This window comes from Eretmochelys imbricata, chromosome 2 (genome assembly GCF_965152235.1).
Source record: "Eretmochelys imbricata isolate rEreImb1 chromosome 2, rEreImb1.hap1, whole genome shotgun sequence".
Lineage (NCBI taxonomy): Eukaryota > Metazoa > Chordata > Testudines > Cheloniidae > Eretmochelys > Eretmochelys imbricata.
The window spans coordinates 152211750-152347877 of NC_135573.1; the positions used below are offsets into that span (position 1 = coordinate 152211750).

Sequence of the window (136128 nt, forward strand, 5' to 3'; positions counted from 1 at the left end):
TTTAATCTTTCCCTCTAACTCCAGCTGGGGAGCGGGGTCAAGGTCTTGCCCCACTCTGCATGGCTCCCGGAAGCAGCAGCATGTCCCCCCTCTGGCTCCTATGTGTAGCGGCAGACAGGGGCTCTGCACACTGCCCCCCCCCCAAGCACTGCCCCCGCAGCTGCCATTGGCTGGGAACCACAGCCAATGGGAGCTGCAGAGGCAGCGCCTGCAGACAGGGCAGTGTGCAGAGCCACCTGGCCGCACCTCCACATAGGAGCTGGAAAGGGGATATCCCATTGTTTCTGGGAGCTGCTTGAGGTAAGTGCTACCTGGAGCCTGCCCCCCGACCCCCTTCCTTGCCCCAACCCCCTGCCCCAGCCCTGATCCCCCTCCCACTCTCCAGACCCCTCAGTCCCAGCCCAGAGCACCCTCCTGTACCCCCAGCCCCTCATCCCCAGCCCTACCCCAGAGCCTGCACCCCCAGCCAGAGCCCTCTCACCCTCTCACACCCCAACCCCCAATTTCATGAGCATTCATGGCCCGCCATACAATTTCCATACCCAGATGTGGCCCTCGGGCCAAAAAGTTTGCCCACCCCTGTCTTAATCCAACAATGCCTCCAACCTAAATTGGTATCCCACAGAGATTTGTCATAATTCCATTTTACTGTCTTCATGTTCATGTCTTATGACTGAGGTGCACTACAAAAAGTTAGCAAATTTGGGCTCTGCTTCTGGCTTTGCTACTGCATTACTGTGGAACCCTTGTTAAGTCGGTTAGGTCTCTATCCAAAGCTCATTGAAGTCAATGACAGCCCTTTCATTGATTTCAACAGACTTTAGTTCCGGCCCTTAGCCTCTTTCTACCTCTGTTTACTGACTTCACTGGGTTATTGTGCGTAGAGCTAGTAAAAAAAAAAATTCAACAAGCCTTTTTCCATTGGAAAATGCTGATTTAACAACATTAAAACATTCCCTGGGAATGTATCAATTTTATTAAAAACTTTGGTGAAAAATCATTGAAACATTTCATTTTGACTTTATCATTTTGACACATATATTCATAGTTCTTCACGTGTATGATCTAAATTGCTAACGAGTCAAGATGTAAGTCTATCAAGAACTGAACTTTTACCTCTAGGAAAAACTTAAGTAATTTTTATATTCATTCTATTAATTTTTATACTTCTCTTTGCTTCACAGTTCTATTTGAAATAAGAAGCAAAAGTGCTAAAGTACCATGAAATAGCTTCTTCTCTCAATAGTTCCATCTGATTTTATGAATTCAAGAGGCTCAGATAAACACTCAACCTATTGAGTGCTGACATGATCCTGATCTTTTAAACCTTTTGAGATGTAGGATGTAGATGTAGATGTAGGACAGGAGAAGAAGCAATGGGCTTAAATTGCAGCAAAGGCAGTTTACATTGGACATTAGGAAAAACTTCCTAACTGTCAGAGTGGTTAAGCACTAGAATAAATTGTCTAGGGAGGTTGTGGAATCTCCATCATTGGGGATTTTTAAGAGCAGGTTGGACAAACACGTGTCAGGGATGGTCTAGATAATATTTAGTCCTGCGTTGAGTGCAGGGAACTGGACTAGATGACCTTTTGAGGTCCCTTCCAGATCTATGATTCTATATACCCATCACTAACTAAAATGCTGTGTTTCTCTGACCCCATAGTTACTGCTTATTATAGGGGTCTCTAAACAGTCATTAGAAAACGTAGGACTGATCCTCTTCCCATTGAGCTCAATGGCAAAACTCCTGTCTTCTTTACTGGGCGAAGACTGATGCCTCAGCAGTATGGGTTAAAGATCAAGGTTTTTATGTTGAAATGCTTCATTTACTTGCTTTTGTGAGTTGGTAACATTCAATTTGTGATGATTTACACTGATGACCCTTAAAATTTGCCAATTGCCTTAGGTAATGAATCATATTAACTCAGTATTTGTAATATTCTGGGTGTTTCCTATAATAAGTTTAGGGAACGTTAAGTAACACTGCAAAATATAAAGGTAACTGGATCTGTTTATCTAAGGAAAATTTGGCAAGTGTTTAAAAAAGGTGGTTATGTGGTAGAAACTTTTGTATTCAGAACAAAAACCTCTCTGAACACAAAATTTATTCCGAATCGTTTTCAAAAACTGACTAAGAATTTTTAGTGGATTAGTATTTTGAGTGAAAATGTCGTATCTGAAAAATGTTGCTCAGTGAGCATGATTATAGCACAATTCCTGTATTTTTGTGTAAACTTCAAGGATACCTCCTGTCTGTATTTATTCAAGTTATATATCTAGATTGCTTTGTAAGTACATACAGTACAATATCTTATTTAAATGCTCAACACTTCAGGTTAGACAACTTTTTCAACAATCTAAGCACTCACTGTCAACTCAAAAGTACCAGTCAACATCCTTTCATCTTTGTTCAATATTGTTCTTGTTCAAATAACTCTGCACCAGTAGGAGCCATGTTCACTTTTACATAATTAGAGCCAATGGAAAGTCATTAACAACAAGATATTTGGGTCCAAATTCTTCCCTCACATCTATTCAGTTTTAAATGGCATGTCACTTTAAAATCACTTTACTGTAATCTGAAAACGCATGCGTACAAAGCACAGTGGATTACACTTTGCCAGCATGGGTTTCCAAATCAAAATATTGTGGCTTCAAAGGGGGTAAATCATTGCACAAGCGCATTGAAATAATTAAGACTGAACAGGTAATCGAAGGTAGAAATTTGCCTTTTCATATAATTTTAATTAACTTAATTTAAACTGGCTTGGATTTTAGGAACAAGGCAGAGCCAAGCAAAAGTGCTTTTTCAGATTGCTGATTTACTTTTTCCTTCCTCACTACCTGTTATGCTCCCGAGGCAGTTGTCATTATTCCCCAGCCGACCCTGAGTCACATGAACAAACCTAAGATAACCAGCTAATACTTTCTCAGAGTGAAACTGACAAGGATGATTGATCCAGAACCAAACATACCCTCAACAATGGGCTTTTTATGTTTTGTTTATACTGTAAGTGTTGGGGTGAGGGAAGGAATAAAAAGATCTTTAAATTTGGGATGACACTGCTAAATATTCTAGCTCCTCAGCTTCTGCAGATAACACAACTATAGTCATTGTTGTACTACTACACATTTCAAAATATTCTGTCGGCTCATAAGAAGTGAGGAAGTAAAGAATGTACAGGAATGGCTTGATATGTTCTTGCATATATATCTGCAACAGCAATAACAGCAGCATCTAGTTTTACACACAGAATATGAAGGATATATTTACATACTGACATTTAGGAAAAAGACATTTCAGAGACATCTGCATGTGTATGCACTGGATCACTCAATCCGACAGAATGAGGATTGCAACATTTAACATCGCGGCTCCTGAGTCTTCTCCTGATCAGAGGGATGTTTAAAATAAATTGTGGAGTGAGGGAAAGAGAGGAAAGAGGTTAAGCCAAGTGTTCTGCAGATCTGCGTTGACAGTGTCCTTTGAACTAGCAGTCAGGCCAAACAGGAACCAATTCATCCTCAGAATGCCAAAGAGGTGCTGATGTCTTTGAAATATCTGCTTCAGAAACACCTTCTCCCAGGCAAACCAGTCAGGAGGATTTGTTGTTTTAACAACCCCTCAGCCAGCCTGACATTGATTTAAAACTTGTCATTTCTAACAAAATGCCAGCCCTTATGCAGGACCTTCTCTGGAGTCCCTGTGAGCACAGAGAGTTCCATGTGCATTATGTGAATGTTGCTAGTGTCACATAACACACATTTTTATGCAACCCAATGTATTTCTCGATTACTGTGAATGTGAAAATGTATTCTTCATCTTTCCCACCTAGAAGCTGTATTTAATGAGGAATATTATTTACGTTCATCAGTAATGGAACCCAATATTGAATGAATCTTATCACTGAAAAACAAAAGAACTCTGACACAAGTTCTGTAGTATCTGGCTTTTCAACTAGGGATTAGGCAAATGGTTCTTTAAATGATAACAACTGCTAATCAAATCTCTCCATTGAAGGTGTATTTTTTTTTTTGAGAATAGGTATCCTTGCTCCCTTCCAACAAGCCCCCCTTTTATTCTTCCCAGTCCTCATGGCCTCACAACAGTATTGATCCATCTTTTCTTATTTGAGAAATCCTTTTCCTGCTGCCAAGTATGAGAGAGAGAGAGAGAGAGAGTGTGTGTGTGTGTGTGTGTGTGAGAGAGAGAGCGAGTTGGGGAGGGCGGATTATCTCAGCAGCATCCCCTAGCCCAAAGAATCATTACTGATTCCCCAGATCTCCTACTTATTTGGAAAGGAGGAAATAGGTCTCCAGCAGCTTCCTTCTTATAATTCTTCAGAGAGTAGTAAAGAAGGGTAAGTCTGTGCTTTCAGTTCCCATTCTTATACTTTGGTGAAGGAGAAGGCTGGCTAGGAGCAGCAAATAGCCAACATTGTCTGTGGCTATCTGGAGGAGATAAGGAAAAGCAGTGTTCCTGCTACCCCCTTCAAGGCTGTAGAGGCAGAAGGGGAAAGATTCTTTGACAGCACCCTCTGAGGTAAAGAAGAAAAGAGATCTGAAAAGGCTGGCCCAATCTAGTGAATACCACATTTTTCAGTTAAAAAGTAGTGTGATTATTACAGACTTCTCCAGTACTGACTCAAAACTCAGCCTTTCTTTTGATACAAACTCAAATTTTGTGCTTTCCTGCATGCACTGTGGCATATGTTCAATTAAGTTGTTGTGTTTGCATAGACATGGACACCTGAGCAATGAAGAGCTGGGTTGTAGCCATATAATGTCAGTTACACATGAAAAAGAAAGGTTTCTTTTCTTTTCTTTAAGAAGTGACCTCTTAGCAGCAGCTGAACAGCCAAAGGAAATTTGTAACAAATCTTCCCAGAAACCACACGTTAGGGGTCACTGCAAATATAGTGGATGTTTAATGTGTAAATTTTAAAAATCACTGGACTTGTGTTTATGTCACTTTTCCATTTATTCCACAGGTAGAAGAGTGAAAACGCGCATCTAGTGTTTTGACCGCTTTAGAACCTTTTCAAGCTCATACAGAACTATAGCTGTTCTGAACAATGAAATACTTCCTGGCATCAGTGCTTTCTTAGTGCTGCAGGATTCCCTCCACCATCCAAACAAGATATGGCAGCACAATTCTTCAGTCAGGTAACCTTCAGAAACCCAGTTTGGATGCAGCATACAAACCCTACTAACCCCACATCCCCCAAAAATATTTGCTCATACGCAGTTATTCAATAAACATTGAACCAAAGTTAACTCACCTTCTGTCTGCAGGCTGGCTTTGTGTCCCACTGGCTACTGGGTGATCAGCAGATAATCAGGAAGTAAAGAACCTCAGGAGACCTATGAAAGACAATGAATATGTTAAACAATTTTGGCCCAGATTGCCCCTTCCTATGAGAAAATCCATGTGAAGTGACACAGAAGCAGGAAAAAGTCATTTCCATATAATGGAGCATCCTCTGAATTTTCCTACTGGGAGAGAGGTTTGCCTCCCTCTCCATCTCTATAGAAACAATCCCCGTGATCCTTCATCATCCATGTGAATCTCAGGGAATCTGAGAGAGTCTGAGGTAAAATGCAATGCAAATGAAATGCAAATCACTATCTTCATGCTTACCTCCTGGCTCCTTGTGGCTATTTTTTGGCTTTCTGTCAATATGTGCTAGAGCTATGTTAACAGGTGTTCCCCTGTGGGCACCAGCCCCAGAAGCCCCTCATATAGGGATATTCCATTGTGTGAAGGGCACTCCACCAAGGGGTTCATACAGCCTCAGGACATACCTTTTCTGTGGATCCTCTGTAGTCCTACTTCCAGCATGAGTCCTGAGTCATACCAAGAGCCTTCTGTGGGATTCAGGGAAGGGGGGAATGATGCCATGGGACACTTCTGTTCAGATTAGGGCTGGTCCTCATGCAGAGAATCCCCTCTGTTCATACATCAGGGTCAACAACTGGGATCTAAGAACTTCATGAAATCCCTGCTATTCAATAGATGATAATAGTAGAGTCATTCCATTAGAAAAGTTTTTGGGTTCATTTTGTTCATTCTTTATCATCTCCACAAATCTATGCTGACTGAATAGCATTCTGAATCACTGTAGCTTTAATTAAAGTAATCCAGCAGCCCTGGTGCCCTAATCAAGCTGACTTCAATTCCCCTCTCCAGTTTCACATTCTCCCACCATCTGTCCAGCTTTCCTCAAGCATGGCATCAGTCTCCACTTTTTCTATTCACATTCTCCTCCTTAGGTGTCCTACTTATCTCTTGTTCTGCTTCAAAATTTTCCTACTTTTAAAAACTCTCCCTGGACTTCCTCCACACTCTTTTTCTGACCTATCACCCACCTACTTCCACAAACATGATTTGCTCTCGCTCTATGCCTTTAAAGTTTTCCTCTTTTGACAGTTCCCTCAATTTCCAGAGTTTGAGTTGGTCATCTTTGTGCTGCACCATCCAATTCCTACCCCTCTCAGCACATTTCATTCTTTACTTTTGTCCTTAAACCTTCCTTTTCTCTTTAAGGTCTAAATTCTGACTCTTCTTCTCATGTTGAATAGTAACTTGGACCTTGTCTACACTGCACAATTAAGTCGACCTATTAAAGTTAGGTTGACTTATAGCCACCTCCATAATTACTGCAGTGTTTCATATCCACGCTACCCTCCTTCTGCCCATAGTGCACATCCTCACCAGGAGCGCTTCCACCGACAGGGGAAGGATGAGGGGATGAGAGCCTGGGCTGTCAGCTCTGCACAGAGCTCCCAGCTTGGAGCCTGGCTGCCCAGCACTGAGAGCTCAGGCTGTCAGCTCTCTGCGGTGTGATAGCCCAGCTCCAGGCAGCCAGGCTCCCAGCTGGGAGCGCTGCATGGAGCTAATAGCTTGGGCTCCCAGTGTCAGGCAGCGCAGTGCTGACAGGCGATGTAAGTAATGAAGTGTCTGCACAGACACGGCACCACCCTAACTACACCAACTTCAGCACTACTGCTATGGTGGAGGTTGAGTTATTAGGTCAGTGTAGTGGGGGACTTACATTGGCAGAATCAAAGCTGTAGACATTTGCAGAGTTACGTTGACATAAGCTGCCTTACATCAACCTAAGTCTGTGGTGTAGACCTGGCCAAACTCCACAAGTGACCCCATTAAAGTAAGTGGGCCTACTTGTGGAATAAGATGCTACTCAACATGAGAAAAGATGGCATAGTCTGGCCCAAATTATTATTTCCTCTGCAAAGCATTTGGGGATATTAAGGACATAACATAGAAATCTATATTGTATTCCCTTCCCTTTTTCAGCAAGTATCTTTCAATGCTTTTGTGTCATTTATAAATATTGCGGTAAAGTAAATTCCTCTTGATATAAATGCAATTTTTAATTTAATCTTCTGAGACGCTGATGCAGTTTCATTGTGAAATGACTGATCTCCGTGTAACAACACAAAACTGAATGACAGTCAAACCCTGAGAACTGTAAGGACTGCAGTAAAATATTGTACTATCAGTGCTATACTTATGCAAACCGATTGCAAAATTATGGCAAATGAATATGAACTTATTTATTGCTGACACTAAGGTTCAATGTTTTAAAATGAGAAAATTCTTCAGTCAGCTAAATGATATTAAATTAGTCATTTGAAAATGCATTTTCAACTTTGGAAATTAAAATAATTTGTGGGATGTTATAAATAGAAGTAATTAAAAGTCATCATTTCTGTTGAATAAAAATTGTATTATAAATCCAATATGAATGCACCAAATATTTCATGAAAATGTGCCTAACATATTGCAAACGTTACACCATTACAGGAGTCACATTCCCAGCTTCTACCTGGGGATCAACTATTCTACAGTAGACATTTTGCCTGACCTTCTAGTCTGAAGTTCCTGCTTACTATTCTGCAGTTAGCTTTACTGCAAGCCTACTTGTCAAACCCATGGGTCATATTCTCCCAATGCCAGTGATAATCTGAAGTATGACTGTCCAGAATGCCTTACCAAAAGCAAGAGGTGGGAGTCATTCTCCTGAAAAAGCGTAGAAAGAAAACAGAAACAAGAGATGAACATGACAAAGCTCAGAGTGTTCTGAGATTTCTTTAGGCATCTAAATGCTTCAATTATCAGAACCTGTTGATTCCCACTAGGTCAGACCCAGTTCCCTCCCTCTCAACAGAAAACCTTCCCACTGAGCTGAATTGTCTTTGAGGAGGGAGGTGAGCCTAAATAGGCTTCTCTGGCTGACCTTGAGTGTGGAAGGGACAGAGAGTTCGTCCTTGGCCCTTCTGTCTTGTTCAAGTGCCATTTGGAGCAAAGTACTTGGCCTCATCCCCAAAGAGCACTGGATATCTTCATAGGAGGGGAGGAATTCAGGCCACACCCTTACTATTATAAACAGCGGGTTTGGAGCCCAACACCAGTAGCACCCTCTCTCTTAGGCCCACTGCTACATTATATAAATCTAGCACATTCCACATTTTTGCTCCAGAGCACGAGGGGTTGGATTTAAACGGCAATCACATTTGCCAGAGGTGCTAGTGCGGCACTCCAAAGGTAAGGGAGTAAGAAAACTCAGCAATGGCCTGATTGGTGGGAGCAAATAGATTGTGAGGAACCTTTGCCCACTCTTTTAACTTTAAAAAGGCTCAGACATTGTTCAAACAGATGGGCAAAAGTCCAGGCTTGTTCTTACCTTTAAGGCAGCCTGTTCTCTCATCCTCAATAATGAACCAAAGAAAGGTTTTTAATCATGCAAGTGCAAGTGCTGTAGTCCTGATGTGCCTCTCTGGCAGAGCTGCTCTCTTTAGACAAAATCTAGTAACATGGTGTTTGCATTTGTGTTTGCATTCTGCCTCTCCAACAGCAAGTCACTCTGGCCTTTTTCCAGAAGGTTTTGCTTAAACTGGCATAAATCTGTGGAAATTGCTATCAGACTATCAAATTGTATAAGGGTTCTGGATGCATCATGATGTTCCATAACAGCTTGTGTAATTTGATTCATCACATCATGTTGACTCATGCTTAAAATGATATAACCTGCCAAATGACACTGTGTTGCAATGTTGTGACAATGGCTCAAAAATTAAACCTTCCTCTCCCGCCCCCCCCATAATGCTATAGTTTGCTAATAAATCAGACAGTTGGTTACAGAGATTTGTGTTACTCATCGGCTTCAAACTCTCCCTTGTTTGCTAGAGCCCAGAGTGGTTTTGCTCTGTTTGGCATATCTATATAAAAAGTGTCTTGCCTTATTAACCAAGTCTCAAGAGTAAGAATTTGTTGAAAAAGACTCAAAATGGTGAGAACCTAGGTCTATGTTCAGCTGATTGCACATGTTACTAGTTGAGATACATACCTGCAGCAAAAAAAGAATTGACCCCTCCCTGTGGCAGAAAGAGGGACAAACCTGGACATTTCCCTTTAGATATGAAAATGTGATAGCATTGGAAAACATATTCTGAATAATTTAGAATTCACATCTTGTCCCTACCAAACTCCTTGTGAAAAAGCGTTCTAGTTTTTCCTACTGAAATAATTTCTGGTAATTGATGAATTCTAATGACTAATCACTGCCTTTTCTTTAGGCTTCGTTTTCTTAAAAACTTACTGAAACATTTAAGCTAGTTCTTTTTAAAATAAAAAGAAAAGACAATGGGTGTATTTTTGTTTCATGGATGTTGCAAGCAGGTGAGAATTTAACAATTGGTTCATTTTTGTACAAGTAGTGCCAATTTTATGCTGTTTAAGCTTATTATCTAATTGCATGCTTGTGCTGGCTTCAGAAATAGCATGACATTAAGTCAGACTTGTGCTGCATTCCCCAGCAGTGGAATATTCAATTATTTGTTCTGACTCATGTAATTCCCTGTATTCCAAGCTTGTTAATGTCATTACAGGGCTGAAATAAAGTGATTACTCTAAATGAGTATTTATCCAATAGGCAATGCAATTCCTGCGCCCTCCAGCTGACAATAGATGATTATGAACGTTCTTCCCTTCTTCCCGTCCCCCCCACCCCGATTCCCTCCCCTGTCAAGAAGGCACCATAACATTGTGGTGCTCTGTGAAATACTGTCAGATGGTGTAAAATATATATATAATAAAATAAAAAGAAGTGCAACCTCCCCCAGCAGAGTTAAAGCTAATGACCACTGCTTCCACTCCCAGTCAGTGATGACAGGTTGAACTAACTGATAATGGCATGCCTGCTGTTGAGCTGGCCACTTACGTTATTTCTCTTGACATGGTTCTGGGGAAGGCCTAATTTTTTTGACATTTGACCATGCAAATTTGAGTCCTGATACATTATTCTGCATTTACATCCTCCCAGTGTTGCTGTTTAAAATGTGCTACAAGCTCCTTGAGCTCAGCTAATAAAGGCCACAGAATGAAAGAAAGTTAAATATGAATGTAAGAGGAGACCTAAATGAAGGGCTAGCTTGTACATCTCAAAGATAACCTTCTGGAAATGAGCGAGTAGAAAATCCTTTTCAAAGCAAATGGTAAAAAGTGTAACATCGTTTTTTTTCTACAAAAATTCAAAAAGATTCTAAAATATTCACAAAAAGGAAAACATTACATATTACATGGACATTTCTCCACTCAGCAATTCAGCTGGATGTATTTTAAGCCCATTAATCACTTTTAATAGTATACCTTCCCCAAAGAGTTGAAAATTTATAGTGCTTCATTAAATACAGGAGAAATTTTGGCAGTCTCCCTCTCTCCTCTCATGTGCTGGCTCTTCTCCCCTCCTCCCCCTCGTAAAGCTGAAGCACAAAGTTATTGATTGCAAGCAAACTCACTTTTTTCATTCTTTCAAAAGAAAACCCACTGTATGAATTTAGCACTTATGAAAGATGACAGATTGAAAGCCCTGGGGAGTTCATTTCTTTATTTAGGCACAGAAAAGGTGTGGCCAGGGCAGTGGAATTATAAGTCTCTTGCCTCAGACCCAAACTAATATGGTTTACATCCAGAGCATAAGGACAGTTCAGACTCTCTCAGCCATTCAATTTGTGAAGTCACTTAGTTGCAGTATAAACTAGGACCTTGTGCCTATTTTGTTCCCAGTTGTTTGAGGAGAGAACTAGATTCCATGGGGCTTTTTTTAAAGATTTGGACCTTAAGAGGAACTTAGTATCCTTTCTGGAGAGTTGTATGGATGGAACTGTGAGAAAATCAGTCTGAGTTGACCCCGCCTGGTTAGATTGTGCCAGTTTTACTGTTCCTGCGCTTTCAATGGCTCTTATATGCATTTTGGTTCAGTAGGAAAGGTACAGGAATAAGAGTCAGGAAAGCCAGCTGTGTTCTGTTCCTTGATTTATAGCTGGCTCATTTCATTACCTTGAGCAATTCATGTCGGGCCGGAACAAGCTTCCATTGAAGACAGTGGGAATCTTTCCATTGATTTCAATGGGCTTTGGATCAGGTGATTACCAGTACTTCACTTTTACATAGAAACCAAGATTGCCCAGACAGGATTCCAATGTATGCCTCCGGTGAAATACACAAAGTAGGATTATCAGTTGTTTCTGAAACATTGCAGTACCAGGAAGCTATTGGACCTTGCCAGCCACTCTGCAGCTAACCTTTATAGGCTTTTATTTTACTGAAGTGTTTATTTTCTTGGATACCAGAAGGTACCTTCCTTAGAAGCCTAAAACTTAATTTCACTTGATACTTCATTAGTAAACCACTCTATTTCAGCTTTTTTCTGCTTAAGAAGGCATAATAAAAATAGCTTAAAAGAATAAGAAAGTTTTTTCTTTCACCTTATAAAGCACAGCATGTCATTTGTAAATTACACCACAGAAAAGAGCAATCTGCCATGAACAAGAAATGTTTGATCACTGAGTAATTTTGGACTCTAATCAAGGCTCTTTACTATACATCTACTGCACCCTCACTGTTAATTATACTCATTTGCATTATTCTTACTTTCATTTTAACAAGTTGTGATTCTAAGTGCACCAACAACTGCAATACAGAATACAGAGCATATTCCCTAGGCTATTGGTACTGTGCACTAATTACACAACTTTAAGATGCAGTGATGATACATAATATCTAATTATTAAAATTTTAGTACACTGTTTCAAAGGTAACATATCAACTCGTGTCAACTCATGTCAAAGGCAAGTTAAGGAATCTAATACGTTCTGTTTTGTTCTTTAAATTTTCTAAAATTCTTTGGCACCAAGAATCAGTTTTCACATATATTAGCTATAAATTTAAATCCAGGTCAGATTGAACATTACTATGACCAAAAAATCATTGCTGTCATTGTCCTACATGAACTAGAATGGTGGCTTCAGTTTAAATTCTTTTGCATAAGTAACCATCTCACAAAATCATGCCATTTAACATGGTATCCATCATCAGATCTGGCACCAGTTGGCAACCTTTTTGACTGTATGATAACAGCGAGGACATGTAGACTGAACTACCTTCTTGCTCTTAGTAAGGTCCCTTCAGAAGACAATTGTGGTATACTGAGGCCATAACCAGTTGCTGATTCTCAGCTTCTCCTTTTCCCCTCTTTTGGGCTGCCATGGGTGACTATGTGAGGGATAGGAGCCATCCTCTGCTATCTGCTCCCCCAGGCTCAGGTATAGACAGTAAAGTTCCTGTCCTGCTCTCCAATTTTACCAGAACTGTCTGGATTTTTCTTAAGATGTTCCACTGTTCTGGGATATGTTTTCAGGACCCCTAAAATGTCCCAGTTTTCCTTTTCATCAATTTATTTTATAACCAATTACAAAATATGTGTTCAAGTTGTACAACTTCACAAAGCAGAATTTTTTCCTGTGTTTACCTGGAACAAATAGTCCATTGTAATGAGTGTTCAGTGTAATGAACACTGTTTGGAGTAAAAAGCTGAATGATGCAGTCACAATCAGTACTGTTCTTTCACTTAAAGTTAATGACTCTTGTGCAGTGTTTCATCATAACTCACCCAGAACTTCATAAAAGTTACTAGAACAAATCCTCTGCTCTTAGAAATGTCCATGTATTTCTGTTTAGTCAGAAGCTGGCTGTAATGACCAAGCACATTTTAAAAAAAATTCTGTACATTTGTTTGTACTAGTATTTCACAACTAAAATATACTACCCACAAAAACATTTATTGTTCAGCAAATATGCCCACCTTAACATCTGGCTCATATCTGAGCAGCTCCTGGCCCTGAAAGGGAAGCAGTCAGGCATGCAATGCCCCTATCTCCTACCCATTTTAAAAATCAGAGGGCACAGTTCTGGGAAAACCTTCCTAATTGAACAATTTTCTTTTTAATACAGTAACTCTTGAGTATCACAGTTTAGACCCTCGAGGACTACAAACTGAACACCAATGTGGACATTTAAAAGCAACAGCCAAACCCCCCAAATTTAATGTCTCATTCTCTTTGCCTATGAATGTTCAACAGGATTCTGAAATCCTTTATTTGATTAAAAAACAATCCATCTGTAACAGAGTTGGCACCCACGTCTTACAAGTGCCCCCCTGTTTGAGTGTGTGCTTGCAGTCTCTCAGTTTGTGGTGCTGTAACAGCATGGCACCCATCTCTCATAAGCACCCCACCCCCTTGGTCAATGGATTCTTCAGCTAGTCTTCAGTGACTCAGCCTTCCAGCCAAGTCATGTGCACTGTCTGTAGGTGGAACAGAACAAACCCCTTCCAGCATATACAGTTTTTACTTTTTCCCAACCCTGATATGGGGCTGTACCCCCAGGGCTTCCTCCCTGGAGACATGCTTTCTGTAGCCCTCCCAGGGCTAGTCTGAGTGAGCAGCCAGCCAGGAGCTCCTTCATTAGCTCCCCCAGTCCTTGCCCACACTGAGCTGTCTGGGGTCCTGCTGCTCTTTCAGCCAGCCGGGAACACAGTTCTCTCTCCTCCCAGCTCCAGGCAGCAACTGACTGACTTGCTCTCTGCTGCTTCTATTTATATGGCCCTTCAGCAGCCACTCTGATTGGCTGCTTCCCATGCAGCCACTCTAGGCCACTTGGAGGACTTCTCTTCTGCTCCTTTCTGGGACAGGGTGTGGCAGAACCCTGAGGCCTCCAGCAGGGGGCTTCTAGGCCTAGTCCACCCAGTCACACCACCCTGGTAATGTATTTGCTAGAAAAAACATTGCAAACAGTCCAGTATTCATAAGAAAACCAATAACAATAATCTAGTGTGAGCAAGCAGAGATTTGAGGCCAAATGGTGGCTGGTCATTCTAGGGCATGTGAGATGGGCCAGAGGTCTCAAGACAGGTAAGGCAGGATTTTGGCTCAACCCTCCCTTCTGCACCAGCATGGCTGAAAATGCCTTTTCTGATGGAGCACTTTCTACAGCCTTTAAAAGTGTGCTCTCCAATTCCTTTGGAGATAGTCTGCTGCTCTCAGACACAATGGTTCCTACAGCTACTGCTGGTGCAGTGCCCCCTTCTCACCCCCATCCTTTCCCTGTGGCCTGTGCCTTACCAGCTATAATATGGACCTTCGTTTTTGTTTAGAAAAACTATAGTTGTGATTGTGCTTTTTGTTTCATCAGAAGAAACTCACATCTGGGGTAAAGTGAAAGGAGTACTTAGTAGCTGTAATATCTGCGATGAAGCATCTATGTGCCAATGTCTTCTTTCTGAACACTGGGGAGTATTGTCTGCAGAAGAGAAATATGAAAGCATAGTGACTTGAGGGATGATGGGGAAAGAGACAGAGCCCATTAACCAAAGATAGAAACTCCTTGAAGATGTCCTTTCTTCCACTTATTACATTTGAAGCAATTCCATGGGGTCTAAATGCTACTCAGTAGTTATCTAGTTAGATAGGTAATGGATAAACCAATTAATGTAAACTTAAGAGGTTTCTATACTTACTCAAGTTGTCTCTTTATTATAGAAAAGGGACTTTTTCAACTCTCAGATTATTCAAAAATATTTCCCATTTGAGCACTTGAGGGTGGAACTGAAGGGTGAAAATATATGTTAACAAGTGAGCAATGGTAGTGGTAGAGGCCATGCAGTTAGAGTTAAGGTATATCAGTTGTGTTACAGGGTTTGGGATGCAAGACAGACCAGTAAGCAGTTGTATCACCACTGAAACCCTGGGTGCTTCACAATGCTTTGCTGCTATCACTCCAGGCTGGGATGCTCACAAAAAGTCTACCAGTATGCATGGGTGTATGTGTGCTAGACAGACCTGGTTCAGCAGCTCTGACCCCCGCAGCCTGTCTACAGCCAAACAGTCCCATTCTGGCTTCCACCAGCCTTGGTTAATACTTGCAGGGAGACCCCAACACACTGGTCTTAAACTTTCTTGTGCTCTGCCATGTCCATCCCACTCCTGGGCAGTTCAGAGAAATAATAAGGTTCATTTGTTCCTCTAAAGACACAAAAGCTCAACCCAGTTTATAACTGGGGTAAATATACCTTCAATTTAAACACAGCACTGGGTTTTTTATAGTGAAAATAAAACAAATGTATTATGGGACATAGATTAAGCAATGCCAAGTAAAAAAAAATAAAGTCAGAAATGGTTACAAGCAAATCAAATTGAAAACACATCTAAAAATCTAAAACTTAATCTAGCTAGATATGAGCTTTGTTCAAGATGGATTCTCACATATATTTAGTTTCCAGAGATTTCAACCTCCCCCTTTTTCTGAAAGACCCATCTTTTTCAGATTGCAAGCGCTCTTTTCCTTTGTACCTGTGTCGTGATAGATGCCAAAAATGGCTTCCGTCTTCGCTTATATCTTCCAAAGTTCAATGACTTCATTTCAAGAGACAGGATGACCTCATGCTGTTTTTCCCTTCCTGTGGGCTTCTTATCCCTGTCCCTGAAAAAGTAGATATCACTTCTTTCTGCTTTATAGTTTAGTTTTAATCTGATTTTATACCTTGTAACAGTGTTGCTTAAATTGTGAGACTGGCTTTCCTTAGGGAAACTCGAACTAGCCCATGAAAATATTTTAAAAAATAATTAATATAGTAACTTTTCTTTCTTTCTCTTTAGAACTCCACGAAACCAGATGCTGTAACAATATTGATTACTGGATATTGAATAACAGATATTCATTGGATGACTCCGCATCTACTTTCTTCATGTGAAAATTAATTCACAATGAACAATATTATTAGGATGCTCTGTTCATATTCAGTTAGCACAAAATTGAGATGTTAAGAACAAAATTAATCAAGGAACCAAAAAGCATATGAAGAGAAAAAATATTTTAATTGACGCTATGCCAATGCTAGGAGCCTGGGTAACAAACAGGAGGAATTGGAATTGTTCATTTCTCAGCATAAATAGATCTAGCTGTATAATCAATGGTTATAACCTATTTAGGAAGGACTGAGTGGGCAAAAGGGGAGGAGGAATGGCACTCTACACCAGAAGTGGCACTACTAGTGTTCAAGTCACTAATAACTCAGAAGAAAATTATCTTGAATGCGTATGGATCAATGTCCAAACAAATAAAGTACAATATGGGGTACAAGTTGGTGTATGTTACAGACCATCAAACCACACTAGGGGACAAGATGACGAGCTCCTACGCACCTATCTGTAATGTGTAGGGGGAAAAGCTGTGTGATCATGGGGAACTTCAGTTTGAGTGATACATCCTGGAGCTCCCATGTTGCCAGTACTAGAACATCCTTGGAATTTCTAAATATTATAGACAATAATTTCCTAACTCAAAAGGTATTGCATCCAACATGAGGGAATTCGATATTAGACCTCATCTTACCACCTAAAGAGGAACTGATCACAGAACTAAAAAATAATGGTAACTTAGGTACAGGTGATCGTGACTTGATCTCATTTATAATGTGCAAACAGAATAAAGTCCAGATCAGTAATATATATACTTGGTGCTTTAAAAGGGCCAGTTTCATGAATCTAAAAACGTTTAAGAATCAAATCATCTGGGAGAAAGAATTTAATTAGAAAACAGTTAATGATAACTGGGAATTGTTTAAGAACACTTTACTAGATGCTCAAAAAGCCACAATACCACAATCTTTAGAAGGCTCTATTGGTTAAAAAAATTACCTAGTTTAGGGAGAAAGTGAAAACAGCTATCATATATATAAAACAAAGGGAAGAATGGGAAAGCTGATAATAATGAATATAAATCAGAAGCTAGGAATTGTAGAAAATTGAAAAGGAATTAAAAGGAATGCAAGGAAACATCTATAGCCTTCAGAGTTAAGGAAAATGAGTTTTCTAAGCATATTAGGAACAAAAAACCCCCTAAAGTGTTATTGGTCCATTACTAGATGGAAAAGGTAGAATCATAAATTATCATGCAGAAAAGCATTCAATAATTATTTCTGTTCTCTATTTGGAAAGAAAAAGATGTGAAGACATATTACATGACAAGACTCATTCATGATAAGACTCATATCATTATATGATAAGACTCCTTCCATTCAGGAGGAAGTTAAAGAGCAGCTACTTAAGTTAGACATTTTTAAATCAGCAGGTCCAGATAACTTTCATTCAGGAGTTTTAAAAGAAGTGACTGAGGAGCTCACTGGACTGTTGTTGTTGATTTTCAATAAAGTCTTGGAACATCAGGGAAGTTCCAGATGATGGTGGGAAAGCCAGTGTTGCATCAATATTTTAAAAGGCTAAATGGGATGACCCAGTTTATTATAGGCCTGACAGTCTGATATAAATCCTAGGCAAAATAATGGAGCATCTGATATGATACCGGATTAATAATGCATTAAGGGAGGGTAATATAATTAATGCAAATCAGCAAGGTTTTATGGAACATAGATCCTGTCAAATTAACTTGATATTTTTTTTAATGAGATTGCATGTTTGGTTGATAAAAGTAATAGTGTTGATGTAATATACTTACCCATCTGTAAGGCATCTGACTTGGTACCACATGACATTTTGATTAAAAAACTAGAAAGATATAAAACTAATATGGCACATATTAAATGGATTAAGCTGTAAATGGGGAATCATCATTGAATGGATGTGTTTCTAGTGAGGTCCCGTAGGTATCAGTTCTTGGCCCTGTGCTATTTAACATTTTTATCTATGACCCGAAAGAAAACATAAATTCATCACTGATAAAGTTTGCAGATGAAACAAAAATTGGGGGATTAGTAAATAATAAAGAGGACAGGTCAATGATACAGAGCAATCTGGATCACTTGATAAGCTGTGCACAAGCAAGAATATATGTTTTATTATGGCTAAATGTAATATAAACAACTAGAAAGAAAGAATGTAGGACATTCTTACACCTACTCTATCCTGAGAAGCAGTGACACACAAAAAGATTTGGGGGTCCAGGTGGATAATCAGCTGAATATGAGCTCCCAAATTGTAGATAGTGAGAGTCAATTTACCAAGGAATGTGGCAAATTCTCTATCACGGACACTTTTAAAATTCAGATTGGATGTTTTTCTAAGAGATATGCTCTAAGAATTATTTTGAGGAAGTTCTATGGATTGTGTTAGACAGGAGGTCACACAAAATTATCACAATGGTCCCTTCCAGCCTGAGAATCATGAATCTAGAGATATTGGCTGTTGTGTGGGTATACCACTGCCTGCTACTGAATTGTAGATGTATGTGATATTCTGATTAAAATCTGGATATGACTTTAAAATCAATACAAGATGTATGGCCCCTGATCCTACAAAGATCTTGGGGAAGTGCATAACTCTAAGCACATCCTTTGCTGTATCAGGGCCATAGTTTATAATGTCAGACTATGGGCAAGGATCACAAAAGGATTTAGGCACCTTAATGCCACTTTGGGTGCCTAAATCCCAGAATCCAGCCTCTTTGGGATTCACAAAACCCCCACTCAGCTGCTCCTGACCACTGTAGGTGCCTAAACTCATTCAGTGCCTACATGTTTGCAGTAAAGGGCTTTATATTTCTGCCTGTGTACATGCACACTGCTGCTCCCCTCTAAGTCTCCAGATGCCTAATCCCCAGAGTGATGCACAAACCAGGGGAAGAAGGCATTCCTTCAGCTAATCATCTGTGGCACAGTATCTTGCAAGCATGCAAAGAGCTCACCTACCAAATTGTCTCCCGACAAGCGAGCTCACACAAAAAGTCTGGGTGGGAAAAGGCTACCTCCTAACTTTTAGCCCTGTGATTGAGATACTTACTTGGGATGTGGGAAGCCCAAAGTTCAAATCCACCCTCTGTCTGAGGGAGAAAAAAGGGGGGTAATTAAATGGGGCTCTGCCATTTCCTATGTGAGTGCCAGGGCCAAAGAGATATAAGATAGTCTGATGTAGGGTGTCTTCAGTCTCTCCTGCTGAAGCTGTTCCGCTGTGAATAACTAATGAAAGACTCAATGGGTGAGCGAGAGAGAGTGAGCATGTGAGAATGAATCTGTAGATTCAAGCATGCATCTGGGAAGTGGAGGACCCACAATCCAGTCCTATACCAATGATTGTTCAAAATTACTTTGCCACAGTGGAACTGCTTCAACAGGAGAGTCTGAGAGAGCCTCTGTCCCATCCCCTCCTGCACCCCGACTAGTCTATGGACCAATGGCTAAGGTGCTCCCCTAAGAAATGGCAGAGCTCTGTTCAAATCCTTTTTCCTATCAATCATAGAGGAGACTTAAACTAGGATCTCCCACATAGGGCTGGCTCTAGGATTTTTGCCACCACAAGCAAAAAAATTTTTGGCCGTGCCAGCTTTCTTTTCGTCCCCGTCCCCCCCCGCACCCCAGGCTCCGCCCCAACTCCGCCGTTTCCCAACCCCTTTCCCAAATCCCCGGCCCCACTTCCTCCCGCAGGCATGCCGCATTTCCCCCACACATACATTGCTTCCTGCGGCTCCCCCCCTCGCAACTCCCCGCCCTAGCTCACCTCCGCTCCGCCTGCTCCCCTGAACACACCACCCCTCCGCTTCTACCCCCTCCCTCTCAGGCAGGGCCGGCTCTAGGCACCTGCAAAACAAGCAGGTGCTTGGGGTGGCACATTTCTAGGGGTGGCATTCCGGCGCCGGCCATGCCGCCCCTAGAAATGTGCCCCCACCGCTCCAGCTCACCTCTGCCTGCTCCCCTGAGCGCGCCGCCGCCGCCATTCCGCTTCTCCCCCCTCCCTCCCAGGCTTGCCACGCGAAACAGCTGTTTGGTGCGCTGCAAGCCTGGGAGGGAGGGGGGAGAAGCAAAGCCGTGGCAGTGCACTCAGGGGAGCAGGCAGAGGCGGAGCAGAGGAGAGCTGGGGCGGGGGCACATTTCTAGGGGTGGCATGGCCAGTGCCGGAATGCCGCCCCTAGAAATGTGCCACCCCAAGCACCTGCTTGTTTTGCTGGTGCCTAGAGCCGGCCCTGCTCCCACATCCCAGGTGTCTAGCCTAACCATTGGGATAAAAGCTGTGAAGGAGGTCTCTCGCTACTGCCCTCTTGAAAAACCAGTTTAGACACCTAAACCTAAGAGAAGGGAGGGTTTGCAGCTGAGAAGCCCAAGAAGAGAGAGGCAGTGAACTGCCTGAGAGAGACTGTGGCTCAGGATGGTGTAGGTTCACTTTATTTTCCATTCCATTTATTTTCATTATTGTTGCCTCCAAATTTTAAAGTTACTCTCCTGTTAACCTCAATATTGTTTTGTACAGTTTTAGATACCAACCACGAAACATTTTATAAGTTCCTACAGTGTGTGTTTTGTTTACATGTTAACCTTAGTTTCCTTAAATATACCTTGATGCTAGAAAAAAATAACAAGTGATGTACTATGTGATAAAAATGTAAAATGAAGGTAACATTTTAAATATTGAATCGAATTTCAAAATTATGCTTTTGTACTTTTGGAAATATTTTGAAGGCTGCAAAAACTGAAGGAAATAAAAGTAAAAAATGTTTCCACCTGATGGTAGTTTCCGCAAAGATTGGGGAGGATTAACATGACTCAAACTCAAGCTCTTTTCTCCAAGAGGAACAGAAAACTCTGCTCTGTAGCCTCATTTTCACTAATCTCAAGTTGCTATGTCATCTTTGATCATGCCAAGTCTTACAGATGGAAAAGTTCTACTTTAAAATTCCCAATGTGTTTGTGAATGTCAATAATGTTCTTTTAAAGTGTCAAAAGCAATTGCTCTGTTTGTAGTTTTGCTATTACAATGGCAGCGTCTCCAATCAGAAAAGGATAGACAGAAACAAGCAGGTGAGTCCCCTTGCTCCTCTGCACTTTGCATACTGGGACACACACACAAAACCACCATGATGCTGCTTTATAAGAAATGTATTAAATATGTGCACTTTGGAAATATGAAAGAAACATGTAAACAGAGCACTCTGTTCTTCCAAGAAATGCTTTCAAAATGCATATACTCTGCTCTCTCTAAATTATGATAGAAGACGGGTCATAATAACTGGTGTAATAGGCAAGGAGGGAGAATAAAGCACAATTCCCTAAACTCAATAAAATAAGCAATTACTCTTGTTATCTGAATGGCTCTGTCAGTGGAGAAGTTGTCTGTGTCATAACAGAATCTAACAAAGCCTGTTGCCTTTAAGCATCAAAGGCTTTGGCCTTATTAGCTTTCTAAGATGTGCATGTATAATAAGCTTTACCAACAAATGGAGAGGAAGTGTCTCTGGCAAAATATAAAATGGTGATAAACTATGTCCAAATGATTAATTCACAGAAATTCTCCATCACACTACGGCGACATGTGCCCATCTCTTCTGTTATGCCCGCGGAGATTTTCATACTAAATGTATGTGCATATTTTTCATGGCCACTGATATTTGAATTGCAGCCTGCTTCCATGCAGAACATAAAACACTTCAAACTGCATAATGCTGACTAAATTATAAGTTCTCCAGTGGCCCGAGGTAGCAAGGGCCATAATAATGAATGTACTTAAGTGGTTTGTGTAGATTTTTTTCCCCTTTAATTTTAATGCCCTGACTCGCTGCCCTTTTTTTTTCTTTAAGCTAGGAATTGTCTCATACAATCATAACAACAACATAGTGCTAGGGAAATAGAAACTGCATATTGCTTTGAAAGAACATGGGATGCAAAGTAGAAGCTGCAGCAATCTAGCACAGTTATGACCACTTCAGCCTTGTCAGTCAAATAGAATAGAAAACTCTTTGATGTCTTTGTGCATATTTGTAATAATTCCATCTGGACTGTTTCATATATATCTATAACTGAGATCATTTTTAATAGGACATACCTAACAGTTGCATCCTTTCAAACAAATTCTTATTGCGTATGGAAATAAAAATATACAGACACATTGTGTTTAATTAAAATTACAATGAAACCAGGTAAATGAGACCTGCCAGAACTAGCTCCAGGATCTTATTATAGCATATATCTATATTAATTGACATGAACACTGGCTGATTTTGCTATGTTTTAAATACTCTAGTACTGATTATTTTTCTTATTTTCAGTCAAAAGGCAAATGCATGAAACTACTTCCACTGCAGAAATATTCAGTTCCACAGTAACTGGAAAAATATACAAAAATTGTGCTAATACTTATTGATGTTTATATTTGTAAAGATCTTGGGGTTCATTAAATAACAAACCAGTGAATGAGAAAGAAATAAAACTTTAATAAAATAAACTGGAGAGCATCTCTGGTGAACTGCTGCATACAGCCATGCGGGGTTCCCAACCCCCGGCTCCAGAGCACATCTCCAAATTCCTATGTTCATAATACTGTCCCTCATGAGGGAGCGTCTCTAAATTATAATCTTCTACAAAGCTATCGCTACATCTTCCCTCCCAAAGAAAAACGAATTAACTTGTATATACATATATATAAACAGCTGATAATTATCTGATAATACATGCATTAAATTCTCAACCCATGTAGTACATTTCCATAAACCCAATGTGTCAACTACATAGAACAGTGGTGGGCAACCTGCTGCCCAAAGGCCGCGCCACTTCCCACAGAGCCCATTTGCCAGGAACAAACTGTCTCGTGGCCTGCCACAGGTTGCCCACCACTGACCTAGACCCCTTCTCCAGCATGTTAGCAACTCTCTATGAGCCTTTCATGATGTTTAATTTCCCACTCTGATCTTCTCAGTATCAGCCTTTCATTAGCATCTGAGTTGTTCTCTTGTTCCTTGACAGTTTCTCCTCTGTGCATTGATGATAAAGGATCAGTCATACGGGAAATGCCAGAGTCCACAACTACTGTCAACATGTTGGAACTTTCTGGGATTATTCGTAAATCCTTTCGATTATGTCAAAATGTGTCGCCCTTGTCTATCTGCACTATATAAAATCTGGGATGTAGCTGTTCTTTAATGGTACCCCTTTGGCCCTCAGGCACACTCTGTCACCAGGCTTAAAAGAGACGATCTCATGGGACCTTTTCTCAAAATAATATTTCGGCTTCCACTTCTGATTTTCTTTCATCTTCCATATGGTTTCGTTGTTCTGAGATTATAGCAAGTTATCAGTAATTAGTCAATTAAATCTGATTCTTCTTCCCATTAACAGCCGAGCGGGAGAAAAGCCCCATTCTCCAGAGGTGTACTTTGGTAAACCAGTAATGCTAGTCACAGAGTACTCATGCAAACACATCCCAGTATCAAGTGGTAACCAGAGCATGATGATGTTAAGGATGGTACAAAAACATTTCCCAAGGACAACAGAAACACACTGACCCCGCCTAAAAGATAAGGTCAGAATGACAGTAAGTAATAAAACTGTTTTATTCAAACCAACATGTACAAGGTAATGGGTAATAACCATAGGCACCGACTCCGCTGGTGCTCCGAGGCTGGAGCATCCACGGGGAAAAATTAGCGGGTGCTCCACACCCACACTCCCCCTCCTTGCCTCCTTCTCCCCCCTCCCAACAGAGAGCATCTCTGTTGAACGGCTGCATACAGCCATGTGGTGTACCCAACCCCTGCCTCCAGGGCACATCTCCAAACTCCCATGTTCATAATACTGTCCTTATGAGGGAGCATCTCTAAAATATAGTCTTCTAAAAACACATCTCTACCATAGTCAGATAAAGACAGGTTTCAGAGTAGCAGCTATGTTAGTCTGTATTTGCAAAAAGAAAAGGAGTACTTGTGGCACCTTAGAGACTAACAAATTTATTTGAGCATAAGCTTTCATGAGCTACAGCTCACTTCACTGGATGCATGCCTCCGATGAAGTGAGCTGTAGCTCACGAAAGCTTATGCTCAAATAAATTTGTTACTCTCTAAGGTGCCACTAGTACTCCTTATAGTCAGATAAAAAGACTCTGGGCACCTAATGTTAATTGTTTCCACCAACTTCTTCTCTCCCCAAACTGGGCCAGTCTGGTTGTCCAGCACAGCGGGGACTGCTGCAGCCAGTGATAGGCTCTGGCATTGCAAATCCAGTGGAGTTGTGCTAGTAGAGAGCTGTTGAGGGTCAAAAGCCAGTGCAGCAGTCTAGGAGCTCCTTGCAGAGTCTTCTCTGTGCGGCATTTCTCTATCCCACTTGTGTTCATAAGGCCTCGCTGTGAATTTCATTAATGTGCTGTTTACTCCCTGGTCCAAATCATTAAATGCAGATGTTAAATAAACTTGTCTTGATCCCAATTTCTACATGATCCAGCTGGACACCTTAACCCCCCACCTCCTGTCACTATATTGCCATTTTTCATTACCCATTTGCCTTACAGTCTTAAGGCTTGCCTACACAGGAAGTTTGCACTGATGTAGCACTGGTGTTCCTACATTAATATTGCTGCAGTGATATGCACATCTCCAGTACATCCAGGCCCTGAGAAACAGTTTTCAGGCCTAGAAGGAGGACAGGCTGCAGTCCTGTCGGTAAAGAAGCAGTAATAAGGAAACGGGAGGGGAACATATGCCTCTCCAGGACCAGGTGCATATAGCTCTGCCTGCAGTCTGCTCCTAACATGTGAACTCGAACTTGGGCCACTGAAGCAGTGAGAGCAGAATGGGTAGCAGGGTGAGAGAGCTAAGGATCTGTGCAGGGGCAGAGATGATGAAGCTGGAATTATGGCAGTTATGGGGATATGATATCAAGGAAGTGCTGTTGCAATGTCAATGTCCTTCCCCAAGAACAATGAAAAGAGCTTAATGATTGCAGGGTGGCAAACTGATTTACAGTACGAAATGTGAATAGATAATAAGCACAGGTATCTGCTATCATGGACTGCATCCATTTTGGCATGATTTTTTACTCACAGGTGCTCAGTAAAAATGTACCAATAATGAGATTTTTTTTAATTATTCTGAAAACATAATTTTCTCTGGACTCCCTGAAAAATGAGAGGGAATATGAACTTTAACCCCTAGAGATGAAGACTAAGGGTGGGTCTACACTACAGCTGTAAGTTGACCTAAGTTACAGTACTTCAGTTACATAAGTTACGTAACTGAAGTCAGTGTAACTTAGGTCGACTTATAGAGGTATCTACACCGTGCTGTGTCGACGGGAGATGCTCTCCTGCCAACTTACCTTACAGAAGTTGATGGGAGAGCGCTTTGCCATCAACTTAGCGGGTCTTCACCAGACCCGCTAAATTGACACTGATGCATCGATTGCAGCAGTGCCAATCTAGCTGTAAGTGGCCTAAGATATATTTAGCAGGGAAATGTGTGGAAGCTTTCAGTATGGCTGCTGATGTTACACTTGTTCTGTGAAGAACTAGCACTTCAGTGTTTGAACAGTCAGTCCAGTATCTTTCACAAGCTTTAAAATCTTGCTCGCTCACACACAGAGAGACACACACACAAAGGGATAAATCCTGCTCTTTTCCCCCAAACTCTATGGCTGAAGATGGTCCTGATCAGATGGAACTAGCAACTTTGCACAGTGAAAGGAAGTCGGCAAATTGCTGGGACCTTGCTCACAGGGTTTGTAGATAGGATCCATGGGGCCATATCCAGTCTGTTTAATCTAAAATGTAATCTACTTCATATCCCTGACCTTTCATCTCTTATTTTGCCCCATTTTAATTGAAGGTGGCACATGCATCTCTTGGCTTGGGGCCTGAACTTTTACTGTGTTGCACCTTATTTAGTCATTTACATCCATTGAAAGTGAAATGACACAGATGTTTGTGTACTCTTGGAGATGTCTGGCTAGGAGTTACTTTTTATGGTACCCTGACATTTTTCTGAATTTAATTTTATTCAGTTCTACACACCAAGTAGCAATGTCTATCTAATCTTTCTTTGGATGTGAGGCATTTCCACAGCACTCATCATCTTATTATTAGTTGTATTTCAGGCCCAGAGTCACAAACCTGACTAGTGGCAGATCCAAGCTTCGAACCCAATAGACCATACTGCCTCCTCTTAGCACCAAAGTAGCTTAGTACCAACACACTAGTAATTAATGTACAGTTACTGCTTCACCCTTCAAAAGACTTTTTTTTTTTCCCTTTCCACTTAGCTGGATTGACGGCACCTTAGTGAGTTACCCACTGAAATCAATGAGAGTTAGGTACCCACGTGCTTTTGAAAATTCCACATCTGCATATTTAGGCACCAAAAGGCCTTTAGAAAACTGTCCCTGAGTGACTGAGGATCCAGTAACTGCCTGGACGGTAGCAGAGATGGTTGCAGAACAAAATAAAGGTCGGCCTTTTACCTATTTTGATTTGTGTAGCAAATTACAAACGAATGAAAAGCCTGGGTATCCATACACTTCTTGCTGATATTAAATAGGGCCTTTATGCCCATATATCTAAAGGTCAAGCAGCTGTAGTATGAATTACATATATTTGAACTGAGACTTTTAAAATGTGAGAGAGACCCCCTAGGATAATGCCATTCAGATAAGTGAAGACCTCTGTTTGCCAAAAAACAACCATTTTGCTCCAAGTGCTTTCTCTATCTTTTCCTCTCATGTAATTTGTCCCAGATTTTAAAGGCACTGAACAGCTTTAATGCTACAGTTTAATGCTGTAGAATACTCTTCCTCTGAAATGCTTGAGGGTATTCCAAACCTTGAAGGTCCTGTAGCACTAGAATATGCTTACATTTGAAGGTGCTTCATTCATTCGAAGTGGACAGCTAATCTTCAAAGTGTCCTTTTGAGGAAAGTGCCTATTTTGATTTGTATTTGTATTCACAAAGCACTGAGCTGAGACCTCATTTGTGGCTTCAGGAAGATTTTAACTTGAAACTAAAGTTTTTTAAAAAGTCTAGTTCATTGATGGCAGCATGGAATCTTCCTACATAGCACACTTCTGAAGAAGGCATTCTAGCTGTTAAACTTGTATGAAATCTTCTGTTTTGCAAACTTGTCTTCCTCTGGGGGTTTTCAGGGAAAACTTGAAAATAAAGGTCTGTTTTGTGAAGCCTAATTTACAAAACATTATGTAAAACAGTCAGATTGCATTATGTTTTAATGAGCAGGTTGGCTTTGTTTAGACATAGTCTTAGAAGTGGAATATTTTTATCACCTTACACAGTAGAACAATGCATCATTTATCTCTTGGGCATTCACACACGAGAATCTTGTCAAGCTCTATTGCAGAGTTCTCAGTATCATTTTGAGGATGAAAGATTCTTACAGAAATATCTTGCAACCAAACTTTCATGAGTTGATTGATGTTTGAGATCTCCTGCTGTGAGTAATACACTGTAGTTTGTTCAAATTAGTTTACAAGGCTTCTCATTTCAGCTCATTAAAAGCACACATGCAGGATACTAATGACTTACGAAAGTAAGGTGAATTTTATAATCCCCTCCGAAGGCCCCCTATATCTCTTTGGATTAAATAAGTGGTGAAAGGTTCAATTTAAGAAAGAGAAGGATAAATTAACAATGGGATAAAAGCTTCAATGCAGCAGTTTAAAGGGACAGTTACAAAATACCTTAAATACTATACCGATTGTTTACTTTTTAATTACTTTTTGTGTGAAATGTAGGCTATGTTCAACCCCATTGAATTTAATTGGATTTGGGGCACTTAACTCCATTAGGCTCCTTTGTAATGCCTGCCATAATGTCTATGGAAGAGTCAGACTGAGAGTGCTAGAAACAGAAGTCTTTTACTTTTGCAGTCAAATGGTACAATTTGGCCACACAAACACTTAAATCTCACATGCATCCCTCCTTGTGTGTCTCAACCCTGTAATGGAAGGACCTCTTCTAGCTGTGAGAAGCTAGTTCAGTTTCAGTGTCTCTTCCATCCTTGGCCTCTCCAGTGAAACACTCACCAAGGTGATATCAAATGTGGCGATATATAAGAGTTGATTTGAGGCTACCAACTGGTTTCACAAGGGCCATAGAAAAGACATCAGATCGTAATCACTCTCAGGTCTACTGACATGGGCTGAATTTTATTCAACAACTTAAGGGGGAAAGCCTCGTTGCACTAATGTATATGCTTCTTATTTCACGCCTTGGATCATCCAGTTGCTGTAATTTAAAAGAAATTGTGGGAATATGTTTGCTAAACCCTTTCTTTTCTCTCTCTAAAATTGTGTTGGTTTTGAGATCATTGGGGGGGGAATGCTTTCAGGATTGGTTATAATGTGTGTCCATATACTAATCAAGTAACAAGAAGGAAACATGCACTTAGTCAAAGAATTCATGATATTCGAATCACGTGTTCACAGAGTTTTGAAGAAGGAACTGTTGGTTAGCACTACTGATTGTAAATATGTTGTGGTATTCAGGAGCAATCTATGGATTGGTGCTTTTATTAAATAAAGCAAATGTCTGTAATTGTCACCAAGATAAATCTTACTGGTAGAACACAACAAGGAAATTTACAAACATACATGTGCACTACAGAAAAATATCAGACTTACTTCATTGTTTATTATAGTCAGCTGGCAGGAAAATACCACCCAAAATATGGGGACATCTTGAAGCCGAGGGTTGGCACTGGCAGTCCTGTGTCTTATCCCTCCCACATTCAGGTAACCAAGAAAAGTCATTTTTATGTTGTTGGATAGAGAAAAAAATAACATTTCTGATTTTGCCATGTACATACTAGATGACTTACAAAATAAATCGCTAATATGTTTTGTTTTGAGCAGGGTCAGCCTTAGGAAAAATGACACCTTGGGCAAACTTGTATTTTGGTGCTCCTGGACCCATGGGTGCAGTGCTCCTGCCCCCCTGCATTGCCCCTGGCTCATGTGGGCTCCCCAGCTCCTGCTTCACCCCAACCCCTGCACTCCCCTCCTGTGCACCTAATCCCTGCATTCACCCTTAACCCCTGCTCCCCTCCTGTGCCTTAACCCCTACATGTGCTCCCTTTGCCACTAACCCCTGCAGTCCCCCCTTCACTCCTCTTCTGCACCACAACCGCTGACCCCATCCTGTATCCCAACCCCATTCTCCCCTAACCCTTCACCCATAAACCCTGCACTCCTCTCCTGCGCCCATGTGCGGAAACTGACCAGAATGCAAAGAGCAGCTGGCATTTCTGCTCCTCCCCACACCCCTACGGGGCTGTGAGGGGAGGAACACAGAGCAAGGTCTGGGCTCCATGCATCCAGGTCACTTTTCCCGCCTGGGTTGTGCTGTGAGCATGTGGGCAAGACCCACCAGCCAGACACCTGGGAAAGAATTCTCTGTAGTAACTCAGTCCTCCCCATCTAGTGTCCCATCACTGGCCATTGGAGATATTTGCGGCTAGCAGTTGTAGGTCAGCTACATGTCATTGTAGGCAGTCTAATCATACCAGCCCCTCCACAAACTTACCAAGCTCAGTCTTGAAACCAGTTAGGTTTTTTGCCCCCACTGTTCTCCTTGGAATTATAGAACTTCTGTCATTATCATAACAGCATAAAGGTACATTCTCAACTCTGATTATCTTAGCTAGCAGTAAGCACTAGATGTGATAATGGTATTGGATTTAATGCTAATATGATCCTTGGTTCAGGAATACATTTTCCTGCCAAACTGCTGGGTACTTGTATTTCTAATGCATAATTTTCTTAAGCTTGTGCACTGTGTTCTCTCACCCTATCAGCTTTGCTAAGCAATCCATGGAGCAATATCCCCATGTGCTATACAGGGCTGGCTTAGGTTGCTTCCCACCTGGGCGAGATGCTGTTGAAAGACAGGTATGTTGAGAATAACCAACTCCCCCCATATTATTATAGTTAGTGTTATAAAACGTTTGTGGAATTTGGTATTTGTGGTGTTGTTTTCTTTTCTGTTTTTAATACATTTTTGGGCTGCCTCCCTAAAAGGGAAAGGGCTAGCCAAACATTTTAAACGATGAAATGAAGCATCTTCAGTTCAGTTCATTATAAAGTATTTAAATCACTTTATTTCTGTGGGGACTGTCATCGGTGCTATTTGTCCTCCTTTTATGGATAGTTGTAGTCTCCCCACATTGTCCTGATATCTGACCCATTCTTTTCTAATTAGAGGCTTCTAATGGAAGGCCACACTTTCCCACGATGTCTGCTGCCATGAACCTTTCTAATTCTTGATGTCTCCAGGCAGATCACATCTCATTCTATTAGGTGACTCCATAAACAATTGGACAGGAGATAAGGCCACATGATGAATCGATTTCAAAAACAAATTTGGGTGGATCTAAGCAGACTTAAACATACCTTTGTGATGGTGCATTTTATATAACTTAAGGCAATACACACATTTTAAAGAGCCCTGAAGAGACCACTTTTAAGGTTTTGTCATGCTGAATGCAACGCAGGCTAACATTAGCATACTTTGAAACCCATGTGGTTAGCAGCAGAAAAATATCTCTCAGGAAATAAGTGGATTATGACTTGCAAGAATTTCTACATGTCAGTTAGCACAGAACAATGTGAAGAGAAATTTTGGCCCAGGGCACATCTATGCCCTTACAAAAAAGACCAGGAGATCGTCAGTGTCTACATAGTACAAAGAGGGCCTCTGTTTTTAACACTTCATTCAAAAAAAACTTACCCACAGTGGTTGCAAGGGACTTAATTTATCTACCCTAGAAAAATGAAGAGCTGAGTTGACCCTGCAGGGATTTGAACCTTTGATTCCAAGACATCCAGATGGATCAAGTCCAAGTGCTATACAAATTCACCTTCTTTGTCCTTATCTGCTACAGTAACTATCCATCAAAAAGAGCAGAGTAGGGAATTCACCATAGCAATACCAGGTTTTAAAGTTTAAAGTAGTTAATTTCGCAGTCACTTCCCCAATATTGTATGGGTATTATTCTCTTGCACCCACACAGAGGGAAGTTTAGATTCAGACATTAAAAAGTGTAGATAACTCGTCTAGTTTCTCAGACAGCTGTCAGTTAGCCAATTCATATATAATAACTGAGCTAAATGAGAGAACTACTGGCAAAATATCCAAACAAGAGTGTGGCTTAAGTAGTTATGTCAATGTAGATATGCTTATCAGCCACACTTCGAAAATTATTAACAGGCTAGGTGACTTTTTGATTATGTTCAGATTTCAACCATCTTTCTTTTTAAATTAAAATGATCTTTCTCCTGTATTTACAGTACACCAAAAATAGTAAAACAAAACATTCATTCTCTCATTCTAATTCCCACATTGACTACAGTGACACAATGTTGCTTGCTAGCAGGGATGACAACATTCAGGGAATATGTGCACTTTACCTTACACAGTATGCACAGATGAAATAAGCAGCAACATAACTAAAGTCTGCGTTACCCCTCATTCTGGGGTAACTAGTAAACAGAGCGGTGAGCCTCTAGAAACCTATGCTATTTACTCTGAGCACAGTCCAGCAAAATCAAAGTGCTCAACTTTAAGCACGTGAGCGGTCTTATTAAAATCAATGGCACTATTCACTATGCCTAAAGTTAAGTACATAGGTAAGTGCTTTACTGGATTGGGGCCTATGTGATTGTAAATTCTTTCCAGAAGTGCACTGTGCAAGCAAGTGAATGAGTAAGACAACTTGTCAATAGGTCAAACTGTGAAAAAGCAATCCTTTAAAATATTCTTATAATAAACAAAGGAGACTGCTGCTCCTGCTGCTAGTTAATGTCATACTTATGCTGGAGATTGACATCCTTTCCTTCTAAGAAAACCAACAAACTGGATACAATTTTTATTTATTATTTAGGCTGCTTTCTGGTTGAGTTGAAGATGTCTTTGAAAGAACAATTAACATACTAGAGACTTTCCTAGTTCCAAAGTTTAGTTCAGAGTGCCCCCTGGTGGTTGATATTATTCTTAAAAAGATTTCTCAAGAATTGGTAAAACGTGTGTGTAAGCTCCTATAAGTACTTAAAGTATCACCAGTAATCTCACTTCATCTTTGATCATTATTATCATGGAATGCAGAGGGTATCTTCTTGCTTTTGCTGAGAGAAATGTTAATTCCTCTGATTGTCAATAAGCATGAATAATTCAAGATGTTGTCACAAAGTATGAGGGACCCATGATAAGGGTATCAAAAGATCAAACAAGACTCAAACTTTTGGAAACTAAATCTAAACTGTTAAACTATTTCTTTAATGCACAATTTAAAATTATGATAATGATTTCTACATAGCACCTTTCATCCAGACAAATCCTAAAGCACTTTACAAATTAATACTGGCTTGCAATTTACTTTGCCCTTTACTGAAATGTAGTCATCTCTTGGCTGAAACATGCTAACTATTCAAGAGCGCAGAGCAGCACCATGTAATACCTTGCTCCACTCTGCCTAAGAGAAGGCTTATCTTCCCACTTCTGGCTTAGTGAAGTAGAAGTGCTAGTGGAATAGTTGATCATGACTCTACCTACCTTTAATCACTTTAATCTCTCTGCATCAGTTTTCCTGTATATCTGAAGATGACAGAATGTTTGTTCAAGTCCTTGTTTCCACCAAAAGTCAGACTGATGGTTTTTGGAATTGATACAAAAGGGCTGGGCCATTTTTGATGGCAGTTTTTTCAGTGTAGTATTGAGGTGGAGGCAATGATAATTAAACTGCATCCATCGTAGAATCAGTTGGGTGTCTGCGGAAAGAAGGCTGACCCTTGTGGCATTCTTACCTGGTCACCAGCATGTTTATGAATGTCACATCAGATGTGACTTTTGGTGTCATGATCTTGGTTCCTCTCCCTCCAGATCTGCAGATAAAAAGATTAAGAACGGAAGAGGGCATGTCAGCACTTCGTGGCAACTTAGAAACAAGGCAAATATTAACCTTCTCTGGAGCCTTTTGTTGAGGACTATTAGCCTTGTACAACCAGCCATGGGGCGGAGACTGGCTTAAGTGTTATTAATCTTTTTGAAAGACCACTCAGTGCTACAAAAATAAGTCTAACCACAGGACTGCAGGCTGGGAACTTGTTGTTTTATTTAACTGCATCACAACAGAGTGTGTGTGTATGTGGGGACTCCCACTTGACTAAAATGGAAGGGAGGGATGGAGAATTGCTCCATCCCATCATGCTCTGGGTAACCAACTTAACCCTATCATGACCACTTCACTACAAAACTCATACTACAGACAGGAAAACTGATGCAGAGAGATTAAAGTGACTGTTCTGTGGGTGCTCCAGGGATGGAGCACCCACAGGGAAAAATTAGTGGGTGCTCTGCACCCACCGGCACCAAAATCCCCTCCCCACCTCACCTCCTCCTCCTCCCCTGAGCGCGCCGCATCCCCACTTCTCCACCTACCTCCCAGTGCTTGCCACCACCAAGCAGATGTTTGGCAGTGTAGCAAGCTCTGGGCGGGAGGGGAAGGAGCGGGAACATGGCACACTCAGGGGAGGAGGCAGGGAAGAGGTGGGGCCAAGGTGGGGATATGGGAAAGGAGTGCAGGGAGGGGTCGGAGTTGGGGCAGGGACTTTGGCGTAGGGGTTGGAATGGGGGCAGGGCAGGTGGGGGAGCAGGGCAGGGGTGGAGTCAGGGTGGTGCTCGGGGGAGAGGGGGGGTCAAGAACCCACCGGCGTGAGCAGAAGTCGGCGCCTATGCTCTCATGGATCAGTAACTGGTTAAAAAAATAGGAAATAAAGTGTAGGAATAAATAGTCAGTTTTCACAGTGGAGAGAGGTAAATAGCAGGCCCCCCCCCCAAGTTTCTGTACTGGGACCAGTGCTGTTCAACGTATTCATAAATGATCTTGAAAAAAGGGTAAACTGTGAGGTGGCAAAGTTTCAGATGATACGAAATTACTCAAAATAGTTAAATCCAAAGCTGACTACGAAGAGTTACAAAGAGATCTCATAAAACTGAGTGACTGGGCAACAAAATGGGAAATAAAATTCAATATTGATAAATGCAAAATAATGCACATTGGAAGACATAATCCCAACTATACATACAACATGATGGGGTCTAAATTAGCTGTTACCACTCAAGAGACAGCTCTTGGAAGTCATTGAAGATTGTTCTCTGAAAACATCTGCTCAATGTGCACCAGCAGTCAAAAAAGCAAACCATGTTAGGAACCATTAGGAAAGGGATAGATAATAAGACAGAAAATAGCATAATGGCACTATATATATTTCCACAGTTTGCCCACATGTTGAATACTGGGTGCAGCTCTGGTTGCCCCATCTCAGAAAAGATATTAGAATTGGAAAAAAATACAGAGAAGGGCAACAAAAATGATTGGGGATATGGAACAACTTCCATTTGAGGAGAGATCAAAAAGACTGGGACTGTTGATCTTGGAAAAGAGGATTAAGAGGAGGATAGGCGAGAGGTCAATAAAATTATGAATAGTGTAGAGAAAGTGAATAAGTATTATTTACCCCTTTACAAGAACCAGCGCTCACCCAATAAAATGAATAGGCAGCAGGTTTAAAACCAACATGAGGAAGTATTTCTTCACATAACATACAGTCAACCTGTGGAACTCGTTGCCAGGGGATGTTGTGGAGGCTGAAAGTATAACCGGGTCCAAAAATGAATTAGATAAGTTCATGGAGGATAGGTCCATTATGGCTATTAGCCAAGATGGTCAAGGCACAACCCCTTGCTCTGGGTGTCCCTAAACTGCTGACTGCCAGAAGCTGGGACTGAAGAACAGCTTTATAAATTGCCCTCTGAAGCATCTGGCGCCAGTCACTGTCAGAAGACAGGATACTGGACAGATGATCTGACCCAGTATGGCCATTCCTATGTTATCTTCTTCAGTCACAAGAGAACCAAGCTGTACATAGCCAAATACACAAATATAAACATAATCAATATAATGCTCTTTCCTTTTCAGATTGTTTTTAACATATAAAAATTCTTTAGTTCTACGTATCCAATATTCTCTCCTCTACTCTCCTTCCTATTCTCTTGCTGACAATTAAAGCCTGAGTGATTTCTTCAGGTGCACTCCTTGCTTATGTAGCTTAGGTCCTTCAGCCAGGGGAAAAAAACAATATGTGATTTAAGTCACCTATTATAAACCAAACAACCTAGACACTAAAATCTGTTTACACAAATGACCCACTGAACAATTTAAATAGTGAACAAAAACATAAAACCATGATACGTGCATGGCTACGTGACAAAAAGAGAAAAAGGGTTAAATTTGCCAAATAAATGATTTAGTTTTAAAGTATTCAGCTAGTTCTAATAAATGAATAAATGAAAGATAAATGAAACTGCCAGATAAATGAAACTGGTCAAGGCATCAGGATAAAATAAAAATCTGTAGTATACGTTCCAACTTCACATTGCATAATGTCCAAACTGGATTATTTTGTTTAAAAAACAAACAGAACAAAAAGGTTCTCTACATAAGCCACTTTTGTACTGCATCACTTCATTCACACTGTTTTTTATGCTAACCTGATCCAATAGAAGTTAGAGAAGCAATATAACACAGAGCAGCTATTAACATTTATAACACTTTCTTTATCAGATTAATGTCTATAATGTTACAGAGTACCAGGATTTTCCTTGATTTTAAGCAAGGTTGGGGTAAATGTCACGTGAGCCCCAACAAATTAAGATACCATCTAAAGGGAGACCGAAGGCATGTTCTCCATCTCCTTACTGTTTAATACAAGATTCTTCCCTGTAGCCAAAGGAAAAGATATAAAAGTGACTATTGATTTTGGGTGCCTAATTTGAGATATCTTTAAGGGGCCTGATTTTCAAAAAGTGCTGAGCACCCACCATCTGAAAATCAGATCTTTTAAGACGTCTCACGATGAGCATCAAAAAAATTAAGACTCACTAGTCACTTTTGAAAATCTTAGCCAGGGTAACTACTGTGGTCCAGGGACCTCTTGGAGGCACAGGAGTTCGTAGGGTTTTACAGGATACCCTGGGTCAAACATATGCATAATGGTTCACTGAAGGGTGGCATGTGAGCTCACTACTCAGGGCCAGTAACCCACTTGTTGTCATATTCATTGCCATACCTCCTGCCTGAAAAGAACATTTGGAAGGAAGCAGACACTTATCTCCCTGTCTCGCCATTTGGGTATTGTGTATTGTATGCCTATTTACATACTGAGCCAGTTGCTAAATGAGGATTGTGAAATCTATAAGAAAGGAAATCTACAAGATGAAACAAAACAGCAAGGTTGTCCTGTTTCTGAATAAAGACAAAGAATGGAACTGGTATACCTTGGGGGCAAAGAAACACACTTATTCTTTGCCTGGGAGGCAAGCTGGCAGCATTCTCCTCTCATGAAAGGAGGGCCAGAGGCCAGCCTGGCTGTGAAATGCTGCAAGGACATTGGGTGAGCAATATTCTACAAGACATGAGTATCTTAAATAAGTCTAGGCTCTAAAATGCATGTTATGATTTTGTTTTATCTGTAACCATTTCCAATATTTCTACTTGACTCTCTATTCTTTGTTAAATAAACTTATATTTGATTTCACTCTAAACAAATCTAAGTGCTGTGAGTTAAGCAGAGCGGTGATTAGAGGTGCAACAGATGAGCACCTCTGGAAGCAGGAAATCTGTGGGTGTCCAGTGGACCAGGGGCTGGACAATCCAGGAAGAGGCACAGAGGGCTCAAGGATTGGGATGTGCCAACTGCTAACCTGTAAAACAACAGCAGGATCTGTGAGGCGGGGAGGGGAGTGCTTGCCTCACAGCTAGCCAGTGCAGTTGGGGAGCTGACCCCCAGCAGGCACAGACAAGGCTACCTCATGTGAAGGGCAGGTGGTGGTGAGCTCTGTCACAGCCCTGAGTACTCCCAGGAAGCGTCACAACTAATTTGGGCCAGACTCAAATCTGTTATACCCACATATATCCTTAGTATGGGATCTCTATTGACTTCAGCAGAGTTACGCTGAATTTATGGTGATGTATAGCTGGCTCCTTGCTTTATCGCATGGTTACCAGCAGGTTAAAAAGAGACATTTCACTTCTATTAGACCTCCATCACTAACATACCACCCCGAAGTGGGAAAACCAGTGGTGTGATCATCAATGCTATCTCTGTTTCTATCAGCCATTTCCCTCTGTCCTTTCTTTGGATCTCTCCCCCACTTCTCTTTCTTCATTCAGTAGGGCTCATCCCACATTTGTTTTTTTCTCTCATCTTCATTATTCTCTTCTTTCCTGTCCTCCTTTCCCAAGGTCAGGTCTACACTACGGGGCACAGTCGACCTAAGTTACGCAACTCCAGCTACGTGAATAACGTAGCTGGAGTCGACGTATCTTAGGTTGGCGCTGGGTTGATGGGAGAAACTCTCAAGTCGACTTACATTATGCTTCTCATACCAGTGGAGTACCAGAGTCAATGGAAGAGCTTTTTCCAAAACTTCTGAGAAACTATAGAAGTTACCTGTTTCAAATGATCTTTAAACATTTCCAACGGTTGATGGTTTAATGGACAAAGCCTGTTCCCTGTAAATGTACCTTGTACTGTCAAGAGGACTTGGAAATCAAACAAAAATCTAAAAGTGGTAAATTTGGGGCTATTAGTTTGAGGCAAACTCAGCCAGACAGCTTCTAAACAGGGGTGATCCCAATAAAAATATCTCAATTTGTAAAAGCCTTTATGTTCCCCCTTCACTCTGGAAACCAGAGTTGGTCCCCTGAGAAGCTACACTATGTCTGAGGCATTTTCTGAGGCATAAAGAACTACAGACACATTCTGAATCACTTCCAAACAATGAGACATCTCTATTTAAAATCTGATCTTGATTAATGTTAGAAATAAAGAAAAAGAAAACAAAATTTCAAGTACCTTTGTAAAAGCTTATTATAAAATAACACTACACTCCTGCTACTTGGTGTTACAGTACTGCCATGAGTTAGAAGCTATGGTTTAGCTGAATCCATAATTCTAGAGTGAAGAGAAAAATAAATATTTCTTTCATTTATGAAACTCTAAAGGAGTCATTTTTTAACCTGGGTGGTGAAATACAAGCCACATTTACGAAATCTTCCACCTAAACAGGATAGAAAGGAGCACCAGGGTCACAGAGGAGAATGATACACGGAGCCTTTCACTTTTGGGAGGAGGGATAGCTCAATGGTTTGAGCACTAGCCTGCTAAACCCAGGGTTGTGAGCTCAATCCTTGAGGGGGTCATTTGGGGACCTGGGGCAAAAATTGGGGATTGGTCATGCTTTGAGCAGGGGGTTGGACTAGATGACCTCCTTCCAACCCTGATATTCTAAGATTGGTTTAATCCAGGACAGATCACTAATGATGAGTCTTTATTAGATTATGGCTGTTTGGTGACCTATGTGAAATGAAGAGATGGTCTCTTCATTCATTTACCCATACATTTTGTTAAAATTTTGCAGGCATTTTGACAAAAGCAAAAGACAGGATTCATAAAACAGCTGGAAGGGGCAGGTGGTTCCTACCACCTTCATCATAAGTTTTAGCTGAGTGGGTGGGGCACTAAACTGAGATGTCGGAGACTCAGGTTTAACTCCCCCATGCACCTGATGTAGAAAAGAGATTTAAACTTGAGTTTCCCACATTACATGAGTGTGCCCTAGCCACTGGGCTATGGGATATTTTAGTATCGGCATTCCAAAACTCTCCCAATTTTTATAAAATAATTAGTCAGTGGAAATTTGAGTCTCTAGGTGAGTGCTCGAAGCACCAGATTATATTCATCTTCACTCTCTTTTTCTTTATCCAGTGTCAATCATAGTGGCAATTCAAGTCCCTACAGAGAATCCTTCTCTACCCTATCTTTCTCTTTATATCCGTGTTCCTCCAACAGATCCACATCAGTGGTTACTACTTGATAATTTTATTTTAGTGTTTCTCTCACCAGCCATTTGTTTCCCCTTCTTAGGCTGGTTATCTTATTTAAAGGATATTTTTACAAAGATTTAATTCTTTACATTCTCTTGCTTTGACATCGTCTGTACTTCAGCGTTTGACTTCAAAAAAATCCTTCTCCACTTGGCTGCCATGCTGAGTCCACCTACTCGGAGCAGCTCCATTTGCTGGCTACTTCTGCCCTTACTTGGAACATTAGGTTACACAGCCAAATGTGGAGGGCAATTACTGAAGAGGCTGTCAAACCTGCCAGAGTCTGGCGGAACTGAAATAGATGGGCAGCAGAGAAAGTAGGGTCAGCCGCTGGTGCTATGCCCCCATCTTCCCTGTTCATTACAGGTCCCTTTTTGTACCCCCCCTTCCTGCAACTATGCTCACCATCAACAATTTCAGTGCCCTTGACACACTATAACCAGCCCCCACCTAGGGGAAGAGCAGTTTAAAAGGGTCCCCACTGGAACTCCAGAGCCAGGAGTCAGTAACCAAGGTATCTAGGGAGTACTACTATGTGGCACTTATACAGTATGTGCAGTTGTATTAAAAATACCAGTTTGCAGCAAGCCCATGGGAATTCTATGGCCTCTTCATGTAATGAATGAACTAGTTAAAGCTCTGTCCTCTGCACCAATGATCTGAGCAAGTTCTGCTTGACCTTAGCTGTATTCACACCCTCAGACTCACATTGAATCTAGCCAATAGTGCAATTTTGAACATTTGTCACTTGCAAATTTAAGAAAGGAGAAAACTAACTTTAGAAGTTTATCATAGCTTGTATTTTAATTGCTCAACAAAAACTCTTATGCACAATACTAACAAATAGCTCCATCCATAATTCTTGTGCTAACCCTTTCAGCATTCATGGTTTAAAAAACAATTATATTAGGAATACGAAAATTGTTTTGTAACCTGTTACAATGTCTGTTAATCAAAAGTAGAGAATACAAAATCAGTTAGATGGTTTTAATGTCAAACAAAACATCACCAATTTAAAATGTCTCATTTTTACATTATTTCTGTGTAAATATTGGTGCCAGATTATGCATTTTCTTAGTGATATTTTTATATTTACACAAATAAATATTTAATCAGCATAACTGTATTTAGTGTTCTTAGCACTGATTAAATTAAATATGTTTGAGTTAGTTAATATGCATCAATATTCTTCCTTTCTACTCCTTCACACAGAACTATTCAATCTTGTAACGTGGCCTCTGTCCTTTGTAGAGACATAACATTCTATAGTGGCATATTCAATTTAGAGATTTCCACATTTACAATCTCTCAGAATTTGCAACAACTTTTTTGCCTCCTGAATTTCTGTGGTGCTTGGCTGTGCCTTCATAAGTCTTCTGTGAGCTCTTCAAACTGGTACTTCTGAAGGGTGACCTACACCCCTCCCTATGCCACTATTCTCTCTAGCCTTGTTCCTATCGACCCAGAACCAGCTATGCACTTAACCATGTGCTTTACTCTAACTATGTGAGTAGTCCCCTTAAAGTCAGTAAACCTATTTATTCTCAAAGTTAAAGGGATACTTTGCTGAACTGGAGCCATAACAAGGTTACTGCAGCAACCTCCTGCACACTCTGTGCTGAGACACCGTGGTTAGCACCTAGCTTTACATATTTTCTTCTGTACATTTGAGTTCAATCATCCATGCCCCAGGCTTAAAAATACCAGAATATCTTTATCCAAGCTACCTCCTGGTAGGCACAGATTCGTGTGGTTTTATCCAGTATCCAGATGCTGCAAAGAAAGAGAGAGAGAAAGAGAGATCATTTATTATTAGTTTCTGGCAGTTCCCACAACATGCTCAACTAACAATCATAGCAATATTTTAAAGAAAATGGACTACATTCGTCATCAGACACAAAACTCCTGACTTCAATGTTCAGTGTTGTTGCACTCGATTTCATCAGTGGTCTATTTGATCCCATGACTCAATAACAAGTTGTAGGAGAAAAGACCCTGATTATGGAGTCCAGCTCATGGAGTCTTTTCCTCTAACCAGGGCCCTGATCCAGCAAGGTACTTAATTACATGAGTAGCCCACTGATTTCAATAGGATTATTCAGGTACTTAATGTTAAGCACATAGACTTAAATGCCAGAGGAGACCATTATGATTATCTAGTCTAACTTTCTGCACATTGCAGGCCACAGAACCTCACCCACCCACTCCTGTAATAGACCCCTAACCTCTGAGTTACTAAAGTCCTCAAATAATGATTTAAAGACTTCAAGTTACAGAGAATCCACCATCTACACTAGTTCAAACCAACAAGTGACCTGTGCCCCATGCTGCAGAGGAAGGCAAAAAAACACAACCAAAAACCAGGTGTGACGGGTTGGGTCACAGAAACCCCCTTGTGAACTGCCACCTGATGGGCTCAGAAGTAGTCTCAGCATATTTTTCCTGGCAGCTTGGGAGTTCAGAACCCTGCCTTGTTGAGCCAGACACGCTAACCTGCTGCAAACACAGACACAGGTCTGAACCACGTCCCCCAAAAGCTGCAGGCTAACCTGAAAACAGCTTAAGAAGTGCTCCTGCCTCCAGCACCCAGATACCCAGTTCCCAATGGAGTCCAAACCCCAAATAAATCTGTTTTACTCTGTATAAATCTTATACAGGGTAAACTCATAAATTGTTCGCCCTCTATAACACTGATAGAGAGAGATGCAGAGCTGTTTGCTCCCCCAGGAATTAATTACTTGCTCTGAGATATTTGCTACTAGGTACATGCTTAAGTGCCTTGTTGAATTGGAACACCAACACTCTAAACTTGACTATGAAGAGGCCATTTACTGACACAAACCCTTCTATGATACACATCTCATTACTAAATGTATTGTTCCCACAACTGTCAAACTGTACTTGAATATGGCATGATTTCTGCTTGTAAGTTTTCATAGTTGTTTCCCTTTTTTATCAAGCCCCTCACTTCCTCCCCAGTTCTCTCCTCTGGATAAATTCCATGTATATTTCTAATTTTGAATCCAAATATGTTGTTTTGACTTTTCATATAAATCAGTCCCTAAATGAATTATATACTTGGCTGAACACCAAACCCCCATACTCTCTCCATGAATACTTGTGCTGCTTATCCCTTGCAGTCCAAGTAAGGTAAATTTTCCACCAACGAGACCTCATTATTCACCCCCAGGAGAACAGCCTATCACCTGATATTTTGAATTACATAATGAATTATACAAACTTCCTATAGGTCCCTACACACCCACTATCTATTTTCTCCAATCTTTACCATCCCTATGGGGGAGGGTCTCTCTTGCCCCCCTTCCATACAAATTCCATTTCACTGCATGTTCCCTTAATAACTTTAATTTACTCGGGGGGGGGGGGGGCAGTTACTGCTAATTGATTACCACAATTAAATTGAACTGCACAATCTTTTCTTTTCACCATAATCATAGCTAATGTTCAACTGTTCATTTAAATCCTTTCTAGTTAATCTTCAATTACATTTCTGGTATCTAAGTCCCTTGGCTCCACTTCTACTAGAGAAGGTCCTTCTTTTCTCGCTCTCCTTTTCTTCAGCTTCACTCTCTGCCATTATTTTCTGACCAGCTCTTCAACAGTTACTACCACAGACTTTTCTTGCATGATAGAGCTTTGGATCTCTATCCCGAGTGTAGTTTTCCCTTCCCTAGAGGCTCTCGCTGTACAAATCCGATGTTAGAAGCTGAATGGAAATTCTCTGCTACAGAGAATCTCTACCCTTCTAATTGCTGCTTTAATTTTACTCAACTCTTTACTCTTTTTAAAAATTAGAGCAGAAGATCTAGGAGAAACTGAAGATTGTGGCCTTGGAGTATAGACTCTGGGTGATATCTAGCCTTTTTTCATAATCAAGACTTTTTTTGGTAAAGGTGAAAGCTCATAATGAAATCCCTGGGTCTGCTACCAGCCTAAGGCGGGGTACTCTATTTTAGTCTCTGCCACTGACATGAAATTTAGCAACTAATTCATAAAGGTTTGTAAAAAGATAATACGATTTCCTTCCTCATCTTTTTCAGACACTTTTTAAATTCTCAGGTTGCTTCTTCTCTCTTTTGGCTCCAGCAAATTTACACAAGGAAGAAGCAGCTTTCTCTCTTCTCTGATATTTCTCCCAATGCAGCATCCAGCCTACAAATTCTATACTTACTTCCTCTTTGATTGCAGAAATCTTGGAGAATAAATCAGCTTTGAATTCAGACCGTAAATCTCTGATATCTGCTTTAGTAATCAAATGACTTTAGCCTTGTATCCTTGTAGCCTGTTATGGGAGCCATGCCTTCTGGTACCCTGCTTTTGGGGTGTTACAGTGAGGTTAGGGTACGGATGGAGACAGATTATTCAATAGAATAATCCCCTCAGAGCTCAGACAACCATCTTGCTTGGGCCCCCATAGTTTGGTCCTCTGTTCTAAATTTTAAGGGTGAAGGAGTAAGTTAATGTATGTTTCTCTGTGTTGTAATGAGCTAGGTTACAGAATGCAATGTTTTCAGGGAGAGATGACATAACTTAAGTACAAATAAACCTTTATTTCAACAATAAACTTTATTATGAAACAGGTTGGCTGCCAAAAATATAATATACACATCAACTTTTCCAAAGGTTCTTGTAGTGAATTTCATATATATTTTCCAGAAGCAGTGAGTGACCTTGGCAGGAGGTACTGGGTGGCTGAGGGCACAGTCAGCAATTGAGTTTATAGTCCCAAAAAAACATTAAAAAGCAATAGGTGGAACAATCTGCCTTCCTCCACAAGTCTGTCTCACGTTGCATTTAGTTAGCCATATAATCACCCATTTATTTCTTACTAGCCTATGTGAAAGTAGAATGAATTATATTGAAATTATAATTCATTAAAGAAATGCTGCTTGAAAGATTTGTTGAAATATAGTTGTCAGGAAGAGAAACATTAAGGAGTGTGAGACAATGGGTCCTCAAACTAATTAACTTAGAGCTCCCACTGAGCTAGGAGATTGGTAAACGTTAGTATGCAAATAAGATATGTATGTATATTTGTCAGTTTCTGCTTCCTTTTGTCTCCTATGTTGGATTGGCTTTGGCTTGTCTGTATAAATGTGTTGGCTTGAGCTTTTCGCAGGAGGCTCACACATATCTGGGTGCATTCGCAAAGCGCTTTGCTAATAAACAGAGTGGTCTGACAAATTCAGTGAATCTTGAATCTGACTTTGACAATTTGGAGGTTCCACTGAGATGGCAACCATCTTCACTGGGGCCGTGTGACTCCTGACCATTCTTAGGATTGCCGTGGCAAGCCGGCACCGGGGCATTTGGCCCGAGCGGTCCTCCGCCAGAACGGAAGGGTGCATGACCACAGTGAAGTTTATGCCATCGAACCTGTTGGTTCCAACTCTGTTCTGGTAGGGATCCCGGGATCTGACATCAGGAAACTGGTCAGGTAATTATTTCTGTGTTTTGTCCGGACTGAGGACTGTCTTGTCTCTGTATCTATCCGTCCTCCCTGTGGTGTGTTGAGTCTGGGTGCCATCTCCGTTCGGGGATCGGCTGACCAAAGGGTTCCTGTCCCCACGGTCTGAGTGAGTGAAATCTGCACAATCGCAGCCGCACCACACCTTGGGTAAAACCGTTGGTGTGAAAGAAAGGGCGATTGAGGCAGTAGCCTGTGGGCTCCTTTTGTGTGTTGCACCGGGCATCGCTCTGACGAACCTGACTTTTCTTCTTGTGTGATTGGTGTGTAAAGTCCTCCTGTATGGGTAACCAGACGTCTAAGTCAGGATAGTTCCCTAAAGGAACACCGGCTCATTTTTTGTATTTTAGGTTGGCCGAGTTTGTCTTTTAAGACGTCTACTCGGTCTTTGTCCCAACTGAATTTGTCACCTATTAATACTTTTTCTGCCTGTCTGTGTTTTCCTTGTACTACATCTCCTTAAATCTGTATATTCTCTCTAATTCCACACACAGATCCTCCTTGCTTTTGTGCTTGTTGTTGATTATTCTGGGAGTGTGAACCTGGGCGGGCAGTCTGCACACCTTCCCTCAAGAGCTGGATCATCCACTCCAGTGACTGAATTGAAAATAATGAAGTTGGTAGTTATAGCACTCCATCACACAAGCTGGGAATGCAAACTGTTTTGAGAAAGATAACAACACCAATATATTTTTGAATACCAAGCTTTAGTGTAAGCATAGTCTGGTCCCTAGAGTGCAATGGTAAGGTCAGCCCGCTTCTTATGGGCTCATGCTCAGGACTTGTCCCTAGCAAGATCAAGGAGTGATAGGAAAAGCTACTAATGTGGCAAGAAGAGGTTTGGGGGCATGCTATGATCAGAGCAAATTTAGTAATTATTTAAAATGTAGGCAGTTGAATTGTTACAGGCAGCCATTTCTCCAGGAAATATCACCTTGCTCCAGAGGAAAAAAGGAATTATTCCAAAGAGTTAGTGATAATCCTCACACAAATGCTACAGCATTATTTTCCCATATGGTTACCCCACAGCTGCTCATGGATTGGAGGGACTTTATTAGCCACTGTAGGGTCCCGAGGGATAAGCTCATTGCCATATAATTTAATAGAAAGTTTTTCTATAGTTTTTCCCCATTTAGAGAATAAGGAGAGCACCAGATGTGACAGATGCTATTCATGATGCTAACTGCACTTCTGGAAGGTGCTCAGACTCCCTGTTGATAGGAGTAGTCTAAGAATCTGAATAAAACAGAATTGTCGAGAAAGACTGGCGTATAGGCATTTATCTGATATTGCTGTTTAAGACTGTGCTGCAGTCTAGGGGAAAATAAACAGAATGTTATGCTAGGCCGCTTGTGGTTGTTGCACCTCAATAGATTTCCAAAATTGTGTTTACAATTGTCTAAAATTATCTGTCTTGCAATTGCTCAGGTGTTGCTGTTTGAAATGCCAGCATGATGCTGCTCTTCATGCCTGCAAACCAAAGATGTGATTGTGTCTGCATGCTTCAGAGGAACCAAATACCAACAGATACAAGCTGATGAAATTGCTTTGGTCATAGTGACAATGGTTTATTTTCTAGGATTAAAATTACATTTTGTTTTTTGCTAACTCTTTTACATTGCAGACAGTGAGTACATTTTTAAATCCATCCTCCTCCCCTACACTGTCTGCCATTTTGGATCAGTCCTGACTGGTAATGGCAGTCCATGATTCAAATAGGGGTGGCTGGGGTAGGATGGATTGGAACAGGACAATTACTGTAGAGTTCTTATTTGTGCAGAGGTTGTGAGAGCAGCGAGGAATGGCAGAGGGCAACACTGAGTGCTGCAGTGTTGCCAGTCCTAAGTATTCCAAAACTATGAGTCAGATCTCCTCAAAGGGTGAGACTGGCTTAAAAGTCATGAGATTTTTTTAATGACAAATTATGTGTTCTTTTTCTGTGCATTCTCATTTCTGAGTCAGGAAACTACTATTTTTGGCAGAAAATGCCAATTTGTTGAGACAAACATTTTGCAGGATTGTGCCAGTTTCAATGAAACTTACTGCTTTGATATATGCCATCATGTGTCAGCAATGCCCCTCTGCCATGTACATTGGCCAAACCAGACAGTCTCTACGCAAAACAATAAATGGACACAAATCTGACATCAGGAATCATAACATTCAGAAACTGGTAGGAGAACACTTCAACCCCTCTGGCCACTCAGTAAAAGACTTAAGGGTGGCAATTTTGCAACAGAAAAGCTTCAAAAACAGACTCCAATGAGAAACTGCTGAGCTTGAATTAATATGCAGACTAGATACCATTAACTTGGGTTTGAATAGAGACTGGGAGCGGCTGGGTCATTACACATATTGAATCTATTTCCCCATGTTAAGTATCCTCACACCTTCTTGTCAACTGTCTAAATGGGTCATCTTGATTATCACTACAAAAGTTTTTTTCTCCTGCTGATAATAGCTCATCTTAATTAATTAGCCTCTTACAGTTTGTATGGCAACTTCCACCTTCTCTGTATGTATCTATTTGTCTATCTATCTTCTTACTATATGTTCCATTCTATGCATCCGATGAAGTGGGCGATAGCCCACGAAAGCTTATGCTCTAATAAATTTGTTAGTCTCTAAGGTGCCACAAGTACTCCTGTTCTTTTTGCGGATACAGACTAACACGGCTGCTACTCTGAAACCTACTTTTTTAATGAAAGCTGAGATTCTCCTATAATGACCTGACTCCAACGGTTGGACTTTAAGAATAACACTGAATATTGTGAGACTCATGATAAAATTGCAAGAGTTGACAACACTGGTACTGACAGAGTAGGAAAAGAAGTGGACACTTGTGAACCTACACCCATCCTTTTACAAACACTAATGCCTGTGAGGTCCCAGAAATCACTTCCCTACGATTTAGAGGCTGCATAAAAGTGTCCAATGAATAATTTTACCATACAAAGCTACTGACCTAGTGTAGAGGTTCCTTCACAATCTGATTTGTCTTCCTCTTCAACAGCTAATATTTCTGCTACTAGTCCACAGCCACCTCTGCTTCCTGGCCTCTCTTCCCCAGAGAGGACCTGCAAGACTAGCAGGTTTGGATCCCTGATCCCCTGGCTGTTTGCAGCCTCCACTCCTCCCAGGGGATCTAGCCACCAGCATCTTGTTGGTTGATTGTTCAACAGCAACTGTTGGCCAACTCCTTGTAGTGTTTCATGTAACCCTAGACTTTTCATTATTACATTTTGTTTTCTTCAAAAGGACTTTTAAACTTTTAATTTTCTGCCAACACAGATTTCCAATCTGGATAGTGCTGAGCTCAGCAAGTTGCTTGGAGACGTGTGACAGGATGTGTTCACCTCTCATGAGCACCTTCCATCAGCTCTAGGCCTCGTCAGGTGGGTCTTCAGTGGCTCAGCCCTCCGGCCAAATCACAAACAATCCACTGCATGAAGGAACTCCTTCTGGAGTAACAAAGTTACAACCAATGGTTAGACCTCTTCAGGAGCTTCAGCCCTGTCCCTGGGCCTGTTTAAACTCCCAGCCCATTTCTTGGGCTTTTAATGCAGAGTCTTATCCCTTCCTTGGGGCTTAGGCCACTTCACCACTGGCCACTGAGGGGACCTGGGCCCACCCACTACTCCAGGTCCCAACCCAGGGATCCTACAGACAGCAGCCATGTACTGCTTCCTCCAGTAGTTGCTGCTGCTATTCCCTGGGCCACTTTCCACTTACCCTCTTTCGCTTCACTCTTAACTCAGGGCTGAAGTTCTCAACTCTTCTCCTTACTCACCAAATGCCAATGCCACCAGAATCCATCTGCTGGTTCTCCCTTGAACTCCAGCAAGGAGCATCCGTCTTTACTCCTCTGGTGCCAGCCAGGAACTGACCTGCTCAGGCCCTGCAGCAACTTTTAACTGAGCCTGCTGAACTCAGATTGTCTGCTTCCCTGCAGGCTTTCTAGGCAGGCCTGGAGGACCCACTTTCTCTGCTTCTTTTCTGGGGCGGGGTGTGGTAGGACCATGAGGCCTCCAGCAGGGAGCCTCAACGCACCCGGTATACCCCATCACAAGACCTAAATGATGATGATATACCCTAGGGTTACCACCTCTGAAGTGGAAAAAAACCCTGGCACCCGCCTCAACTCCCCAAGGCAAGCCCACAGCAACCTCAACCACCAACCATAAGGCAACTCAGCAACCCCTCGTCCCTTGAACAGCCACTTATAGTATCTAGAGAGATAACACATATAGATAAGATCAAGGAGACATGCAATGTTATCACTCTCACGTGACTCAAATCCTCTCTCACACATGACCACAATGTGCTTGCATGTTTTCAGGCAGACAGCTGCTGTATTTTCAACAGTTTTTGATCTGTTATTGTTTATACTACGGAAGTGGGAACACTGCAACATCTTGAGCTGGACACAGAAACTTTTAACATTAGATATCCCAGTGTATTGTCATAATAATGAAAATCTTTAAACCTATGTAAAAAAAACCCTGGCAGATTAAATTATTTTTCTGGCAACTGGCAAATCCATAAATAACAGCCAGGCTGGTCAAATACTGGCCATTTGGTAAGGCTATATACCCAAGTGTTTCTTCTGCAGTCACTCCGCTCTGCCTGAATCTCCAGCTCACTCCATATCAGAATCCAAACATCAGCCTCTGCCCATCTGGCACTATGCTCATAAGATGCTTTTCATGCCTGAGATGTTGATAATAAAGTTATCCAGAAGTTGCCACGGGTATATCACCAGAAATTCTCTATTCTGAAAATGGAAACTTAGCTCCCTCATGTTTTCAGTGATATTTGTACTGAAAAAGAAGCTTTTGGGCAAGTTGACCCTTCTGTAGTGGAGTGTAGAAAACGGACCAGACAGACTACCTCAGCAATCACTAGTTGTGACGTTATTGACAAGAACTGTGACCAATATAGATCATTGTTGCAACCAAGGTCCTATAGTTGCACCAAATCTTGTACAAAGGAGGTCCAGTAAGGTGTCTATAGAAAGGTTGCAATTTGCTGGTTATGATTATGCTGTCTGTATGTCTGTATCATTTTTGTAGTTGAAGTTATGAATATTGGCTATGTACTTGTATCTCAATGTGTTTGATTCCAAGTAGCATTAGTGAAGTATTTGGTCAGCTTCTTGAGAAAGGAATTTGCAGCTTAAGTGCCCAATCAAAATAACACTTAACTGACAATGGACCTTGGGTGACTCCAATTCACATGAAAAGTCTTCCTGGGAACGTTCAAGGTAGCATGTGAGCAATGGTTGCTCTCCATGTAAAGAACTGAGTCATGCATAAACATGTGACTTGCCCATGTGACTCCAAACTCCATCTTGCTGCTGTGATTTTCCACAGTAAGAACAAAGGGGTGTCCTTTCACATGGCAGAGGACATAAAAGGTCCTGGAAACCCCTCCATTTTGTCTTCAATCCTGCTTCTTACCTCTGGAAGAACTTTGCTGCACTGAAGCTCTGAACAAAGGACTGAATGACCCATCCAAGCTGTGGATGTACTCCAGAGACTTGATTTTGATTTGAATCTGCAGTTTATTCCATCACTGCTACAAGCCTGAATGCATCTCTGCATCTGGCTGGAACCTTGTTGGCAGGAGAAATACATACTTTTCCGCTGCATGTGTTGTGTTCTACACTGTTCACCAGTCTCACATCTGGGGATGATGGTAACATGGGGGCAGCATACGCACAGTTATGCCAAGCCAAGAACTTTGCCATTACTGTATGTAATTGATTCCATTTAACCAATTTTAGCTCTCATCTTTATTTCTTTTTATGAATAAACCTTTAGATTTTAGATTCTAAAGGATTGGCAACAGCGTGATTTCTGGGTAAGATCTGACTTGTATATTGACCTGGGTCTGGGGCTTGGTCCTTTGGGATCAGGAGAACCTTTTTTCTTTTATGGGGGTATTGGTTTTCATAACCATTCATCCCCATAATGAGCAGTGCTGGTGGTGATACTGGGAAACTGGAGTGTCTAAGGGAATTGCTTGTATGACTTCTGGTTAGCTAGTGGGGTAAAACTGAAGTCCTCTCTGTTTGGCTGGTTTGGTGTGCAAAGAACCCCAGCCGTGGGCTATGTCTGCCCTGCTCTAAGCAATTTGTCCTGAATGGATACTCTCAGTTTTGTCCCTCCAGAGGCTGCGTTGTTACACTAGTGCACAACAAAATGGCAGTGGGAGGACTATTTGTACCTGTGTTGAGGTACATAATGAGGTACCATACACATTATCATTTCATTTATCAAGGCTGGAATGATTGAGACTCAGTCATTATTTAGACCAGCAAAAGCAAAATCTACTTTGAACATTACTTAGTATGACCAATAAACGACTGAAGCAGTTTTGTGAGTAGATGCAAGGTGCATTTCAATCAGCTGAAGGGGAACACATGGTATATAGCACGGTAAATGTCTGTAGGCCAATGAATACCATTCATTTCCCTCTTAAAGTAAGAATCCAGGCTCAGAAACACTGCCTGGAGCAGGCCTTGCCCCTGTCTCCCAACCCTGTACAGGCAGAACAGCCAGAAATGCATCTCTGCATCTGGCTGGGACCTTGTTGGCAGGAGAAATGCATTCTTTTCCGCTGCATGTGTTGTGTTCTACACTGTTCACCAGTCTCACATCTGGGGATGATGGTAACAAGGGGGCAGCATACGCACAGTTAGGTAATAGTAATGTCTCTCTCATTGTTCTGATTTCATTAGTGTATTTGGGAGGCTGTTTTTCCAGGATTTGTGGGGAAATTGTTACCACTGTCCTAACTAAAACAGCAACCTTGCAGCTACACCAACTAAAAGTAATCGCCCCAGAAAACTATAACATCTATAACAGAGAGCCAGTTGAGTCAAGTTGCTGAATTGCTAAACTGGGAGCCTGAACTGTCCTCAGGTAGAGGAACTAGAGGTTACTGTCCTATACAGAGGGTCCAATTGTCATTCAAGTGACAGAAGTTGCTCATGGCCAGTACAAGGGGTTTGGGGGCATGGAAAAATAATGGAATTGGTTATTTCCTACATTTGGCAAAATAACTGATTCTACTGCTTGGGACAGACCTACACTGCAAATCTGCCATGGGATCCCGGATATTTGCAGACTCTGCAGCCATAGAAGGATCAGAGAGCTGTTATACCATCATAAAGACCCCCAGCAGGAGAAACTGCATAAGGCCAGTTAGCCTTGGCTGGAGGTGAAGTAATTGTCAGTCTTCCAAAAGTTTCTGTAACCGTGAATTTACAGAAAGCAGAGTTTCTCCATGTGGGTCTGGAGACACTCACTAGCAATGTCCAAATGATCTCCTCTTCTTTCCATACAGAATGTAAGAGGCAGGGCTCAGCACTGATGTTCATGTACTGCAAAAATGCAGCACAACAAGTACAGTAGCCATTACTCCACTAAATAGTCTATTTGATGACCATAAGAGGCGAGAAATTGGTCTGCTTCTAGGGTTAGACAAGGAGCAACCCTAGCTATCTCATTATGCAGTTGAGACCTACCTCATATGAAAAACATGCCCCCCCCCCCCAGTGGCTTTCGATGTAAAATGCAATGCATTGTCAATTTAAAAAGTTCTGAATTAACCAAATACACACTAATGTGTTTGAAACACATAAATACTATCCCTATACAAAAATCTTATGAACTTTCTGCCTTTTTACTTTGAAATCTTCACTACAGTCTGAAAGAGAAAGAAATGCAGGAATCTTTAAACCAACACATAGTATGTTTGCATATATTGTACTTTACCCTGATTTAACAAAAATTGCTTGAAGTTGATCCAACAACATATGAATAATACTTACACTGAGAATTGCCAGGAGGTCTGGTATTACTAACACTACTCTCAAAGGAAGAGTGGAAATTGTGTATAGTTTCTTGTAAAATCTGCCTCTCTCGTCCCTGTAAAAGAAACAGACAAACAAAAAAGGCATTCTTAAATTTCTCATTCGATAATACATTTATAAAGGTTAAACATAAATATGAAAATTTGTGTCTATCCTGGAAAGCAATTATCATATGAATTGAACATAATCAAAACTTATACTCTGCAAACACAAAGCAATATATATTTAATTGTTTTTATTTTATTTTCTTAATTTTGGAAATTATACAATTCAGATTTACTTGGATTGAAAACAAAAAAAAGAAATTCTGTTTCCTTACTTTGCCTTCACAGAGCCATACTGTAGACATTGTGTGCCCAGCCTCATGGCCATGGAACCTATTGGGAATAGCTGGTAGATAGAGGTGCAAACATGTTCTTCTAGCCCTACAGTCCATGGACGCTGCAAGCTGGAGATTCCCAGGGTTGTGTCTGGGACCAGAGATATTGGCTAGTGCCATTCGGTTGCAAGTAGCTGGCAGATCAGCTTAGAATATGTTTTGCTTTTATTTCATTTGACCAAATCTGACTTATTATGCTTTGACTTATAATCACTTAAAATTTATCTTTGTAGTGAATAAATCTGTTTCTTAATTCTACCTGAAGCAGTGTGTTTGGTTTGAAGTGTGTCAGAGACTCTCCTTGGGATAACAAGCCTGGTACATATCAATTTCTTTGTTAAATTGATGAACCCATATAAGCTTGTAGCGTCCAGCGGGCATAACTGGACACTGTAAGACAGAGGTTCCTAGCTAGGGTTGTGTCTGGGACCGGCGTTATTGGCTAGTGTTATTTGGTTGCACAATCCAAGGAGCAGCTTACATGCCAGAGGCTGTGCGTGAACAGCCCAGGAGTGGAGGTTCTCACAGCAGAGCAGGGTAAGGCTGGCTCCCAGAGTCAAGGATTGGAGTGACCTAGCAGGTTCCTGGCTGTCTGGGAGCTCAGGGTACCGGAGGTAGAGCAGTGCTGGGGAAAGGCAAGAGGAGTTGGGGAGCTCAGGCCTGGCAAATCCCCAGGCTGAGGCCTTTCTAAAGGACAAAGCAGGTACTGGGGTTACAGAGGTGCAGCCCGGGGTTGGGCAGAGGCAGCTGGTCCAACCCACCTTGCCAATGATGAGTGGCCATTACACTGCAGTCTGCCCCAGTGAACGGGGGCTAGATGACGACTGGCAGTAGCCTCTGAGGTGAGCTGGGTTTAGATGACTGGGGGTTCCCCTGGAAACCCAGAATAAGGGGGTACTGCTGTGGGCAGAATCCCAAGGTAAAGGGGCACCGGGGTCCAGAAGGGACACAGGGGCCTGTGGCAGGCGAGACACCGGCCATCAGGAGGTGCTCTGGAGTTGAGCAATTCCCAAGATGACCAGCAGGAGGCGCCGTGCTGGTGAGTCTCGACCTTGTTACAGACAGATACAGCTAGAGAGCACTCCTGAAACGGAACCACAAATAGTGCTTTCGCAATGTGGGTTGATGTGATCAAAAGTCTAAGGGCATGGCTACACTGGAAACTTCAAAGCGCTGTCGCGGGAGTGCTCCCGTGGCAGTGCTTTGAAGCGCGAGTGTGGTCGTGCACAAGCGCGGGGAGAAAGGTCTCCCAGCGCTCCTGGTAATCCACCTCCACGAGGGGATTAGCTCCGAGCGCTGCGAATGTGGCTGCCAGTGCTCGGAGCCTGTTTACACTCCCGCTTTAAAGCCCTCTGACTTGCTGTGCTCACGGGGGTGATTTTTCACCCCCCTGAGCCAGCAAGTTAGAGCGCTATAAAATGTAAGTGTAGCCAAGTCCTTAATGTCCTGTATGCCTGCACTGGTATAAAAGATCAAAGACAGAATGGAACTTGGAGTTGAAAGACTTGAGAAGAACCATAAGACTTAGCTGCAGAGATGCACCAGCTCACAGTCTGTGACTAAAGAAATCCATTGTAGGGAATTCTCCTTTTTTCTGCCTTTCTCCTTATTTCCATCTAACTGTAAATACCAACCAAGAAGACAACAAAACTGTGCTGCCTGAGAGAAATGCTATATGAGTCCAGTTGAAAGGAGACCAAAAGGCTGATAGGCACAACTTTATTCTAGGGAAGGATAAATTATACAATTTTTTTTGACATCATGATGGTTGAAGGCCAAATAGCTGTAATATGACCAATATTTAAATCAACACTAGCTTCTTATTATTATGAATGAGTACAAAAAGTGAATAACTGTCCAGTTACTGAACAAGGAAGGAATTAATGGAGGAGGCCTGGAAATATCAAAGAAATATAATAATGTTTATCACGAATAATTTACATTAAATAGCTTGTTTATAAAACTAAGGGTTTTTTTCAACATCCATTGCTTGGATCTGAAACACAAGCAAATCTGAAAAACTAGTTTATCAGTTTTCTTATTTCAAACCATACCTACCTTTCCTGCATTCAGTTCAGAAATAGCTGCTAGAATTTGCTGCCTTGATCCATCAGTTTTAATACCCAGCTCTTTCAAATCACCATCAGTAAGTGTGAGGAAGGCTTCCATATCCACCTTTGGAAAAAAGATACACAGGTATACATTTACTGTGCAGATTGGTTCTCTCTCATATATATCTAACTTTATGAACTTATTTTATGTTACTTATATACTAGAAGCAGAAACCCCATGTTCTCAAACAGGCGTGGCAATTGGGCCAGAAAATCCATCATCTGTGCAGTCTCCAGACAACCAATGGAATTGCTGCATTCAAATTAGCTGTAAAGCAAAGGCAGTGATTGGGTGAGCTACTTCTCATATCACAATGCTCTCCTTTTGGCATGGATACACGCCTTGTTGTCACACGTGTAATTCATAACCTCAGAATGGCTGAATACAGGTCTGGTATCCAGGATATCCCCATTCTTAATCCTTGTTCTGCTCTGTTACACTGGGTGCCCTTGAGTAGGCTGCGCTAAACCTCAGTTTTTACAGTTGGGTGTGCAAAACCCATGACCTACCAGTCTCACGGGGATGTTACAGGCATTGTTAAAGCTTGTACCACAATTTGAAGCCACAGAGTGCTGTATAAGGTCTAGTTATAACTGCCTAAAATTTTCTAAAGATGTGACTGGATGTGTCCTTCTACTTATTAAACCATCACTGGATATCTATTTCCCACAATTACAGTTACTCCAGTTCATGAGTTCTATATTATAATCAATTCTGTTTATTTTTAAATTTAAAAAAATCTAATTTTCTTCCTAAATAAAAACAATTAACATATATAACGTGTATCTCAGATTATTATAGTGTATCATTATAAATATGTAGTTCTTTTACAACTCTCCAATTATTATGTGGGGAAAAACAGGGGAGTTTTTAATTTAACATTTACATTTACAAATGTCCTTAACAGGTCTTTTTGCAAGTATTTTAAAACACCTCTCTTTTTATATTTTAGTTGTCTTCTTGCTTTTACCTATTTTTTCCTCATAATTTCTTGGGGTGGCACCATTAATTAGTCAGTGATTTTATCAATTCTGGGCCATAAACCAAAGCCTGGTGGTTTTGCTCCCTTGGTATGGCAGGGCTTCCAATTTAGTGTCAGGTGGAAGAAGGTATCAGATTAGATCCCAAATTAGGGGACTGGTTTAGGACATAACATCACATCAGATACCACATTGTGTCCTGTATGGGGTCATATCTAGTGACATCATCACCTTATCTCTCTCTATCACTCTCTTAGCTATCAATCTCATTTTAAGAGAACAATAAGATGCTACTAACATTTATATTATATCATACCATCATGTACTCTATATACATATTGCAGAAAAACGAATTTTAGGACTATTTTATAGAGTTTTAATTGGGACTATGTCTTACAGCCTTCTATCCGTAAAGGCAGATGTCTTGGTAATCATGTATCAAACTGTGCAAGACTCCTAAGGAGGGAAACATTAAAGGTAATAAATGCTAAATACTTGCTAAAATGAACTAAAATAGAAAAACTAAACATAAAACCACCACTGCTTTAAAATCCATTACATCAGGCCCTCTTAGGGCTAGAAGCAACTGCTATATATCCCACTGGCAAGCTGAAAAGTACTCCTACTCAGTGGTACAAAACTCCCATTTCTAGTCCTGCTTGTTGGTGAAATGTTGGATTTCAAAGCTATGACATTTTTATGTATCTAGAAAAGCTGTTACTGGCCCAAGACAAAATCTTGCCAATTCTAGTTTTTTGGGTAGATAATTTTGGGGACAATTACACAATTTGAGACATAGGGGAGAAGGAAATATTTCTCTTGGAGGAGGTTTAAGGAAAAAAAGAAGCTCTTTAAAGTAGCTGAGGAGTATGGAATGTCAGAAAAAGCTCCAGGGAAATGGAATACAGTTAAGTGATGCATTTATAAGCATGTGATAAAATGAGTTTTCCATTTTTCACATTATGACCTCTACATACATAGCATATGCATATTTTATAATTAATATTCTTTCTTGATTAATTTTATAATTAATATTCTTCATTGATTTTTTTTGAAACACTGGTGCTGTTTTTTCCTATTTATCACTTTATTCTCAGACTTGCAGAGCACAGCTTTCCTTTTCATTAAATAATTGGATAAAACAAACCAAAATTTCCCTAGGAGAAAAAAAACAGATTTATATTATAGCAAAATATGTTCCACAAAACCCAAAATGCCACATGCTATTTCTCTTCCTTCTTTAACTTTAGACGCTCACAGCAAAGTATAATGCTCAAAAAAATTCACTTACATTTTTGGGCACTGACCCTGAAAATACATGATTGCCTTTATGCACATGAGTAGTCCCATTCAGTGAGCCTGCTCATGTGTGCAAACTTAAATGCATGTGTTCAAGTGTGTATAGAATTGCGGCTGTGGAGAGAAGTGTAAGGGGGCCTTTCTGCCCATAATATATAGTCTGTTTTTGCACTTCTCAAAATAACTTCTCTTTAGTGTGCGCCTAGCTCAACACCCTTGTCTGTTACAATAAACCTTTGTTCACAGTGGTGTTGTAGGTGCGTTGGTCCCAGGATATTAGAGAGACAAGGTGGGTGAGGTAATAGCTTTTATTGGACCAACTTCTATTGGTGAAAGAGCCAAGCTTTTAAGCTTACACAGAGCTCTTCTTCAGGTCTGGATTAAATAAACATAAGCTTTTCAAATTGTCATGGTCAGAATTGTTTTTGGGACCTAATTTTCAGAAGCTGGGTGCTCAGCATTTTGTGCAAATTAGGCCCATGTAAGGTGTCTCAGTTTGGTATCCAGAAATTGTGGCACCTAACATACTGAGTCACTACTGAAAATTCAGATCAGACATTTTAAGACCAGAAGGGACCATTATGATCATCTAGTCTGATGTGTTATATAACACACAACATGGTGTTTCACCCAGTGATTCTTACAGTGGAGGCAATTACCTTCCCTATTATGTAGGTGAATATTATTCAAGCCCAATATTTTGTGGCTGAACTGAATAACCTTTACGCGTGGCCCTGAACACTCTGTGGTACAATGGGGCCAAATTCTTCTACTTGCACCCAGACATTCTGTGGCAATGTTCATCTATTGTATGTCCATGAAGTACTCTTCATTCTCATCCTCTATCCGTCTACAAACAAGCACACAATTTTGACTCAGAGTGGAAAATACTCATTGATGAAAAAAATGTGATGATTATTTTCAACGATGGTTTTCGTGCATTCTCCATGCAGCCCAGTTCTTCAGCTGCCACAGCGCTGTCTGCATGGTCCAGTTCAAACACCCTATCCCTCATCTGTTCAGGAAAAGGAGGAGATAGTAGCCCACTTCAGTGGCTCATCCTCTTGGCTTCCCCAAGCACTGTTCTCTCTGCACTGCTGGCTCTTCTGGTTGTACACTGGATTCCAGCTTTGGTTTTGTGGAGCAGTGTAGAGGAATATAGAGTATAACCCAATTAATGCCATTGTGTGGAGAGATACACAGGAAGAGAGAGCTGCTCACAGGTGCCAGACTAAAAAAAAAAAGTTGGACATCTGGTTTGTGGCACTATGGCAGATTCAGTGGCAAACATGTTGAATTTTATGGCATTCTGGGAAAATGTCACATTCCACAGCCACAGGATGACAGAATCCAGGGAGACCTGACTGAGATGAAGGGAGTAGCTCACACCTCTCAGATTTGTTGTTTCATGCTGTCTTCCTGATTATGCAGACTCATCGCTGTATCTGTTAAAATTCAGTTCACATTTTCCGGGTTATTGCTGCCACCAGAAATACCTGAAAGAATCCAGGTCTTTTTTTTTTTAATGAAAATTGAGATTTTTAGATAACAATTCTGCAGCAAAGAGTAAATTGTGCTGCAAACTGCACAGCTGTAGTGAACACAGAGCCATGATTTTACTTGGATAATAAAATACAGGTTTTAAACAGATAAATAGATTATTCATGCTAAAATGCTGAAATAAAATACTGAAACACTTAAAACTTAAAAAACAAAAATAAAAAACTGACTTACCTCCTGTTCTTCAAAAATAGGCTGATATTTCTCAAGTGACAATTTTTTAAGGATACTAGTCAGCTCATCTTTAATAACAGAAAAGAAAAAGAAACAATGTTTAAAACAATTCAATTTTGGTAACCTGTGGGGGAAATACGTCAAACTTTAATTGATGAAGATATACAGATAAGAACAAATATTTAATAATGGGTTCTTCAATCTAGCAGACAAATGTATAAGATGATCCAATGGCTGGAAGTTGAAGCTAGAGAAATTCAGACTGGAAATAAGGTGACAGTGAGGGTAATTAATCACTGGAACATTTTACTAAGGGTCATGGTGGATTCACCATCACTGACAATTTTTAAATCTAGGGTGCATGTTTTTCTATGCTCTAGGAATTATTTTGGGAAAGATCTATGGCCCTTTGTTATACAAGAGGTCAGACTAGATGTTCACAATGGTCCCTTCTGGCCTTAGCAGTTATGAAATCCCTCTCAGTTTTACAAAAACTCAAACTAAAATAAAAGATATCTTGAAGGACTGATTCCTCCTTTAAGTCCCTCTTGGGAGCATCCTTGTTTACAAATGAGGGGTGCTTCAAGGTTGTGGACAACTCAGGAAGTAGTCCTCATCTTAATGCTCATCTTCATTAGACACTTTTACCTCAAGTTAATTGACTGCCAATTAATTCAACATACTTGACATATTTCTAAAAGCTGGTGAGGACACTGCTCACACGTTTGATCCAGGCTACAAATGTTTGTTCTATACCATAGACTGATCCCAGGGAAAAGTCTAGTGTAGACATCGTTAGATCTTTAAAAGCAAAGGGTCGGATTGTGAACTACAGTGGTCAGCAGTAAAACTGATTGTGAACGCTTAACAGTGGTCAGCAGTAAAATCTAAAGGTTTTATTCTTACAGGAGAAGATAAGGTAAATTAGGAAACCCCATTTGTATTTTATATCCCTTTTTTCCTCAGTTCCTTAACTAGTTCTCTCATTTCTCTGAACAATCCTGAAATATCTGGATTTTGGGCTTTCACAGAAGATATTGTGCTCTCTAGCCCTTTTTCACCAGAACTTGTTTGTTGATAATAATGTATAATTTTATCAGTTATGTCACTGGAGAGAAAGAGGGCTCTGAGGGATCTATCTACTAATACTTCTACTGTGCTCGGATTTAAAGCCCCATCAATGACATTTTGCACAGGAGAGATTACCTTTCTCCAAGTTTTCACAAACTCCTTTTACTCTCACATGGTTTCTTCTTTCATGATTCTCTATGTCAGAGGTTCTCAAACTGTGGACAGGTTTTTGATGGTCCACCAACTGGTTGCCTAAAAAGAAACCACACAAATCTTTTAAACACTATGCTCACCATAACTATATTATAAGAATATGTGCAAATCAACTGCCTACTTTTTTGTGTGAAATAAAGAAAATCTTAAGTATTGTAACAAGCCCTTTGAATTTATTATTTTTTTAGTTTATTCATTTTACTTATCATAGGGCTTCTGAGTGTGTGTGCACTACTACTGAGTAAGCTCAGCACTGCGGCTCTGGCATTGCCATGGGGTCTCTGAACCCTTATGTCATTAGAGGTGAGGAAGCTTATAGTGCCACAGCACTATTGGTGTAGCCATAGAGCCTTAATCCTCAATCTCAGAGTAGACCTACTGTGAACATATTTTACTGTAGCACAGAAGCATCAAGTCTGGGATTGTGACACAGTTCCACGATTTTGTAGGGGGAGCAGTTTGGATGCCAGATTTGAAGAGTTTCAGCTGGTTCTAAGGCTTTCAGGGATGTGGTTAACCTGTCAGTCAGTGTTCAAAATGTGGTCAGGGTCCATTACAGGATAGGGTTGCCAACTTTCTCGTTGCAAAAACATGTACGCTCTTGCCCCACTCCCTACCCCGCCCTGGCCCTGCTCCTTCTCCGAGGCCCCACTGCAGCTCACTCACTTCCTCCATCACTTGCTCTCCCCCAGTCTTGCTCACTCGCTCATTTTCACCGGGTTGGGGCAGGGGTATGGGAAGGGGTGAGGGCTCCGGCCGAGGGTGCGGGCCCTGGAGTGGGGCCAGGGATGAGGGGTTTGGGGTGCAGGAGGGGACTCTGGGCTGAGGGGGTGGAGCCAAGAAGGGTTCGGGGTTGGGGCAGGGGTGCGGGCTCTGGCTGGGGGCTGGGCTCCAGAGTGGGGCAAGAAATGAGAGGTTCAGGGTGCGGGAGGGGGCTCAGGGCTGGGGCAGGGGGGTGGGGAGCGGGGGGGGTTAAGGCTCCGGCTGAGGGTACGGACTCTGGTATGGGGCTGGGGATGAGGGGTTTCAGGTACAGGAGAGGGCTCTGGGCGGAGCTGAGGGGTTCAGAGTGTGGAAAGGGGCTCCAGGCTGGGGCAGTGGGCTCAGGGTGCAACAGGGGGCTCTGGGCTGGGGCAGGGGGATCGGGGTGCAGGAGGGGGCTCTGGGCTGAGTCGGAGGGGTTCAGAGTGTAGGAGGGGGCTCAGGGCAAGGGCAGGGGCAGGGGTTGGAGTGTGGGGCGGAGGAAGTGAGGGCTCTGACTGGGGCTCTGGGCTCTAGTATGGGGCTGAGGATGAGGGGTTTGGGGTGCAGGAGGGGGCTCAGGGCTGAGGTAGGGGTATAGAAGGAAGTGTAGGGTGCAGGCTCTGGGAGGGAGTTTGGGTGCGGGAGGGGGTTCAGGGATGGGGCAGGCGATTGGGGTATGGGAGGGGGCTCAGGGCTGGGGGAAGGGTTCAGGTGCGAGGTGGGCTCCGGGCGGCGCTTGCCCGAGGCACTCCCTTAAGCGGCGACGTCCTCTGGCTCCTAAGCACAGGGCTAGCCAGGGAGGCTCTGTGTGCTGCCCTCGCCTGCAGGCGCTGCCCCCGCAGCTCCGATTGGCCGTGGTTCTCGGGCAATGGGAGCTGCGGAGCCAGCGCTCAGGGCAGGGACTGCATGAGGAGCCTCCCTGGCCGCCCCTGCGCCTAGGAGCCAGAGGACATGTCACTGCTTCAGGGAGCCATGCGGAGCCAGGGCAGGCAAAGAGCCTGCCTTAGCCCCACTGTACCAACGACTGGACTTTTAACAGTCCAGTCAGCAGTACTGACCGGAGCCCCCAGGGTCCCTTTTGACTGGGTGTTCTGGTCGAAAACCAGATGCCTGGCAATCCTATTACAGCAGTGGGTGAGTGAGGTTCTGTGGCTTTCAATGTGCAGGAAGTCAGATTAGATGATCATGATGGTTCCATCTGACCTTAAAGTCTATGAGTCTTTTGTCTCTAGGTTATTGGAAACCTAAAATTTTTACACTACTAGGCCGTCCCCTTAAAATTGCATGAACTAAAATATGAAAAGATTTCCTCCATTAGTAGGTCCTCTCTATAACAGCCAGTCTGCAGTACAAGAACAGTTAGTGAGGCAAATTCTGCTCCCCTTTATGCTAATATAAATTGGAAGTCACTCCCTAAAGTAAATGGAATTAAACCACCAAAATAAAATTAGAATATGTGAAAGTAGAATCAGTCCTGACTTTCTCAAAATGAATACAGTGCATCAACAGAAATGATACAAAACATTTAAGGATGTGTTACCTAAAATTCTAAGAGGACTCATATATTAACAATCCAATTTCCAGAAATATCAAAATCAACTATTTTCTATTTTCAACAGCGTAACAGGGTAATTTTTATCAGGACAATAGCTTAGGCCCAAAATTTCAACTTAAAAAGTTGTAATCTAACTGGGAAAGTCCTAAACATTTTTTAAAAACCCCTCACTCTCTCAAAGAATAATAAATCAATAAAATAAAAATAATGCACTGCTCTAATTAAAGATTATTAGTACCTGCTGACATCATCAATCCAAACTGTCATAAGATAATGTAGCGTTTAAATGAATTTATTCAATAAAAAGAACCATATCCATTTCAGTTCCATTTGGAACGTAATCAAAAAGGCACTTGCTACGCTCAAATTACACTGTGCAAAGTGTAGAAAAGAGGATTCATAATAGAGGATGTGGGGCAGAGTAGCGCTGCTACATGATCAGTCCTGCCCGTCACACACCAAAGAAACTCTTCCATGTGGATGGGACTCAAAGGCTTTGGGGGATGGAGCAGCTGAAGAGTTAAGAGTTAAGGAGCTGCCAATCTTAAACTGTTAGAAACAGAATACTTTTAAATTTCTAAAAAGGAAACAAGACTCATTTTTTCCCCTCATACACAAAACCAGTATCATTATGGCTTCTAAAACTTTATTTTCTTGACAATAGTGATCCACGCACCTTCATCAGTAATAGTTCCACTGCTGGAGCCACCATTGCTCTTGGCTTGTCTGTGAAAGGAAGAGAGAGAGGACTCCGCATTGTGAACCTTAGGGGATGGGGATGGAGACGGGGATGGTGTGAGAGTTGGTGATGTGCTTTTAGATGTAGATGAGGTCCCAGATGGAGGTCTTTTGTTCATCTCCAGTTTCTGCTACAGTTAAAAATAGAAATGTTTTTGTTAACTAAAACTACCTTCAATTAATTATTTTAATTAAGGTCGCAATTCAGCAAAGCACTTAAACAGATCTTTAAGATTGTGCTTATTGAAGTCAATGGAGCTACACTGATTCATACCAACTGAAAATCTCACCCCAAAAGGAAAGGATATTTGTTAATCTCTCAGGACTAGAATAAAGCAGTAATTCCCCACTCCAAACAAAAAGAGATGTAAATGTTCATTTAAATAACTGTTTATAAAGGATAACATTATCTTAACTTTGGATACAAGTTTTTCATTCACAGATTTAACTAAAACACTACTGATTTAAAAACATAATTTAGGCCCTGATTCAACAACATACTTAAGATCATCTGATTGACCATCTCTGACGTTATCTAATTAAAATCTGACCATGCAAATCATTGTTGCTACCACTGTTATACAATTGCAACAAATCTTATACAAAGTACGATGTATGGCCAGAAAGGATTAAGTATCCTGCAGGATAATTGACCCAGAGTCAGCCATTAGAGAGATGTTAGAACAGTATGTAAATGGTAAATAAGGCCACTCCATGGTAGATAGGCTAGAACTTTGAAATACAAACCTATATTGTTAGAAATTAGAGGTGATACTAATTGTATGGGTGTACTCATATATTTTTTAATGCTCGCCATGTAAACAGACATTTCCTGTCTGTCACTATAGCTGTTGATTCAAAGATCAAAAGGGAATATTAACATATAGATTAATCTCAGATGAAATGATGTCATTGTTTATATGTCTCTTTAAAGTTTGTGATAGACTGTCGAATGGATAAATTGCCTTATGTTAATCTGTGTGGATAATTACCAGAGATGCTTAGGAAATTGATCTATTCCAAAGTCCCCATAATTGCCTATTGTTCGCTGAAGCACTCCGAGCTGTCCCAAGATGGCCTGAAACTGTATAAAGATGCCTTGGGTCCCAATCCTTTTTATCTCAGATCTGCTTGATGCTTCATGCAGGGAAAGCTTAAGTCATAAGGTTGAGATCTCCGGTCTCACCTGGATCACTCTGAATATGGGCATTGGACTATAACCTATGGACTATTTCTGAAAGAACTCTTTGCAACTACATGGCTCACCATCTCTCCTATGAATCTAATCTCAAGAACTGTACTCATGTCTGTATGTATATTGATCTTTTAATCAGTACTCTTTTTTCTTTTTTAATAAATTTTAGTTTAGTTAATAAGAATTGGCTGTAAGTGTGTATCTGGGTAAGATCTGAAATATTCATTAACCTGGGAGATAACGTGTCCAAATCTTTGGGATTGGTAGAACTTTCTTATATGATGAATAAGATTTTCAGTAATCCTCATCATATTTGACTTGGTTTCTGGGTGGAGGCCTAAGGCTGGGTTGCTTTCAGGGAACTGTGTTGTTGGCTTCTGGGTAACCAGTGAGGTATTATAGAAGCTGTTTTGTGCTAGCTTGGTAAATCTAAGTCTTGGAATATCCACCGTCTTTGGGGATTGTCTGCCACGTTCTTTGCAGTTCACCCTAATTGAGTGACCTCAGTTGGCTCCCCTGGAATCCTGGTCACACCATCAATAGGACTTCATTAAAAGTTTAGAAGTCAGAGATGTGTTTAAGTGCTTTGCTGAACTGGAGCCATGATGTGTGAAGTTTTTCACTACATCCTTAGTATTTATATGATTATATAACACTAGGGCAAGTGACAAACTGTTCTGTATATATTCATTTCACATATATTTATTAAATATATGACAGCATGGAAATGGAAAAATGGCATGGATTATGAATGTGAGCATACATGTTTCTGAACAGACCCTGCCAAACAGAGCCATTACACGTCATCTTACAAATTACTCTGAAGCCATGCACCACCTAGTTTAAAGTTTGCATTATATATGGGCCCAAGGAATCTAGATGACTTTCCCCTGGGCTCCTAGATTCACAGTTGTCTTAAGGCCCCTTTATGCTAGTTAGACTGATGCAAGGGGGCTATAAGGCACACATAAGACATAATATCCTAGTGATTCTGTATCTTTGCAGAAGCTCATATAGGTAATTGCTATAGGGTTGCAAGTTAGTGAAGCTCTTAGGCCACCCTAGCCTGAGCTAGCCACCAGCACATCTTGGAATTTATGCAGGGACAAATTTGCTCCCTGGTCCTTTGGAAATTGTATTATTACTTATTAATATTATTACCTCCTTAGTCCTGCATGTCAAACAGCCATGATTTACATAGTCTAATACAGAGGTGGGCAAACTACGGCCCGTGGGACCATCCTGCCCGGTCCTTGAGCTCCTGGTCGGGGAGGCTGGCCCCCGGCCCCTCCCCCACAGCCTCAGCTCGACGTGCTGCCAGCGCTCTGGCCTGCTGCTCCTGCCGGGCAGCTCGGCAGGGTGGCTGGCTCCAGCATGGTAAAGGGGCGGGGAGCGGGGGTGTTGGATAAGGGGCAGGGGGTCCCCAGGGCAGTCAGGGGACAGGGAGCAGGGGGTGGTTGGATGGGACGGAAGTTCTGGGTGGGGGGAGGCAGTCAGGGGACAGGGAGCAGGGGGAGTTGGATGGGGGTGGGGTCCCCGGGCGGTTGGGGTGGAGGTCCTGGGAGGGGGCGGTCAAGGGGCAAGAAGCAGGAAGGATTGAATGGGTCGGGGTTTCTGAGGGGGGCGGAAAGTGGGAGGGGGTGGATAGGTGGCAGGTACCAGTCTGTTTGGGGAGGCACAGCCTTCCCTACTTGGCCCTCCATACAGTTGCGCAACCCCAATGCGGCCCTCGGGCCAAAAAGTTTGCCCACCGCTGGTCTAATACGATATTTGCTTTTTTGCAGCAGCAGCTGCAAGCCCATATCTAATTTTTTCTCTCAAATTGAATCCCCAAATCCCTCTCTGTATTACCTCTTTCTATCCTATTATCTGTCATTTTGTTCTTCAGAGGATTTTTTTCTTCAAGTGCATTGTCTGCATTTACCTAAATTAATTACAATCTCAGTGATTTATGCTCAGTTCTCTAATCCTTAGTCCTGTAGGTTATTCTTCAATTGCTTTCCTTTCTGCGCGGCTTTTCTAATCTCTTCTAGTTTGACACTGCCTGCAACCTTGATCAACGTAAAATCACTACACCTCCTACACTAGTCATTCTCAGATTTGGGGCTGTGACCCTCAAGTTGGGCCCTGAGTAGTTCTGTGAGAAATACAGACGAGCTTCATTTTTATAATACGTAAAACTGTCAGAGCCCTTTTTTTTCAACCTAGAATGGTTACTTACCCTAAGTAGCTGAGGTTCTTCAAGATTTTGAATCCGACGGTAGGGGCACATGCACTTAATGTGTGCAACAGGGGTGTCTTTTGAATAGCAGCGTCAGCTGGGGCCACCCATGCGCCTGTCTCTCCTCCTTTTCCCATGTGAGGGAACATATGGTGGAGTGGCTGCAACCTTCTGTGAGTTTCCTCCTTGCAATTCAAAGCCCATGTTTGCTATGGGCTTCAAAAGAGGGGAGTTGTGGATCCCACAATTCCAACAACTCTCAAAGAACTACAGTTACTATAGGGTAAAGTACCATTCTTTATTATTCCAGTGTGTGTCAGTGAGGATCACACTGTAAGTGGCTGGCAAGTAGTATCCTCGTCAGATGGTGGGACTGAGAAGTTTCAGCTTCACTAGTCAAATAGTAACATCAGTACTGCTCCCCCAAACTTGGCAACTGACCTAGCATCTAAGTCCAATGCATCATGTTCAGCAAGGTCAGTGGGTTACTCTACATCACTGTCTTGCAGATTTCAGATAGCAATATATATCAGAAGCAGGTGGAGGATGTTGCTTGAACTCTAGTGGAGTAACCTTAGCATTCTATAGGTCTAGACCAACCAGCTGGTAACAAAGCGAGATGCACTGTTTTATCAACATAGATACTCTTTGTGATGAGATGGTCTGACTTATGGAATCACCGGCCATCCCCAGTGTGACAAAGTCAGGCTGGACAGCTAGGAGAGAGTGGTGGAAGGCAGGTGTATCAGCAACAGAATGGTAAAGGCCCTTTTCTCTATGAGCTGAAAAGAGAATACCTCAGGTCAACTAGGGACACCTGAGCCCAATGAATGGCTGTCTGTGACATTTAAAACCCCCTCTTTCTTGTGAGAGAGAGAGAGAGGAGAGACAAGATGCACAAGGGTAGTGGCAACAGGGAGAAAAGGCTTCTCCTGGGTGGAAGGCTCCTCTACTCCCTGTAGGGGCAGCAACCAAGCTAACTGCTGTGTGGGGAAGAACTGGCACCGAGAAGCCAGTATAACAGGGCAACAGCCTAGAGAGGGAGAAGGGAAAGGTATTCCCTTTTTGTGTTATGAATTTGGTTTTCTTGTTTGGCTGAAGAGTACTGCTTGGACCTCTCCTGTGGCCCAACTTGTAAGTATCAGAAAATAACCACCCCCATGAGGAATAAAAACTCTCTGGAGTGGGACTGATTTACACCAGGTCCCCGCATGGGCAAAGGGGAAATGCTGAGCCCGATGAGTGAAGGAGGTTCCTCGCCACACTAGAAATAACTGGGGAAACATCTGAACAGCATGGTCCCGTTGATGTAATAGAGTAAGGCTCTGAAAACATCCAGAGTGTGTAACTTCTTCTCTCCCAGTGCACAGTGAGGTTTCAGGAAGAAAACAGGTAAATCAATGTATAGAATTCCATCTCAATCAAAGACCCCGTGGTGATGAACCTAGAATCTGGTTTCACCTTGTCCTTGTGAAAAGTCAAATGACTGGTGGCAGTGACTCTGAGGTGCATCCTGTGGGCTGGACAGACGTCTATGTGGACGTATAAGTCCTGTAAGTCAAAAGTCACAAACCAGTCCTTAGCCTTAAGGGATGGAATGATGGATGCTGTCACTCTTGAGAGTAGGTCAGTGTTCACTGCCTTTGTTGGTTCTGGTATTTATGGGGCTTGTGGTAGGGGCTGCGGTACAGATCCCCAGGGATCTTAGCTTGGCCCTTGAGTCCTTAGGTGAATGGCGCACTTCATCAGTGAGGCTGCTGAAGAGCTCCAGAGCTCTATCCCCTCTATAGTCTATAGTGGATTGGACCTCTTTGGGGACACTAGACACTTCAAGCCCATATAATGGTTATGGCCATGACCACTGATCTAGCAGCAGCACTGGATGCATTCATAGCCACTTGCAATGCTGTTCTAATGAACTTCTGGCCCTCTTTTATAATCTCCTTCAGTTTCTCCCTATACTCCTGTGGGAACTTGGATAGGAAGGGAGTCACTTCCACCCACGTGAGAAAGTTATACTTTTCAAACAGGGCCTGACAGTTCACCATGTGAAGTTGTAATGAGGTCAAGGAGTATGCCTTGTGTCCGAAGAAGTCCAGTGTCTTAGTGTCCTTGTCCTTCAGGGTGCCCTTTCTAATTTTGGACTTCTCTTGCACTGCTGACACCACCAGGGACCCTGGGTATGGATGGGCATAGAAGTGTTCAAAGCCCTATTGAGATATTTGATATTCTTTTCCACCTGTTTGGATGTGGCAGAAAGTCTGCTGAAGCCCCTTCACCAGCTTGAGTATACCCTTGCTGATGGAAAGGGTGATATTGGCCATTGTCATAGAGTTCAAGATGTCAATGAGGTTGTGGGACTTTTACTGTATCACTGTGGTTTCAATGCCCAGGGTCTCCATGGTCAGGGGATCATGGAATACCATGAAATCACCAGTCACTGAAGTGGACACCAGTGTCACTGCCTTGTCTGATTCCTTGGGTAAGGTCTGGGGTTCCTGTTGTCCCTCTGTTGTTGGTTACGGTTGATCCCAGTCTCACTCTGATGTGGAAGGCCTCATTAACAAACAATACCACTAGTGAGTGAGAACTCCTTCACTTTTTTTAAGCGTGGAAAGGGGATCTGCTCCAGGACTCATGTGACGATGTTTCCCAGTAAGACCAAAATGGCCAGGGTGGCATATGGATACTGGTCCAGTTGCAGTTGGCAGTCTACTGCCATTCACATCAGGCTTGAGGCGGAGCCTTGACCTCTGGTCTCCTTCTGGGGTCACTTCCTGATTCCATATTTGACACTGGCAAAAATGAATAGCTTGATGAAGGGAATGAGGAATATACCTCCTCAAACGGTGGTGATGCGGGACGTACAGCCCCAGTACTGATGATACCTATGCCACCAAGGTCTCAATGTGCAGCAGGCCTTGGGAGATGTTGTTGATTCTTCAAGTGTCGTGAATCTTGAGGCTGTGATTGGCTTGATAACCAGTACCGATGTCATCTTCAGTGTCATCACTCCTGCACAGCACTCGTGGTCTGGCCTGCATCCCCTGCCCTTAGGGTGGCAAAATACTTTGAGTAGTTTTGTTTGGTATGCTTCCTTCAGGAAGAACCAGCCTGATGTTTGAAGCAATCTTGATACTACATATTGGCTTGTCTCTTGGGTGGTAAGGGCTGAAGTGTGGGGAGCGTACGTGCTGGATCCTTTGGTATCTGGGTCGATGTCAAGGCTGCCAGTGTTGAGACTGCTGGTTCTAAGGTTGGTGGAATTGAGGCCATTGGCACTGAGGTAGCCAGTCCCAGTGTTCTCAGCACCCTCTTGGGTGTCTTCTTCTCACTACTGGATCCCGGAGCATGGTGCCTGCTTGAGGGGGCACCAGGTGACTTCTTCAGTTCTGGCTTTGCAGTTACTGCCTCTGGATCCAAAGGGACCCTCTTGGACTTCTTCAATAGGTATAGCTTGAGACAAACGTCCCTTGACTTACGGGTCCTCAAGGAGATAGACCAGCAAACTGAGTACCTGTGACAGGCATAAAAGGCATCAAGTGTGTCCATCTGTCTGGGGGATAAGGCCATCGTAGGATGGACAAGGTTTGAATCCAGACAGTTTAGAGTCCAGAAGGTGGTTGGCGCAAAATGCCTCATTTCGCTGGACAAGGGAGTAGTCAGATTTAGATTAATTTTTTAATGCCAATAGCAATCGAGTATAGATAGGGCTCTACCAAATTCACTATTTTGGTCAATTTCATGGTTATAGGACTTTAAAAATCATAAATTTCATGATTTCATATATTTAAATCTAAAATTTCACTGTTGTAACTATAGGGGTCCTAACCCAAAATAGGGATGTGGGAGGGTCGCAAGGTTATTGTGGAGGGGTTGCAGTATTGCCAGCCTTACTGCTGGTGGTGGCGCTGCATTCAGAGCTGGGCCACCGGAGAGCAGCAGCTGCTGGCCAGGAGCCCAGCTCTGAAGGCAGCGCCCCTGCCAGCAGCAGTGCAGAAGTAAGGATAACATGGTATAGTGCTGCCACCCTTACCTCTGTGCTGCTGCCTTCAGAGCTGGGACACTGGCCAGCAGCTGCCACTCTCCAGCCACCCAGCTGTGAAGGCAGCAGCACAGAAGGGTGGCGTGGTATGGTATTGCCACCCTCACTTCTGCACTGCTTCTGGTGAGGCACTGCCTTCAGAGCTGGGTGTCTGCCCAGCAGCCACCATTCTCTGAAGGCAGTGCAGAAGTAATGGTGGCAATATGGCGACCCCCATACAGTAAACTTGCAATCCCCTCCTCCCCCCACAACCTCCTTTGGGGTCGCGGCCCCCAGTTTGAGAAACGCTTGTCTCCCCCATGAAATCTGAATAGTATAGGGTAAAAGCACCCAAAAGACCAGATTTCACGGGGGAGACTAGATTTCATAGTCAGTGACACGTTTTTCACGGCCATGAATTTGGTAGGACCCTAAGTACAGATTAAGGGGGAGGACAGTGTTCTTCTCACAGTAGATTTGAGAATAAAACAAAGGTTATAAAGCTCTGAAAAGGGCAGTGGTTCAGACACTCACCGGATTCCTTGCCTGCTACCAAGAGGGAACTGAGGGAAGGTTGTGGCAGCTCCATCCTTTATACTCTTGCACAAAACCACAAGGAGGCACAGGGCGCATGCATAGCCTCAATAGACACTGCTATTCAAAAGACTTGTGCATGAGCCACATGTGCACCTACATTGGGATCCTCATTGACACACTCTCAAAAAACTATCAGACATATGGTTGCCAGACAATGTTACAGATATTATTACAGTTACACAAATCACAAATGCAGTCCTGTTCCTATTACAGCATTTTTGGCCTTTTTAGCTGAAACTGCATAAAAAATTCTTGTTTATATAATCACAGAAGAAAAAAAATAGTGGTTTGGGGGTAGCAGAGGAGAAGTTGAGCAGGGCTTTGGAGCGGAGCCTGGAGCTGGAGTGCAAAGCAGCTCCGGAGCAGTGGAGCTGCAGGTTTTTGCCTGGAGCTGGAGCGGAGCCGGAGCACAGCTCCAAAGCCCTGAAGTTGAGAAACCTTGCTCTAGATCAATTATAATAATATTAATACAATACTGAGTGCTAAAGTAATCCCTGCAAAATGACATGCATATTCTCTCTCTCTCTCTCTCTCTCCACTAATGGTCTATCAGTCAATTTGTATCCATTCCCTGGAATTTGTTGCAAAAAAATATTCTAACTTTTCCATTAGATTCTCAGGCAGGACCACATCAAAAACTTTACCAAAATCTAAGAATACTGGACCTGATCCTGATCACAGACTGGTGTAAATTAAGAAAAACTGTCTTGAAGTCACTAGAGTGAAAGCAGTGTGAAACAACTGTAACAAGATCACCGGACATAATAGGGTTTAATCTGGATTCCTTCTTTTCACCAAGGCCCCTGTTCAGTAAGGTACATCAACAGTCCCACTGATGTGTTTAAATTTTGGTATGTGCTTAAGTACTTTGCTGAATTGTGGCTCTGACTCGTAATAGTATCGCAAAAGGTCATCAGAATTGTTTGCCACAATTAGCTGTTTATGAACCATGAGCTTCAGCTGGACATTTTCTAAGTGCTTACAAATAAATTTCTTCATGAAGCTAAAGCTTAAAGTTATATTATTCTGCTTCCCTAGAAAAATGTTTGGGTTATCTCTTCCTTATTACACAAGCTTTTTTCTCTGGCTCCAGTTCAGGAGAGCACTCACACATGTTCTTAAGTTCCACTGGCTTCAAAATTAAAGTTAAGCATATGCTTAAGTATTTTGCCAAATCAGAGCCTTAATTCTTGGAAAGGGCATATACTCCACTACAGCTGCATATCCCATCTTGTTTTACTGCCTCTGCTACAGAGAAAGGATGTCAACGTTGCTATTTATTTATTTTTAAATTTCCAGGAAAACGCTGCCTCCTAACCCCCTTTGTGCATATTCAAGTCTGGTTGTGAAAACTTTGTTCCAAAGAATTAGTTGCTGAGCAGAGTCAGATTCAGGGGGCTTTGCATGCTAAGCAGGCCCATGTCAGGCTGACAGAGTTATTTTCAGGAAATCTATTAAAGTCTGGGCTGTGATTACATTTATTTAAAATGAACCAAGCAGAAAATAAATAAAAACTTCCCTTTATTTTTGCCTGCCTTTGTACAGATTTGTTATTAAGGGAAAGTTTGGTGGAGCTGACATGTTTCTACCCCTGTGTCAGACATTCACACATTTTAGCCCCATTATATGTTGTGTAATTGTGTTTCCTACCACACATGACTAAGGCATGTTTCATTAACTGCTTTGTTAAGTATTAGGTATTTTAGCAACAGGAAAACTTAAAAGTCATATATATACCTTTGCAATACGTCCATTGCCAGCTATCTGAGTGCACTGCTGCAGCTCAGGAAGAGTGGATGAAGCAGCTGTGTGGATTGAGCTATATTGCTGGCTGGGTTTCTGTTCAGGTAAGCCTGCTGCTTTTTTCCTTTGAGCTGCAATTTGAGACAAAACACTATCTGCACTGCCACCTGAGGAGGAACCATAAATTAAAAAAAAAAAAAGTTAGGTACCAACAAGCAACATACTAAATAAATTGATATAATTAAAAAAAAAACAGATTCGTTCTAGCCACCTCCTCCACCACCCTACAGCCTCCAAAAAACTTCAGTGCATAGACAAAAATCTCTCCACACCAGTGCTGGTAGTCCTTGTAGGAGTTACTGTTTCTTCCGGGGGAAAAGTTAGGCTCCCAGGAAAGCCTTCTGTCTTTCTTGGATTGGCCTGTGGGGGGCAGGAAAGTAAAAGCAAACTAGCAAGAATGGGAAAATCCACCAAATCCCTGGTCTCAGTGCAAGAAATTCCCACTGCTGCGGGGGAGTGGGAAAAAGAGTTGCAGATACTTTGAAGGCAGCATGGACTTGATACATGAGTATAGGTGTTCCTAAATTCTAATCTTGGCTCTGCTACTGATTCACTGAGTGGCCTTGGGTAATTAACTTCAACCTTCTGTCTCAGTTTCCCCATCTGTAAAATGAGGACAATAATACTTATCCACCACCTCATTTATCTGTTAATCTCTGTACTGTGCTTTGAATGCATGAAGCACAATATAAATGGTAAAGCATTATTATCAGAAACTGTTCACCTGCCCACCTATTAATCTGCTGGTCCCAAAATCCTGTGGTAGCCCTTAGCGTATCAGGTGTAGTAGGAGCAAAAAATATGGGAAGGCAGCCACCACCTTTGGGCAGTATCAACACAGTGGCTGTAGCCTGTTTTGCCACCAGCGCAAGTGAACAGAGACTCCAGGAGAGGGAAAATACTTGAAAGGCAGACAAATGAGGGGAAAGATAAAGCCAGCAAAGACTATCTAAAGCGCTGGAGACAGAAGGCTGAGAGCTGCTCTCCATGCTTCCAGGAAAGCGGCAAAGCAAAGACTAAAAGGCTGGATGTGGGGGGTCAGTCTATGTATATCCTTGGGCTTCCACGACTCTTTGTCTCCAGGTTTCGCCTGCTGTTTTGCGATTCCAGCAGGACAGGAGAAGAGGGGGATGCCCGACAAATGAAATTTAACGTTTTTCAATTATTTTTATCCAAAGTCAAACTTTTTTTCATTATCCATGTCACTGAACCCTAAAGGACAACAGGCTCCAGGTACCAGTTCCAGGTTTATGTACTGCTAACAGAGATGGGTTTGCCTTCTGGACAAAGGATGTCAGGCATCATAAACGTCTTTGAAAATGCTGCCTGGGTTGAGGAGAGCAAGGCGGAAGTGTTTAGTTGACACACGAGTAGTCATGCTGGTCTTACTATTACTTGTCGCGCCAAAAGGTCCCAGCCACAACTGGGGCATGCTGAGGTTGTGTTTCTCTCTTCAGTGTCAGGTGTGTGGCTGTTGCCTTATTTCCCCCACTGGAAACTGTCTTCCTGGACTAATAAGATGATCTGGTTCTCTGGCCCAACAGTCAAAGTAAAAATTCTCTCCTTCCAGGGTAAATAAGTCCAAACACACAAATATAGGTGCTTCTGGCTTCAGCAGTCCTTTTCCCCTCACTGGCTATGTAGTCCTTCATCCTTTGACACAGGGGACCTCCTTCTCCCCTTGTATCAAGAGCTGACAATAATCTCCACTGCAGGGATCAGTAAGACTTTGTAATACCTCAGGCTTAACAGTCCTTTTTCTCCTCAATGCAGGAGCTTGCACATGACATTTCTAGGAGGTGTCTTGTGCCCTCCATTTACTACAGGCCCCTACACCATGAGCAGCAATCTGCTCCAAACCCAAGACTGCCATTCTCCATTATCTTCCTTGGGACATCCCCTACAATGCTGCAGCGGCACAGGAGCCAGCAAACAGAGCTGTAAACAGGGGAGTTTGAGTGGGAGTTTGAAAGGGGAGTTTGTCTTGCGGTGCTTGTGTTGGGTTTGGTTTTGCTGTGGGTGGTGGTGTTTTGGTGTGGTTTGTGTTTCCCAGATTAACAGGATTTAGGTGGGAAGGATATGACAGATACAGAGGTGGCAGTGGGAGTGACCCATGTAGCAGAAGACACAATGAAGATGACTGGATGTGGAAGCTGTGGTATGTACATGATCCTGGAGGGGGCACCTGGTAAGAGTTTTGTCTGCATGAAGTGCCGTCTGATAGAGCTGATGGAGGAAAAGATCCGAGGTTTGGAGATGCAGGTGGAAAGTCTGGTAGAGTTTAGGAAGGGGTTTGAGCAGATTATGGAGCAAAGACATGAGGTATCTGAAGGGAAAAGCTCAGACTTGCAGATGGAAGCAGGACTAGGGAATTCTGAGGGGAGACTGGGTGAGGAAAGTGGTCAGTGGAAGCATGTGACTAAAAGAACTAGGCAGAGGAAAAGACGGGCTAGTGAAGGAGAAATAGGGCTTAAGAATAGGTTTGCAGAGTTGGAAAATGAGGAAGGGGCTCAGCAGGTAGTCACTGAAGGTGACAGGGCAAGGAAGAAGAGAAGAGAGGTTAGTCCTATAGGAAAAGGGGAAGAGTTAATGGAGATTACACCAAATATGAGCCCCAGGAGGATACAGGATGGGTTAAAAAGGATTACAAGGGAGAATGGGAATGGAAAGAACTTGCAGCCAGAGGGAACAGGGGATAGACTGGAGAATAGCACAGTCACTAGGAAAAGGCAGGTCTATGTGATTGGGGACTCTTTACTGAGAAGAATAGATAGGCCTGTAACCAGAGCTGATCCAGAAAATAGGAGGGTGTGCTGTCTTCCGGGTGCTAAGATACGGGATGTAGACCTGAGGTTGAAAAGGATTCTAAAGGGAGCGGGAAAGAATCCCCTAATTATCCTTCATGTGGGAACAAATGATACGGCTAGATTCTCGCTGGAAAGTATTAAGGGAGACTATGCTAGGCTGGGGAGGACGCTTAAGGAAATTGAGGCTCAGGTGATCTTTAGTGGGATTCTGCCTGTTCCTAGAGAAGGGCAACAAAGGTGTGACAAGATTATGACTATCAATAGATGGCTTAGGCAGTGGTGCTATAAGGAGGGCTTTGGGATGTATGGCCATTGGGAGGCATTCATGGATAGAGGACAGTTCTCTCGGGATGGACTTCATCTGAGTAGGGAAGGAAATAGACTTCTAGGATGGAGGCTGGCACAACTGATTAAGAGAGCTTTAAACTAGGAATTTGGGGGAGATGGTTGGGAGATGTCCAGGTAATCTCCACGCCAGAATTAAGCATAGAGTGGAAAGAAAATGAAGTAAGAGTGGATACAGCTGTAGGTAGGAGGAAGGGCAGTGTAGATACAAGTCTAATAGGTTATACTGGTAGTAAAATAACCGTGCCTAATAGGGTACAGAATGTGAGTGAGGCTAAACAGCAAAAATTAAGATGTTTGTACACTAATGCAAGGAGCCTAGGTAACAAAATGGAGGAACTAGAGTTACTGGTGCAGGAAGTGAAACCAGATATTATAGGTATAACAGAGACCTGGTGGAATAGTAGTCATGACTGGGCTACAGGTATTGAAGGGTATGTGCTGTTTAGGAAAGACCGAAATAAAGGTAAAGGTGGTGGAGTAGCACTGTATATCAATGATGAGATAGAATGTAAAGAAATAAGAAGCGATGAAATGGATATGACTGAGTCTGTCTGGGCAAAAATTAAATTGGGGAAGAAAACTATTAGAGCCTCCCCTGGGATAGTGCTTGGGGTGTGCTATAGACCGCCGGGATCTAATTTGGATATGGATAGAGCCCTTTTTAATGTTTTTAATAAAGTAAATACTAATGGAAACTGTGTGATCATGGGAGACTTTAACTTCCCAGATATAGACTGGAGGACGAGTGCTAGTAATAATAATAGGGCTCAGATTTTCCTAGATGCGATAGCTGATGGATTCCTTCAGCAAGTAGTTGCTGAACCGACTAGAGGGGATGCTATTTTAGATTTGGTCTTGGTGAGTAATGAGGACCTCATAGAGGAAATGGTTGTAGGGGATAATCTTGGCTCAAGTGATCATGAGCTAATTCAGTTCAAACTGAATGGAAGGATTAACAAAAATAAATCTGCAACTAAGGTTTTTGATTTCAAAAGGGCTGACTTTCAAAAATTAAGGAAATTAGTTAGGGAAGTGGATTGGACTGAAGAATTTATGGGTTTAAAGGTAGAGGAGGCATGGGATTATTTTAAATTAAAGCTGCAGAAGCTATCGGAAGCCTGCATCCCAAGAAAGGGGAAAAAATTCATAGGCAGGAGTTGTAGACCAAGCTGGATGAGCAAGCATCTTAGAGAGGTAATTAAGAAAAAGCAGAAAGCATATAGGGAGTGGAAGAAGGGAGGGATCAGTAAGGCAAGCTACCTTATTGAGGTCAGAATATGTAGGGATAAAGTGAGACAGGCTAAAAGTCAAGTAGAGTTGGACCTTGCAAAGGGAATTAAAACCAATAGTAAAAGGTTCTATAGTCATATAAATAGGAAGAAAACAAAGAAAGAAGAAGTGGGACCGCTAAAAACTGAGGATGGAGTGGAGGTCAAGGATAATCTAGGCATGGCCCAATATCTAAACAAATACTTTGCCTCAGTCTTTAATAAGACTAAAGAGGATCTTAGGGATAATGGTAGCATGATAAATGGGAATGAGGATATGGAGGTAGACATCACCATATCTGAGGTAGAAGCGAAACTCAAACAGCTTAATGGGACTAAATCGGGGGGCCCAGATAATCTTCATCCAAGAATATTAAAAGAATTGGCACAAGAAATTGCAAGCCCATTAGCAAGAATTTTTAATGAATCTGTAAACTCAGGGGTTGTACCGTATGATTGGAGGATTGCTAACATAGTTCCTATTTTTAAGAAAGGGAAAAAAAGTGATCCAAGTAATTATAGGCCTGTTAGTTTGACATCTGTAGTATGCAAGGTCTTGGAAAAAATTTTGAAGGAGAAGGTAGTTAAGGACATTGAAGTCAATGGTAAATGGGACAAAATACAACATGGTTTTACAAAAGGTAGATCGTGCCAAACCAACCTGATCTCCTTCTTTGAGAAAGTAACAGATTTTTTAGATAAAGGAAACGCAGTGGATCTAATTTACTTAGATTTTAGTAAGGCGTTTGATACGGTGCCACATGGGGAATTATTAGTTAAATTGGATAAGATGGGCATCAATAGGAATATTGAAAGGTGGATAGGGAATTGGTTAAAGGGGAGACTACAACGGGTCCTACTGAAAGGTGAACTGTCAAGTTGGAGGGAGGTTACCAGTGGAGTTCCTCAGGGATCGGTTTTGGGACCAATCTTATTTAATCTTTTTATTACTGACCTGGGCACTAAAAGTGGGAGTGTGCTACTAAAGTTTGCAGATGATACAAAGCTGGGAGGTATTGCTAATTTAGAGAAGGACAGGGATACCCTACAGGAGGATCTGGATGACCTTGTAAACTGGAGTAATAGGAATAGGATGAAATTTAATAGTGAGAAGTGTAAGGTCATGCATTTAGGGATTAATAACAAGAATTTTAGTTATAAGCTAGGGACGCATCAACTAGAAGTAACGGAGGAGGAAAAGGACCTTGGAGTATTGGTTGATCATAGGATGACTATGAGCTGCCAATGTGATATGGCTGTGAAAAAAGCTAATGTCGTCTTGGGATGCATCAGGAGAGGTATTTCCAGTAGGGATAAGGAGGTTTTAGTACCGTTATATAAGGCACTGGTGAGACCTCACCTGGAGTACTGTGTGCAGTTCTGGTCTCCCATGTTTAAGAAGGATGAATTCAAACTGGAACAGGTACAGAGAAGGGCTACTAGGATGATCCGAGGAATGGAAAACTTGTCTTATGAAAGGAGACTCAGGGAGCTTGGCTTGTTTAGCCTAACTAAAAGAAGGCTGAGGGGAGATATGATTGCTCTCTATAAATATATCAGAAGGATAAATACCAGAGAGGGAGAGGAATTATTTAAACTCAGTACCAATGTGGACACAAGAACAAATGGATATAAACTGGCCACTAGGAAATTTAGATTAGAAATTAGACGAAGGTTTCTAACCATCAGAGGAGTGAAGTTTTGGAATAGCCTTCCGAGGGAAGTAGTGGGGGCAAAAGATCTATCTTGCTTTAAGATTAAACTCGATAAGTTTATGGAGGAGATGGTATGATGGGATAACATGGTTTTGGTAATTAAATATTCATGGTAAATAGGCCCAATGGCCTGTGATGGGTTTTAGATGGGGTAAGATCCAAGTTACCTGGGAAAGAATTTTCTGTAGTATCTGGCTGATGAATCTTGCCCATATGCTCAGGGTTTAGCTGATCGCCATATTTGGGGTCGGGAAGGAATTTTCCTCCAGGGCAGATTGGAAGAGGCCCTGGAGGTTTTTCGCCTTCCTCTGTAGCATGGGGCACGGGTCACTTGCTGGAGGATTCTCTGCTCCTTGAGGTCTTTAAACTACAATTTGAGGACTTCAATAGCACAGATATAGGTGTGAGGTTTTTTTTTTGTAGGAGTGGTGGGTGAAATTCTGTGGCCTGCGTTGTGCAGGAGGTCAGACTAGATGATCATAATGGTCCCTTCTGACCTAAATATCTATGAATCTATGAATCTATGAATGCCTGTCTCTGGTCAGGTCTTGCTCAGGTCTCTTCAGCCAAGCCTCTCACAGGTTTTGTTTCTGGCTCCTTCACAGGGAAACATGTCAGCCTTGATATAGACACCAGATCCTGGAGAGTTTCCCTGAGCAGCTGCTACTCTTCTTGAATCTCTCCCACTACTGACAGCATGAAGCTCTTGATAGGATGCTTCTTCCTTCCCAGTGGACTTGCTCACTCTCAGTTAATGCTTCCTGGACTTGAAGTCCCATGTACGAAATTAGGCACTGCTAAGAGATAGACCTAAATTCTCCTTAAAGGACCAGCTTTCCCTGTAACAGGGTCTTACTGTGTGAGGGGCCTTATGAAGACATAGGGTGAAATTCTGGATCTATGGAAGTTAACGACAAAATTTTCACTAAAAAGAAAAGGAGTACTTGTGGCACCTTAGAGACTAACAAATTTATTTGAGCATAAGCTTTCGTGAGCTACAGCTCACTTCATCGGATATAGACTAACACGGCTGCTACTCTGAAACCTGACATTATGCAAAATTTTCACTGGTTTTAACAGAACCAGAATTGAACCACTGGTCTCTATCCTGAAGAATTTCTTAATATGAAAAGATACAAACAAAGTGTGGAGAAAAGAGATGCATGTAAGCAAAGTGATCGAGATGATGACAGACAAGCACTGTTAGCTGCAAGTATTTCCTCAAATCCTACTGAGGGGCACTGCCTACAGGCAGGAAAATCACTCAGATGTTTCTGATGAACCCACCAGGTCACTGGGCTTGTGAAACACATTCACGTTGTTTCTACCACTCTGCTGCTCCTGGTCTTCTCTTCCCCAAGGTGGGAGACCTTTTATAGGCCAGCTCCTTGGAGATCCTGTTGGTGGTCTCCCTGTAGGTCTTTGGGGGTCACTTTTGTGTTTGGGAGGAGGTGCATCCTATTAAATCAACTAAGCAGAGATCTACTGGAGTAGGGCTGCTAGACTCCATCTATACATTAGTTTTCTGACTCAGCAGATTGGCTGGGGAGAGGTAGAGAATAGGGAGAAGCCCATCTAATTCTCAGGTGATAATAAAATATGGGGAGAAGATGCTGCTGTCAGAAGAATTTGGGCAGTGGCAGTAACATTTCAGAGTTACAGAGGGTATCCAGTAGGGTTCTTTCTTCTCATGGTTGAGAGTTTACACTGTAAACCCTTTGGGGCAGTGACCATCTTTTAATCTGTGTGCATTACCTAGCTTAATGGGGTCCCAATCCTGATTGGGGCCTCTAGGCACTACCCTGGTACAAATAATAAAATATATTTGGTAGATGAGGAGAAAACTCTAAAACAACCCAAAAATGTCCAATGATCATCTGTTGTTGAATGCAAAAATCATAGCATCCCCCTAGAAAGGCTAGGCTTTATCTGACCCAGCAACAGTTCACGAGGACATGGGGTGGCCAATGCTTGATGCAATGGAGAAGGATAATTCAGCTCTTTTCCACCATGAGCTGAAGTGGTTTCTGATCTATGCGTAGAATGAAATGGGTGTTTCTATCCACCCCAGATCTGAAATCCCTAGCAATTCTGATTAAACTACATTTATTCCCCTCTTGGTGAAAAACACCTTTTACATTCAAGATGAAAATACATGGAAAAAACTCCCAGTCTACAGCTGCAATAATATAACCCCATTGAACTGCGGAGGAAAATGGCAGACAAAAGAAGTATTAATTTTATGGATTTCAAGACGAGAAAGAAGCATTACAACAATCCAGTCTGACCTCCTGCATAACAGTGGCCACAGAATTTCACGTAGTGATACGTCCTAGTAAATGCAGCTCTTTTGGAGATAATCAGTAAAGAATCCTCAGTTGGCTACAGACAGGTTCATGCCCCTGGGAGGACAGGTGCCAGTACCCTCTGTTCTGTGTCAAAATATTACAAATATATTTCTTTATATTGAGAAAATGGTTTAATCTTTAGATTCTTTCCAGAGATGTGTATCAGATACATTTCTTAGTGATATGATCTTTTGTTCTGTATTTTGGGAACCTGTCACATGTTAAATTACTACAACAGGTTTTGAAGTCAAAATCTTTTCTGGCATGTTAAAATTACCACAATTACTTTATGAAATATGTATGTACCTCCACAGACTTAACCCATACTTACAAAATAAATATTTTTCAATTTCAGTATCTTACACTATCCAATGTTATACGATCATGCTATGAAAGTCTACCATAATATATGCAAAAATGGGATAAAGCAGGCATGTATTTTTAATAGCTTTTATGCCTGGAATGTCTTCTTTTGGATAGGCTTGGCATGAATGCTGGTAGTTTGATTTTTCTTTCTTTTAATTAAAACATCAGAAATTTTCATCCAGAAAAAAAGTGATATGTGAAAAAAAAGACTAAAATTCTTTAAAGAAATATTAAGGTAGAAACATGTCCTTTAGGACAGCATACCCACTCCTGCAATCTAAGCTACATGGATGTACCCCAATTAAAGTCACTGAGGTTCCTCAGATTCAGGGTCAGCTTCTGTGGTTCCAAATGCATGACTGGGCCCATAGTCCCTGTAGCGTGGCAGACACCCCGCTCCAGTCTGGAACGGGTTAAATCCAGCTGTGGAAAAGGGCTGCCCTGGGAGCCAATCATAAGTGGGCTTGAGGCAGCCAATCAGGGCCTGGCATAAGAAGGGCTAAGGGAGGAGCTGGGAGACTCACTTCAGCTGTGGAGTGGGAAGGACCTAGCTTCCTGGGAGCACAAGGGTACCTGAAGCAGAGCAGTGCTGGAGAAGGGCAAAAGGAGCTGGGGAGCTCCAGCCAGGCAACTCCCCAGGCTGAGGCCTTGTTAAAGACTTAAGGAGGGACTGGGGCTACAGAGGTGCATCCCGGGGATAGGCAGAGGAAGCTGGTCCAAGCCCCTTGCCAGTGATGAGTGGCCATTACAGACTGCAGTCTGCCCCAGGGAAACGGGCCTAGATGAGGAAGGTGGGCTTAGAGGGTTGGGGGTTCCCCTGGGAGGGGAGACCCAGAGTGTGGGGGCACTGCTGTGGGGCAGCACCCCAAGATAAGATGGCACCGGGATCAGGGAGGGACACGGGGGCCTGAGGCAGGAGAGACACCGGCTAGCAGGAGGCACTCCGAGTGCTGGAATGAGCTAATTCCCGGATAACCAGCAGGAGGTGGCGGTGAGTGCTCGATCTGCTACAGTCCCCTACTGTGACTGTCTGTGGTTCCTGTTCCAGCAAAGTTAATGGCAGTTTTGCAGGCACTTGTGTAATTTCTACCTCACCTGTGAATTTAGATTACCTAGCTGAATCTGTCTTAATTTTTATATATGAAATTAAAAAATATATATCCACCTGATCTATTATGGAGTTCTCCACCATGTCTGTTAATTCCAGCGATGTTGCTGGATCCACCAGAAGAGTGTGGCGAGTGGTTGAAGTTGCTTGAATTTGAGGGAGAAGCAGGTCTTCTTGCAAAGGCTGGCAATTTGATGGGTCTAGTTCCTTTGGTAACAGATGTCTAAAAGAGCAAGAAATATATACACTTTTAAAATTTCTTTCTTGAAGAAATGGCAGATAAAGCTTTAAACACAATTTTACTTACCACAAAGGATAGTGACTTTCTCTGAGGATCAAAATGGATATCAGAAATGAATATGATTATTTTCTTGAACATTACAAAATCCTAATTCAACAAGGAATAAAGTAGTAATATAAAAATAGTCCTCTTCTTCTGATTTTTGTCTAAAAATGTCATCAGTATAACATGAGCAATACAAAGTCTCAAGATCGGTACATAAAATCACATGTAAAATTTATCTAATACAAAGTCCTGCTCTAGATTCCCCCATCTTACGAAAACACCCTTGGGCTCACTATCTGCTTCACTACCATCCCCTCTAACTAAACCACAACTACTGCTGTGAGTTCCTCTCCTCTGACCTCTTTAATCCCACTTCAACCTTTTTCACTCCACAGCAAGTGTTCTCACTAAAGGCTCTAATGATTTTCTGGCCAAATCCTAAAGTCTCAACTCTATCAACATCCTCCTTGAATTCTTTTACATCAATATCCACTCCTTACTCCTTGAAATCCCATCTTCCAGTGGCTTTTGCAGTTATCTCCTCTCATGGTGGTTCTCTTACCTGTCTGATTGCTCCTTCAGTCTCTGGTTTGGTGGGTCTTTCTCCACTCCTCTAGCCCTTGAGTGAATGCCTCCCTGACTCCATACTTGGTCCTCTTTTGCTTTGCTCCCTCCACACATTATCCACTCATGCTGCTGTGATCTTTATAATGACTGACTTACAGGTAACTGATCTGTTTTCTTTCAGTTCAGTTGTTTTTCCCCCTCCTTCCTTCTAGAACTCATTATCAACTCAAAGTACCCCTGCTCTGATACACCGAGGCAGTGTACTTTGAGGACTAAACCATCTCACTTGGAATCTATGATCACCTCAGAACTTTGTGACAAACCCATGTTAGTGCTGGAGCTTATTGTATTCAAGGAAAAGTGTGGCATGCAAGCTCTTACTCTACTAATGCTTCTCTTCCTGTGTAGCTGACTTTACAGGGACTACCCATTCTAAAGATATAGAAATTTTAAAAAACTCGCAATGGAAAATACATGATTCTACAAGATGTTCTCACAGCTACATGTTGCAAGAATCCAAGAGAACCATAAGTCTGAGGGACAGCATCAAACTACTGTGTCTTATCAACCAAAATTTCCTGGAGGTAACAATATACAATATTTTGTTGTACAATGCATTCACTTACTATGTCAGAGTTTGCACTGCTGTTAAAATCATGTTTGATCCCACGCTGTGGCAAGGCAGTCCTCATCTGTTCAGTCTTGCCATCTTTGTTCATTCGTGTTCGGTCAGAATTCCACAGCTCAAAACTTGAAGGAGGTAAGAAAGGAGGAATAACTGCTTTCAGTTTATCACTAGGTAGCCTAGTAAATGGAGCACCACTTCTTAACTGAGAAGAAAAAGAAATTACCTCTTTTTAGAAAGATGTATTTGACTCTAATTATATGCATTTAAAATAGGAAATGAAGCTATGTAGAGAATGGAAGACTTTTAATATTCATCATCAGAATAAAAGGATGGTGGGGGAGTAAGGGTATTTTAAACAGGCAAAAGAACAATTTAATCAAGACATAAACATCTTTGAAGATGTACAATACAGAATAATAAACAGAAGCAATGCAAATGACCATTAAAGCTGTTATCATACACTAGCTTTATGTAATACACTGAACTTGGCTCACTTAAATAGTGCAAGTTGCCCTGTTAAGTATAAATCTATTTCATTCCTTCCTTTGGGCCTAATCCTGGCTCCTAGTGAAGTCAACAGGAGTGTTAACCAGTTAATTAGTCACTTCCAAATGATAAACAGGAGGAGTGACAAGATAAAAACTCTGTGGGTTCCTAGATGAGACCCTGGGAAAGAATGAACAATTGCTTACTCTGTCCCTTTGGGGTCTCCTAAAAAAGAATAAGAAGAAAAACTGAAGCCCTCTTCTACCCCAGTTCCCTCAGTCAACACATTGTCCCTCGTATCAAATAAATGGTTCTTTAAGATCTAATGAAATCAACATGGGTAATTTGATCTTTTACAATTGCCAAGAAGGGGTTATCAACTGAAGATAATGCAGTCTCTAGGATATAACAGAATCTGAAGCTGGAGTATAACAAAGGAGAGGAGGAATCTATATTATACCCTCTTTGTAACTTTCTCCAAAAAGTGAAGGTTTTGAGATAGGTAAAAAATTGCTGAACATGCACGATGCCTTGTTCTTCGTGAATTTTACTATAGCTTACCCTTTTATCTAACACACATGTTCATTCATGTAAATGGTTGTGAAATAAGTCTGAGTTACATCCCTTACTACATTCAAATTCCTCCTTAGAACACAGTATTTCATGTGGCTTTTCAGCAATAAACCAACTATTCAAGTGATCTCTTTTTAAGTCATTACTGACCATAAGAAGTTCATCCATCAACTAATGGATTGTACTTGCTATAAAAGTCAATATTTACCAAGCGTTACCAATCCATACCATCTGCAATATTGCAGTTATTTCCTGTTCTCACTAAAGAGAAAAAATACAGCAGTTTGGATACAACTGTCTAGTGATCATCAGCAAATGCTGTTTATTTTATTAATGGTGACCACTGTATCATTTGTATGATAATATGAGTGAACTGTACTGCCTATCTAATTTGGATTGTAAATGATTGAGTGAGAGTTGCATGATGTTCTATTCAGTGTTGAGCACATTGACAGCACTGTAACATACCATGGTTGTCAATAATTCATCATCCTTTCCTGCTCTTGTGCACACACCTGAAAAACACATCAAGGATATTTTTAAAAACTCCAAATGCTTATTCCCAAGGATAACTTTGACAAATGTATTGTATGCCACAACAGTTTCACTCAGTAAATACAATGGCATAAATTTATCCCTCATGCAACTCCATTGACTTTCCTGGCAACGTATCCAAGATGAATTTGGGCCATTGTTGTTTTTGTATTTTACATCATAAACTGCAGGGTTCAAACCCACTAACCCCCCTTTTTGTTCTATGACTAACGGGGGTGTTAACAGGCCAATTCACCTTGAATATTCCCATAAGAACATAAGAATGGCCATACTGGGTCAGACCAAAGGTCCATCCAGCCCAGTATCCTGTCTGCCAACAGTGGCCAATGCTAGGTGCCCCAGAGGAACTGAACCTAATAGGTAATGATCAAGTGATCTCTCTTCTGCCATCCGTCTCCACCCTCTGATAATCAGAAGCTAGGGACACCATTCCTTACCCATCCTGGCACATTCCCTTAGAATACGTGCTAACTACTTATGCTAAACCCAATGACTCTCAACCTTTCAGGAGTCTCACTTGCCTTGCATACCCCAAAGTTTCACATTACTTAAAAACTACTTGCTTATAAAATCAGACATAAAAATACAGAAGTGTCACAGCACACTATTACTGAAAAAATGCTGAGTTTCTCATTTTTACCATATAATTATAAAATAAATCAATTGTAATATAAATATTGTATTGACATTTCAATGTATAGTATATAGAGTAGTATAAACAAGTCATTGTCTGTATGAAATTTTAGTCTGTACTGCCTTCGCTAGTGCTTTTAATGTAGCCTGTTGTAAAACTAGGCAAATATCTATATGAGTTGATGTGCCCCCAGGCAGACCTCTATGTACCCCTGGTTGAGAACCACTGTGCTTAACCATCTGTTCGATCTTGAAGTTAGTTGTGACACTCTTAGTACCTTTCCCAGACCTGAAGAAAAGCTCTGTGTAGCTCAAAAGCTTGTCTCTCTCACCAACGGAAGTTGGTCCAATAAATATTACCTCACCCACCTTCTCTCTCTAATATGAATCGACTGCCCATTTCAAGGGTATTTTCTAGCATACAATAATGCAGGGGTTCTCAAACTGGGGGTCGGGACCTCTCAGGTGGTCGCGAGCTGTCAGCCTCCACCCCAAACCCTGTTTTGCCTCCAGCATTTATAATGGTATTAAATATATTAAGTGGTTTTTTTTAATTTATAAGAGGGGGGGTCGTACTCAGAGGCTTGCTATGTGTAAAGGGTCACCAATACAAAAGTTGGAGAACCACTGCACTAATGGCATGACATGATATTAAGCATGGGTGATGCTAAATTTATTGCTCAACAGCAATCACTAACCAAAAACAGTGCAAGTCTGATAAAATAACTCTTTGTGCAGCATCTTTCCACATACTGCATACTTATTACATGTTTTCATCTGTAGCAAATGCATTACATTAAATATGGTACCACCTAAACTACCAGATGATAGAACACTTCCCATATATCATATAAGCAGTTCTGACTTTACCGCTAGCTTTGACATTTGTGGTCCAAGCTGTTGCAGCATCACAGTTTCCAGAGTTGTTCACATCTGGCTGTGACGTGGCTTTTATTGTGGAATTCAGAGATGACTCGGGCTCATCAGTAAAAGGCACAGATTGACTGGTGGAAAATCCATGACGCAATGTTTGGGTCAACTTCAGCTTGCGGAATCTATTGGACATTCTGTTCCACCATGACTAGGGGGATGAGAAGACAGGACAACTTTGTTCTAACATATAAGTAAAAGAAAAGTTACATTAATTCAGCTTCGCACAAAGCTATAATTCTGACAAGGAGTTTTAGTGATAAACTACAAGAGTTGACAGAGCCGTTTATCAATGTCACCCAATACCCTAGACCTGGTGGTACACAAGACATCTCTGGGGGGTAACGGGAGAAATTGTATAATGCTGGATTTTATCTATTAATTACTTAATTTATTACATTTTCATAATAGGTTACTCAGATGAAGCTTTAAAACTCCATGGGAATTTGTTATATAAAATGTGGTAGTTAATTTACTTCAGGATGTACCAACGAGAACACAGATACAGATGCTGACGTACAGAGCCTTCACCTCTAATCACAGTATAGCGTGGATTCAGTTGCCCAGCAACTGTCCAGTCTGAGCTCAGAACTTAGTCAGGGGTTTTGTTTTTGGTTATATATGTAGCTCCGATATTGGTATGTAACCGTGAAATATGGATAGATGGCTAAAGACATGGGGTGTTAAGAGGAACACACAAAGTACTCCCAGTGATGAGAAAGGTAGGGGTACATGGGCAGCTGGTAGATCTGGAAGGGGGTAAGCAATAAGAAAAGTTTGGGAACCTTTGCCCTAGACTGAATTGCAGCTTTATGTACAGATATAGGTAGATATAGATGTATAAAAAATTACAGGTTTGTCTGTGTTAACATGAACATCTGATTTATAGTATTTATTAAATTAATAAAAAGTAAAACTAATTTAACATACAAAATATTATGTATATAAAGCTACACTGAAGTAGAATACATCTAAATGAATGAACAAATGAATGAATGAATTTTCAAGCTCCATTTTAAAATCTCTCTCAGTCTCCCCCCCACATTTTTTCTATCACAGGAAATTCATTGTCAAATTGTGAATTTGAAGGGATGTGATTTACCTCATCAATTTTTGGACCTAGTAAATAGTTTTCCATATTTTTTTCCACTATAGTCACTTTGTCTGCGAAAGCGAAGCATGTGCATTTACTCAGGTACTTTGGGTGGGAAGTTTTAAAACTACAGTACTAAGTACTGTAATTTAATCTTCCAATCAACTCACAACTTCATACTCTAACGTCATGCTCTCCAGTATCAAGATCTAGCACGTCTTACTGTCATAACATCAATATCTGTGTAAAGTTATTCTATTTTAACAATGCACAGATCGCTGTTAAGGTTTTGCATTAGAGCAAAGGCTGATGAAACTGGGATGTGTATTGACTATTTTTAAAAAATTCTTTGTACTTCTTGAGCAAAGGAACTTATTATGGTAGACAGGGCCATCCCTAGGGGGGTGCGGGGCCGGGGGTGGAATGCACAGATTCATCTCTTCTGGGATTGACCTCGCTGGCCAATTGCACCAGCTCACAGGGCCCCCCAAAGCGTGGGGCCTGGAGCAGTCACCCCAATTCACCCTTCCCAAGGGATGGCTCTGATGGTAGAAAAAGCATTAAAATACAAACATCCATATACTTTTATTGGTGCTTTCAAATGGATTGAAAGGACTGGAGCTTCCAGACAAACCCTACAGGTTTTTTTGTAGTAAGCTGGGGACCTGATAAACAGGATATGACAGTTCAGAGACACTAGGGGAAGCAGTGACGCCTAGCTCTCTCTGACTACTGTGGATCCTGCAGATGTGGGCAGTGTCAGCCTGGTCACTGTTACAAGGACAATGAGAGGAGGTACTCGGTCATAGTACATCACTTGATAGTAAGTGAATAATTTTATGTTCATAAGGTATATTACACAGCAACATAAGGAGCAATATTGTGCAATTATTAACTTCTTCCAAAGGCCTAGCCTACATGGAATAATTGAACAATTGGGAATTAAATTGGTGGGATGGTTCCCCTGTGAGTATCTACAGTGTACAATGTCCATATGAGCCAGGCAGTTTCAGGTACAGTTTGTCTCACATCAACGCTATCACTATACTACACCACTGCAGTCCATCTGCCCTCTGTCTACCTTCTCTACAGTTCCAGTACAGCTACTGAGGGTCTCAAAACCCAGAAGAGAAGTCAAACTCCCATAATTCTCTGGGGGTAAATCCTGTTAATCCCATGATGCCAGCACTGTTTCCTGTCCTTTTTCTCAAAAATGGAAGCCAGGATGAAAGCTCTGTTCTTGTTCCTTGCTCAGCAAGGTCCCTGAAAGTGAGTGGCAAATTTCAGTGGTGGTGGTTCTGAGAGTAACTCTGGCGAGAAAGAGACAAGACCAGCAATTCAGAGCATTCATGTAACAGGTAAGAAGTGGTGGTTGGGGTGTGAGTAGATGGCCTTATACGCTATTTGCAGTTCTTCTGTAGATGGCATGACACTTCTGGGTTTGGCGCACAACCACAGGCTGGTGGGGCAGAATTGTTTTTGAAACCTGGGCTAAACTGTAGCAGCGATGTAACTTCAGAATAAAGTGTCTGCTCTGTAGCTCAGTGGTGAGCAAGTCCTGACAGTACAGTGCCAGATCACAGATATGAGGGCTCCCCTTATTCATAGAATCATAGAATATCAGGGTTGGAAGGGACCTCAGGAGGTCATCTAGTCCAACCCCCTGCTCAAAGCAGGACCAGTCCCCAATTAAATCATCCCAGCCAGGGCTTTGTCAAGCCTGACCTTAAAAACTTCTAAGGAAAGAGATTCTACCACCTCCCTAGGTAACACATTCCCTCCTAGTGAAAAAGTTTTTCCTAATATCCAACCTAAACCTCCCCCACTGCAACTTGAGACCACTACTCCTTGTCCTGTCATCTTCTACCACTGAGAATAGTCTAGAACCATCCTCTTTGGAACCACCTCTCAGGTAGTTGAAAGCTGCTATCAAATCCCCCCTCGTTCTTCTCTTCTGCAGACTAAACAATCCCAGTTCCCTCAGCCTCTCCTCATAAGTCATGTGTTCCAGACCCCTAATGATTTTTGTTGCCCTTCGCTGGACTCTCTCCAATTTCTCCACATCCTTCTTGTAGTGTGGGGCCCAAAACTGGACACAGTACTCCAGATGAGGCCTCACCAATGTCGAATGGAGGGGAACGATCTATTCCCTTCCCTCGATCTGCTGGCTATGCCCCTACTTATACATCCCAAAATGCCATTGGCCTTCTTGGCAACAAGGGTACACTGTTGACTCATATCCAGCTTCTCGTCCACTGTCACCCCTAGGTCCTTTTCCGCAGAACTGCTGCCTAGCCATTCGGTCCCTAGTCTGTAGCGGTGCATTGGATTCTTCCGTCCTAAGTGCAGGACTCTGCACTTGTCCTTGTTGAACCTCATCAGATTTCTTTTGGCCCAATCCTCCAATTTGTCTAGGTCCCTCTGTATCCTATCCCTACCTGCCACCGTATCTACCACTCCTCCTAGTTTAGTATCATCTGCAAATTTGCTGAGAGTGCAATCCACACCATGCTCCAGATCATTTATGAAGATATTGAACAAAACCGGCCCCAGGACCGACCCTTGGGGGCACTCCACTTGATACCAGCTGCCAACTAGACATTCTGCAAAAAATGGGAATTGCTCTGTGAAAGACAGCTGTTCTGGATAATTACCAATCAGGTGAGTCTCATTTGGGGGTTGAAATATGCAATGAGTATCATTGTGGTGAAGGTCTGCAGGGCTATAGTGCATTACAGCAGCATGTGATCCGGATGGCCAATGCACCAGATACTGAGGAAGTTAAATAATTGTGCTTCCCAAATTTTGCAGGAGCCATTGATGGAATCCATATTTCCCCAGCCTACAAAACTTAGCCTTCATCAGTACATTTTACAATAGAAAGCTGCATATCTGATGCAGCAGTCCCTTCACCCAGAGGTTCCTCCTTTTACCAACCCAGCTTAGCTGCCTCCTCTGCAACCATATTGGGATCCTGGGTCCCACTCAAAGAGCTCCTGGTTATGCTCTTCATCTTCGAGTCTCTACTCTGATCCCTGCATGGAATGCAAACATGAGTGCACAGACTCCATTATATAATAGAGCTGAGATGCCTCTGCTACCACCTGCTTTCTTCCTTTCCCTGCCCCCTCAGAGCCTAGCAAGGAGCCTAGAGGGAACAAAGAGAGGGAGGAGCTAGGAGCTGGGGGTCTGTAAGGAATGCAGAGTTCAGACCTATCCTGCCTGCTGCTGGCAGAGTGGAGCTGGTAGCAATATTCCTCCTACAGCAGCTTCAGCTGTCTGGCACATGGACGACTTGCCTCTAAAACTAACTTTAGTGCTGTGGTGCCAACCCAGCTCCTCTAACAGCTTCCCTTAGCTGGTGACCCACCTGCAGTCCCAGGCAGAGGGAATACAGCACTACCTGAGAGGATGGGAATCATAACTCCAACACTTGGGACTGCTACGAGGGGACAGTCTGGTGTGGCTGTCTGAATGCTCCCATCACCTTACCCTTGATGCAGCATGTGAGACCACAGAAAGAGGATGACATGTAGATCTGACACCACTCTCAGAGATGAACTCCACTAATGTCCCTTTTTTTTCAGGGCAGGGGCTCCCTTCCTCACACAAGTCCTGAGCTTTGGAGCCAGACAGCTGGCCCTGCACTGATACTTAGAGCAGTTCCCTCTATTGCAGAGCATGAAGCAGTGCTCTGGTCCTCCCTACTGCTACACCTCTGCCCCTGCCTCAGCCTCCTCCTCTGGCAGAGAGGGGATGGGCAGAGCTGGAGCTGCAGTGAAGGGAACTGATCTTACTGTCAGGATAAGAGCAGCCCACATCCCCCTCTTCCGCTCACAATACTAATTAAACCCCATATCCCATTCACTTTGAATGCTGTAGAAAGCTTCTAACTTGGCTGCAGATGTAACCTAACCAATTTTAGGCCAATACAACTTTTTTCAGAATGAGAACCAAAATCAGGATTGAAATGGAAACTCAGTTATAACCTTAACTATACAGTGACTTTTCCCACTCTGGAATAAGTTTCTTTGTAAGGGTGCTTATATCAACTTTCCTCTAAAATTAAAGAAACAGTTCCATCCCCTGTCCTTACCACCACTCCAGCAGCCAAAAAGTCTACCACAATCCACATCTTAGAAAATCAAAGAGGACTAATGTATACTTGGCTTGCAGAAAGCAAATATGTTAGTTATGTCCTAGGTCCCAAACACTTTCGCGTGGTATCTTTCCATACTTCATACCTTGGAGTAAATTGTACATTTGTTATTTATGCAGAAATCATCAAAGAGAGAGTACATATGAAATTTGTTTACCTTTAATCCTCCCTTGTCATCTGGCAACATCGGGGTATTTAAAGATTGTCTACTTCTAGAACAGGGCAAAGATGATTTGTTGTTCTGCTTACCCTTGTCTTTGTCTACTTGCATGCAGGCTGATGCTAGTTGACGTACAAGTTCTGTGTCTAGAAAAAACAAATTCAGTTTTTGTTTTGTTTTACTTGTAAATGTCCTTTCATCTCAAATGTATAACCAGGATTGATGTGCTGAAGCTGCTCCTATGCATTCTGTGAGAGTGTAAGGCAACAGCACCAGACACACAGGTCTAAAATTCTGGTGCCAAGGGCTCCCTGTTTTGCCCTCTCTCTTTATTCTTGTCCAGGTGACAGTTCTGTAACATTCAGATACAAAGGTGGATTGACCACAAATATTGAATGGTGGCCCTGCGCGCAGTGAGCTGCTGACTTACACAGTGGTACTTATACCACCAGATCTACAGAAGCGTTATCAGTGCTTGATTCACTAGAACTAGACTAAAGAGTATTGAACAGCAAGAAGAGAGCTCTGCTCAGTCAGAATCAAGAGAATCACTTTAACAAATGAACCTGACAGCTGCTTGATGTGGGCTAAGAAAAACATCAAGAAGGTACTTTTTCTTACCTGAGACAGAAGAAGAGAGCAGAGAGAAAGGATATTCTCTTCTCTTTCCTTGAGCATAGGCTGGAGGGAGGAAGTTTGAAGACAAATTCCAGAGGGAAGAGCAATGCTCAGATTACACAACAAAAGACTGAAAAGACGTGGAAGAAAGAAAGGACGGAAAAAACAGAAAAAAGAGGGAGAGGAAAGAATGAATATAAGGGTAAAGATGGGAGGGCAAAATGAGGGAAAGAGAGAGACTGCTGAAGAGAAAAAATGCTGAAGAGTGAGACAGAATAAAAAAAAGTATCTGGGAGACAAAAAAAATGACAATGAACCTAGAGAAAAAATAAATTGCACATTTTAAAAGCCATTAAAAACTGTGTAAAAATTAATCTATGGGAAACAAGATAGTGAAAATGATCGAGAATACACCAAGACACAAAGCAGAAAAAAACAAAGTGGAGTGAATGGAAGGGGAAAGATAGAGGAGAATAAACCATAAGCGAGACATACATTATCAAAGTAGTATTTTGTACTGGCAATACGTATTCTCAAAACAAAGTGTGGGTCCTTGACAGCACTGAAGACAATAGGAGTTTTAGTATTAACTTCACTGGGGTCAGGATTTCACCCAAAGTTTTTAATGAAATACACAAGGGTTAGAGATGGAATCTGCAAAAGTGTCTAAGGATTACTGTGTGGCCACCTGTTTCAAACAGTCATATGTCAAAGCACACTGTGGACCTTTTGTGTATTGTAGCAATGTCTATATGGGATGTTACTGCACAGAAAGCTAGTGCACTCTAGAGTCACACTCTGGCTTGCTGAGCAGTAACGTGTCACAAAGACAAGATCCAAGAGCATTAGGAACACCTAAGGGAGCTAGGACTTTCAGTGGGACTGGTTTTGCTAATTTAAGCGCTTTTGAAAATCTAAACCCAGATTATTTTACATGCTGCAGTGGAAAGGGACAGGATGATCTAAGGGGAGATGGACTAGTGGAAGATTTGACAGTGGCTGGGAGGGAGACTTGAGTGTGCAGAGTTAGTAAGCACAAGGAGTGGAATAACATGACTTTTAGGGGAGCATAGACATTTTGTATTTGGAACTAAATATGTGTGTCTTTGCAGTGCTGATGCTTGAAAAAAGTTCTGTAAAACTTTCTTATTTCCAGCAGAACCAGAAGAGACTTTCAGAAGGAATGAACTGGCCTACACAGTAGCCTGACTGGGTAGAAAACCGGAAGCCTTCATCAGCTCTGCAAGTTGACATTCACCACAAGAAAAAACACTTCAGTAGATTTCCTCCCCCCCCACACCCAAAATTTCCCCACTATTGCTGCCCTGGGTGCAGCTCTACTAGTGAGAGCTCCAATCCAGATAAAATACAGGTACCTGTCAGTTATTAAAGAACTGACAATCCTCAGCCCCTTGTGTACACCAGAGCTCCCACAAGTGATTCTGCAATAGCGGGAAACTTTAGAGAACACAGCTGAGAAAGGAGTCTCTGTTGTGATGCCCAGAATGAAAAAGATCATGGAGTGGGAGGTGCTCTGCCTGGCTAACTGGGATCTGTGAGCCTGAGGGTTTAACTGCCTGCAGATCACCCAGCCTTCTGCTGCAGTCCTCCTCTCTGCTCCCTGCCTGCACTGTATCAGCACGAGTGCCAAGGACCTGTCAAAGCAGTAGCTTTCCTGAATTCATTTTCTTTCTCTACGTTTTTGCCTGTGATGCTGCAACATGTCACAAGCAGATATGTACTGTCAATAACCCATAGTATAGCTTGGAACACTGTCCAATCAAGATGTCAGTACAGCTCTATTGATTGCCATTCAACACTAGTCAACTGGGTGATAACAGAACTAAGAACTATTTAGCGTTCAGTTTTTTTCACCTTCCTTATTATTATTATTATTATTTATTATTATTATTTTGTTGAAGTCCTCTGCCTGTTCGTTCATTCTCTCTCTTGGAAGGAGTGAAGGAAATACAGAGATAGCAAAGGTTAATTCCATCAGAAACAATATTCTTTGACTTCAGAAAAGCCAGTTCAGATACAGGTAAGAATAACAGAAAAGTGCCAAATAATGTAAGCTAAAGTCATTTATTTGATAGCTTAATAGAAACATTAAAAACATTTTAACAAAGCCTCATTTAAGGTGTTTTTCCTTTCTTTCTAGGATGTTTTTCAATAAAAAGATGCTGGACTCCTCAAATGTGACTTTTACTCGATCTGACAAAACTAAAAAAGAGATTTGCCCAGGAGTTCCCCACTTTCCAGATGATGGCACCCAGTCTTTCCTTTCCTTTTACTGTTGGTTACTAAAACATCAGTGCAAGTGGACGCTTTCACCTTCATAATTATTCTATATTTTTACTCTCTATTTTTAGTGATATCACAGGAGAGTCTTTGGGCCATCATAATTCACATCACTGAAAAAACATTGGTGACACAAACATTGCATTTTTACACCACACTTGAAAAATCAGGCAGCAGGAATAAACAGATTCTAAAAGGACAAGCTATACCCCATATATTTCCGTACATTTCTATTTGACCCTTTAATCCAGTAAGCATACTGTTTCCAGAAAATAATCTCTCTCTGTCACATGGAACTCATGGGAGATTATTTTCTACAACTCAAGTGTATTTTCTAAATTAGAAGGGATGTTTTCTTTATTGCATATGCTGTTATTGCAAGCATTTCCTTTGGGCTCTGTGACATAACATACCTGGATCGTTCAGTAGCATTATCAGATCAAAGGCTGTGTATCCATTTTTTGCACGTAGATTGACATCAGCTCCGCGATTCAACAAATACTTAACAACATCTTTATTTCTTTAAGGAAAAAAGAATTGGTCACATATGTGAAAGAGTGTTAATGTTCCATCTCTTCCCTCTTATGCCACACTCTTTTCCTGAATTAGAATTTGTCCAGATATTGTCTATAGACAACCTAGGTGGCTCTCAATTCTGTGGGACTGGCGCCAGTAAGGAACCTTCTAACATAGAAAGTGAGGCATCACTGCTGATGGGGGGAAAACAGTGGACCCCTCACATCAAAATCTTTGCAACAAATTAGAATGCTCCTGGCTATCTGCAGAACAAGTTTGGCACTCAGGGTCTCCAGCACTGAAGTCCCCAGATCTGCCATTCAATTCTTGGATCCATAGTCGCAATGTTTCTTCTTCTGCTATTTCTTCGTAAGAGAGTTCTGGTTCAATAACTGGGCTCCCTAAGTACTTTCCTCCTCTTATTCTCCTTGGGGTGAGGAGTGGTTGATGGAACTAGAGACTGAGGCTTCTGACCCAGTGCTAATCCGCACTGACAGGGTTCCACTTGGTACCAGCTTGGTACCCTGGGTCTCCAAGCCACTTACTGGAGATAGGGCCCACTAGAGAAACCTGAGGGTCCCAATACCAAAATTGATGCTTCTTTTGAAGCTAGCACCGAGGAAAATCACATCAACAATATTACAAGTTTCAGCACCTAAGAGAGGCCTGTTTCTCACCGGCATAGGACTTACTGTTCCTTGGCCTCAGTATCTAGAATTTTTAGTTAGCTTGCCCTCTGCTTTTCTGAACCAATATCTAATTGATTACTTTTGAGTCCATATCTAGGAAGTAGAATAAACCCTCTCCTACCACTAATCAAGGGGGAAAATCACTTACCCATGGTATGTGGCCTGCATTAGGGCTGTCCAGCCATGAACATTATCTTGTTTGTCAATGTCAGCATTTCTCTCAACAAGCAGCTGTACAAGAGCCAACTGTCCAGTTACAGCTGCAATCATCAGTGGAGAAGCACCATCACCATTAATAATATTAACTTGATTTGGGTCTTCATCTGCAATCTCTTTAACCAGCTGAAAATTTCCTATGAAGAAAGTCACAAAACACAATAATGTTGTATATTAGGAATAGACAATTTCTCAGCCTCTAAATTAATATATATTTTGATTTGCTAACATTGACAAAAATATTCTTACTTAAAAAGAAAAATAGAGAATCAAAATATGTATCACCTTTAAAATGTTTTATTGTACTATGAAAATTAAATGAAATAGCAACATCAACAGAAATATAATTACTTCACATACACTATAGCTCCATCTACATTAGAGAACTACACTATTTCAAGTTTAAATGTTACAACTAAGAATTTGTAGTGCTATTTGTTCCTTCAGCTGATCAGCGTATCTGTCCTGTTTTGCATAAACTGGCGGAGTGTATCCATACAAATTGCTCCCTCCAGTCTTTTCCTGTGCACCACAGCACTATCCCATAATTCCAAGGATAAATCCCTAGAGCAGGTGTATTAAATGGTATATTAAATATTATGCAGACATTGGTACTGACTCTGTAGTTAAGGTTGCAATTTGATTTGCACTTAAACCAGGCCTAAAATCCTGTTTCACTTTCATGACTGTACGTGGTGTCAAAACTTTACCACCAAGGAGCCTGTTAGCCTCTGAGGCCGTGTTACTTCTACTGTACTCTAGCACCTTAACAGATTTGAGAGGACTCTGAGGAAAAAAGGGAAGATGGGTGGATAGCATGAATGTAGGGAAGCAACACCCTTGAAGAACTGCAGTTATTGGCAAGTATCATCTCTTTCTTTGTCAGGGTAATATCTGCCCATTTCCAGTAATACTAGTTTGACAAGCAGTACAAACTCCAGAAATGGTGGGCTGAAGAGTTTTTAATTTAACATCAATTGTAAAAGCATCAGATCTGGAGCTAAGTTTAGGTATTATCATTGTGTAAACATAATCTTATGCTTCTCAGTTTGAATGTGATGAAGACAACCACAGGAGGTACTTCCTGTTGAACTGGCACAAAGTCCTTCTAATTTGGGAACACTAGCTAAAATAAAAACAAGTCTCTGTGCACAATCTAATCCATCTGGACAGATGTCAAGAAACAATGACATTTCCCTTACAATGTTTCTCATATGGAATAAAAAGAAATCTAAGTAATTTTCTAAACACCCTACATTTATCTAAGTAATAACTCAACACTCTCTTAAAATCCACAATGTAAAGTCTAACTTCTTCATCAGGTGCATGAGGCTTATGGGAAACACACACACACCAGAAAGTTAATTATCTCATTAAGGTCTTGGGGTGGATACATATAACAACCATGGCCTTGTGAAAAACTGGAAATGGAGGGTCAGGCACAAGACTCTATAGTTTACTCACTCTCCTCATTCATGTCACCGTCATCAGGAAGCCTCTTTTTCTCAATAGGATAGTGAGCATCAGATCCCAGACGGCAACTGGGTCTTTGACTGGTAGAAAAGCATTAGCTAGGCCCTTCAAGAACTTTTTCACTTTGCTATTGTTGCTCCTCTTTGCTTGATGACTTAGTATATTACAGACTTGTTGTCCTTAATGACCTAGACCACACCACCTCAGGTTTGCAGAAGAAAGGTAAAGAACCCACCTGATAGCAGGCATAAGAGATTTTGTGCTGCTGCATCTGTGGCATCATCCATTTGAATGTTGGTATTTTAAGACAACAGATCTTCAGCTCTTCATTACTATGTCAGATAGCATCACAAGCTGCTCTTCTAAAAAGTCACTGGATTTGTCCCTGGTCTTATAGGTCAGATAGATGAATTGCAAAGATTTTGTTTCAAGTATATTTTTCCTGCACTTGAACCTGGAAGTGAGAATTATGGCTATATCACCTACTAATCTGCATTCTGTGGACTGGGTTGGTGGGCCCAAGTGACCTAGCATGGGACAAATGGTGTCAGCAAGCCAGGTTGCTATGATGTAGACTAGGTAACTCATTTTGCATGAATGGTTGACTGGTGACTTCTACTGATCAGCATAAGGCTGAAATATTTTAATGTATCTGTTTTGACTTTGTTTGGGTAGTCTATTTGCTGTGTACACTGGATTTTAATTTCTTATCTGCTTATCTTTCTAGTCACTGGTGGGTTCTTCCTGTGTTCCTAAGTGTTATACTTCTTGATAACATTTATATCAGATAAGGGTGTATGTAGATGGTCAGTTTGATCAGGGCCATGCTCAAGAATGCATGGGTCTCTTCCTGTACTGATGGAGTCTACAGGTTTAAAGTCTCATCCATGTTGACAGCCATATCCTGGACTTGCTGGGGTCTCATGAGGATACAGAAGATACTCCAGTGTTGTCATCTAGAGAAGTTGATTGTCAATAACAGTTGGGACATCAGCATCCACCCCATCATCCCCTGACAGCCTGGTCATCAGTCTCAGCCAGGGCAAAGGTAGATTAATCTAGTTACACATCATCTAGTCTACTGGCAGGAACTGAGGGACTATATACAAACTTTGAAAGACTGACAGAATCAGCATGGCACAGCTCTTGTTACAGTACTGTCCTCCTGCAACACTGCAAGAAGAATTCTTGATGACTGTCACCCTATCCACCTTGGTATTTCCTTGTAATTGAGTCCTGAAAATGTCGGAGTGGATTTCTCATTTTGATATCCTCCCAGTGTGTCAAAAGAAATCACAGGCAGTGAATGTCTCTTTTAGCTTGTCAGAACCTCTGATTTTGCGTCCTTTGATACTCTAAGTATTGATGTAGCTTTTGTTCATATCTTTATCTAAATAGTAAGGAAAGGGCAAAGTAGCCTATAACTCCAGTACACACTGTCTCAATTTCCCATGTTAGCAAGTACAATGCCCTACAGTCTCAAGAAACAGATGTGCTGGTGAATTTTTTTTAATGCTTACCCATTTTCAAAGCATGAAAGACATCAGGCTGCCTCTTGTCATTATCTGAGAAAATACAAATAACTGTATTAAAATTTGAGTCATGTAGCCAAAAATTTGTAGTACAATTAGTTTAGCATAAAAAGTAAAAATATATTGGTGATGTTATCTGATTAGAGTATGACCATGCAAATCATTGTTGCTAACACTGTTATATAATTGCAACAAATCTTATACAAAGTGTGACGCATGGCCAGAAAGGGTTAAGCGGCTCGCAGGCTAAATGACCCAGAGTCAACCTAGAGACATGTTAGAAAAGTACGCAAATGGTAATTAGAGCCATTCCGTGTTAGATAGGCTAGAATTGTGAAATGCAAACCTGTATTGTAAGAGAATTAGAGGTGATACAAATTGTATATGTTCACTTATATCTTGTTAGATGTTATCCATGCAAACAGACTTTCCTATCTGTCACTATAGCTATTCATGCAGAGATCAAAAGGGAATATGAACATTTAGATGAATCTTGGGTGAAGTAATGTCATTGTCTATATGTCTCTTTAAAGTTTGTGATAAACTGCCTAATGGATAAATTGCATTATGTTAATCCATGTAGCTAATTACCGGTAATGCTTAGGAAATAGGTCTACTTCAAAATCTCCATGATTGCTGATTGTTTGCCTAAGGACTCTGAGCTGTCAAGAGAAGGCCTGGAACTGTATAAAAATCCCTTGGGTCCTGATCCTTTTTATCTCAGATCTGCTTGATGCTTCATGCAGGGGAAGCTTAAGTCGTAAGACTGAGATCTCCAGTCTCATCTGGATCACCTTGAATATGGACATTGGACTATAATCTATGGACTAATTCTGAAAGAACTCTTTGCAACTACAAAGCTCGCCATCTCTCCTATGAATCTGATCTCAGAACTCTACTCATGTCTGTATGTACATTGATCTTTTAACCAATACTCTCTCTCTCTCTTTTCTTTTTAAATAAAGTTTAGTTTACTTAATAAGGATTGGCTGTAAGCATGTATTTGGGTAAGATCTGAAGTATTCATTAACTTGGGAGGTAATGTGTCCGATCCTTTGGGATTGGTAGAACTTTCTTATATGATTAATAAGATTTTCAGTAATCCTCATCATATTTGACTTGGGTGTCTGGGTCGAGGCCTGAGGCTGGGTTGCTTTAAGGCAGTGGTCTCTAACCTTTTTTATGCCCAAGATCACTCTTTGAGTCTAAGGGCAATCCAGGATCTACCCCACCCCTTCCCCAAGGCCCTGCCCCTTTCCCCAAACCCTGCCCCGCTCACTCCATCCCCCCCTCTCTGTCGCTCGCTCCCCCCCACCCTCACTCACTTTCACCGGGCTCGGGTAGGAGGTTGGGGTTTGGGAGGGGGTGCATGAGGAGGCATGGGGTACTGGCTCTGGGAGGAGGGTCAGGGCTGGGGCAGAATGTTGGGGTTCAGGAGGGGGTACAGGGTGCTGGCTCTGGGAGGGGGGTCAGGACTGGGGCTTGGGGTGCAGGAGAAGGTTTGGGGTGCTGGCTCCAGGAGGGGGCTCAGAGCTGGGTGTTGGGGTGTGGCCTCCCACCGGGCAGCACTTACTTCCGGCTGCTCCCTGTCTGCAGCAGGTGCAGCCAGGCCAAAGCAAGCTCCCTCCCTACGCCGGCCCATACTGCTCCCGGAAGGGGCCAATGCACCTCTGGGCCCGTGGGGGGGGGGGGGGGAGAGGGGCAGGGCATGTTGCTCTGCGCGCTGCCCCTCTCTGCAAGCACTGCCCCTGCAGCTCTCCTGGCCAATGGGAGCTGCAGGGGTGGTGCTTCTGGGAGCAGCATAGGGCCAGAGTAGGCAAGGAGTCTGCCTTAGCGGCAGCCACGCTACACCACCGGAGATCGCAATCAACTGGGAGATCCTCTAGGATCTACCAGTTGATCGCGATTGACCCGTTGGTGACCACTGATTTAAGGGAACTGTGTTGTTGGCTTCTGGGTAATCAGTAAGATATTAGAGAAGCTGTTTTGTGCTGGCTTGGTAAATCTAAGTATTGGAATATCCACCAGCTTTGTGGATTGTCTGGCCCATTCTTTGCAGTTCACCCTAACTGAGTACCCCACTGTGGCTCCCTGGGACCGCCGTCACAATATTTTACGTATAATTATGTACATTTCGGCTTCTATTTGATCAGTAAAGAAGAAAGCACAAAGAAAATAATATAGGCCCTGTGGGAGCAGAGGTCCACCTGCAAGGTTCTCAGTGCAGGATCAGGACTACAGACTGAGTAGAGTTGTTTGCCACTCAACATCTATTCTGTATAAGGGAAAGAAATCTTTAAATTTATACAGTAAATGTATACTCTCTGGAAGAGTAAAATATCTGTTAAAGGATGACATTCACTTCAGAAAGTCCACAATAAGGTTCAAAGCATTAGTGTGAATTTCTGGGATAAAATGTATGGGCTTCTGCGCTGGGGTAAATATTCCCAAAGTGCATGTCTACTCTGAAACATAACTAAAAATGGCTTTGTGGCGTTCCATTTTCATTCCTACTCATGGATTTCCACATCAAATTTGCTCAGTTCCATATAAAAAATTATTTTTCTAAACTCCGTTTCCAAGGCCTTCATTTCCATCCTTATCAATGATAAAAGAACATAAGAATGGCAGGGTCAGATCAATGGTCTATCTAGCCCAGTATCCTGTCTTCCAACAGTGGCCAGTGCAAGATTCTTCAAAGGGAATTAAAAGAACAGGGCAATTATCAAGTGATCCATCCCCTGCTGTCCAGTCCCAGCATCTAGCAGTCAGCGGATCACAATTCTACAAATGAAATTATTCCAATTTTAAGTTTTTTAGGGCATGGAGTTTGTCTTCATAAATTTCTGTGAAGTGTCTAGGAACTGTTGGCACCACATAATTAAGGAAAAAAGTGATATATTCTGTTATGTGTATACAAGTCAGATAATAAATCCAGCTCCCTCTTCCAGAGGGATATTGGCACGTCAGTGCTAACAGGAGTATAAAGTAATGACATATTTGAAATGAAATCAAGAAAAGCTGGACAGACCTACTAAGTTAGAAGTTGCCATTTTTACACAGACAGCTTTCTGTCCATAACTGGACTTCACAGGAAGTAATTCCAAAATACTGCATAGCGTCAAATGCTGGGAGGAAGAACCAAAGGAAGAATTTGAATTCCTTGGACTCTTTAAAACTGGGAGCACTAGGTAATACCTGGTTCTAGTCACATGCACTAGAGGCAAAGGGCCAGAAAGGAGAGACTCTGGGTCAGGAAAGGACCTGGAAAGGGGAACTCCTTGCAACTGTCTAGTTAAAGTCCAGATAGGAAGACACATACAGGGAACTGCGGTTGGCTGGAAGAAAACCTCAGCTGGAGACCCCCTGGACAAAGGCATATAAGGACTGTGAAGCCCTGGAGACAAGGGTTAAGACAACACCCTGAAGGGCAGTCAGAATATTTTGGGTTTTTTGTTTTAATTTTGCAGATTTAAAAAAACCCTGAGAAGAAAATTTGAAGTGTCCTGTTGTTTAGGGGGTAAATTCTCCTCCCCTCACCAGATGCATCAGCCAGCCATCTTACAGCATATTAGCAGAGACTTAAGAGCTGCAGAACTCATGTGAGTGTCCCTTTCTGCTGTCTTGCCCCTTTCAAGAGAAATGCCCTTCGTGTCTGAGTATATAGCTAGAACCAGTGTGTGGCAGAGATTAAGGCCTTGTCTACATTAGCACTTATGTGAAAAAACACACCCCCTGAGCAACATATATTTTGCTGGCGTAATTTCTTTTGCCCAACAATTCCTGCATCAGACCCAACAATTTGTGGATGAACTACAGTATATATTTTAAAAACACATTCACTCTTGCTTTAAAGCCTTCAACCAATAAAGAATTTACCACATTCTTTGGTGGTCTGTTCCAAAAGTTAATTATTTTCTTTGTTAAAAAATTGTCTTATTTCCATTTAGACATTCCATTCCAACATTACTATGCCTTTGTCTGCTAAACTGAAGAGCCCTCCAGTATAAGATTTCTTGTCTCTATGGAGATGTATTTAGATTTTGATCTAGTCACCTCTTAACCTTCTCTTTGTTAAACTAATAAGACTGAGCTCCTTTAGTCTCTCACTGTAAGGCAGGATTTGTAGACTTGAATCATTCTTGTAGCGCTTCTCTGAATTGTCTTCAGTTTTTCAATATCTTTGCCTCTTTGGGTAAATCTTTTTATTTTCCCCCTAAAAGAGCACACATAGGATCCCACTTGGAACACCAGTTTTTTTGTTTTAATTTTTCAAGTCAAATTCACAGTCTTGTTGCCATAAAACTATGGAAATACCAACATGCCTCCATGTTATTTGGAGGAAATCTGCTTGCAGGCAAAGGTGAGTAAATCCATTCCAAGAACATCTAGATCACGATCCCTGTGCCTCGAAGTACAAAATGTACATTGATAACTACTTCTTTGATTCTTATGTCTCAAAATGTCTAACCTAAACCCTGCAGCAAGGAAACCAGAAGAATAGTAGCCCATACCTGTCAGGCGTCTGATTGTTGTTAGTGATTCCAAATAATCTTTCATGTCTTTATCTTTGAAGCCACTGGAGATTTCAAAAGGTGTTTTATGCAGCACATTTAGGTGGTTAGGATTGGCTCCCTTGTCCATGAGTTGTTGTGCCAAGCTCACCTTTCCACTAACAGCTGCCAGCATTAGAGGACTCCAGCCCACAGTCTTCACAGTGTAATTACAATCAGCTCCCCAGTCCAGCAGCAAGTGCACCACTGCCTCATATCCATGCTGTGCAGCTGCTATTAGTGGTGTTATATCGGGAAGTTCCTCTTTGCTGTTGTCAACCAAACTGGTATTAAAATGGTCATAATTATCAACAAAAGCTCCAGATTCCAGCAACAATTTCACGACACTGACGTGGCCACCTCTAGAAGCCATTGTAAGTACACTGGCTCCCAGCTTATTCTGTGCATTGAGATCAGCACCATTCTCCAACAGGATGTGAGCCACGGTCAGATGTCCAAACCTTAAGAGGAGGAAAAAGAATTGAAAAAAGAACCAATTCTATTGTAACAAATATCTCCTATAGAGAGCATGTGAGAAAATTTTGCTACAGCAGATATCCAGTATGCTAACCTCTCATATTGTACCTACATCAACTGAAAATGTACCATCTGGACTCAAGGCTATCACCGCTGCCCAGCCCCCATCCTTTGACACTGGATATTAGGAAAAACTTTTGCACTAGGAGGGTGATGAAGCACTGGAATGGGTTACCTAGGGAGGTGGTGAAATCTCCTTCTTTAGAGGTTTTTAAGGTCGGGCTTGACAAAGCCCTGGCTGGGATGATTTAGTTGGGGTTGGTCCTGCATTGAGCAGGGGGTTGGACTAGATGACCTCCTGAGGTCCCTTCCAATCCCGATTATGATTCCATGATTTAGAAGAATCCACAGAACTGTAAAGATCAGAACAAAACACAAATGTCCCAGATCAAGAAGGTATTTAAGAATATGAGTAATTTTAAACATGTGAATAATCCCATATTGAATTTACATGCTTAAAATTCTGCACATACTTAAGGAATTTCCTGAATCAGGGCCTAAAAAAATAAAAGTATTGTTTTAATACTACTACTGGTTGATCTGCCACTGTGCACAAGTGTTTTCATTGTAAATCCCTATGATCAGATATAGTCACTTTTAGGGGGGTTATTTCACTTTCCAAATAGAAATCTTTCTTCACCACAAACTTCTCCCCACCCCCAAGCTTTTGAAAGTTTAGAAGGTAGGTTTTATTTGTTTCTTTTAAATTACCAGTCCAATTAACAACTGGCCTAGTAGTTCAAAACTTCAAATTCAATTTTTCTTCCTATAAATAAGCTTCTACTGCTGTGAACTCTGCAGAGCCAATATAGCTCTGAGAGAATGAGAGAGATTCTTAACCATCCGGGGGGGGGGGGGGAGACAAAAAAGTTACAACTGCAGAATATTTATTATTGGGGATGAACCAGAAAGACCTAAGCTTGGCTGTGGTGAAAGATACTAAAAAAAGGTAAAGTTAGCGTTCAGTGTACAAATCAAAAGGAAGGGGGAAATGTTCAAGTACAATAATTTCAGTTTCAAATGCGTGGGGCTTTTAATAAATATCTCAGTCGCAGTATCCTGCAGGAGATTGGAAACAGGCAAGTATGGGAGGGAGGGTTAGGAGGAAGGGGGGGTTGTTTTGTTGTTTGTTTAAACACTACCATGACATTTTTTTATATCATAAGAATCAGGATATTTCCCTCATTCTTGCCTCACCTTCTCTCCCCCACAATCTCCCTCGTTGGCTCCTGACAAAAGAGGTTTTCGTAAGTTCGAAGAGGAAAAGCAATGACAGCATAGCCAGAAAATGCCTCCCTGTCAGATTTTGCTACCAGTAGCTGAGTGTACAACAATTATCATCTGCCCCATAAAACATGCTGCCCTTTCTTACCACAGTAAATCATCATAATTTTATATTTGTCACATAAGAGTATTTTTTGGTAATTCATGTATTACTGTATATATATAAAAGTTAACCAGAAATGTTTAACTTTGTTGATTTATGGTAAATTTAATAAGGTGTTTGAATTTGCATTTGAGAGTGATCGTGTATCATCAATTAGCATAAAATAATTTGTTCCTTTTCCACACAGGATTTGACATTACGCTTATACTCTGAGAGTACAGATTTAAGGAAAGTATTTATTCTGGATCATAGATTGTGATAAAATATGCACTTCTGTTATAATAAGCCTGATTCTCCATTTATATAAAACCCAATCTATCCCCCAGGCACCAATTCAGCCCCCGCACTCTGACCCCGCTTCCCGGGAGGAGCGCCAGGATGTGGGGGGCACCGTTGCCAAGTGTCCAGTTTTCAACTGCAACACCTGGTCAAAAAGGGACCCTCCCCAGCCCAGTGAAAATGAGTGAGTGAGCGAGGGTGGGGGACACCAAGTAACGGAGGGAGGGGGGATGGAGTGGGGCGGGGCCTCAGAGAAGGGGCGGGGCAAGGGTGTTCGGTATTGTGTGATTAGAAAGTTGGCAACCCTAACCCTGCGTGGAAGGGGTAGGGAGGGGCCCCCATTTGCTCTGGCCCAGGGCCCCACAAAACCATTATCTGCCTCTGCATGTGAGCTGTAGCTCACGAAAGCTCATGCTCAAATAAATTGGTTAGTCTCTAAGGTGCCACAAGTACTCCTTTTCTTTTTGCGAATACAGACTAACACGGCTGTTACTCTGAAAACTGTTCTCTTGTTATTCTTACCTGCCCATGACCCCCAAGGGGCCTATTCCACTTACTGTGCAGGAATTTATGCCAAAGCAGACCCCATGATGTGAAAATCGAAAGGTGAGTTAGAACTCCCCTTTCTCTGCTCAGCTATGGAGATGAAGCCCATATTTTTATAAACAACCAGCAAACAATATCTATTTTAAGCTGCTTGACACAGCTAGGGTGTCTTCCTACATACGTTTATACAGTGTTTAGTACAATGGAGCTCTGCACCCAAAAGGGGCCTTTGTGCATTACAGCAATACAATTATAATATATTTGAGGAATCACCATATTATTAGAATAAAGAGGAGAAGGGAACTAACTATGCTAACAGGTGGGGTTTAACATCCATATTTCTCTGGTACATATGAAATAGTTGTGGAAGAAATGTATCAGAGAAAATAATCTTCAAGCAATAAATTACCCCAATATGGCCCTGATCCTGCAAATACTTGTGCACCCAACTGACTTCCACACATAGGCAGTCCCACTGATTTCAACTGGACTATGTACATGAATAAAGTTAAGTACACCTCTACCCCGATATAACGCTGTCCTTGGGAGACAAAAAATCTTACCGCATTATAGGTGAAACCGCGTTATATCGAACTTGCTTTGATCCATCGGAGTGTGCAGGCCCCCCTCACCCCCCCACCCCGGAGCGCTGCTTTACCACGTTATATTTGAATTCGTGTTATATCGGGTCACGTTATATCGGGGTAGAGGTGTATATGAGTAAGTGTCTGTGATCTGGAGCCTATCTTTTTAAGGACTGTAGAAAGCATTAGTCAGTGAAAGTACAGGGTGTGCAAGCAATAAATTTCCTTAGTATTTTTTGTTGTGCCACTGACATAATTCACTAAAGACAAAGGCTATTCTCCAGCCACTTTCAGTTTTCTCCATGAGCTTTAATGAAGCAGAAATCTCTGTGCAGTATTTTAAAAAATGGCAGTTTCTAAAAAGTGACCTGAGGAAGTCTTGTGCCCTTTTTTGCAGTGTTATTGTTTTTAGAGAAGGTGTATATTATTTTTAAGGAAAACAAACAAACAAAGGTTTCTGTTTGTTTTTTATTTCAGAAATACCAGGATTGTTAAATTTTGTCTTCCCTGTTCTTACTTGAGAACTAGTTGAAGGACTTGTACATTGGGAGCTTTCTGTGGTTTTTAGCTGAAGCTGTTGACTCTTGACAAGATTTTTTTCTTCAAATGTTTTAAAGCAATGGACTAAAAAATAATATTTTTCCCTCTCAATCAAGTGCTCGATTATTTTAGTAAACTCTTAGGTTCTGCAATCCAATCCTGCAAAAGACTTAAGACCTATGAAGTACTCACACATTTAAAGATAACACATGCAATCATTTGCAGGGTTGGGGCCTTAGACAGTAGAGTGACAAATGCTATAGTAAATTCTATGACTGATACAGCAGATGAAATCTGATTCTCTTTATTGACAGTTATAAACTAATAGTCTTCCATTTTGTCCAGTGAGACTTTTAGAAAAATTAGGTAAAGCCCGTTGAAATAGGAGTCTTTTCACTGGCTTTAGTGGGCTTTGGATCAAGTTCTCTAAGTCAACCAAAGAAACAAAACCAAATAAAATAAACTTTCAGGCATATTGTATTCCCACAGGGGAAGAAAGAGGTGCAAAACAGTTATTTTTTATTTGTACATCACTTTTAAAAATACAGGTTTCACTTATGATTTGGTAAAATTTATGTAATTTATAGATCTCTATTCATGACCTGTACCACTATTTACTGTAATTATAATAAACTAAAGGCCAATGAGAAAAGAAATGTGCTAACACTAAATTCTGACATTTATTCAATTTCACACTTGCTGTGCCTTTCCTCACGAGCAAAATGTAACTTTCTTGCAAGTTATGGGATTGTTTAAACTAATATTTTAAAATAACTTTTTTAAAAGCAAAAATATTCCAGCATACAGAAGTGCACATTATGGCTCCTACATGTACAGATACAAATTTGACCATATAGATCATTGTTGCAACTACTGTTATATATTTGCAGAAAATGTTGTACAAAGGTTGTAGAGTAAGATGTCTGTGAAAAGGTTATGATTTGCTGGTTATGATTATGCTATCTGTATGCATGTACCATTTTTGTTTTTAAAGTTATAAGTATTGACTCTATGCCTGGATTTCAAATGTTGGCTCCTGAGGTAACGCCCAAGAAGTAATCATCCAGATATGCCATGCAAGATATCTGCAAAAATGTTATTATTTGCCAGATATGACAATCTTGTTTATATGTTTGTATTATGAGTTATAGACATGTCTGTATTTCAAACTTAAAATCATGCAGGGACATGCCTATGGAGAGAACTCTAAGGCTTCCAAGCCATGTACTGGGCAACTTGTGTTTGAAACAAAGGAAGCACAGGCCTCATGGCAAGAGACTGTAAAAGGCAGCTGCATCTTCTTCATTTGGTCTTCATTCCTGCTTCTTACCTCTGGAGGAACTTTGCTACAAACTGAAGCTCTGAACAATGGACTGAATGACCCATCCAAGATGTGGATGTACTCCAGAGATTTGACTTAAGCCAGCAGTTTATCCCATCACTGCTACAAGCCTAAACCAAGAATTTTGCCATTACTGTGTGTAATTGATTCCTTTAATCAATTTTAACTTTCACCTTTCTTTCTTTTTATAAATAAACCTTTAGCTTTTAGTTAATAAGAATTGGCTGTAGAGTCTATTTGGGTAAGATCTGAAACATTCGTTAACCTGGCAGGTAATGCGTGCGATCCTCTGGGATTGGTAGAACCTTTTCTTTTATATGATTAAATAAGATTTACAGAAATTTTCATCATATTTGACGTGGGTACCTGGACTGAGGCCTGAGGCTGGATCACGTTAAAGGAACCGTGTTGTTTGGACTTCTGAGTAACAATAAAAAAGCTGTTTTATGCTGGCTTGGTAAATCTAGGTATTGGAATATCCACCAGCTTTATGGGGATTGTCTGCCCCATTCTTTGCAGTTCACCCTAATTGACTGACCACAGCTGGCTCCCCAGGAGGACCCCATTTACAAGATGTTTGGAGCTATTGATAATAGTTTGAATGATCAAAAACAGAATCCCTGATCTGTCCAGAGTGCAGGTTGATTCTCCCAAAGGACTGGGTCTATGATACTTTGGCTACTCTTAGGGAAACTATTGTTTATTATGGGCTCTAACCACGGGTAAGTGGAGGAACAGACACACTCCAGGTCGTGTGTAAGTGACGATGCTCAGGAAGGAACGTCTCTGCCCTGTGCTGACCACTCCCCCAGGTTTCCTCTGCTCTTCAGCAGGGCACGTGGGGACTGTTTTGTTTTCTACCTGGCTTCCTTGAAATGAAGAAACAACAGGGCCCCTTTATGAACACCAAACCCAGGTCAAACCGGGGCGGGGGGAAGGAGCAGCCCCAATAGCAGCCGTTCTGCTAGAGAGGAGGCATTGCCCAGGCCGCTGCCACCCAACCTCTGCCCTCCAGGGCCCCGCTGCGCTCCAGTCGCTCTCCCCCCGGCCACGGAGCAGGGCGGTCCCCACCCAGCCCCAGGCACCCTAGCGCTGGGCTCGGGCGGCCGGAGCATGCTCAGTGGCTGCGCGGGAGCGGATACGGGCAGGGCCCGGCCCTACCTGGCCGCCTGCATGAGCGGGCTCCAGCCGTAGTGGTTCCGGCTCTGGACCGAGGCCCCTTTGCGCAGCAGGAACCGCACCAGCTGCTCGTGGCCCCCGGCCGCGGCGAACTGCAGCCCCGTGTTGCCGGCCTCGTCCGTGCAGTCCACTGGCACCGAGGGGGGAGGCGCTGCCGCCTCCCCTGCCCCGGACTCCGCCGCCTCCTCCGCCCCGCAAGCGGAGCCGCCCGCCGCCTCCGCGCCGCCCCCGGGCAGCCCCAGCAGGCGCCGGGCGCTCTCGTAGTCCCCCTGGTCGCAGGCGCGGAGAAACAGCTGGACCTGGGTGGGAACCCCGCATTCCCCCATCGGCAGCGCCCGCCGCGGCGTGCGAGCCCCGGGCAGCTGGCGGCCCCGCTCCCCGCGTCCGCCCCCGGCGCGGGCCTCGCCGGCCTGGCAGGGGGGCTCGGCGCTCCGCCCGCGGGAGGGCAGCCGGTGTAGTGTTACACCCCGCGCTCCCTGACGGCGTGGTGCTCCTTGGCGCTCTGCTACCCCTCGCCTTCCCCGTCCTCTGGGCCAGGGCGGCGAATGGGGACTGAGGTGGGAAGGCCTGTCACAATTAGACAAGGAGGACTTGTGGCACCTTTAGAGACTAACACATTTATTTGAGCATAAGCTTTCCTGAGCTACAGCTCACTTCATCGGATGCTGAGCTGTAGCTCACGAAAGCTTATGCTCAAATAAATTGGTTAGTCTTTAAGGTGCCACAAGTCCTCCTTTTCTTTTTGCAGGTACAGACTCTGAAACCTGTCACAACTAGCTGGCTCTCCCTTTCCCCAGCTCCTGGAGCAGGGCCTTGCGATGGTTGGGGGTGCACTGTCACAATTTGCTACTACTGTGAAACCTGCGTTTTCAATTTGGACACAAAGACAGACATTTTGGTAATCTGGAAAACCGTTCCACAGAGTTAAACTGCAGGGCTAGCGTATGTAAAACTCTGAATGAAGATGTTCTTTCTTAGTCTCTTTCCATTGTAGATTAGGCCATATAGTTTCTATAGTAAACAAACATTTTATGTACAGGAAACACTGAAACTAGTGCAAAGCATTGTAAACAGTATTTGAAATACATTTTAAACACAAGCTGTTAGGCAGAATAACTTCCATTGTTTCTTATGCAGCCTTCCCCCTCCCTATTGGCAGTTACACATACTGATCAAGTTTTCAACCTGATCTGCTTACCCACTTTGGCAAAACATATGAGTATATTGCCCCAGCTCTTATTTCAGAGACATTTTCTCAGGCCTTTTCCTCACTTCAAACTGAAGTGCCTTGTCCTCACTGTGTTTTTCATAGACTCATAGAACTGGAAGGGACCTCGAGAGGTCATCGAGTCCAGTCCCCTGCACTTGTGTATAATTATCTATACCATTCTTGACAGGTGTTTGTCTAACCTGCTCTTTAAAATCTCCAATGATGGCAATTCCACAACCTCCCTAGGCAATTTATTCCAGTGCTTAACCACCCAGACAGGAAATTTTTCCTAATGTCCAACCTAAACCTCCCTTGCTCCCTTTAAGCCTATTGCTTCTTGTCCTGTCCTCAGAGGTTAAGAAAATCAATTTTTCTTCCTCCTCCTTGTAACAACCTCTTACATATTTGAAAACTGTTAACATGTCCCCTCTCAGTCTTCTCTTTTTCAGACTAAACAAACCCAATTTTTTCAATCTTCCCTCATAGGTCATGTTTTCTAGACCTTTAATCATTTTTGTTGCTCTTCTCTGGACTCCAATTTGTCGACATCCTTCCTGAAATGTGGCGCCCAGAACTGGACACAATACTCCAGTTGAGGTCTAATCAGTGCAGAGTAGAGCAGAAGAATTATTTCTCATGTCTTGCTTACAACACTCCTGCTAATACATCCCAGAATGATGTTTGCTTTTTTGCAACTGCATTACACGGTTCAGGGCCGTCCTTACACATATGTGAAGCATGCAGCTGTGTAGGGCACCAGGAAATTTGGGGCACCAAATTCCCTGGTGCCCTGCGCAGCTGTGTGCTGCTCCAGACCGCGCACTGGCTCTTCCCTAAGCCTCCGCCCCGTTCCACCCCAGCCCCGCCCCCACTCCCCTGATGACTCCAGAAGCAGTTGGGCCTGCACTCACCAGTAAGTAGAGCAACCCGGCTCCAGCCTGCTCCGCTCCCCTGATTCCCAGCCACACCGCCGGCGAGTGCTGGGGGGCGGTTCCCCCCTCCCCCCAAGCCTGGGAGCCAGAAGAGCAGAGCAGCCTGGGGTCCCAGGCCTCCGCAGGCAGGAGCAGCGAGGGGCTGTGTGGGGCCCCAGGCCTCTGCAGGGGATGGGCAGGGGAGGGGCTGGCCACTTCCTGTGGGAAGTTGAAGTTGAAGTCCCCTGGCTCTCAGGCTTGGGGGGAATTGCCCCCCAGCACTCGCCGGCGGCGCGGCTGGGAGCCAGAGGAACAGAGCAGGCGCTCTCCTGCCGACATAAAACTTCCACCCCTAATGAGCAGCATTAGTGTTGTCGGAAGGAGAGTGCTCCTGCGGACAAAGAGCTGTTCACGCTGGCACTTGTCAGCAAAACTTTTGTCTTTTGGGGGTGTGTTTTTTTAACATCTCTGAACAACAAAAGTTTTGTCGTTCAGTTGCCAGTGTAGACATATTTCAGAGTAACAGCCTTGTTAGTCTGTATTCGCAAAAAGAAAAGGAGGACTTGTGGCACCTTAGAGACTAACCAATTTATTTGAGCATGAGCTTTCGTGAGCTACAGCTCACTTCATCGGATGCAGACATGTCTAGACATAGTTTCACCAAAGGCAAAATAGGTGAGGTCAGCACTATGCCACCCGAGCCAACCAATGCAAGGTGCAACTGGATAAATCATCTTACAAATCCTTGGGTTTAGCATTACAGAACAGTAAACTTGTCAGAAAGAAGAACATCACTGAAATGTATCATAATCAAATATGTAGCATACATAAAAGGCTATGAAATTAAAATATGCAATTAGAAATATAAACAATTGCATAGAAAAATCAACATTTATTTGTGCAACAAATGAAGTAATAGGAGAGTAAAATGTGCACTTCGGTATTTTCAGGATAGGGAATTACTTACAGAAATAAGGAATTTTAATACATTTTCAATTACAAAAGAAGGTAGTCAAGTATCAGAGGGGGTAGCCGTGGTTAGTCTGGATCTGTAAAAGCGGCAAAGAGTCCTGTGGCACCTTATAGACTAACAGACGTATTGGAGCATAAGCTTTTGTGGGTGAATACCCACTTCGTCAGATGCATGTAGTGGAAATTTCCAGAGACAGGTATAAATATGCAAACAAGAATCAGGCTAGGGATAACGAGGTTAGTTCAATCAGGGCGGATGAGGCCCTCTTCTAGCAGTTGAGGTGTGAACACCAAGGGAGGAGAAACTGCTTTTGTAGTTGGTAGAAATCACATGTTACTGGAAGTCCAAAATGGTATGGAATGTTATGGGAATGTACAACTCTTTTAGGTATATGATTCTTAGGGTGAGGTGACAGCAAAAGTATTGAGCTAATGTGCCCTAAAGGCTCAAAAACAGAAAGGAAAATTAAAAGAACCCCAAACGTATTTATCTATCTACTTTAATGTCATGATTTTTGGAAATATAATTCATGATTTTTGAATACTTGTGGTTGTCAATCTGTCTTGGGGTTGTATAGCTAACCTATATTAAGTAAAAAATACAGTAGAAATTTACTTTGAGGAGGATTTTATAAAAGATAGTATAGTGCCCTTCGGGCCAGATTTTTAAAGGTATTTAGGCAACTAGTGAGATTTTCAAAAGCATCTAGGTGCTTTCAACCTTTAAAATTCTGGCCTATGGGAACCAAGTTCTACACACATATGACATGGGAAAAAGCACTATGGTGCTGGATAGAGAGGCAAAATAACAGTTTATAAAGGCAATCCCTTTGGTGGATCAAAGGAAACTTAAGAAGTTTTGACACCAAACCAGGAAATCAGCCTGCCTTGATGTCATATGATTCCAAAGAATAAACTGGTATATAAAAAATGAAAAAAGAACAAATATTTAGAATGAATAACTAATATCCCAATATAAACAGGAAGAGCTATACTAGAATTACCATGAAATGTGATTGCTGAGGTGACGAGCAACTATTCATATTTTCAGGGATTATTTGCTATTAAAAATATCAATTGAATCACACAAAAGATATCCATCTACGCTATGTTAACAAAGGTAAATGATGAAGTGCTAAGGGTAATAAAAATAACATTTTAAAAAGTAAATATAGGCGTGACACACTGTTTACAGTGGATTACAAGAAAAAGGCGATCCAGTTCAGGCAATCAGACCACCACTTAAGACAAATTTGTGAACTGCTATGAGGCTTTATACAGACATATAAACTGATAAGGGATTGTATTAAACACTGACAATTTTCCTTTTTGGAGGGGTTGAGTATATGTAAAATATTTTAGCTGAATCAAGTTTCCTTCAGCAGTTCAATACATCATATCAGATAGGGAAGAGCCCGTATTGCCTAGGCATTGGAGCACACTGTGCCTTTAAAGAGCACAGCCCTGGGAAGCTGGTGCTGAGCTGTACTGTCCTATGAAAGTGTGGAGGGGAAAGCCCCTCTGCTCTGCCCCTCAACACTCATTTTTAGAAACACTGCTGATGGCTCACCTCACCTCATCGGGGATAAACTTCATCCCCTCTGCCCCGCCCTATCCCAGGGCTTCCCTCTGCCACTGACTCAACCCCAGCTCCTATCTCCATCACTGATTTTGCTCTGGCCCTTCTCCTTCCCCTGCCCCCAGTTGTTTGACCCCCACCATTCAGTTCAGCCCCTTGCACAGTCTCCGCCCAACCCTCCCGTCCGATTTGCCTCCTCTGACCCCTCTAGCCCTCAAGAGCAACAGGGAGGGAGCAGACTGTAAAGGCCAGGGAAGGCAGAGGCTTCAGCAGATATTACTGTGCATGCGCAGTAACAGCAAAACAGCAAATTGTGACAGGCAGCAGTTTGTAATATGACCTGGGGGTGGCTGCAGAGCGGGGCTGCTCCTGTGGCCAGGGGAGAGCACAGCTTCTATGTCCGCTGGCAGCAGGGGTGGCTGTCGCTCAGAATAGGAACGGCTGAAAACACTCACCTTATAACCCCCCTCACTCCTGATCCCATCCCCCTGATCGTTAGTCACCCCACACTACAGCCCCACCCCCATCTATGCAGATCAGGGTGGATAAAAACCAATTCTTTTTAAAAAAAAAATTAAAAATCAGATTTTTTTTATTTAAATTGAATTTTTTTGATAAAATGCTTTTTGAGGAAAAAACCTACCTAAAGATAGTTTTAATTAAGATACACTATAGCTCAAAGATATCTCATCATGGAATAGGGATTATAAATTCTAATTCTATAGTATGAGACAATTCATGTAAGAAAAGTTTTATAAATGAGTTCCAATAGTTCATGGATTAGAGACCCAATCTCATGGAGTTCCAGGGGCTTCTGTATAGACTATTTAGGTTAATCTTTCTATCTACCCACTGGGACCCAGTGCTCAGTCTAGAAGATACCATCAGAGATGCTTAGTTTTGCAGTTCTCAAACTGGATTTGTGTCTCCAGAGGTAACATGCTTGTTAACAGCAAAAATGTTTTTAAATAAATAAATAGATAATATATAGAGGTGCAAATTTGTGTATCCAGAGTCAATCCCTTACCTCTCTCTAAAAGTGCAAAGTTCCAAAAAGTTCAATGAATAGAAGGATTGTGGGGGATGAAATAGATCTGGACAAGGAGAAGAAGTCTGGAGATAAATGTCAGACGGGAGGGACAGGCACTAGAAACAAAAGTGCAACTGTTTGAGCAGCATATTCCAGAAGTCTTGAGGTCTTTCTGAGAGTAGCCTTCATTGATTTGAGAGCTACTGTACCATTCTCTCATTAGAAGGGAAAACCTATAATGGCAGCAGGCCGTAAAAGAGACCCAGTTTGGGAATATTTTAATGAAGTTCCTTTACCTGTGGGTAAGACAGGCATGCGTGCAAAATGCAAACAGTGCAACAAAGAAATGCAAGGCCTGGTTGCCTGAATGAAACAGCATCATCCGATGAAGTGAGCTGTAGCTCACGAAAGCTTATGCTCAAATAAATTTGTTCGTCTCTAAGATGCCACAAGTCCTCCTTTTCTTTTTGCAGATACAGACTAACACGGCTGCTACTCTGAAACATAACATCATGAGAAGTGTTCCTTCTCAGGAGGAAGCTGCGTTGAAGATGATGAAAGGAACATGTCCAAACATGCAGGATCTTCAGGTTGGTAAACTTTTTTTATTTCATACTTCTTTCTTAACGACTGCCTTCTTCCTTCTGGACTATTCTTGAATTCTTATTTTTGTGCAAAAAATATAATTGTTACTCTATGGTACATTTTAGATGCAGTTATGATTTAAAAAATAGCCGAAATAGGCAGATCTCCCTTTTACAATTTCACCTTTAACGTAGTACTGTCAGTGAATGCAATGAGTAATACTAAATGAGCAATATGGTAATAATAATTAAATAACTGCATTGACTTATTTTGTTTAGGAGAATCCATCCTCAACATACAGGATTCTGAAGACTATCCACCTTCAAGATTACCATCATTTTCTATAGTTTCAGAGTTATCTGCCAATGATAGTGTTTCAGTCACATCATGTATGTCACATAGCCACAGTATATCACCTGTAGCAAAAAGAAAAAAAACCTCCATCATCCAGAAACAACCATAGATAAGTTTGTGATAAGAACCACCAGATTACAAAAAGAGGTAATTGATGAAAAAATTGCCCGGTTTGTTTATTCAACAAACTCTCCTTTCCATATGATTGAGAACCCACACTTCATTAACATGGTTCAGTCATTAAGACCAGGATACAGTCCACCCAACAGAGCAGATGTCACAGGCAAATTGCTGGATAAAGTGTATGAAAGAGAAATTGAGCAGTGTCCAAAAAAAATAAAAAAGGTCTAGAGGGTGAAATTGTTAACCTGAGTCTTGATGGGTGGAACAATGTCCACAATGATCCTGTTGTATGTTGTCAAGGTTTCTCCCCCACTCTGAACGCTAGGGTACAGATGTGGGGACCTGCATGAAAACCTCCTAAGCTTATCTTTACCAGCTTAGGTCAAAAAGTTCCCCAAGGTACAAAATATTCCACCCTTTGTCCTGGGATTGGCCGCTACCACCACCAAACAAATACTGGTTACTGTGGAAGAGCTGTTTGGAAACGTCTTTCCCCCAAAGTACTTCCCAAAACCTTGCACCCCACTTCCTGGACAAGGTTTGGTAAAAAGCCTACTAATTTGCCTAGGTGACTACAGACCCAGACCCTTGGATCTTAAGAACAATGAACAATCCTCCCAACACTTGCACACACCCCCCTTTCCTGGGAAATGTTGGATAAAAAGCCTCACCAATTTGCATAGGTGACCACAGACCCAAACCCTTGGATCTGAGAACAATGAAAAAGCATTCAGTTTTCTTACAAGAAGACTTTTAATAGAAATAGGAGTAAATAGAAGTAAAGAAATCCCCTCTGTAAAATCAGGATAGTAGATACCTTACAGGGTAATTAGATTCAAAACATAGAGAATCCCTCTAGGCAAAAACTTAAGTTACAAAAAAGATAGACAGAAATAGTTATTCTATTCAGCACAATTCTTTCCTCAGCCATTTAAAGAAATCATAATCTAACACGTACCTAGCTAGATTACTTTCTAAAAGTTCTAAGACTCCATTCCTGGTCTATCCCCGGCAAAGGCAGCATAAAGACAGACCCTTTGTTTCTCTCCCTCCTCCCAGCTTTTGAAAGTATCTTGTTTCCTCATTGGTCATTTTGGTCAGGTGCCAGCAAGGTTACCTTTAGCTTCTAAACCCTTTACAGGTGAGAGGAGTTTTCCTCTGGCCAGGAGGGATTTTAAAGGGGTTTACCCTTCCCTTTATATTTATGACATATGTGCTTGTGTGACAACAGAAGAAGGGAATGTCTTCCTTACAGAACTCAGAGTAGCAGCCGTGTTAGTCTGTATTCACAAAAAGAAAAGGAGTACTAGTGGCACCTTAGAGACTAACCAATTTATTTGAGCATAAGCTTTCGTGAGCTACAGCTTACTTCATATGATGTATTCAGTGGGAAATACAGTGAGGAGATTTATATACACACAGAACATGAAAAAATGGGTGTTATCATACACACTGTAAGGAGAGTGATCACTTAAAGATGAGCTATTACCAGCAGGAGAGCGGGGGGCGGGGAGAAAACCTTTTGTAGTGATAATCAAGGTGGGCCATTTCCAGCAGTTAACAGGAACATTCGAGGAGCGGTGGGGGTGGGGGTGGGGGAAATAAACATGGGGAAATAGTTTCTCTAAGGTGCCACTAGTACTCCTTTTCTTTTTGCGAATACAGACTAACACGGCTGCTACTCTGAAACCTGTCGTTATGCAAGGCACTGCATTTAGCCTTGGAGTATGGAGTGGAAATCTATCAACTTCATGAAAGAACTCATACAGATACAGACAGACATCATCTTCCTTTCCAAATGCAAACAGATGGACATCGTACCAAAAGGACTGAAGATAAAAAATCCATTACAATCTACATACCATACAGACTATGCTGACAGCTTGTGCCACACTCTCTCAAAGAAACTGCAGAACCACCTGATCAACATCCTCTACAGCAAACAGGGAAAGATTAAGAATGAGCTTTCAAAACTGGATACTGTCATAAAAAAACAACCTTCCACACAAACTTCCTCATGGCTGGACTTTACAAAAACTAGACAAGCCATTTACAAGACACACTTTGCTTCTCTACAAAAGAAAAAGGACACTAAACTATCTAAACTACTACATGCCACAAGAGGCCACAGCAATGGTTCCCTTAACCCACCCAGCAATATTGTCAATCTATCCAACTATACTCTTAGCCCAGCAGAAGAATCTGTCCTATCTCGGGACCTCTCCTTCTGCCCCTCCACCCCTACGAACATGATACAGTTCTGTGGTGACCTAGAATCCTATTTTCGACGTCTCCGACTCAAGGAATATTTCCAACACACCTCTGAATAACATACTAATCCACAAAGACCTTCCTACCAACACTACGAAAAGAACGATTCTAGGTGGACTCCTCCTGAAGGTCGAAACAACAGACTGGCCTTCTACATAGAGTGCTTCTGCTGACGTGCATGGGCTGAAATTGTGGAAAAGCAGCATCACTTGCCCCATAACCTCAGCCGTGCAGAACACAATGCCATCCACAGCCTCAGAAACAACTCTGACATCATAGTCAAAAAGGCTGACAAAGGAGGTGCTGTTGTCATCATGAATAGGTCGGAATATGAACAAGAGGCTGCTCGGCAGCTCTCCAACACCACTTTCTACAAGCCATTACCCTCTGATCCCACTGAGGGTTACCAAAAGAAACTACAGCATTTGCTCAAGAAACTCCCTGAAAAAGCACAAGAACAAATCCGCACAGACACACCCCTGGAACCCCGACCTGGGACATTCTATCTGCTACCCAAGATCCATAAACCTGGAAATCCTGGACACCCCATCATCTCAGGCATTGACACCCTGACAGCAGGATTGTCTGGCTATGTAGACAATCTCCTCCTCAGGCCCTACGCTACCAGCACTCCCAGCTATCTTCAAGACACTACTGACTTCCTGAGGAAACTACAATCCATTGGTGATCTTCCTGAAAACACCATCCTGGCCACTATGGCTGTAGAAGCCCTCTACACCAACATTCCACACAAAGATGGACTACAAGCCATCAGGAACAGCATCCCCGATAATGTCACGGCAAACCTGGTGGCTGAACTTTATGACTTTGTCCTCACGCATAACTATTTCACATTTGGGGACAATGTATACCTTCAAATCAGTGGCACTGCTATGGGTACCCGCATGGCCCCACAGTATGCCAACATTTTTATGGCTGACTTAGAACAACGCTTCCTCAGCTCTCGTCCCCTAATGTCCCTACTCTACTTGCGCTACACTGATGACATCTTCATCATCTGGACCCATGGAAAAGAAGCCCTTGAGGAATTCCACCATGATTTCAACAATTTCCATCCCAACATCAACCTCAGCATGGACCAGTCCACATAAGAGATCCACTTCCTGGACACTATGGTGCTAATAAGCGATGGTGACATAAACACCACCCTATACCAGAAACCTACTGACCGCTATTCCTACCTACATGCCTCCAGCTTTCACCCTGACCACACCACACGATCCATCGTCTACAGCCAAGCTCTACGATACAACTGCATTTGCTCCAACCCCTCAGACAGAGACAAACACCGACAAGATCTCTATCAAGCATTCTTACAACTACAATACCCACCTGCTGAAGTGAAGAAACAGATTGACAGAGCCAGAAGAGTACCCAGAAGTCACCTACTACAGGACAGGCCCAACAAAGAGAATAACAGAACGCCACTAGCCATCACCTTCAGCCACCAACTAAAACCTCTCCAACGCATCATCAAAGATCTACAACCTATCCTGAAGGACGACCCATCACTCTCACAAATCTTGGGAGACAGGCCAGTTCTTGCCTACAGACAGCCCCCCAACCTGAAGCAAATACTCACCAGCAAGCACACACCACACAACAGAACCACTAACCCAGGAACCTATCCTTGCAACAAAGCCCGTTGCCAACTGTGTCCACATATCTATTCAGGGGACACCATCATAGGGCTTAATCACATAAGCCACACTATCAGAGGCTCGTTCACCTACACATCTACCAATGTGATATATGCCATCATGTGCCAGCAATGCCCCTCTGCCATGTATATTGGTCAAACTGGACAGTCTCTACGTCAAAGAATAAATGGACACAAATCAGATGTCAAGAATTATAACATTCATAAACCAGTCGGAGAACACTTCAATCTCTCTGGTCACTCGATCTCAGACCTTAAGGTCGCAATATTAAAACAAAAAGACTTCAAAAACAGACTCCAACGAGAGACAGCTGAATTGGAATTAATTTGCAAACTGGATACAATTAACTTAGGGTTGAATAGAGACTGGGAGTGGATGTGTCATTACACAAAGTAAAACTATTTCCCCATGTTTATTTCCCCCCACCCCCACCCCCCACTGCTCCTCGGACATTCCTTTTAACTGCTGGAAACGGCCCACCTTGATTATCACTACAAAAGGTTTTCTCCCCCTCCACCCCCCCGGCTCTCCTGCTGGTAATAGCTCATCTTAAGTGATCACTCTCCTTACAGTGTGTATGATAACACCCATTTTTTCATGTTCTGTGTGTATATAAATCTCCTCACTGTGTTTTCCACTGAACGCATCCGATGAAGTGAGCTGTAGCTCACGAAAGCTTATGCTCAAATAAATTGGTTAGTCTCTAAGGTGCCACTAGTACTCCTTTTCTTTTTCCTTACCGAAACAATTGATACATCAGGAAATGCACACACAGCAGAATACTTACAAGTTGCAGCAGTAAAAGCTATAACAAACTGTGAAAAAAATTTCAAATGTCTAGTACTCAGCTTGGTCACAGACAACGGTGCAAATGTATCCAAGATGAGAAGAAATTATTTAGAAGAGAGTGAAGAGAGTCCCAAGCGAATAACGTATGGTTGCAGTGCTCATGTGCAGTGCACATCCGATGAAGTGAGCTGTAGCTCACGAAAGCTTATGCTCACATACATTTGTTAGTCTCTAAGGTGCCACAAGTACTCCTTTTCTTTTTGCAAATACAGACTAACATGGCTGCTACTCTGAAACCTCCTAGCCAAAGATTTCTGTGTTCCAGAAATAAAGGCTAATGTTGAAATTGCAAAATACTTCTGTAACAACCACTTTGCAGCAGCTGCTCTGAAAAAAGTGGGAGGAACCAAGCTAACTCTCCCACAAGACGTACGATGGAACTCAGTAGTGGACAGTTTTGAGCACTATAGCAAGAACTGGCCTAATCTGATGACAGTTTATGAACAAAATCGTGAAAAAATAGATGGCACCATCACAGCCAAAGTTCTCAACATTGGTCTTAAGAGATATATTCTGTAGCCTTGAACAAAATGCAGGGAAATAGCTGTTTTATTGCTGAAGCTGTTGAAATTTGGAAGGAACTGAGTGAGATTTTAAAAAGAGAAATATGCAATGACAGTTAAATGACAAGCATTAAAAAAACGAATGGGACAAGCACATTTTCTTGCAAATATTCTGAACACTTAGTACAAGGGTCAAACCTTATCTGCTGAAGAAGAGGAGTTGGCTATGACATGGATATCCAGCAATCATCCCTCCATAATGGCAACTATAATAAACTTCAGAGCTAAAGGTGAACCATTCAAGAAATAGATGTTTGCTGATGATGTTTTAAAGAAAGTCACACCAGTGAAATAGTGGAAGTCACTGGAAGTCACTTAAGCACTTGGATTCAGAGACTGTTGAAGTGATAATCTCACTTTCAACAGCAGTAGCTTCTTCTGCCCGTGTACAAAGAATATTTTCTTCCTTTGGATTAATTCATTCCAAATTGAGAAATTGTTTGGGACCTCAAAAAGCAGGAAAGCTTGTTTTTCTTTTCCAGATTATGAACAACACCAGGAAAATGAAGGTGAAGACAACGGCATTAGGTGCAGAAGCGAATATTTTAAGTTTCTCATGTTGACCTGGCTGACATACTCAATAATTTTTTTTTTAATATTTCATTTAACTATTTTAGTTAAAAACAATTTTAACAAAACAAACGTGATTTTAAAAAACTTGAATGTTTAACTAAATTCAAAAATCATATGCTTGTTTTGTTAAAATATTATGTTTGCTGTTGAAGAAAAAAATCCACAATACATAACGTCGTTGTTTTAGTTAAATAAAACAATTTAAATGTCCGTCTGGTGGTGTTCTCCTCCTAAGACAGCATGGCAAGAAAATCCTCCAAATATTAATGATTAACCTGTTGAATTGGAGATGTTTATGAAGTCATTGGGAGGTGAACTATCTGCTTCAGTTACTTTTGGTAAATGAAATAACCAAACAATCATTCATTTTCTGATATAGCTGTAAAACTAATCTGAACAGTTTTCAAAATAAATCACTTTAAAAATGTATAGTGTGTACCTTCTAAAAATGAAACCTACATCTATCTCTGAGTTGTGAAGAATATGTATTAAGATTATAACAACCAACAAGTATGCACTTTTATGTAGAAATCCACTATTCAATCTAGTCTTCCTGACTAGTGATTTAAATCATGATTTAAATCGAATCTACCCTGGTGCAGACACACACAGAGGACAGCCTCCCCATTGCCTCCCAACCCCGTGAATTCACTCACGCCCCCCCCCCCCCCCACACACACACTCTACTCCCCCTTCCTTCAACCCAGTGCATACACACACACTTTTGTCCCTTCCACCAACCCAGTGCATCCCACACTCACATGCACAGTCTACTGCCCCTTCCTCCAACCCAGGGCACACATACACACAACCACCCCTTCCCCCAACCTAGTGCAGCCACTCACACACAGCCTCTTCCCACACTTGTCTACATCCTATTTTCCTATGTGATAGTCATCTCCATAGCCCCGCGCCCGCCCGCCCGCCCATTACTGTCACCTCTACATTACTGTCTCATAGAATCATAGAATATCAGGGTTGGAAGGGACCTCAGGAGGTCATCTAGTCCAACCCCCTACTCAGAGCAGGACCAATCCCCAATTTTTGCCCCAGATCCCTAAATGGCCCCCTCAGGGATTGAACTCACAACCCTGGGTTTAGCAGGCCAATGCTCAAACCACTGAGTTATCCCTCCCCCCCCAAACACAGGACATTCACCTCAAATTACTATCTCTTCCCCCCATTTCACCCCCACACCACAGCTCACTGCACTCACCATCTGACTACAGACATTTTCCTCCATACAGTACATCCACCCCCAAATTACAGTCCCTTTCCTTCTTTCAATCAGTTATTCTTCCCACAAACCAATACAACCACCCCCACATTCTACACCAGGGGTGGGCAAACTACTGCCTGGGTGCTGCATCCAGCCCTTCAGACATTTTAATCTGGCCCTCGAGCTTGTGACGGGGAGCAGGGTCCAGGGTTTGCCCTGATCCACCAATGCTGTGGCTCTGTGCAGCTCCCGGAAGCAGCGGCACGTCCTGCCTCTGGCTCCTACACGTAGGGGCAGTCAGGGCACGCTGCCCTTGCCCCAAGCACCACCCCCGTGGCTCCCATTGGCCAGGAACTGTGAGCATTTATGGCCCACCATGCAATTTCCATACCCAGATGTGGACCTTGGGCCAAAAAGTTTGCCCACCCCTGATCTACACCACCTACCACCCTTCCACTGTAACCCTTTTTCCCCACCCAAGTCACTCATAGAGTGAAGGCTGCATTAATGCATAGGCAAACTATGCACATGCCTCGGTCCCAGACTGTAGTGAAGGGGGCAAATTGTGGTTTTTTGTTTATCGATGCAGACTTGTACGCAAACTCAAATAATTTAATTCACTTGAATGAGTGGCGTTGTGACTTCATGCATGGGGTCACATCACCACTCAAATTTGCCTTTGCTGTCCCTCGTCATGACTTTAGGGGCAGCTGGGCCAAATTTGAGAGGCATTGTGAAAGCAACACCACTCACTCAAAATTAGGCCTGGCTATTCCTCCATCATGATGGAGGGGTAGCCAGACCAAACTTGAGTGGTGTTACAACCCCATGTGCCAGGTCCCAATGTCACTCACTCGAGTGAAGTTCTTTTAGTTCATGCACAAATCTGCATCTGTGCGTGAGTGGGCAGGGATAGTCCTCACATATGCTTAAGATTCATTGTGCCATTCCCAACAGAGCCAAGGAGACAGGAGGGACTAGGTAAAGAAACAACTTCCTTTTCCAACAGCAGTAAGTGAACAGGCTGGTTGGGAATTTACTGCAGTGGCACATGGGAGGGAACATCATGGGCGGGTATTTTTCCCCCTTCTTTCCATTTATTGGCTGTTTGTTGTTAGTCACAGTAGAAGGCAGGGGCCCAAAATTTATGTTTGCATAGGGTCCAGTAATGGGTTAATCTGACTGCATATGGCACAGTCTCTTCCTGTCACCCAGTACAGACATATTACAGCCTCTTCCTCCAACTCTGTACTCTCATCCCCACATTACAGGCCCTCCCTCAGCCATTACAGTCACCACCACACTAGAGCTTCATTACTGTCCCTTTCCCACCCCACTTATTACTTCCATTCCCACAACATAACCTTGTCTTCCTACATCTGTGGAGTCCTTGTTATGCTACAGCCCCTTGTCCCCACCTCAGTACTCACCCAAATACAGTAATCCCACAATCAAACAACTTCTCTCCACCCCACTATATATATCCCCCATGCTGCTGCTTCCGTCTCTAACCCAAGCCCGTTACCCTCAAAATCCATGCTCGTCAGTACCTATAATTACCTGATACACTCTTGTGACGCATGACCAGAAAAGGTTAAGCATCCTGCAGGATGAATGACTCAAATTCAACCCTTAAAAACATATGGGGAGATAATGTTTGTGTTTTTGTATATTTACACATATATTTTGGTAAAGGTTAACAATGTAATCAAACAATCCCTGTCTATGCTGTATTCTGTTTATTCAGAGATCAAAAGAACTGTAAACATAGGAAATCGCTGTATTCATCTCTCTTTAAAGTGTATAGCAAATCATTTGTGAATGGTGGAAAAACAGGCAATTGCCTTATGTTAATCTGTGTAAATAATTGACAATGCTTAGGAAATGAGGGCCTATTGTTCCCTGAGGGACTCCAACCTGTCAAAGAAGGCCTGAACTGTATAAAAGATGTTTGAGTCCCAATCCTTTTTATCTCAGATCTGCTTAAGTTTCATCGGGGAAAAGTTTGAGGTCCAAGATTGAGATCCCAGTTCTGACTGGACCACCCTGAAATATAAACATTGGACTATAACCTTTGGACTATTTCTAAAAGAACTCTTTACAGCTACAAAGCTCACCATCTCTGCTATGAATCTGGACCTCAAGAAATGAACTCATGTCTGTATGTATATTGATCTTTTAACCAACACTCTCTCTTTTCTTTTTTAATAAATTTTAGTTTAGTTAATAAGAATTGGCTGTAAGCATGTATTTGGATAAGATCTGGAATATTCATTAACCTGGGAGGTAATGTGTCTGATCCTTTTGGATTGGTAAAACCTTTTCTTTTTTATATGATGAAATAAGATTGTCAGTAATCTTCATCATTCTTGAATTGGTATCTGGGTGGAGGCCTGAGGCTGGGTTACTTTAAGGGAACTGTGTTGATGGATTCTGAGTAACCAGTGAGATATAACAGAAACTGTTTTATGCTGTCTTGGTAAATCTAGGTATTGGAATATCCACCAGCTTTATGTGGATTGTCTGCCCCATTCTTTGCAGTTCACCCTAACTGAGTGACCTCAGTTGGCTCTCCTGGGATCCTGGTCACAACCCTATTCTCACTTCCACCCCAATAGCTAAACTCATTCACCTTATTTCTGCCATTTCAGTATCATAGCCCACCCCAGCCTCTTCTCCAATCCAATCCAACTACTGCCCAATTAAGTTTCTTCTTTCCCTGGTACAGTTACCTCCATCCAAGACTCTTCCTTCCACACTTACCCCCATACAGTAACCTCTTCAGCCCATCTTCTTCAGTACAGTTATCCCAATCTGACCAATTTCATCCTAGTCCAACACCCTTAAAATTCTGCCTGTTCATTCTGTCCAAAATGCTATCCCTTCTTGAATTCAGCCAACTCTATCTAAGCAGTCACCCAGAGACACAGCAAACCCAGATATTCTTCAACCCATAGTGACACTAGAGTGCCTTCAATGCACAGGTTAAGCATGACTTCTGAAACAGCCCAGGATTTCACGGTCACTATAGTAACCATGGGATTATCTCAGTCCTCATGCACACTTCGGATTTAGTTTTGGGATTGGAATTGAAGGTGAGAAAGTTGTAAATTAGACACTTGTCATGATGTTCTATTTAAGATAGACGATCACCTCTCCTGATGGGCCTCTAAATGGCATCTTTCTAGTTTAATTTCATAGGTCACCTTGGATTACAGATTAACGGTGACAAATAAATTGAGAGCAAAGACAGTTAGAACAACAGTAGAAGTCTCAGACCTAAATTGTCCAATTGATTATAAAGATTTTTAATGTCTTTTGCTGTGTCTCTGCAGTAAACAAAGAAGACAACTGCAAAGAGTGAGTGAATTTTTTTTTTTTTATGGTGGGCAACACGTTTAATCCAGGTTTCCTCTGCTTGGCTATTGAGGTGAGTACATCCTGTTGTCAGGAATTTTATTCTTACTTTGCAGATAAAATTACTCAAAGGTAGTCATGGCTGTATGCCTCCGTGGGAGTAGGGCAAATTCCCTAGGGGACAAATGCCAATCTTCTCTGCTTGAGTTATGGCCAGTGTCTCACTTTGGGGAAGTTGAGAGAATTTTATACAATAACGTGTGATTGGGATCCATATCATTCCTGTCTGGCCTGTGGGGAAGTGCTGGACCCACTGTTAGATGATGGTTAATGCCTCTTTGCAGGAGAGCAGATAGTCTGCTTCACTTAAAGAGGCATCTGTGCAGCTTGCTCAAGAAATCTTCATTTCACATTGACATTCTAACCAATTATCACCATGTTCCATCTTCCATTTTTGGTTATGATTATTGAAAATGTTGTGGCAAGACAACTCTCACAGTATCTAGTATCAAATCTAGGCCTTTGTAAAATGAGATACTGATCTGGGTAAAGAACAGGGACCCTGTTGGTTGCATTGGCAGATACTCTATTTCTGACAATGGATGATGATCAGTTGCCTGTTGATTATGAGATGATGACTCAACTGTGAGTCACAGAGGGGCTCATGTGTCTTAGAGTAGCTCCATTTCTTCCTTGTGAAGCATTCTCAAAAGGTAATGGTGAGAAACTGTTCCTGCTCTGTGAGGGAGCTTGCTTGTGAAATTGCATAGGGTTTTGTTTTATCCTCTTCATCAATTTTTACAAAAGGGGGCTGTTGGGAGGGTTAGTAAGAAGATATGGGCTGTAGTGTTTTCTCTAAACTGCTGATCCACAATTTTAGGTCACCATTTCATCTCACCCACTCAGCCAGAGCCTATGGCTACACTACATGCCACTGGTGGCAGCATGTATCGTACATATAGCTACATACTGCAGTGAAAAGCACTTATGTCTGAGGACACTGAGTCATGCCACTCACAGTTGAAATGCATTTATGTCTCTTCATTTAACAACTTGCAGGCCTACTTCTCCAGCCTCAGACTGATCCCATTCTCGGACCACCGCCTGATGGTGGTGCTGACACCTGAGCAGCTGGGGCTGGCCTACTGGCATTTCAGTAACAGCCTGTTGGAGGGCATGGACTTTGCAGCGTCCTTCCGGGAGTTCTGGCTGGCCTGGCAGAGACAGAGGCATACCTTTCCTTTGGCACAGTGGGTATAGGATGTGGAGAAGGCACTTGCTCAGCTCTTCTGCAGTGACACCTGGGGCTGAGAGGTTTTGGAGCTGGAGAAGCACCTGTCCGTTCACCCCAGGGATCCATCTCTCTGCAGCGTGTCAGGAGAAGCAGGAAGAGCTCCAGGCCCTTGACGACCATTGGGCCAGGGCTGCTTTTCGTTCAGTTCTGCATCTAGCTCCTTTGGAGGATTGATTGTGGGTCTTGTTTCTTCTACACCTTGGAGAAAAACAGGGGGAGGGCAAAAGGCATATCACGTGTTATGCATCTACAGCCAGGTCCACACCTTCCACCTTTAGGCCCTGCAGAGACTCCTTTACATTGCACGTAGTCCAGCATGGAGCATACTGGTGTGCTTCTCCCTCTGATGCCTCCAATATGACTGGAGGCACTTTTATCATAACCCAAGAGGTCACCCTCAAGACTTTTCTGAGCCGCCAGTCTTTTACCAGGATGTCCTTAGGACCTGGAAGCTAGTTTCAGTAACTAAGTCTGTAGCCACTGAGGGGGACAATCTTCTCACAGAAGCTCTGCCACACAACCCTCACCTTTGTGTGCAGGTGGTGGAGTCCACTTTGGTGCATCAGAGGATGATCCTGGCTGGTGTCACCAGAATTGGAGATCTCCTGGACTACAGTCATAGAGACTGGGTGGACCTCATGGTGCTCAGCCAGTGCATGGGACTGCCCACAGTGTGTGTTTCCTGTTGTGTGCTCCGGAAGGTGAGGGCAGCCTTGCGTCCCGATTTTCTTGATCAGGTCATCTGGGAGGGTGCTCCCTGCCCACCCCTTAAACCTGGCCCCCTAAAACTCATCAATGAGCTCCGTCCTGCAAGCCTCCCCCAACATGCCACCTGAGTCAGCTGAATGACATCCAGCCAGTCTGTCTCTGAGCCACGCCCAGAAAACATCTGTACAAGCTGGTACTTCGTATCATCCACTTCCTGGCCTTCATGTCCTGCCCCAACTGAGGAGGGTGGGGAACCCTGGTGGGCCAGTCTCTACTCCACTCTGGTGTTCCACAGCCTATTGGGGATATTAGTTGGCAGCTCCTCCATGGAGCTGTAAGCACAGGAGTGTACCTGGCACAGTTCACAAACTCCCATTGTAAGGATTTTTAGGGAGCCTATCTGACCAGAAGACTTTGTGGAGCCTTACAGTATACCTCCAGCTGGATCCCCCCTTAAGCCCATCTATCGGAGCTGGAAAAAAAGAAACCACCACATGGATATGAACTCACAACAACACTTTATTTACCAAAGGAGAAGGAAGGAAGGGGAGGGAAATGGATTAAGGACACTGGAAATTTGGAATATAAGCATACACATGCACACACACACACACTCAATAAAGCAAAGATGTTTTTCTACCTCCTTCAGGTACTGATGGTGGCGAGGCTGCAGAATCCAGTCTGCTGCGATCTCCAACGGTAGATCACAGGTGCCAAAGCCAGGGAAGTAACCCTATCTCAGACCCACCCTATCCCTCTTTGCGTCGTCTATGGGTGAATGTCAGATCTGACTAACTGGATCTAGTCTGAGAGTGCACGTCTGCTTCCCAAAGGAAAATAACTAATAAACCCCAAGATGACAACTTCATTCAGTGAGTGGCTACTGCAGACTAGTAACCAATGTGGAAGGTGTACCACCCCACAGAGAGAGAGCTTTTGGACACCTGAGCACCAAAGATTCCAGCACTCAAGAGCCCTTGACCCTGCCCTTCATTTGTTTATATAGAAACCAGTTACTTAGCAACAACTGATTCACGCTCTTTTCACTTTCACGCCTTTTGCCCAGATTAGGGGAACAAGAAAAACTGTCACAACATGGAGGTCACCTTGTTCTTATCCAGACCAAGATGGCCACCTAATAAACAATGCCCTAAAATCCAACTGGGTGTGTGCCTTCCCCAAGAATTTGGCAGATTTTTGGATGGGAGGCGTTGGGGGAAAGGAGGGGAGCTTGGTTGCCGATGGGTGCTAAGCACCCACTAATTCTCCTGTCCCTGTTTATTTCATTTATTGTCCCCAGTACTGACTTGTGGCCTGGGTCCAATGACTCCTCCCTCTCAGCTGAGGGGTGGGCCTCTGGCTTTGGTCAGGCATAGACCTGCCTGTCCCACTACACACAAATAGTACACACATCTCAATTCTGCAACAAACGAGGCAGGGATTCTACAGACAACAGCCTCCTTATCTATACAACCACAGTTCATCCCCAGGTTGGATAGAAGGGAAACCTAGCAACCGGAGAGTCTATCAGCCTGCAGGTTCCCTTCAGCAGTACTGTTAACCTTGGAACAAGATCAAGCTTCCAGTGGAAGCCTGCCTATGTTTTGGCAAAAATTTTGTCAAATCTGCAATAGATTAGTTGAAGCATTTTACTCCAGTGAATTTGCATTTCTGAATAAACTAAGTGGAGATGGAAAATTTCCAACCAGTTCTAATTCATACCCACCATTCCAGATAAATTATACAGTACTGAATCCATTGCCTTTTGATAAGTCTCAGGAGCACTGAAAAATCAAAGGGGAACTTTACACAATGTGTAATAGCAATGGTGAGTAACAATTTATGAATTTAAGGCAGAAGGGACCATTACATCTTCTAGTCTGACCTCCTGCATAATACCCAGGACATTAAAGGACCTATAGAATTTAACTGCAGAATAAGGCATCCCTGAGATCTGAATGGATTCAGGGAAGACTATTTGCCACAAACCTTTCCTAGCATATAATTTAATGTAATTTTTTGAGCCTTATGTGGCCTGGAGCATACTATTATTATTAGGCATAGGGTACAGGTGCTCTATACCTATAACTTTATTTACTTCTTATATCTACACAATCTATTTTTTTCAATTTACCTTTTGGCACCTGTTGTCCTTTTTTGCACTTCTTCATTAATTCCATCACTTAACATCTTATTCCATTCCTGGCTCACAGCTTCTATCATTGCATACAGAATATATCAAAGTCTTTGGGCTCCTGATATAAATTTGTCAGCTACTATAACCCTGTGATATCCAAAATCATCCCACTTTGAACAAGGAGTCATAGTCCTAGACAAATCTATCAAATTGTTATCTTGAATTTAGTATTCGAGTCACCTATATTTGCACAGGAGTTTCCTCAAAGCTGTTTTTTCATTATAATAGGGCTTTGATGGTCCCTTCAATACAGTCATCCCACATACCATTTTCCAATGAAACTGTGATTTTATTGTAATGGTTTTCGTTTGCTAACATTTAGTGACAGGGAAGGTTGCATCAGAACACACCCCATTCACGCAAAACCTTAAAAGAATAGAAATAAGGGGAAAGATTTGTACATTCCTTTCCACCTTCGTGCTGCCTACAACACTGTAGAGAACTTACTCCAACGCTCCATAAGGTTTTCACTTACATCTCCAACAGATACCAAAAAACAATATGTATCCTAACTTCATCAAACTTGCACGCTAATGCAAAACCATAACAGTGATCTCATTCTTTTTTATTAACAGATCAGCATATCTGACTGCTGCCCATTTCATGTATTTGCAAAGATATTCTGTCTTAACACTGCTAAGGAAACTGCAGCACTCTGCAAGTAAGGGAAGCAGAGAGCTGGGGGAGCCAGAGCTGGAGTCCAGCAGCAACAAGGGATCACAGAGAGCCAGAAGTGCAGGTTGGTAAGCTGGGCTAGCTATAGTACAATGCAGCAATTGAAGCCAGGGGAACCCAAAAGATGAGCTGCTGAAACTGGTTGCAAGCTCTCTCCCTCACTTTAACTTGGAGCAATGAGATTCTGAGCCAGGCCACCTGGACTGCCAAGGCCTATGGATCCTAGAGAACCTACAGAGAAAACCTCTACTCAGAAATAACATTGCTGCATGGTAAATGTTATGTCAAATATTTTCAGCTATTGGACACATTTTGTGCGTTTGGGGACAGCAAGGCTTTAAGGCACTCTAAAGAAACATGGGGAGTGATGGGTGAGGGAAGAGCTCTGGTGTATCCATTCTTACGCCATGGCTCTGCCCCCACTTGGAGTGACAGTGGCAGAGTGTCCTTTTCCACTCCCAGAGAGTCAGGGACAGTGTAACGGGGTCCCCTTCTTTTGCCAGTAACGGCAGCAGGGGCCTCCCAGTGCCACTTGTCCCAGTAGTCAGCGTGTGTCTGAGTGGGTGGGCAAAGCCTCTAGAGCTCTTCTTTTACAGAGTCCTCTGCTGGGGTGGTCTTGGCAAGTCCCCCACCTCTTGAGCAGGGAATCTTGCAATTAACACTCTGCCCTTGCACATGGGGGTGTTTCACACATCAGCGCTGTTGTTCTAGGCTGTTCACAGACACAGGCAGATATCATAGTCACATTTTTAAGCTTTCCTTTGCACCCATGAGAGTTAGAAAAATGTTTTACAATGAAAGCTAAGATACTGATGTAATCACATGACTTCAGGAGCTGGGACCCTAGGCACAGGCCTACACTGTCTATGCCTTCATCCAGTGCTGTCTGGGGGTGAAAGGGATGAGAATTAAAGTCAGGTCTACACTAAAAAGCTAAATTGGCCCAGCTATGTCACTCAGGGGTGTGAGAAATGCACACCTCTGAGCAACGTAGTAAAACTGACCTAACACCTGGTTTAGACAGTTCTAGGTTAATGGAAGGCCTACTGCCTCTCAGGAAAGTGGATTAACTAGTGAGTGGCTACACTGACATGTTAGTTATGCCATTGTAGCAGTTTAAGTATAGACATAGCCTTAGGGTTTTTCATGGATACAAATGATTAGCATTGTTGTGAAATTTTAGGGGATCTTGTGAAATTTGGCCCTATTGTGCCATAGAATGATTTTTTTCTTTTGCTTTGAGCCATTATGTAAGCGGGGGAATGGTCCCGCTATTGTGGGAAACAATACCCAGGTGAAATGGGCTAGCAAAAGGATCTGAGTCCTCGCTCCCACTTCCTTTACCCAGAAGCCTGCCTGACCTCAAGGGCTCCCCGCCACTCTCCTGTGTGGCAGAGTCCTCGTAACCCCAACAAGGCGGGGCCCAGGATTCCTGAGGGGCTCAACCCCTCAACCTTGTCATGGTCACTTAGGGCAGGGGCTAGGGTGTCCCCACTCCGGGGTGCTCTCTCTGCACTGGATGCTTCCCTGACCCACTGATCATTATATACAGTTAAAAGAAAATACAATTGATTAAACAGCAATCAATTTTTTTTAAAAAAAGGAAAAAATGGGAAAGGTTAAAGGAAAACACGTAACCCCGCCCAGTGGCACAGGGACATCACAACTAGCAGTCTCTGGAATGTAAGAGAAGTTCAGTCTGTTCCTCACAAGACACAGACCTCCTTCTCAGGCCCTGGCTGTGCTGCAGGGATGCTGCAGGTTGGACACTTGCTCTGGGGGTGGCCACATGCCCTCAGGCTTTAGGTGACAGGACCCTTCATCCTAGCGTCGCCCCCACCCCATCGGGCCCCTCCAAGTCTGGCCTGCAAGGCCTCTTGGCTGAGGGAGTCTCCCTGCGCTGGGCCCGCTGCCCAGGGTCCCCCTCGCTCTCCCAGCTGCTCACCGCACCCAGCTCCGGACTGCTCCAGCCCTAGCCCCAGCTCCACTCTGCCTCAGCACAGCTGCTGCTTTTCTGCCTCCAGCTCCCTGGGCTGCTTCTCTGGCCCCTCTGGCTCTCGTCGCTACAGTCCTCCTCCCAGTGCAGATCTGCTCTCTGGGCTGCTTCTGTGACTCTGCTCCCAGCACTGACATGCTTCCTGGGCTGCTTTTCTGGCCCCTCTGGCTGGCAAGGCTTTCCTCCCCAGCTCAGCTCGGGCCCCTGCTCTCTCCTTAGCTCAACCCCACTCTGTCTGACCCAGGCAATTCCAGCTCAACATAGAGGACAGAACCTCCCTGGCCTCCTGACTCCCTGATTAACCTGCCTGCCCTGTCAATCATTGGCCTTTCCCCATTGTTCCTGGGGACTGTCAGTCTCAGAGTCCCGATTTCCCATTGACCCTTCCCCTTGCTTCTGGTACTGGGAGCTAGCCGACCACCCACTCCCTGCCCCACTGAATTTTAGTAAGGGGCCAACAGTCCCCTTACATTTAGGGTCCACTTGGGTCACGCTTTCCAGGTTTTCTCTGCAATCAGAAGTGTTGGAAATAAAGAGGTTCTTAATCCC

At 42.4% G+C, this 136128-nt stretch overlaps 1 protein-coding gene across 4 annotated transcripts; it reads right to left on the reverse strand.

Annotated features, from left to right (window-relative positions):
• Positions 1-32142: 32142 nt before the first annotated feature.
• On the reverse strand, positions 32143-111813 carry ANKS6 (ankyrin repeat and sterile alpha motif domain containing 6). Of its 4 annotated transcripts, none has more exons than XM_077810841.1 (18): positions 111414-111813; positions 104999-105498; positions 100473-100517; positions 97412-97616; positions 96472-96578; positions 93137-93285; positions 87668-87878; positions 86078-86124; positions 84549-84752; positions 83127-83292; positions 73044-73216; positions 63208-63400; positions 60155-60271; positions 58949-59016; positions 54882-54998; positions 52403-52499; positions 40782-40850; positions 32143-33012 (listed from the first exon to the last, which is right to left on the reverse strand). In XM_077810841.1, the coding sequence occupies exons 1-17, from the start codon at positions 111755-111757 to the stop codon at positions 40801-40803; spliced, it is 2793 nt and encodes a 930-aa protein (XP_077666967.1). In that variant the 5' UTR covers positions 111758-111813; the 3' UTR covers positions 32143-33012; positions 40782-40800. The 4 variants fall into 4 exon arrangements, 3 of the variants coding, with proteins under 3 accessions (XP_077666967.1, XP_077666968.1, XP_077666966.1); XM_077810842.1 differs by lacking the exon at positions 32143-33012 and adding an exon at positions 39275-39369; XR_013345238.1 differs by lacking the exon at positions 32143-33012 and adding an exon at positions 47531-48026 and having other exon boundaries at positions 39880-40850.
• Between the last annotated feature and the right edge of the window lie 24315 nt (positions 111814-136128).

What these genes read in the sequence shown, in the direction of transcription:
- ANKS6 (XM_077810841.1), bottom strand. Translation starts at nt 111,757, where the DNA reads ATGGGGGAATGCGGGGTTCCCACCCAGGTCCAGCTGTTTCTCCGCGCC. An exon ending in AATGCTACTGAACGATCCAG is followed by an intron (nt 93,286 to 96,471) that starts GTATGTTATGTC and finishes TGTTTTTTCTAG; the next exon opens with ACACAGAACTTGTACGTCAA. An exon ending in AGAACTCCATAATAGATCAG is followed by an intron (nt 73,217 to 83,126) that starts GTGGATATATAT and finishes GTTCCTCCTCAG; the next exon opens with GTGGCAGTGCAGATAGTGTT.